General features: G+C 48.9%; 2 protein-coding genes across 2 annotated transcripts; both read right to left on the bottom strand.

Moving 5' to 3' along the window:
• Window positions 1-24,230: 24,230 nt before the first annotated feature.
• Window positions 24,231-66,099, bottom strand: LOC149525495 (GTPase IMAP family member 8-like). Its single transcript, XM_089776038.1, has 4 exons — window positions 66,030-66,099; window positions 40,163-41,115; window positions 33,293-33,332; window positions 24,231-24,988 (listed from the first exon to the last, which is right to left on the bottom strand). Exons 1-4 carry the CDS (start codon window positions 66,097-66,099, stop codon window positions 24,231-24,233), a joined length of 1,821 nt encoding a protein of 606 aa, XP_089632164.1.
• A 5,583-nt stretch (window positions 66,100-71,682) lies between these two features.
• On the bottom strand, window positions 71,683-111,370 carry LOC149525494 (stonustoxin subunit alpha-like). Its single transcript, XM_089776037.1, has 3 exons — window positions 111,271-111,370; window positions 72,766-74,829; window positions 71,683-71,687 (listed from the first exon to the last, which is right to left on the bottom strand). The coding sequence occupies exons 1-3, from the start codon at window positions 111,368-111,370 to the stop codon at window positions 71,683-71,685; spliced, it is 2,169 nt and encodes a 722-aa protein (XP_089632163.1).
• Between the last annotated feature and the right edge of the window lie 10,526 nt (window positions 111,371-121,896).

The following is a 121,896-nucleotide window of genomic DNA, read 5'->3' as shown; positions in this document are numbered from 1 at the left end:
TAACAAGTGGAGTTCCTCAAGGGTCTGTTTTGGGACCCGTACTATTCAATATCTTCATCAATGATGTAGATATTGGGATAGAGAGTACTCTTATTAAGTTTTCAGATGATACCAAACTGGGTGGGGTTGCAACTTCTTTGGAGGATAGGGACATAATTCAAAATGACCTTAGCAAGTTAGAGAAATGGTCAGAGGTAAACAGGATGAGGTTTAATAAGGAGAAATGCAAAGTGCTCCACTTAGGAAGGAACAATCAGTTCCATACATACAAGATGGGAAGCGACTGTCTAGGAAGGAGCATGGCGGAAAGGGATCTAGGGGTCATAGTGGACCACAAGTTGAATATGAGTCAACAGTGTGATGCTGTTGCAAAAAAAGCAAATATGATTCTAGGTTGTATCAACAGGTGTGTTGTAAGCAAAACTCGTGAAGTCATTCTGCCGCTCTATTCTGCACTAGTTAGGCCTCAGCTGGAGTACTGTGTCCAGTTCTGGGCGCCACATTTCAAGAAAGATGTGGAGAAATTGGAAAGGGTACAGAGAAGAGCGACAAGAATGATTAAAGGTTTAGAGAACATGACCTATGAAGCCAGGCTTCATGAACTGGGCTTGTTTAGTTTGGAAAAAAGAAGATTAAGGGGGGACATGATAGCGGTTTTCAAATATCTAAAAGGGTGTCACAAGGAGGAAGGCGAAAATTTGTTCCTCTTGGTTTCTGAGGACAGGACAAGGAGTAATGGGCTTAAAGTGCAGCAGGGGAGGTTTAGATTGGACATTAGGAAAAAATTCCTAACTGTCAGGGTAGTCAAATATTGGAATAAATTGCCAAGGGAGGTGGTGGAATCTCCCTCTCTGGAGATATTTAAGAACAGGTTAGATAGACATCTGTCAGGGATGGTGTAGACGGAGCTTGATCCTGCCTTGAGGGCAGGGGGCTGGACTCGATGACCTCTCGAGGTCCCTTCCAGTCCTATTATTCTATGATTCTATGATTCTATGATTCTGGTAGTGGTAGACTTTGCTACGAGGTACCCAGAGGCCGTGGCTCTGTCCAACGTGGAGGCAGAGACGGTGGCAACAGCCTTGTTCACTGTGTTCAGCAGGGTGGGTTTCCCCAGGGAGGTCCTGTCTGACCGCGGGTCGAACTTCATGTCCGTGGTGTTCAGGCAGTTGTGGGAATTGTGTGGGGTCAAGCACCTGAAGGCTGCCCCCTACCATCCACAGACGAATGGGCTAGTAGAGAGGTTCAATGGGACTCTGAAGTCCATGCTGAAGATGTATGTGGACAGGCACCAGAACGACTGAGATGTGCTGCTGCCTTACCTGTTATATGCCTACAGGAGTGTGGCCCAGGACTCCACGGGGTTTGCTCCCTTCGAGCTGCTCTATGGGAGGCAGGTCCGGGGGCCCCTGGACTTGATCCGGGATGCCTGGGAAGGCAATGTAGAAGTGGCAGAGCAGCCGGTGACTGAGTATGTGACACAGTTCAAGGACAGGCTGAAGGAAATGATGGAGTTGGTTCGGGAGAACTTGAGTGACAGCCAAGGGGCCCAGAAGGCCTGGTATGACAGAGATGCCGTGGAGAGGGCATTCGAAATAGGGGACTTGGTGTTGGTGCTGGACCCGGTGAGGAGGAATAAGACGCAGGATGTTTGGAGCGGGCCCTATGAGGTAGTGGAGAGGGTGAACGAAGTGACCTATGACGTGAGGAAGGCCAGTGGCCGGGGTGGGGTGCAAACGGTGCACATGAACAGGATGAAGGCGTACATGGAGAGGGGGGTGAATGTGAACATGATCTGTTGTGCTGAGGAGGAAGCCATGTCCATCCCTTTGGTGGATATGGTGGCGGAGAGTCAGGAAGAGACGCCCCTCGAGAGCATAGAGATGGGGGAGGGTTTGACCTCCCTGCAGAGGGGGGAGTTGCTGGCGCTACTGAAGCACCACCGGCGAACGTTCTCCAACAGGCCGGGGCTCACAGACAGGATATCACATTCTATCCACACGACAGGGCCCCGGCCAGCACCCAGCAGAGCTTATAGGGCCAAGGGGGAGATGCAGAGGCAGATTCAGGAGGAGGTGGAGAGCATGCTGGCCATGGGCATAATCACCAGGTCCCGGAGCCCCTGGGCATCCCCTATTGTGATGGTACCTAAAAAGGACAGGACCATGAGGTTTTGCGTAGACTACAGGAAGTTAAATGCTATCACGCAGCCTGACCCCTTCCCCACCCCCAGGATAGAGGATCTGTTAGATACACTGGGGGGGGCAAGGTTTATAAGTACTCTGGACCTGACTAGGGGGTACTGGCAGATCCCCCTGGATGCGGATGCGCAGGAGAAATCTGCATTCATAGTGGAGTCTGGCCTGTATGAGTTCAAGGTGCTGCCCTTCGGCATGCGGAATTCCGGGGCCACCTTTATGAGGCTGATCAACGAGATCCTGCAAGGGCTGGGGGGTTTCGCCATGGCCTATATTGACGACCTGGCCATTTTCAGTGACTCCTGGCGGGACCACCTCAATCACGTGGGGGCAGTGCTGCGGCGACTCGGGGAGGCCAACCTGACTGTCAAGGTGTCCAAATGCAGGATGGGGGCTGCCGAAGTGACCTATCTGGGGCACAGGGTCGGCAGTGGGGCGGTGCGCCCCGAGCCCCTGAAGGTGGAGGCCATTAAGAATTGGCCGGTTCCCCAAACAAAGAAGCAGGTCCAGGCGTTTGTGGGCCTGGCCAACTACTACAGGAGGTTTGTGAAGGGGTTCAGTGAGGTTGTAGCCCCGATCACGGACCTCACCAAGAAGGAGAGGCTGGACCGGGTGGTGTGGTCAGCGGCCTGTGAGGAGGGGTTCCAGAGCATAAAGAATGCCTTGGCCCAGGAACCCGTGCTGGCCAGCCCGGATTTCAACAAGCCCTTTTGGTTGTGCACCGACGCCTCTAACATTGGGTTGGGGGCAGTGCTGATGCAGGACGGGGCGGGGGACAGGAGACACCCTGTGGCGTACCTCAGCACAAAGCTGTCCCCCGCGGAGCAGAATTACGCTACAATTGAGAAGGAGTGTTATGCCATCGTGTGGGCTGTCAAGCAGCTCAAACCCTATCTGTACAACAGGAGGTTCACTGTGCTGAGTGACCATGCCCCTCTGGTCTGGTTGCACAAGGCCAAGGGGACCAACTCCAGGATGCTGCGCTGGAGCCTGGCCCTGCAGGAATACGACATGGACATAGTCCACATAAGGGGGAAGGAGAACATTGTGGCAGACGCCTTGTCCAGGGCGGGGGAACCCATGTGATGCCCTCAGTGATGTTACTGGCACCACTTCCTGCATCAATTTTGCGTTGGGGGTGTCACGTTGCTGAATTGGAGGGAAGCAGCCAGATCGCTGCTGCACCCCTGGGTGGGGGTGTTGGCCCCAGAAATTGGTATGGGGGGATTGAATGGGGATTGAATTGTTTGTTGATCTTATGTACGCTATTTATGTGAATGTATAATGTCTATGTGTGTGGGTAGGAATCTGTAATATGTGTGGAAGCTGAATATTTCTGTGAATGTGGTTGAGCATTGCTATGGACAGGCTGAGTAGTGAAGCCCTGTGGAACAATGGCCCTTGATGGCCCAAAGACACACCTAAAGCAGGAGGGCGGAGACCCAAGGGCTGCCAGCAGAGAGAGGCTGAGGACCAGGTGACCGGCTGAGACCAGAAGAGGCCAGGAAGGAGATAAATAGGCCATGTGGTCGAGGCCATTTTGGTTCTCAGCTCAGCACTTCATCCCAGAGGCAGCACTGCAGGGATTGAAGAGCCCGGAAGACCTGTGAACCCATCCTGATCGTAGGATGTGCAATAAGGACTTTTAACCAGCAGCTGCAACACCTCTGCTAGAGCCTGCATCGAGAACTGGGAGATTCGGTGCATGTAACGTACTGTACTTTAATAACCTTACTCTCAGGCTTTTCTTTCCTGTAATAATAAACCTTTAGATATAGATTCTAAAGGATTGGCCCAGCGTGATTTGTGGGTAAGGTCTAGAGGGTAAATTGACCAGGGATCTGTGGCTGGTTTCTTGGAACCGGACAGGACTTGTTCGGGGTAGGTGGGATTGGGTGCTAGGACCCCCCACCTGTGTATGAGGCCCGGGGCCACCTGGGGCACGGATATTGCTGGGGTGTCGGAGGGGTTTTGCTCGGGAGGCTTCAGGCAGGCAGCTGAAGCGCTCTGTGGGACTGGTTTGTGGCCTGTGTGGAGAGGTCGCCTGTCAGGGGGACTGTAAAGAGCCCCGGATTTGAGCAATTCGCCCTGAGCAGACGCCCTCAGCTGTGCCCAGATACGGCCCGGTCCGTCACAATCACCCCCAGAGCCTCTGGGGGGAACAGCAGGGAAAGGAGGGGGAGGGGCAGATGGCAGATGGCAGAGCTGCCATGGGCGGGGCGGCCTCGGCCCCAGGAGGATTGGTTTTCTTGGCTGGGCCCCTGCCCTTCTCCCTCCCCTGGCCCTTTTTGCCGGCTGCGGTGGAAGGCCAACTCATATCGGCGGGGGGGGGGGGGGGGGGGCGGGGGTATCAGCTATGGCAGGTGCAGAACCAGGGTCAGAGGTCGGGAGGTTAGCCACAGCGATTTGTGGGGTCGGTGGCAACAGGGGACCTTTGAGGCCTGGGACCTCCTCCATCATATTGGAGGGGGGTGGGTCTTGGGGGAGGTGGAGATTGTGGGGAAGGAATAGGAGGTCTACTTGTCCTCCCTGCCAATCAGCAGGGGAGGGGTGGGGACGAGTAGGGGGAACTGGGAAGGGCAAGAGAACCACTCCTCCCCGCTAGAATAAAGTCTGGGGAGGAGGGCACTAAACTTTTGAGGAGGGGGGGACCTGGAAAAGGGAGCAACAGCTGCTCCTCCACGCCTGCTGAAGGTGGAGGAGATGGGCATAAGGCGAGGGGCGAGGGGGGGGTTAAGGGAGAAGGGGTAGGAGAACCAGGGGGGGAAGCAACCACTCCCTCCCCCTGAGTTGTTGGCAGAGAGGGAGGGTGCTAGCAGAGGAAGGACATTTGTGGGGAAACTGAGGAAGGGGAACTAGCTGCTACTTCTCCTCATAAGGAAACTGCAGGGGGCACTAGGGGAAGCGGGTAAGGACTCGAGGGTGGGGGATTTGCGATTAGGAAGGATAGAGGAAGGAGAAAGCAGCCACTCCCTCCCGCTTGACTGTTTGCAGTGTGGAAGGGCGCTAACAGGGATAGCTCACAAGTGAGGAACCGAGCGGGGTCTGGAGCCAGCAACCACTCCTCCCTGTGAGGCTGGAATCAAAGGAGGAAGGTGCTGGCAGGGCGGGCGGGGGACGGAGTAACAGGTGCAGGGTGGGGGCCGTCTCCTCCGGCTGCAGTGGGGTACAAAAGGGGGCTAGGGGGCCATCAAGGAGGGGATGCAAGGGGGCTAACTAAAAAGGGGGGGAAGAAGAGGGGTACAAGTGCTCAGGGTGGGGACCAGGTACTCTGGGTGGGAACAGAGTACTGGGAGGCTGGGGGAAGGGATAGCACTGGGTGAGCAAGACGGGGTAAGGGAAGCAAGAGCCGGGAGGCAGGACAGATACTACAGGAAGGCTCAGTCCAGGCAGGGCAGGTAGCAAACAAACAGGGGCTGGGCGGGGCAGGTTAGCAAACTCAGGGGACAAGGGAGGGGATACCGAACTGATTAACAGGGCGGGGTGGGCAAGCTACTGTAGTGGGGGGCAAGGTGGGGAAAACAGGGGTGAAGGGCCCCCCCCAGCCAAACACTGCTGAGGGAGGGGGCCAAGTCCAAGGGGAAAAGGTGTGGGGGGGGAGCACGCCCTCAAGTGCTTGTGGGGGGCTCAGTCCTTGCCCGTTGCTGCAGTGGGACAGTCCCAGATAATAAAAGGGAGAAAATAGCTAGTCCCACCGAGGGGCGAGTCCAGGTGTTGCAAGGATTGGTGGAGGGGGTTGTGAGGGTGGTAGTATGGGGGGGGGAGCTGGACTAGGGGCAGGGCTCTGTGCCTCTTCCCCAACCACCCCTTAGTGACTCAGTCCACCACCACCCCAAGAGCAGGTGAAAAAAAGCTTAGTCCCAAGCGACAAACCCCCTCCACAGTTCCATTAGCGGTCCTCTTTTCCATCGGCAAGGTGCAGGTGGTAGAGCAGCAGCAGGCAGGTGGCAGCCGGCTGGGGAAGGCTTCTGGATAGTGGGTGCTGGTGGGGTCCTCTTCCTCTGGAGCAGTGGAGGAGGGGAGAGGGAGGGCAGCCAGCAGGCCCTCCCCCCCTTCCTCAGGCAGCAGCAGCTGGCGGTGGTGGTGGTAGTAGGCAGCAGCAGCGTTGTCCAGGGCGAGCAGGTCCAGCAGCACTGAGGCTTCAGCAAGCAGGCCGGTGGTGGCTGGGCAGGGCAGGGCAGGAAGAGCTCCGGCTGGTGCAGGCAATAGGAACAGGGGCAGAGGAGGAGAGCAGCTGCACCCTTCTCCTTCTCTGGAGTGGTTCCAAGTGGCTTCCACAGAGCCCAAAGGGGAGGGATAGCTCAGTGGTTTGAGCATTGGCCTGCTAAATGTGGGGTTGTGAGCTCAATCCTCGAAGAGGCCATTTAGGGTACATCTAAACTACATGTCTCTGTCAACAGAGGCATGTAAATTAGACAGATCGGCAGAGGGAAATGAAGCTGAGATTAAAATAATCGCGGCTTCATTTAAATCTAAATGGCTGTCCCACTCTGCCAATCCGCTGTTTGTCGGCAGATCGGGGCAGTCTGGATGCGCTGCGTTGACAAAGAAGCCTTTCTTGATCGGCACAGGTAAACCTGGTTTCATGAGGCATACCTGTGCTGATCAAGAAAGGCTTCTTTGTCGACGCGGCGCGTCCAGACTGCCCTGATCTGCCAACAAACAGCTGATTGGCAGAGCGGGGCAGCCATTTAAATGAAGCCGCAATTATTTTAATCGCGGCTTCATTTCCCTCTGCCGATCTGGCTAATCTACATGCCTCCGTCGACGGAGGCATGTAGTCTAGACACACCCTTAGGGATCTGGGGCAAATCTGTCAGGGGTGGTGCTTCATCCTGCCATGAGGGCAGGGGACTGGACTTGATGACCTCCCAAGGTCCCTTCCAGCTCTAGGAGATAGGTGTAGGTATATCTCCCTGTGAGTTGGTGGGCCACACCTGGCCCCAATGAGCCACCTAGCTGGATGCCCAGAGGCAGGACTAGGGAGATAAAAAGCCTGCCAGTGAGGAGCTGGCCCCTGAGGAGGCCAGAGAGCTGCCCTACACACTGGGGCGTGGAGCCTGGTGGGGTGGAGAGCTGGTGTGGGCTATCTGGCCTGCTTCTGCATAGCAGCCCAGAGGTACAGCAGACCCCACTGGACTCCCAAAGTCTCCTACAAGCTGCTGAAGAGTGGCCAATGGACCTGGACCTCTGGGACTCTGTAGGAGCCCCTTTGGACTGCCAGGTACATGCTGGGGGGGAGGAGGGAAGTGGCCCAGGGGGAGGCATAGAGATGCCTGGATCAGCGTGTTTCAGGCTGGAGCTCCAGTAGCAGTAAACTGCTACCTCTAGTGCCCTAAGCCAGGGCACACTGGAGCGGGTGGGTGGGCCTGTGCCCCTGCCACCCACTGTTTGGGTAGGCCTCCCCCTCTCTGCCAGTGTGGGTGAGTTGCCTGCACTCCCTCCTTAGCAAGGAGACCCCAATTGCGTAAACCTTTACAAATGGCTTTCCTGTGGCCCCAGCCTGAACTAGGGCTGGGGGGGCCTGTATGAACTGCAGGCCTGCACAGACTGCTGCACTTTTATAAACTGTGTTGCCTGCTGGCCAGCCCTGGCCAAAGCCTGGGTCTTGGACTACCTGCTCGCCCACCCAGCCTGCACTAAGGGCGAGCGGCAGCTGTTTATCGGTGGCCAATCCTGAACTAAGGCTGGCCCCCAGTCTACCACTTGCAGGCCCATGCAGGTCTGCCCCACAACACACCCAGGCCGCCCTCCAGATTGTTTCCTTTGGGTCGCCCCGCCCTGAGGTAAGAGCGGGGAACTTCGAACAGACTATTTGCTTTCTGATTCCCCTCCAGAGATGGACCGGGGGTAATGCGTTGGAGTGTCTACCCACTGACCCCAAAAGGGAGGCACCCCTCCCAGAGCTGACCAGGTTACAGTGAGTCACTCAGTCAAACTAGATTAGGCTTGAAGGGTCTCCATGCGTAGGTCGCTCCTCAACAGAGGGAAGCTGGCCACATAGGACAGGCCATTCTCCAGTCCCTGGGACTCTGTGAGCTCTGTGGGAGGACAGCCATTGAGACACAAGGTGTGCCTGGAGTGGTCATAGCGGATAGTTGTGGGAGGTCTACAGGATTCAATTTCCATGACCCCTTAGGGCAGAACAACAGGCTTGGTAGAGTGGGACTGTGGATGAATCGCTTAGATAAGTGACTGCAGTGACTGCAGGGGGCTAAATTTGGGGTAAAGTCCCAGTGTAGATCAGGCCAGAGTGTGTATATCGAAAGGGGCACTTAATGGTGACTATGTAGGCCGCAGTGGTATTACCTATAGGGCAAGTTTGGCTAATTATATTCACCCATGATATTCACTACATTGCCTTTTTTATATTCAAGTGCAATACAAGAAATCTACATTATCCAGTACCCTGGAAGACATTAGCTGAAATATAAGTAAGTATGGTTAAGAAGGCCATAACCCTTGGTGCAGATCATACAATCCTAGAACACTAGAACTGGAAGGGACCTCGAGAGGTCATCGAGTCCAGTCCCCTGCCCTCAAAGCAGGATCAAGAACCATTCTAGATTACATAATAATATAAGAACATAAGAACAGCCATACTGGGACAGACCCAGTAGCCTGTCTGCCGACAACGGCCAGCACCAGGTGCCCCAGAGAGGGTGGACCGAAGACAATGATCAAACGATTTGTCTCCTGCCATCTCTCTCCAGCCTCTGACAAACAGAGGCCAAGGACAACATTTTATCCCCTGGCTACTAGCCTTTTATGGACCTAACCTCCATGAAATTATCTAGTTTCTCTTTAAACTCTGTTAGGGAATGTCTACAGAACAGTGCTAGTTTGAATTAACTTAATTCGAAATAGTTAATTCGAATTAAGCTAATTCGAAATAACGCATCTATACACAAAACCTATTTTGAAATAGTGTTTTGCTATTTCAAAATAGCACATCCACACTGAGTGGACCCTGAACCGAAGTTAAGGCTGGCCAGAACCAGTGCCGGCAGGGATTCAGGTTAGGACTCAGTGTGTGGGGCTGCTGCCTGAGGCTAGCCGAGGGCTGTGCTTAAAGGGACCCGACCCCCACCCCGGACAGACAGTTCTCAGGGTTCCCCGCTTGCTTGTCCACCTCGATGAGGGACAGCAAAGCAGTCCTGTCTTGGAGTGCCCTGAGAGCTCACACTCGGAACACCACAGCACTCGGCCACATGGAGCCAGAGCTGCCCCTGGGCACACTGGTGCCTCTTGTGGGGTTGTTGCCATCAGCCCGGCTGCACTTGCTGAAGGCCGCCATCCGGGGGGGGGGGGGTCAATTGGGAGGCTTTCAGGATCCCGGAGGCCCTGAGGGACAGCACCCACCCCGAGAAGCCCTCAGAGCCTCCCCCATTCCTCCCTCACGTCCTTCCACTTACCCCTCGTTAGCCCCCCTTCCTGATATCAAATAAAAGACACGTATGTTCAAAAATAGAAACTGGGTTTATTGAAAAAAACGGGGGGGGGGGGGGAATGAACCTCTGGGAAGACTGGGAAAAGGAGGTGGGAGAGGGGAAGGGAGAGGGTTGTTGGGCCCAGAAAAACAAGGCCTGGTCAACGTTATGCTCAGGAAAGTTAACAAAGGCTAATTTCATAGGCCTCTGAGTATTCTTGACCAGAACCAGGAAAGTGGTTCAGACAGAGGCGCACCCTCCATGCTGGCCTAGGTTATAAAAGTAAGATAAGTGATAAATTACATATTTGTACCTACTGCAGCTTGCTTTGGGAACTGGTCAGTAACTCCCTGTTTTTGTTCCCCTTCGCTAATCTTACCTCCCTATTTTTTTGCCCTTTGTTTGTACCCGACTCTTTTGTCTCCTTGTTCCTGGTACCTGCCTTTTGTGATTGATAAGAAAGTTGCTGATGCATTATGAAGCGCTTCTGGCCACAATGTATAGCTGGCTAAGATATGCATAGATATTAAAAGTTTTAGAAAGGGGGGTGAGTGGCTTGTGTGAAGAGCTTATGACGCGACGGAACTGTCTTTATAAGCCTACCTGTTACTAAAATCGGGGCTGGTTCTCTTTGGAGACGGGCCGCTCTCCATTGTTGTGTGCACTCTTCAATAAAGAGCTTGTGATAGGACTTTGCTGGTGTTGCCTGTCTCTTTGCAGTCAGACAATGAACCGAACCATCTGGGCTAGAGTCCCTGACAAATTTGGCACCCCAGATGGGACCCGTTTGACTCTCCGGTGCAGGATCAGACTCCGATGCAATGCAGCACGTCCTCCGGCTTTGAGGAGCCTTGCTCAGTGACCTGATCCCTGCATCGGCGATAAGGTGCGTCCTGTGAACCATCCGGAGCCCGTAGAGTGTTTGGGGTTAGAGTCCCCGGACAGGTAAGTGAGCGCTCGGATTAGAGGGTTAGAGTCCCTTAACCTTGGGAAATGGGACAAGTTGGCAGTACATGCCCGGGGGATGCCCCGTTGTCCCTGGTACTCAGAGATTGGTAGGTTATCTCTGGAACAACTGGTTTAGCTAAGTCCAGGATGAGAGATTTATGCCAAATTCAGTGGCCTCCCCTTACTGCTCATTTGTTCCCGGATAATGATTGGCCAGATTGCAGAACCTTTTCCGTAGAAAGCAAGAGTTCCCTTAGGGACATATTGGTTAATCTCAGACCCGGACAAATGGCGTATCTATTTGTATGGTCCAAAAGAGAGGGAGAGGGCCCTGAAGGCCATTTGTAGTTGTATGGAGGAGTCTGTTAAACTTCCCCCACCCTATGCCCCAGAGGTGGTAGAAAGAACATTCCGTACCATTTTCTCTATTCACCTGCCAACCTGGGCTGATGTGAACCAACTGTTGGATATCCTCCTCATGGAGGATAAGCATAAAAAGGTTAAAGAAAAGGCTGTAGCAAGTCACCAGAATCAAGCTTGGGGAGGTATGCCCACCCCTGAGCCTAACTGGGATCTGAATTTGGACGGTATGCAAGGGAAAAGTTTACCTGGAGTGGTTAGCATTGCAACACGGGTGTACAATGGAAAAAAAGGGAAAAAAAAGAGAAAGAAGAAAAAAAAAGGATATAAGGGATCAAGTATCGTTGTTGGCAGTGGCTGTGGCAGGAGGCAGAGGAGGGGGCCCCGGGTGGAGTCGCAATAACCAGGGAGGACCTATTGGAAGGGGAAGGGGTAAAATAGCAAGAGGGCGAGGACGCGGAGGTAGTGTTGACCCTGGTTGTAATGTGTGCCATTACTGTGGTGAGGCAGGATACTGGAAAAGGGAATGTCCTTTCAGACCAAACCCTGATTGCAAGACTAAGGTAATGGGTCAGCTGAACCTTGAGACTCAGCGGATATTTAAGGAAGTGACGACTCCCCTTATTTCATGAGCTGCTAAGGTCTGACACTCTAGGCCTGGCAGATTCTTTCTTTGGAGTGTGTAGAGTTAGTTTAGGTGGGGATTAGTCTAAGCATCCCCCCACACTGCCGAAAGGCACCCTTGTGTACTATATGTACGTGCATAATGGTTCAAGGACCTGTAAGCATTTAACAAATTGGAAAAGAGAAAAATTAAAGCCCTGAGGGATGAAATTGAAGCTCAGAAAAAGCAAAAATCTACCCTGCAGTGAGAGCTGCAGCGCCTCTGTGCCAAAAATAATGCACAAGAAGTAGGAAAAAAGGATTTCTTAGTTGGCACACCTGTATCAACCAAGCTTGGGGGCGGGAAATTCGGCACAACATCACTCCCCTCCCCCTTATGATACATACACAGATAAAGAAATAAGAAATTTTACTGGAACTTAACTGGTTAATTGTACAAAAGAATGAAATCTATACATTGTAAATTTGTAAAACCTGCACACCTGCGGGTTGCATTTGTCTTCCAAGGAAACTAATTACTGCTTTAAAAATCCAAGCCCAGAAACTTCACGGTGTTTCTGTTTAAGGCTGAGCTGATAGCACTTTTGGCTTGCTTTCAGATCCAAGGTTGTGTGTGTCTGCAAACTGCCTGTCTGTTCTGGAAGGGAGGGCATTGTCTCCCCATAAATAAGCCTGTAACATTGTATATGATTCTCTTCAGGAAGAAAAAACCTTTTTTGCTTGCTGGAATAGTAACTAGCAAGCACCTTGTTCTAAGAAAAAGTTTCTATGTCAGTAAATCATTTGAAGCTTCACACATTAAAAAAAAAGCGTGGTCTGCAGTACAAAAGGGAAACTGAGGCATGTCAGATTTAACTTAATAATTGAACAATAATGTAATTTACTTAAACCCTCTGAAGCTGGTGTGCAAAACAAAAGCATACCATTGGGTAACAGCAGGCTGATAAACACTAACAAAGAAAATCTGTAAAGAAAAAGTATTCTAAAATATAATGCACCACCCCAATGTGGGCAGAAGTGTTTTCTTTGTCTTTCGGATCATCAGAAAGCACTTATATCTGCTAAAAAGTAACTAAAGAAGACCATGGTTCTGTGTCATAACACAATAAGTTTGTGTTCTGTGTTCTATCCAAAGTTGTCTTGTGTGTCGTAATTGTGATATATGTATTTCAAACATTGTTGTTTGTACAACTTTGTTGTTTTAATGAAAGAATAATTTAAACCCCTTAAATAATCTTAACTTTGTGCTTTACACAAATGATTTTTTGCTTCTATAATTCTAGTAGAGTTTTAGTAGCAGGCTATGCAGTTTGTACTGTCTGGAATGTAGTGGAATCTGCTTCTCTACCTGCTGTTTTTTTCCCTTCTCTCCTACGATCGCCAGCTCCTTTGCCATCTCTGTTGGAACTGGCCCTCCTGCAAGACCAAGCCCAGAGTCGAAAAAGCAGGAGTGGAGACTGGCAGGGTGCACCTTGCACCCAGACCACTACTGGTGCAGCTCGGATGGCCACATTGTTGCCCCAGTGGTCTTGCTACCTGTCGCACATTGGGAAAGGTAAAACAAAATTGGTTTGCTCCCAAATTTTCCCAAGCAGCCAAGGATTATTGTCTGGCTTGCCCTGTCTGCCAAGCCTACAACGAGGGTAAACCTGTAAAGACAGTTCTGGCAACCAGACCTCTGCCTTTGGGACCATGGCTGAATTTACAAATGGATCTTGTTCAATTGCCTAACTGTCAATCCTTTGCATATGTGCTGATTATTGTTTGCTTGTTTTTGGGATGGGTAAAAGTTTATTCCCTGCAGGAAAGCTGATGCCATCACAGTGGCAAAGAAACTTCTAAATCGTTACATCCCATTATGAAGAATACACCTTGTGATCTCCAGTGATAAAGGTGATCCTGTGTGGGTAAAAAATGTATAAGAAAACTCCACTTCAGCCTCAGTGGTTAGGTCCCTTTGAGACTCTCCTGGTAAGCCCTACTGCCGTTTGGGTTAAAGAACATCTCACCTGGGCTATGTCTAGACTGCAAGCTTCTTTCGAAAAAGCGTGTCTAGACTACAATGCGCGGATCGGAAAATCGATCTGCTATTTCGAAAAAGAGCGTCCAGACTGCCGGACGCTCTTTCGAAATTCAAAGCCACCCGGAACTGCTTCTGCCAGGGCATGGGGGCAGCATTTCCTTCCGGGTGCTGCCTGCCTGCCCTTTGCAGAGACGCGTGATGAGAGGGACACTCCTGAACACCCGTTGCTCTGCTCCTGCAGCTGCCTTTACTGTCCCTTGAGGAATTTTGCAAGGCACTGCAGTGCTGCTTTGGAGTGCTCAGCTTTCTGGGACACCCCAGCAACTTTTTTCTTTTGAGATTTTTCTGCTTGCAGACCCTTATTTTTGGCATGGAGCCAGAGCTGCCCCTGGGCAGGCGATGGCCCCACACCACCATACTGCAGCTGTTGCTGCATCTCCATGACACAGTCATGAGGCTCCTTCCCGAGCTGCACCCAGACCAGAGGTACGAGGGGCTCCTCCGTCAGGCAGCCGCACTGCCCTTGCCTCCGAACTTTTTCGTGGACAGGCGTGTTTGGAGGTTTGACACCAGCTCTGACTGGTGGGACCGGCTCGTGATGGAGATCTGGGATGACCAAGACTGGCTACGGAACTTCCGCATGAGAAAGACCACTTTCCAGGAGCTGTGTACCTGGCTCGCCCCTGCTCTGCAACGGCAAGACACCCACCTGCGGCCCGCCATCCCCCTGGAAAAGAGGGTCGCCATTGCCCTCTGGAAGCTGGCAACCCCCGACAGCTACCGCTCCGTGGGACACCAATTTGGAGTGGGGAGATCTACTGTCGGGGCCGTCTTGATGGAGGTAAGTCATTGTCTGGGGACAGTCACAGTTTGGGGTGGGGGCAAGGGAGACTGTCAGGAAGGGCCAAGTGGAGTGGGAGTGGGAGGGAGCTCCTCCACTCACCCTGAATTGTGGGGGGGGGGGGGTTCTGAAGAGGGGATTCCCGGGGTGTTTGAGAGGGAAGGTGGGCGGTGGGTTCTCCTCCTAAGACATAAGGCACCCCTTCTAACATTTTGTTGTCTGTCTCGCTCTGCAGGTGGTGAGGGCCATCAATTCGGAGCTGCTCAACAGGCTCATCTGTCTACCAGATCTGGACAGCGTCATGGCTGGCTTTGCTGCCCTCGGCTTCCTGAATTGCGGAGGAGCGCTTGATGGGACACACATTGCAATCCGTGCACCGCCCCATCGAGCAGCCCAATTCATAAACAGAAAGGGCTACTTTTCTATGGTCCTCCAGGCCCTGGTCGACCATCGTGGCCAGTTTTCGGACATTTGTGTTGGGTGGTCAGGGCGGGCACACGATGCCCGCATCTTCAGGAACTCGTACCTCTACCGGAGGCTTCAGGCAGGAACATTTTTCCCCCATCGCCAGTTTGCGGTTGGGGATGTGCACATGCCGGTGTGCATAGTGGCTGATGCCGCCTATCCCCTGATGCCGTGGCTGATGAAGCCCTACACCGGCCACCTGGATGCGAGCAAGGAGCAGTTTAATGCTCACCTTAACCAGGCTCGCAACCAGGTGGAATGTGCGTTTGGCCGTTTAAAAGGCAGATTCCGGTGCTTGCTCACACGCCTCGACATGGGGGAGACCAACATCCCTGAGGTGGTGGCCACGTGTTGCGTCCTCCATAACCTGGTGGAGAGGAAAGGGGAGGCCTTCCTACCAGGGTGGGGGAGAGCTGCTGATGCCCAGGAGAGGCTCTTTGCTCAGCCCCGGACAGCTGCCATCCACCAGGCTCACCGGTCTGCAGTTGGCATACGGGAGGCCCTACGGGAGCAATTCTCCAGTGGAGGCCACTGAGTGCACTGAGGGGCTTCTGCCTGGGGACTGGGCCCAGGACCAATAGAAGCTTCCTCCACAACCCATCTCCTGACCCTGTTTGGACACATCAGTTACACCAGGGTGTGTTTCAAAATAAAATGTTCTGTTTACTTATTGTTTGATAATAAGTACAAAAGTATAAATGTTGCAAACATAACAAAAATTTTTTTTCATTTTTGTTGTTGACAATACTATTTACAATAAAGAAACATTTTGTTGAACCCTTTGTTTAACTGGGGTGATGGGGGTGCTTGAAACCTGGAGGGGGGAAGGGGACTGGAAACCTGGAGGGGGGAAGGGGATCAGGTTGAACGGGGCTTGCCAGATTTCCTTCTCCTGCCTGGGCCTCATGTTTGGGGTGCTCCACGGCTGTGGGATCGGGTGATGCACCTGTCGGTTGGCTGGCTGCTGGGGTGCTCTTGGGACGTGGAAGCCTGGGGGAGAGGAGGGCCAGGGGGAGAGAGGGGCTGGGGAACTGGGGGGGCTGGGGGAGAAGGAGGTCCAAAGGGGGAAAGGGATGCTGTTGTGGAAGGGGGGTTTGGTGGGGTGGTGTCATGGGGTACTGGAGGAGCAGGACCAGGCACAGAAGCAGGCAAGCCGCTGACCTCCCTCAGAGTGGCGTACAGGACCGTCCGCTGCAGGACCAGCTCGTTCATGAGCCAGTCATGCCAGCGATCCTCTGCCTCCGCCCTCTCTTGCAGGATGGAGTTCTGCTCCTGCACGGCCTCAACGTGCTGCCTCAGGATGTCCGCATAGACATGCCTGTGTCTGCGGCTCCCATGTCTCTGAGATGGAGATGGAGGTGGGGCTGGGGTGCTGCAGCCCTCTTCCACGGCTGGTCTGGCTGTGGAGGAAAAGAAGAAGACACAATCAGTCCTAAAAACTGGACTCTGTAGCACTGAAAATACTAACAGGATGGTTTATTAGGGGATGAGCTTTCCTGGGCCAGACCCACTTCCTCAGATCAGAGTAACACGGCTACATTTCTATCACAATCAGTCATGTGTGCTACAGCTGTCCAAAAGGGCATGCCCTCTCCTTGAGACAGGGGAATCAGACATTCTGAAGGTCACACTGTGTGTGTGTGTGTGTGTGTGTGTGTGACCTGGGCATCAGCCTGAGCATGACAGGTTTCCCTTGTGCATCACCCACTGTGCACCCACCTACCTCCCCCCCCCCGGGTGTGACACAAACTCACTGTACTCACCTGCTGCTTCCTCTCCTGCGCCAGATGACGCCTGGGAGGCCTCAGAGGTCTGTGTGACTGGCTCCAGGGTGAGGGTCGCCATCTCCTCGCTGTCCTCCTCCTCCTCTGGGACAATGTCCCCGTCTCCAGACTGCTCTGGGTCCTGCTCTGGAGCGTCCACCACGGGGTCTGCCAAGCCTGACTGGACAAAACGCCGTGGTGTGCGTGCTTCTGCACTGCCACCCAGGATCTGGTCCAGCTCTGGGTAGTAGGGGCAGTAGTGGGGGGCTGCCCCAGAATGGGAGCTCTCCTCCCTGGCTTTGGCGTAGCCCTGCCGCAGCTCCTTTACCTTGGAGCGCACCTGGTCCTGGGTGCGGGGGTAGTGGCCCTTCTGGGCCAGGGCTTCAGCCATGCGGCCATAAATTTCGGCATTTCGCCGCCGGCTTTTGAGGGCCTGTAAGGCCTCCTCCTCTCCCCAGAGCTCCAGCAGGCTCTTGATCTCTGCGCCGGACCAGGATGGTGCCTGGCGTTTGGAGCCCTTGGCTGGGTCCCCAGAAGGCTCGGTGGAAGGGCCAGGACGCTCTTGGGGCTGTGACATGCTGCAGCAAGGTCGCCGTGTGCTCTGGCTCCTTGTCTGCAACAAGTGGCTGTGAGGTGCCTGTCCCTTTAAGGAATGGCTGCAGCCAGGAACCACAGACGTGCAACCCATGGCCCAGATTGTCCACCAGGGCTTCTTCCTGGAGGCCAATTCTTTCGAAAGAAAGGGCTCCCCCCGTCCAGACTCACGTTCTTTCGACGGATCTCCCTCGAAAAAGGCGTTCTTCCTCGTGAAATGAGGTTTACCGCCGTCGAAAGAAAAGCCGCGTTCTTTCGATTTACTTTCGAAAGAACGCGGCTTGAGTCTGGACGCAGGGGATGTTCTTTCGAAAAAAGGCTACTTTTTTCGAAAGAACCCCTGAGTCTGGACACGGCCCTGGATTCATCATACCAGGGTCAAGAGGAGCACCACCAGGGAACCTGACCAGGTAAAGGGTTCCTCAGAAGCAGACGACGTCAGACATCGAAGGAACCACGCTAGTTCACCCCACCGCGAAACGGGTGAATCAGAAGCAGACGATTTTAGCTCCCAAGGCAAATGGACTGCCACCCCTTTGGGCGACCTGAAGCTTCAGCTGAAAAGGACTTACATCGGTGGTGCCCCTTTGCTGAAAAATGGCTTTGTTATATTTACAGGGTCCTCTGTGTGTTACTTTGTCTTTTATTTGTTGCCTTGCTCTTTTGGTGGTATGGAATATAAGGGTATCAGAGGCTAATACCTTCCTATGCTTTGCTCATGAAATGAAAACTCGCATGCCTGCATTACATAACTTATCCTGCTGGGTATGCTCCTTAATGCCAATGGATAGTCAAAAAGGCCTTCTCATGATTCCTATTGCCCTTAGCGCAGCAAATATGACTTGGAATCCATCATGGAAAGATCCCTTAGGCACCCAGAATATAACTTGGGCAAGTGCCGGAATCCATAGAGATAAATATCTGTTGGTCTGGCAACGACCCGGTAAATGGTGCCTTCTCAAAGGATCTCCTACACCCAATACTTTATGGGTTGCTGAAAGTCAGTGCGAAATCTATTATAATACCTCACATATCGGGTACCAATTTAAAAGGATAGAAATACGATACAACATCTCCCGTCACGGGAATCAGGTTGAAAGAAAGAAAGAAATCGAAATATTTGATCCCCAATGGAATCTCTATTTCACTCCTCCCTACATGGATGACAATAGACCCTTGCTTGTGTGTCCCAATTCAGACAAATCACTCTTATAACTGCTCTCCCTTAAATTGCACTCATTGTGATCAGGGACCTGATTGCTTTGTGCTTGTTATTTTCCTGATAGTCTCCTAACACCGGTTGCTCCCCGTAGTTGGGCACTGTGGAACACACCCTTATTTGGAGTATACTGGGTGTGTGGAGATTATTCATACCTGATTCTCCCTCCTTCTTGGGCTGGATCCTGCTACCTAGCTTGGTTAGAGCCCCAATAGTATATCGGTCTCACCTCCCTGTAGGAAAGATCAGAAATGTACGAGATGCAGAGACTGATGTTAAAGAATCTCGCCCTCTTACTTGGCGAGCATTAAATGATTGGACAGGGGCCTGTGCAGGATTCCCCCTTGCTTGTGGGGGAGCCACCTGGAGGTTAGGAGAAGGAATAATGAGGCTTCAAGGGATTCTGGAAATAATGGCAAATACCACTGCTGATGCTTTAACTGATTTGGCTACTGAACAGAAAAAAAATCTAGCAAATGGTTCTCCAGAATCGCTTAGCGCTGAACATGCTGCTAGCCTCTCAGGGAGGATCATGTGCCTTGATAGGACAAGAGTGTTGTGTGTACATTCCTGATGTCTATAACGCACCCTGGGACAGGGCACAGCACCTTGTGCAAGTGGCGAGGGATCAAAGAGGAGAAAAAGGAGATTCCTGGGGGTATGTCTACACTACCCTCCTAGTTCGAACTAGGAGGGTAATGTATGCATACCGCACTTGCTAATGAAGCCCGGGATTTGAATTTCCCGGCCTTCATTTGCATAAGCGGGGCGCCGCCATTTTTAAATCCCCGCTGCTTCGAACCCCGTGTAGCGCGGCTACACGGGGCTCGAACTAGGTAGTTCGGACTAGGGTCCTATTCCGAACTACCGGTACTCCTCGTTTCACGAGGAGTAACGGAAGTTCGGAATAGGCACCCTAGTCCGAACTACCTAGTTCGAGCCCCGTGTAGCCGCGCTACACGGGGTTCGAAGCAGCGGGGATTTAAAAATGGCGGCTCCCCGCTTGTGCTAATGAAGCCCGGGAAATTCAAATCCCGGGCTTCATTAGCAAGTGCGGTATGCATACATTACCCTCCTAGTTCGAACTAGCGGGGTAGTGTAGACATACCCAGGTGGAGTAGCTTATTTAACTGGTTTCCAAACATAGGGGGCTGGCTCCATAATGTGATTCGTAGTGCTGTGGTTTTTATGTGTGGGTTACTTGTGCTGTATGTTATGATCCGCTGTGGATGCTGGATTGGTACCAAGTTGTGTACCGTTAAAAAGTAGGTACCGATTATTCTGGGTGCCCCAGGAGTCCCATAGGGAACTCCGGGGACAAAGGGGGGATTGTTGGGCCTAGAAAAACAAGGCCTGGTCAACATTATGCTCAGGAAAGTTAACAAAGGCTAATTTCATAGGCCTCTGAGTATTCTTGACCAGGAAAGTGGTTCAAACAGAGGCGCATCCTTCATGCTGGCCTAGGTTATAAAAGTAAGATAAGTGATAAATTACATATTTGTACCTACTGCAGCTTGCTTTGGGAACTGGTCTGTAACTCCCTGTTTTTGTTCCCCTTCGCTAATCTTACCTCCCTATTTTTTGCCCTTTGTTTGTACCCGACTCTTTTGTCTCCTTGTTCCTGGTACCTGCCTTTTGTGATTGATAAGAAAGTTACTGATGCATTATGAAGCGCTTCTGGCCACAATGTATAGTTGGCTAAGATAGGCATAGATATTAAAAGTTTCTAGAAAGGGGGGTAAATGGCTTGGGTGAAGAGCTTATGACGCGACGGAACTGTCTTTATAAGCCTACCTGTTACTAAAATCGGGGCTGGTTCTCTTTGGAGACGGGCCGCTCTCTATTGTTGTGTGCACTCTTCAATAAAGAGCTTGTGATAGGACTTTGCTGGTGTTGCCTGTCTCTTTGCGGTCAGACAGCGAACCGAGCCATCTGGGTTAGAGTCCCTGACAGGGTGGAAGAGGAGAGGGGGAAACCGGGGAGGAGGGAGCTAGAAGGGGGAAGCAAGGGGAAGAAGGGGGGAGGGGAAGCTCAGGGCTCAGGGTTGGGGGTCTCACCGGACCAACCTGACTTTCATGCAAACCTGCTCCCGAGTTCGCATGTGGCCGTTCGTGGCCAGGCTGGCAGCTATCCTGCCATAGATGGCAGCATTCCTCTCTCTAGTGTGGAGATCATGGACGTTGGGGGCACCCCCCCAAACCTGAATAAACTCCATGATCTCCACCCTGGATCAAGAAGGCACCTGCCTTCTCCAGCCCCTGTCAGGCTCCTGGGAGCTGGCAGAGTGCTCCTGGGGAGCGGTGGAGGGCTGGCTGCCAGTGGCTTGCTGGCTCATGTTTTGGGGCTACTGCTCTCTCTGGGATGACAGGCTTGGAGCTGACACAGGCACTGTGGCCAGGGTCTACCCCTTTAATGGCTCCGGGGCCAGGGGAGAGGAGAGTAAGTTTTCCTGGTTGTGCCCAGAGTGGCCACCAGGGCTCCCAGGGAAGGGCTGGAGGCCCCGTTTCGAATTAAGTGTCTACACAGCACTTAATTCGAAATAGCTTTTTCGAATTTGCTGTTACCCTCATAGAATAAGGTTTACCAAATTTGAAATAAGGACTCCACTATTTCGAATTTATTTTGAAATAGCGGTATGCCTGTGTAGACGATATTAAAGTTAAGTCAAAATAACTGCTGTTATTTCGAATTAACTTTGTAGTGTAGACATACCCTTATAGTCGCAGCCTTCACAGCCTCCTCTGGCAGGGAGTTCCACAGGTTGACTACACGTTGTGTGAAGAAGAACTTTCTTTTATTGGTTTTAAAACTGCTACCCATTAATTTCATTTGCTCTCCTCTAGTTCTTATATTATGGGATACCTCAAAATAGTTTTCACGTGTAGACATACCCATCGGGCACATCTAGACTACATTTTTTTTAAAGGAGACATGCAAATTCAGAAGTAATTTGCATATCTTCTTCCAATTGTTCTTTTTCAAAAGTGGGTTTTTCAAAAGTGATAGTAGTCTGGACACTTTTTCTTCAGAAAAAAAAACTCTTTTTGAAAAATGGTGTAAACTTCCTTCTTTTAGGAAGTGTGGGGTGTTTTTTGAAAAAAGTGTTTTTTTTTCCAAAAATCCCCCACGTCCAGACTACTTTCACTTTCAAAAAAGCGATTGGAAGAAGATATGCAAATTAGTGCCAATTTTGCATATTTCCTTTCCAAAAAACCCTAGTCTAGACGTGCCTTTACTTTACGTCTAGAATTCCTGTTACTTTAACTTTCAGCCATTAGTTCTTGTTCTGCCTTTCTCTATTAAAGTGCCCTTTAATATCAAGTATTTTCTCCAAATGAACATACTGCTACACTGCAATCAAGCCATCTCTTGATCTTTTTATAAACTTAACAAATTGAGCTGATTTGCAGGGCACAAATATTTTGTGGGGGGGTTTCTGCACATCATGCTGCTTATTTCTAAATATAGAACAAGAATGATTTATATTGAACACTTCTAGCTATTCTGCATGATTTTCACAGGTTCACCTTCTCCATCTAACAATGGGCACACTTCAGTGCTAGGTTTTCTTTTCTTCCTCATATCCTTAGACATCTCCTTTTGGTCCTTAGTTCTACCAGTGCTGTGCTTTTTCCTAATGTCTTTGCTTCCCCCTAGTAGTTTTCTATTCTTCATTGTGATGGGTTCCCGCAGGTACCACTAAGTCCCCTTACCCAGCGGCCTGGGATATCCATTACTCTGTACTGCTCTGACAAACTGCCAAGTACTCTCTCGCTTGCACTTTCACCAGCACAGAAAGAGACAGACACACTCAGGTGCAGTCAGGCTGTCTGACCATCCCCTGTATGGGGAATGCTAGAGCTAAGGCTCCTCCCACCTGCTTTGTTATTCACTAGCTCTGGAGTGCAAACCCCAAACTATCACGCCTTGCACTGCTGAGGGAACTGTACAGAGGAAGCCCCCTCTGCCTCACTGCAGAGAGGAATATGCAACAACTTTCTGTCCAAATTATGATTTCCACACACCAGTTTCATATAAATCAAAAACAAGTTTATTAGCCACATAAGAAATATTTAAGTGATTATAAGCAATAGCTAACAGATCGAAGCAGCGTACTTAGCAAATAAACAAAAACACAAACTAAGTTTTTTGTACTCCGTTGATTAAATGTGAATAACAGATTTTCACTCTAGGAGATGATATACACAGGCTGCAGATGCTCCAGGGCAAGCTACACTCACTTACAGTTCGGAATTCCTAGGTGTTCCACTCACAAACTAAAAATCCCTGTAACCTGGGACCAACATTTCACCTAGTTCAGCCTTTGTACTTCAGGCTCTTGCTGGAGCCTTCTTAAGTGGGCAGACAGTGAAGAGCCATGATGATGTCACTCCACTGATGTATGTAGCTTTTGTGTATGGTGCAACCTTTTGTCTCAAAGGTTGGTTCCTACATCAGTCAGTGGAAAAATACCAACATGACAAGAGTTGGGTCCAGCACCCAGTGACCTGGTCATATGTCCCTATAATAACAGCAGCAACCCCCTACCAGCAGTTTGGAGCACTTACAAGAAAGCTCCCCAGGGATGGAAGAAGAGTTCCTGCCTAATGGCTCATTAACCTGAATGGGCCCTTCCCAACCATCCATCCAGACTGAAAGAATTTTGCATAGTGGGTGTTGCCCAGATATACGAAATATGGATTATCGAACTTTGGATACAAAATAGATACATGCATGCAAAGAGGATAAGTATGTTCATCCACTTATAACCTCCTCCTTCCCCATGTTCCCCTTAGTTTCCTCCTTTAGGCTGCCTCTACACCATGTGGAAGATGGATGTGCCAGAGGTTGAGCTGGTGACCTTTGATTTAGTGGCTCCAGTACAGGTTGAAACTCTCTTAACTGAGATTCTCTGGTCTGGCAACACCCAAGGTCCAGCATGGGCTCTGCAGGATCAGAGAGTCCCAGCGGAGGGTCAGCAACAGAGATCCCTGCAGAGCCAGCAGGACAGTGGGCTGTCTGCAGAGAGCTGATGGCAGGGCTACTCAGCACAGGATTGAGAGACCTGGCATGTGGCCCTGACAGAGCTTACGTGGCTGCCTAGTGCCCCAGCATCAGGCTGCTGGCTGGAGTCACGGCAGCGATGGCTACCCAGCAGGCTGGCAGGGCAGCAAGGCCAGTAGGGGGTGGGGAGCCAGTTGGCAGGCCGGCAGCTGGGCCAAGGGGGTCCAGCAAAATTCCTCATCTGGGACCAGTCAGGTCTCTAGGGTGCCGGATCAGAGAGGTCTGAGCTGTGTCGACCAGTCAATTGAATGCCGGGGGCATTCTGGCTGGTGTCCAGTACACACCCTTTTGTGAGGAGTAAGGGAAGCTGACAGGAGCATTTCTTCTGACACAGCCTCCCGCTGTGTGGACAGCATGGAAACATCATTTAAGATACCTTAACTCCAACTACATCATTAAATAGATGGTCAAGTCCAAATTAGGAAACCTGAAAGGGTCAATATAACATGGCAGGTTGGGAAGGTTCTGGTCCCTGCTATTGACAGGGGTCATGATCATGAGGCACAGCCAGCAGCCAAATTAGGAAACCCAAAAGGGAAGATTGGGAAGGTTCTGGTCCTTGCTATTGACAGGTCATGGCCAGAGTTGCTTCCAGCAGCATACACCTTCCACAACCTGTCCTGGATGCTTCCCCTATGGTACAGGCCCCCTCCCTCCACTGCCTGGGGAAAGGCAGGAGCTCTGGGCCTGGGTCTCTGCTCTCACTGCCTGTGGCTCCAGAGTAAGTTTAGGAGTGTATTAAAAATACCCTCGTCCTTGGTTCTCTGTGTCTTTGCCATCCACTGCTTCAGTTTTGCTTCAATCTTTCCGCACGTCTCTTCAGTGCCGCCTTCCGCCTCGGCGTACAGCTCGTTGGTGTAATATCGGCCCCCGTGCTCCTGCACCATCCCCTCGGCTATTCCCATCAGCTCCGTAACCTGCCGGTCTCGCTCCGCCCCTGTGGCTCTGTTGTCGAAAGCGCAGTATCGGTCCCCGCAGGCTACAATCAGCCCCCGCAGGTCCCTGTTATCCGTGTGTGTCACGTAGTCACGCAACGAGCTACCCCCTAAATCTTCTTTCCGGGTGAACAAGACGATCATGTGCCTCATGGCCCCCACGCCGAAAACCTCTCGTACTCGGCTTACTGCCTCCCTGTCCTCTGCAGTGTAACGGCCCAGCTGGGTCACCAGCAGCAGCACGTGGGGGCCCGGGGTGGAAAGCGCGATACAGTGACTGAGCTCTCGACAGGCTTCTGTGACACGGGCCACTGGGCAGAAAATATCAGGTGTGTCGATCACCACAACCTCCCTCCCGCTCCAGAGCATGCTCCCTTCAGCACACACCTGAGTCACTGGCTTTGCTCCCAGCTTGGACTCAAACACTTTCTTGCCAAGGAGGGTGTTTCCGGTTGCACTTTTCCCAGCTCCTCCCTTGCCCACGAGGATGAATTTCCACCTGTCTTGGCTGCTCCCTTGTTCACCTGCTGGGAAGAATTGTGATTGATTTTTTTAAACTACGTCATTGCATAGCTGCTGAAGTACAAGTGCTGGGCTAAGCATGTCTCTTAATATACATGTATGTGAGCAAGTGTTAAAACTACAGACTGCCTGAGTTTCAAGATTTGGGTTTGGATTTTGAACCTCCCTCTATTTGGAATAAGATCAGAAATCAGTCCCAGGACACTGGAGTGCTCAAGTCCTTTGATACAAATGACTTTTAAGTCCCAAGCAGAGTTGCCCAGCGCTGAAAATGATTTTTAAGGGCAGTGTAGAAAAATGATGGACAACCATTTTTTTATTTCACAGACATGTCCTCATGTAATATAAAGATAGGTCAAAAGGACAAATTGGAATTAGCACATCCAGACTTAAAAACTAGTTCGTTTTGCTAATTCGAACTAGCATGTCCACATTGAGTGGACCCTGAACCGAGGTTAAGGATGGCCGGAAGCAGTGCCGGCAGGGCAGCAGAATAGGACTTAGAGTGTGGAGCTGCTGTCTCAGGCTAGCCGAGGGCTGTGCTTAAAGGGTCCCGACCCCCACCCCGGACAGACAGTTCTCAGGGGTTCCCTGCTTGCAAAGCAGTCCTGGCTTGGATTGCCCGGACTACCCACACTGGGCACATCACAGCACTCAGCCATCAGCCCGGCTGCACTTGCCGCAGGCTGCCATCCGGGGGGAGGGAGCAATCGGGGGGCTGCAGGAGAACTTCCACCCCAAGCAGCCCGCAGAGCCAGCCCAGTCCTCCCCATCGGGGGCTCGTGCCCCATTCCTCCCTATCAAAGTTAATTCAAACTAACGTCTGTTAGTTCGAATTAACTTTGTAGTGTAGACATACCCAAAGGGAAGTGGTGGAGTCACCATCTCTGGCATCCTTCAAAGCAAGGATGGGTGTTGTTCGGGATGAGAAGCTCCCTGCGAGGAGGTGACCAGGGAGCTTGTGAACAGGGCGCTTGCTAACAGGAGGGAGTTTTGAGAGGGACTCTCTTGGTGAAGGAGGGGGCAATTTACAGCATCTTGGGGTAAGTGGCTGTCTGGAGTGTGTGGGTGTTTGTGTTTGGAGGTTCTGGGCTTGTGTTTGTCTGTTTGTTTGGAGTTTTGAGTGCTGAGCTGTTTGTTTCTTTGTTTTGAGATGCCATGTGCTCAGGCTCGCAGTTGGAAGCTGTGAGCCTTAATTAGGATTTGAAATCTAAAACTCTCTGCTCATTGGTCAAGCCATAGCCAGAGGGAGGAGCTATCAGGAAGGCCAGAGCTTAATAATCTCTGCGCAGAGGTGACCAGGGAGCTTATGAACAGGGCGATTGCTAACAGGAGTGAGTTTTGAAAGGGGCTCTCCTGGTGACAGAGGGGACACTTAGAGGGCGCTAGTTACTTCTGACCTTCTTTAAATGTATAACTTTTATAATCTATATCCCAAACATTTAAATAAAACCCCATCTCTATAATGAAATTTATTTGTAGGAGAAAATGCAGACAGAAGCCCATCAGCAGAGTGGGGGCGATCCTGTTTATTGCATCGAGTGTAACATATATGAGCTCCTGACCTTCAGAGATGCGTATGGGCTTTGGAGGCCAGGGTGGCTGAACTGGAGGACCTAAGGGAGGCAGAGAGGTATGCTGATGAGGCTTTCTGGGACACTATCGTACTGTCCAACCTCCAGTCTGACAGCCCCAGCACTGTTAAGTTCTCAGGAGTGCCCCGCTTGAAAACCAGTCCTGGCTTGGAGTGCTCAGAGTACCCACACTGGGCACATCACAGCACTCGGCCATCAGCCCGGCTGCACTTGCCGCAGGCTGCCATCTGGGAAGAGGGGGCAATTGGGGGGCTGCAGGAGAGCTTCCACCCCCAGAAGCCCGCAGAGCCAGCCCAGTCCTCCCCATCGGGGACTCGTACCCCATTCCTCCCTCACCTCCTTCCACTTACCCTTCCCTAGCCCCCCTTCCTGATGTACAAAATAAAGATAACATTTCTTCCAACATTTACTCTGTCTTTATTGAACAAAACTGGGGGAGACTGGGAAAAGGAGGTGGGAGAGGGGAAGAGAAAGGCTGGAAGAGGGGAGGGCAACTAACATGATCAGGGGTTGGGAACAGGTCCCAGATGAAGAGAGGCTACAGAGACTGGGACTTTTCAGCTTATAAAAGAGGAGATGGAGCGGGGACAGGATAGAGGTCTCTAAAAGCAGGGGTTGGGTGGAGAGGGTGCATACAGGAAAGTTCTTCATTAGTTCCCATAAAGAAGGACTAGAGGACACCAAAGGAAAGGAATGGGTAGCAGGCTTCAAACTAGTAACAGAAAGTTGTTCTTCCCAAAGCAAATAGTTAACCTGCGGAACTCCTTGCTGCAGGAGGCTGTGAAGGCTAGAACTAGAACAGAGTTTAAAGGGAAGTGAGATCAAGTCATGGAGGTTGGGTCCATGGAGTAGTCTTAGCCAGGGGGTAGGAGTGGTGTCCCTGCCCAACGTTTGTGGAAGGCTGGAGAGGGATGGCACGAGACAAATGGTTTGGTCACTGTCTTCGGTCCATCCCCTCCAGGGTCCCTAGGGTTGGCCGCTGTCGGCAGACAGGCTACTGAGCTAGATGGACCTTTGGTCTGACCCAGGACGGCCATTGTAAGCTCAGGGCTCAGGGTCGGGGGTCTCAGTGGACCCGCTTGATTTTCATGCACACCTGCTCCTGGGTGGCCAGGCTGGCAGCTCTCCTGCTCTAGCCGGCCACTTTCCTGTGCCTAGTGCGGAGGTCCACGATGTCTGCACTAGCCCAGGAAGGTGCCCGCCTCTTGCGGTCCCGGGCAAGCTCCCGGGAGCCGCCAGCCTGGTCCTGGGAAGAGGGGGAGGGCTGGGGGACATCGGATGGGTGGCTCTGTGCCGTGCCAGGTGCAGGGTCTGCTGGCTGGGTGCTGGCAGGCTTGCACCTGGCACGAGCACCGTAGCCAGCCCGTGCCCCTTTAAGGGGTCTGGGGCCGGGAGGGGGGCATAGAGTTTCCCTGGTGTTGGCCAGAGTGACCACCAGGGAAACCTGGGGAGGACTAGCCTCCCACTAGTTCGAATTAAGGGGCTACACACTCCTTAATTCGAACTAGCTAGTTCGAACTAGGCTTAATCCTCGTAAAATGAGGTTTTCCTAGTTCGAACTAAGCGCTCCGCTAGTTCGATTTAAATTCGAACTAGCAGAGCGCTAGTGTAGCGCCTATGAATGTTAGTTCGAACTAACGTCCGTTAGTTCGAACTAACATTGTAGTGTAGACATACCCCGGGGGAGGGAACGTCAGTTGTTAGGAAGAGGCAGGTGTTAGTAGTGGGTGATTCGATCGTTAGAAACATATATAGCTGGGTGTGTGATGACCGGGAGAACCGTACCGTCACTTTCCTGCTTGGTGCGAAGGTTGCGGATCTCTCAAGGCATCTAGACAGACTTATGTGTAGTGTTGGGGAGGAGCCAGTGGTTGTGGTACATGTAGGTACCTATGATGTAGGGAAGGGGAGGATGTCCTGGAGGCCCAATTTAGGCTACTAGAAAAGAGACTGAAATCCAGGACCTCTATGGTGGCGTTCTCGGAAATGCTTCCAGTTCCACGCGCAGGGCCAGGTAGGCAGGCAGAGCTTCAGAGTCTCAATGCGTGGATGAGACGATGGTGTAGGGAGGAGGGGTTTAGATTTATTTAGGAACTGGGAACACTTTTGGGAGAGGGGGAGCCTATACAGAAAGGATGGGCTCCACCTAAACCAAGGACCGCTTGGGAATAGTGACCATAATATAAGAGCATTTAACATTCCTGCGGTGGGAAGAACACCTCAGCAGTCCAGCACCCTGGCATTTAATTTCAAAAAGGGGAATTACACAAAAATGAGGAGGTTAGTTAAACAGAAATTAAATGGCACAGTGACTAGAGTAAAATCCCTGCAAGCTGCATGGAAACTTTTTAAAGACACCATAATAGAGGCCCAACTTAAATGTATACCCCAAATTAAAAAACATAGCAAGAGACCTAAAAAAGAGTCACAGTGGCTTAACCGCCATGTAAAAGAAGGGATTAGAAACTCTATCCCAGAGGATACCACAGCCAATCTGGTAGCAGACCTATGTAACTTTGTACTCACACACAATTATTTCTAATTTGGGGACAACTTATACCTCCAGATCAGCGGCACAGCTATGGGTACCCGCTTGGCCCCACAGTACGCTAACATCTTTATGGCTGACTTAGAATGTTTCCTCAGATCCCGTCCTCTTTTACTCCTCCTTTATTTACGCTACATCAATGACATCTTTATGATCTTTATGATCTGGACCCATGGTCAAGAAACACTGGACGCATTCCACAGAGACTTTAACAACCTACATCCCATCATCAATCTCAGCCTGGACCATTCAACACGAGAGATCCATTTCCTGGACACCACAGTACAAATCACTAATGGAAAATTAAATACCACTCTCTACAGAAAACCCACTGACTGCTACACTTACCTACATGCCTCCAGCTTCTATCCAGGACACACCATACAATCCATTGTCTATAGTTAAGCCCTTAGGTACTACTGCATCTGCTCTAATCCCATTGACAGAGAAACTTCAAGATCTCTACCACGCATTTGTAAATCTCAATTACCCACCGGGGGAAATAAAAAAACAAATTGAAAGAGCCTGACGAATACCCAGAAACCATCTACTTCAAGATAGGCCCAAGAAAACCAACAATAGAACACCACTTGTCATCACCTATAGACCTCAACTTAAACCCTTCCAACGCATTATCAATAACCCACAACCTATACTGGAAAAGGATACTAAACTCCGAAAGGGTCTGGGGGACCCTATAGACAGCCACCCACCTCAGGACGATGCTTACCAACAACCACAGGACACACCACATTAATACTAACCCTGGAACTTTCCCTTGCAACAAACCCCATTGCCAGCTTTGTCCACATATTTACTCTGGTGACACCATCACTGGACCTAACTATGTCAGTTACATGATCAAGGACACATATTCCTGTTCATCCAGAAATATAATTTATGCTATCATGTGCCAACAGTGTCCTTCTGCTATGTATATTGGACAGACTTCTCAGACACTTCGCCAAAGAATTAATGCCCACAAATCAGACATCAGACATCTTCACAAGGAAAAAGTAGTTGGTTTTCATTTCAGCCTACGTGGACATAGTCTTAATGACCTTCCTACATGCATCTTACTTCAAAGAGACTTTAATACCAGACTACAAAGAGGAACTTCAGAACTTTCATTCATGCTTAAATTTGACACTTTATGACTGGGCCTTAACAAAAATGCTAATTACCTTACTCATTACAAAGATAGCTTCCCTACTTATCACCCTGGATAAACCATTCATTGACTGATAGATAACTATTCCCTCCCTCCCTTTCCCTCGCCCCAACTTCTGTTTTAAATCTGATTTGTCAGTTTAATAATCTGTTCACTCTTTCCATTTTATCCCTTTGGTATATATGGTCATGTCAATTCTCTTCCAGAATATGATCTGAGGAAGCGGGTCTGGCCCACGAAAGCTCATCACCTATTAAACCATTTTGTTAGTCTTTAAAGTGCTGCATAGTTTTTCCTTTTGTTTTAGTAAAAGAAGCAGTGAGAGATAAAAAGGCATCTTTTAAAAAGTGGAAGTCCAATCCTAGTGAGGTAAATAGAAAGGAACATAAACACTGCCATATTAAGTGTAAAAATTTAATAAGAAAAGCCAGAAAAGCTTTTGATGAACAGCTAGCCAAAAACTCAAAAAGTAATAGCAAAATGTTTGTTAAGTACAATAGAATCAGGAAGCCTGCTAAAAAACCAGTGGGTCCCCTAGATGCTCAAGATATAAAAGGAGCAATCAAGGACGATAAAGCCATTGCGGGGAGACTAAGTGATTTCTTTGCTTCAGTCTTCACGGCTGAGGATGTTGGAGAGATTCCCAAACCTGAACCATCCTTTGTGGGTGACGAATCTGAGGAACTGTCCCGGATTGAAGTGTCATTAGAAGAGGTTTTGGAACAAATTGAAAAACTTGACAATAACAAATCACCGGGACCACATAGCATTCACCCAATGGTTCTGAAAGAACTCAAATGTGAACTGCGGAACTATTAACTGTGGTTTGTAACCTATCCTTTAAATCAGCTTCTGTACCCAAGGACTGGAAGACAGCTAACATAACACCAATATTCATAAAAGGCTCTAGAGGCGACCCTGACAATTACAGACCAGTAAGTCTAATGTCAGTACCGGGCAAATTAGTTGAAACAAATAGTAAAGAATAAAATTGTCAGAGACGTAGAAGAACATAATTTGTTGGGCCAAAGTCAACATGGTTTCTGCAAAGGTAATTAGTAATCTATAAGAGTTCTTTGAAGGAGTTAACAAACGTGTGGACAAGGGGGATCCAGTAGATGTATACTTAGATTTCCAGAAAGCCTCTGACAAGGTCCCTCAACAAAGGCTCTTGTACAAATTATTTAGTCATGGGATAAGAGGGAAGGTCCTTTCATGGACTGAGAATTGGTTAAAAGACAGAAAACAAAAGGTAGGAATAAATGGTAAATTTTCAGAATGGAGAGGTGAAACTAGTGGTGTCCCAGACTGAGTGACTGGGCAACAAAATGTCAAATGAAATTGAATGTAGATAAGTGTAAAGTAATGCACATTGGGGAAAATAACCCCAACTATACAATTAGGCTACGTCTACACTGGCCACTTCTTCGGAAGGGGCATTCTAATTTTGAAAGTCAGAATAGGGAAATCCGCGGGGGATTTAAATAAACATGGCCACCGCTTTTTTTCCGGCTTCGGGAAAAGCCGGAAAAAAGCATCTAGACTGGCCCGATCCTCTGGAATAAAGCCCTTTTCCGGAGGATCTCTTATTCCTACTTTCAAAATTAGCATGCCCTTTCTGAAGAAGGGGCCAGTGTAGACATAGCCATAATGTGATGGGGGCTAATTTAGCTACAACTAATCAGAAAAGAGATCTGGAGTTATCGTGCATACTTCTCTGAAAACCTCCATGTAGTGTGCAGCAGCAGTCAAAAAAGCAAATAGGATTCTAGGAATTATTAAAAAAGGGATAGAAAATAAGACAAGGAATATCTTACTGCCTGTGTGTAAAACTATGGTACGCCCACGTCTTGAATAATGCATTCAGATGTGATCTACTCACTTCAAAAAAGATATTTTGGCATTAGAAAAGGTTCATAAAAGAGCAACTAAAGTGATTAGGGGTTTGGAACGGGTCCCATATGAGAAGACGCTAAAGAGACTGGGACTTTTCAGTTTAGAAATGGGGAAGCTGAGGGGGGGTATGATAGAGGTCTATATAATCATGAGTGGTGTTGGGAGGGTGAATAAAGAAAAGTTATTTACTTGTTCCCATAATATAAGAACTATAGGACACTAGGGCTGTGTCTACACTGGCCCCTTCTTCAGAATAGCCATGCTAATTTAGAATTTTGGAATAGGGAAATGTGCGGGGGATTTAAATATCCCCCGTGGAATTTAAATAAACATGGCCGCCGCTTTTTTCCGGCTTGGGGAAAATCTGGAAAAGAGCATCCAGACTGGCCCGATCCTCCAGAATAAAGCCCTGTTGAAACTAGTAATAAGAGATCCTCCAGAATAGGGCTTTATTCTGGAGGATCGCGCCAGTCTGGACGCTCTTTTCCGGCTTTTCCCCAAGCCGGAAAAAAAGCGGGGGCCATGTTTATTTAAATCCCGTGGGGGATATTTAAATCCCCCGCACATTTCCCTATTCCAAAGTTCTAAATTAGCATGGCTATTCCGAAGAAGGGGCCAGTGTAGACGTAGCCTAGGGATATGTCTAGACTACATCCCTCTGTTGGCAGAGGGATGTAAATGAAGCACTTTGAAAGTGCAAATGAAGCTGGTATTTAAATATCTCATGCTTCATTTGCATAATCACGTAATGGCGCTCTTTCGAAAAAGCACTGTTCCCAAATTGAAACGGGTCACTTTTTCAATAGATCCTGTAAACCTCATTTTTTGGTCTGACCCAGTATGGCCATTGTTATGTTCCTATGTAAGCTTTCATCACACACAAGTTGCTGATCTCATCACTGGAGTAATTGGATCAAATTGTTTGGCCCCGGCTGTGCAGGAGCACAGACTAGATAATGTAATAGTCCATCATGGCATTAAAATCCAAGTCTGTGAGTTTCTATTCCCTGACTAAATGTACATGTGTCTTTAAATCTCTGCAGCCTCAGCACCTACATGAGCAGGGAGGGGGAGCAGATTTCTGAGTGTCACTTACCCTGGGTGGGTTCTTCATTTTCTCTCTCCTTCCGTTTTAGCTGGAAGATGTGTAAAAAACAATCTGTTACTTGCAAACATATTGCCAGGGCAAAGAGAAACCTTCATTAGGCTGCAGAGCAGCTTTTTAAATGTGTTTGGTCAGCAGTGGTCAGCCAATGTTCTGCAATAATTATAAGCTACAGGAATGGATGCCAGGCTTAGAAAAGAGACACATGAAGACGGGCTGATTAAACTGGCTTAAAGTGAATAACAACAAGGGAGATGATACAGGAAAAGACCAGACTAAAAGGTTCAGAACAGGCAGGCAAGGCACTTTCTGTGATCATTTCTCATAATTCAAGATCAAAGAGATAGTTATAGAAAACTAGGGGACAGCGCCCTGTGCTCGCTATGCTCACCAACGCCCTTCTTGAGGGGATATGAATCCCCGGCTACCGAGGAAGGCGGGCCTGAGGTCACACCAGCACAGGCCCCTTCCCCTGCCCCCAGCCACATCAGCCAGGACCCCTTCTCCCACCCTGCACACTGCCCTCCCTCCCCCTCACCACCACACAAGTCCGAGCTTCTTCTTCTCCTCCCCCCGTAAGCCCAGGCCCCTTCTTCACCCCTCTGCCACTGTGCCAGCCTGGGTCCTTTCTCTCCACACACCCCCACCACACCAGACCTGGCCCTCAGCCCCATGGCCTCTGTGGGGTTGAGGCAGTCTGAATCTGTGGGTAGCCAGCGACAGCTCTGTTTCCCTCCACCTTCCCCTCCCCCCCCGAGCACTGGGCAGGAGAGGAGGGGAAGGGCCATGTGGCTTGCAGCTCCGGGGGTTCTGTGGCTTCCCGCCCCCCAGAGCTCTGGGGAAACCTCTCTGGGAGGGACTGGCCCAAGCTGCACCTGTAAGGTGTCAGTGGGGCTAAGAGTTTTATTAGCAGAATTCATAAAAGTATTGGCATTTATATAGTTATCAAAACTACCCAGTTTTACACAAGTTATTATTTTCAATCCCATCAAAAAACAAGAGCCTTAAAGAGATTTAGGGGGACTCTAAACCCACCCAATTCAGAGCACAAGCCAACCTACACTGGGAGTTAGAAGAGAGTTTTCCGGAGGGATGTTTATCCTGCAACAATCTCATGCAGAGCTCACGTTGCATTCTGATAATCACTGAGCCCCTGACCTAGAAGGCTCAATGCTCAGATCTAGGGATGTATTAGTGTCATGATTATGAGGATTAGCAAGCATTTTAGGGATTAAGGGGTTAACTACGCCTATCCAGGTAGAGTGGACAATAGGAATGTAGGTAGGACTTTCAAATTGAGATAAAGGACTTTGGGTTTTTCCCTCCTTTGTCTCAGGGGGTATGTCTACTCTACAGCGCTAATTCGAACTAACTTAGTTCGAATTAGTTAATTCGACCTAAGCTAATTCAAACTAGCACATCTAAACTTAAAAACTAGTTCGAATTAGTTTTTTGCTAATTCGAACTAGCGCATCCACACTGATTGGACGCAGGGGGGCATTTAAGGGCAGCTGAAACCGATCCGCCAGGGCATCAGGTCAGTAGTTGCTTTGTGTGGCTGCTGTCTGAAGCTATCTGAGGCTCGAGCTTAAAGGGACCCCCCTGGACAGCAGGTTCTAAGCTTTTCCACTTGCTTGCCTACCTCGCCGAGGGACAGCAAAGCATTTTCCTCTCTGCCTGCCTGTGTCGGTGCTTCCCTTCTGGGCCGCTGCCGCAGTTGGCAACAGGGAGCCAGAGCTCGCCCTGCACTTTCTGGTGCAGTTTGTGGACTTGCTGCTGCAAGCCTGCCAGCAATGTCGGGAGGCTGCCTGGCACCACCTGGTGCACTTCAGCCCCCTGCCTCTCCGCCTGGCCGTCCTGGGGGCCATGGAAGATCCACAGCAGCACCCAGGCACCGGCGTGCCCCGCCGCATCTGGCGTCTGGACACCAGCAGCGGCTGGTGGGACCGCAACGTCCTGGAGCACTGGGGAGACCAACAGTGGACCCAGAACTTCAGGATGAGGAGGGATACCTTCCTAGAGCTCTGCAAGTGGCTCGCCCCTGCTCTGCGCAGAAGGGACACTCACATGATGCCCGCCATCCCCCTCCAGAAGCATGTGGCCATCACCCTCTGGAAGCTCTCCACGCTGGACAGCTACCGATCCGTCGGGAACCAGTTCAGCATGGGGAGATCCACCGTCGGAGCAGTGCTCATGGAGGTACTGCACTCATTGGCCACTGGGCCAGGGGGAAGGGTGGCTGCAAGGAGGGGATGGGCCACCCCAGGGAAAACGGGAGGGAGGAGGGAGAGGAGGCGAAAGCGCCCCGCACCAGAGGGGCCGGTCTCTCCCGGCCATACTACATGCCGCCCGGGGGGGTTGCTTCCGGGAGTGGGGCGCGGGGCACTGCCAGGGCTCGAACACTCCCAGCCACCCAGGCTCCCCAGTGATTCACGCTTTGCTGTGTCTCTCCGCAGGTGGTCAAGGTGCTGCTCTGCAACTGGGTGCTGCTCCACAGGGTGGTCCGCCTCGCCGACCCAGACACCATAATCCGGGGGTTCAGCCTCCCTCAGCTTCCCCAACTGCAGGGGGGCCATCGACGGGACGCACATCCCCATCCATGCCCCGGAACACCAGGCCTCCCAGTATGTCAACCGCAAGGGGTACTTCTCCGTGATCCTGCAGGTCGTGTTGACCACCGGGGCCAGTTCACGGACATTAATGTGCGCTGGTCTGGCAAGGCACACGACGCCAGGGTGTACCAGAACTCCTCCGTGTGCCAGAGGCTGCAGGACGGGACCTTCTTCCCCGACTGCCACATCAGGGTCGGGGACGTGGACATGCCCGTGTACCTGGTGGGGGATGCGGCCTACCCCCTACAGCCCTGGCTCATGAAGCCATACACGGGGTACCTCAACCCCTCCCACCAGTCCTTCAATGCGAGGCTGACCAGGGTCCGCATCGTCATTGAGAGAGCCTTCGGGTGACTGAAAGCCTGATTTAGATGCCTGCTCACCCATCTCGACCTCGCTGAGCACAACATCCCTCCTGTGGTGGCAGCATGTTACGTGCTGCACAATTTGTGTGAGAGAAAGGGGGAGGCTTTCCTGCCAGCCTGGATGGCTGAGGCTGAGCACATGGCTGGCCAGTACGCTCACCCCCGCACCATCGCCGTCCGGGATGCCCAGCGGGGGGCCGTCCGGATCCGGGAAGCCCTGCGGGAGAGCTTCCATGTGGAGGAGGAGGAGGACTGAACTCTCCCTGCATGCCTCACTGGGGCCTTCTTCCATCCTCCCCCTCTTCCCCTTTCCCCTCCCTAACCCCGCTTCCTAATGTCAAATAAAGACACCTGTTTTGGCAAAAAACCCTCTTTTTATTTTACATAACTGGGTTGGGGGGAGGGAGGAGTGAGGGTTGAAGAGGGGAGGGGGAAACCTGGGAGGAGGGAGCTGGAAGGGGGTGGAAGGGGAGGAAGGGAAGGGAAAGCTCAGGGTTGGGAGTTGGGCTGGTTCTCCCGTCTCGCAGCACTGTGGGTGCAGGGGCGTCGGGGGGGAATGAGTGTGGAGGGTGGAGCAGGAAGGACAGGGGGTGTGGAGGAAGTGGGAGGGGGAGCAGGGGCAGCAGGGGGAGCAGGGGCAGCAGGGGCAGGGGGGCAGAGGGTAGGGGGAGCAGGGGCAGCAGGGGTGGGAGGAGAAGCGAGAGCTGTGGCAGCCGCAGGAGCCGGAGCAGGAGCAGGAGGAGGCAGGAACCGGTCGACCAGGGTCTGGAGGTGGCCTCTGAGGCCACGGCCCTGCTCCTCTAGTGCCTCCAAACTCTGCTGGTGCAGCCGAAGGTCCTCCTGGACCCAGTGCTCCTGGTTGCGGAGCAGCTGCTCCATGAACCGGAGGTGCCACCGCTGATAATCCTCCTGGTTCCTGGCACGCCTGCTGGCCCGGGCGCGGGTGGCTGTTGCAGGCGGGGTGGTGCGCCCTACAGTCCCAGGTGCTGCGGCTGTGGTGAAACAAGAGCAGCGGTCAATTCTCCCTGGGGATAAGGTGGGTAAAACCCAGCCCCCCTCTGCAAGGCCAGGGCCCCTTTATGACACCCAGCTGCTGCTCCTTGGTGAGCAAGGCCCAGGCGCACGGTCCCTGGGCTCCCATTCCCCCCCCCTACACATAAGTGGAGCATGATGGTACTCACATGTGGAGCCCTCCCCGGCCTCGGACGACACAGGCGATGTGCTCTGTGGCGTTCCTTGGGGGTCCTGGGTCCTGAGCAGGCTCCCGGCAGGCTCCTGACTCTTGGCGTCCTCCTCCTCCTCCTCCTCGGTATCAGGGACGGGTTCCTCTGCCCCGGGGTCGATCACCACCCGGGGGGCATGGACGGCATGAGTCCCCAGGATTTGGTCCAGGGCCTCAAAGTGGGGGCATGTCTCCGGGTTGGCCTCTGGCTGGCAGGCCCGAGAGTAGGACAGCCGCAGGTCCTTAATTTTGCAGCAGACCTACTCCCAGCTCCGCTGGTGGCCTCTGGTGGCCAGGCTGTCATCCATGTGGCTGTACACAGCCGCATTCCTGTGGCTAGTGCAGAGATCGTGGACATTGGAGGCTTCCCCCCATACCTGGATGAGGTCCACGATGTCCGCACTTGACCAAGTGGGCGCCCGCCTCTTGCGGCCCCAGGCAGGCTCCTGTGAGCCGCCAGCCTGGACCCGGGAAGAGGGGGAGGGCTGGGTAGCAGCGGGTGGCTGGCTCATGTTGTGGCAGGTGCAGGGTCTGCTGGCTGGGTGCTGGCAGGCTTGCAACTGGCACAAACAGTGTAGCCAGACTGTGGCCCTTTCAGGGCTCCGGGGCCAGGAGTGGCCACCAGGGGAACCTGGGCAGGGCTAGCCTCCCACTAGTTCGAATTAAGTGGCTACACAGCACTTAATTCAAACTGCTTAATTCGAACTAGGTGTTAGTCCTCGTGGAATGAGTTTACCTAGTTCGAATTAAGTTGGAACTAGCAGTTCGCCTGTGTAGCGCCTATCAAAGTTAATTCGAACTAACGTCTGTTAGTTTGAATTAACTTTGTAGTGTAGACATACCCTGAGAGTTCCCCCAGCTACTGAAGGGGACAGACATGCCTCCCTTTCCAAAAAACAATGGTAAAATTTCTTCGTGAGTATTACCTTGTTACTGTCCCCCTGGTCATTATGCTTGCAACAGGAATATTGTGGTGACAATAAAAGTTCTTTCTCGTTTCCTTTTATTAACCTGTTATTGGATAATTGTGTCCTGGTTTTTACTTTAGGGGTGAGACTTCCCAAATGATCTTTCGCCTGATTTTTTTGTATTAATATCTTGGTGGTGGCAGTGGAGAATTGATCCCCAAAATCTAAGGTTGTTGAGATTTTGGGGGAAGTTTTATACCAAAGCCTAGTAGATCAGGTTTTAGGGTACTTTTGCTGGCCCCCACTTCTGCCTTTATCATGCCAGAGTGGGGAAGGAACCTAGAAGGTTCAATGCTCAGATCTAGGGATGTAATAGTGTAGTCAGTTAACCAATTAACCAATAAGCACAACCTTGTAGGTTAATGCTATGGACTACACTCATTTCCCCACCCAGTACATTTTTTAGCAGGCTGGCCTGCAGCCCAGCTCAGTCCTGACTCATGCCAGGTCCGAGACCTACCCATGCTGAAGTTCTGCATTTAAAGTGTGTTAGAAGCCGGCAGGGAGGGCAGCCTGGCTCAGTTCTGGCTCAGGCCAGGTCCAGGAGCTCAGACACCTTCTTCCCCCACTCTCCTGGCACCCTGTGCTGTTTCCTCTGCATCAGAGGCAGCAGCCTGGGGCGACTGGCAGCTGGTCCTTGAGGAGAGCTGGTTTTTAAACTGCCTCCCCTCACAGACCAGCTCCCTCCTGGCACCCTGCACAGAGGCAGCAGCACAGGGTGGCAGGGGGCTCCTCGGGAATGGGTCCAGAGTGCACTGGCTGCTGCCCCTGCCCCCAGAGACTATAGAAAATTAAGTAGCCAATAAGAATTCATGAGATTACTCGACTATTCAATTAACCGAGAATGAACATCTCTGCTCAGATCCAATTCTGATTCATGCCAGGTCCAAGACCTACCCACACTGCAGCTCTGCATTTAAAATGTTAGGAACCAGTGGAGAGGGGGAAGGGGAGGGCAGCCTGGCTCAGTTCCGGCTCAGGCCGGGTCCAAGAGCTCAGACACCTTCTTCCCCCACCCTGCTGCCACCCTGCACTGTTTCCTCTGCATCAGAGGCAGCAGCGCAAGGCAACCGGCAGCCGGTCCTTGAGGGGAGCTGGTTTTTAAACTGCCTCCCCTCATGGATTGACTCCCGCCTTGCACCCCACACTGTTCCCTTTGATACAGAGGCAGCAGCACAGGGTGGCAGGGGGCTCCTCGGGAATGGGTCCAGAGCGCACTGGCTGCTGCCTCAGCCCCCGGGGACTATAGAAAAGTTGAGTAGCCAATAAGAATTCATGAGGTTACTTGACTATTCAATTAACTGAGAATGAACATCTCTGCTCAGATCCAATCTGGCCATCCCTGTGTTCCTGGAATACCCAGGAAGTCAATGACAGTTTTGGCTTCATAATCCTGTTATCACTGCTACCCTGCTCTCAGAGAGCATTTTTCATTAGTTGATTTCACTGTACAAAGGTGATCAGTTTGGTATATTTCATGTTCTGAGACTTCAATCTGCTCGGTGCCTTTGGCCCCCTCCATTCTCATTGCTCATAGATTCTGACTCCCCCTAAATAGCCCCCCATGGAGCCCTGACTCATTCAATCTCAGCACAGCTTCCCCTGGGTCTTCTCCAAACAGCATAGAAAACCAGGTCCCAACTGCATGGGTGTAAGCATAATTAAATATGCAAATGCAGAGCTAATCCCATTACCCTCTCATCATTGTCGGCTTCTTCCCTGGCTGGGTTTACCTTTTTTGGGTAGTATTCCTGTATTTCTCTCAGGAGATTTTCTTCCTCTTCTGCCTCCATGGCTTTCTGTGCTTCTGGCAGCGTTTCTAAAGCTCGATACACATCCTGGCCCAGTGCGAGATGGATTTCCTGTGCTGCCTCTGGCCTGGAGTGTAAGTCCTGCTTCAGAGCCCAATGTTTCTCCTTGAAGCAATGGATTATGGCCTTCACCTTTGCTTCCTCCAGCTCCCTGTACTTCTCCTCCAGGGCCTTGGCCTGCTGCTGCCTCTTCTCCACGGCATGTCTATAAATCTCACTGGTGAGACATCGGCCTCTGTTGGCCTGCACCATCCCCTCCACCACCTTCCTCAGTTCACAGATCTGCTCCTCGCGCTGCGAGCCCGTTGCTCTGTTGTTGAGAGCACAGTAGCGGTTCCCACATGCTGCCACCAGCCCCCGAAGAGCTGGGTTATCACAGCCAGTCACGTAGTCGCTCAGCGAGCCACCTTCCAAGTCCTCTTTCCGGGTGAACAGCACGATCAGGTACCTCATGGCCTCCTCTCCAAAGATCTTTCGGATCCGCCCGGCAGCTGCCTGGTCCTCGGCAGTGTAGCAGCCCAGCCGTGTGACCAGCAGCAGCGCGTGGGGGCCGGGGCAGGACAGCGCGATGCAGCGAGCCATCTCCTGGGTGGAGGCTTCCACGGGGCCCTTTGTGCCCAGAATATCGGGAGTGTCGATAACCAGAACCTCCCTCCCATTCCACGTCATCCTCCCCGCGGCGCACGTCTGTGTTACTGGCTTTGTGCTGAGCTTGGACTCAAACCTGCTCTCGCCGAGGAGGGTGTTTCCTGTCGCACTTTTCCCAGCTCCCGTTTTACCAACCAGGATGATTCTCAGGTCAGGTCCTCCGGGGCTGTGGCCACCAGCATGGGAATCTGTGGGGAACAAGTGAGACTCATCATATCAGTGCCTGGGTCACAACATGACGAGGAGAGACCGGAGTTGGGAGAACTGGTGATGGACCCGACCGTTGACTCTCTTGCATCTGAAGAAGTGGGATGTGCCCATGAATGCTCATGATCCCATCTACATGTGTTGTTAGTCTTTAAGGTGCTGCAGGACTATTTGGTGTTTTTTAAGTTTTACTCTTGCCTCTGTTCTGTCAGTGAACTGTGTGCAAACAGACTGCTTTTCTTTCATTTTTATTCAGAATTAGTCACTGGATCCTACCTCTGAATAACCTTGTGTCTGCTGTTTGTTTTTACAAGAAACTCATTGCAATGACTCAACATTCAAAGTTTCACTTTCACAGAACTTGTAACTAATAAGGAATCACAGAATCCCAGGGCTGGCAGAGACCTTGGAAGTCATTGAGTCCAGCCCCCTGCCCAAAGCAGGACAAAAACCAATTAAATAGTCCCAGCCAGGGCTTTGTCAAGCCAGGACTTAAACACCTCCAGGGGTGGAGATTCCACCTCCTCCCTAGGGAACCCAGTCCAGCACATCCCCAACCTCCCAGGGAAATAGTTTTTCCTAATATCCACCCTAGACCTCCACTGCAACTTGAGACCATTGCTCTTCATCTGTCCCCCTGGGTATGTCTACACTACAAAGTTAATTCGAACTAACAGCCGTTAGTTCGAATTAACTTTGATAGGCGCTACACAGGCAAACCGCTAGTTTGAACTTAATTGGAACCAGCGGAGCGCTTAATTCGAACTAGGTAAACCTCATTTTATGAGGACTAAGCCTAGTTTGAATTAAGTAGTTCGAATTAAGGGCTATATAGCCACTTAATTTGAACTAGTGGGAGGCTAGCCCTCCCCAGCTTTCCCTGGTGGCCACTCTGGGCATCACCAGGGAAACTCTTCTGCCCCCCTCCCGGCCCCGGAGCCCTTAAAGGGGCACAGTCTGGCAACGGTGCCTGTGCCAGGTGCAAGCGTGCCAGCACCCAGCCAGCAGACCCTGCACCTGCCATGGCACAAGCCAGCCACCTGCTGCTACCCAGCCCTCCGCCTCTTCCTGGGACCAAGCTGGCGGCTCCCGGGATCTTGCCCGGGGCTGCAAGAGGCGGGCACCCGCCTGGTCTAGTGCAGACATCGTGGACCTTGTCCACGACCTCTGCACTAGGCACAGGAAAGTGGCCGTCTAGGGCAGGAGAGCTGCCAGCCTGGCCACCCAGGAGCAGGTTTGCATGAAAATCAAGGGGGTCCACTGAGACCCCCGACCCTGAGCCCTGAGCTTACAATGGCCGTCCTGGGTCAGACCAAAGGTCCATCTAGCCCAGTAGCCTGTCTGCCGACAGCGGCCAACCCTAGGTACCCTGGAGGGGATGGACCGAAGACAGTGACCAAGCCATTTGTCTCGTGCCATCCCTCTCCAGCCTTCCACAAACTTTGGGCAGGGACACCACTCCTACCCCCTGGCTAAGACTACTCCATGGACCCAATCTCCATGACTTGATCGGATGGCAGCCTGTGGCAAGTGCAGCCGGGCTGATGGCCGAGTGCTGTGATGTGCCCAGTGTGGGTAGTCCGGGCAATCCAAGCCAGGACTGCTTTGCAAGCGGGGAACCCCTGAGAACTGTCTGTCCGGGGTGGGGGTTGGGTCCCTTTAAGCACAGCCCTCGGCTAGCCTGAGACAGCAGCTCCACGCTCTAAATCCTAATCTGATGTCCTGCTTCCGACCATCCTTAACCCCGGTTCAGGGTCCACTCAATGTGGACTTGCTAGTTCGAATTAGCAAAATGCTAATTTAAACTAGTTTTTAGTTCTAGACGCGTTAGTTCAAATTAGCGCTGTAGTGTAGACATACGCCCTGAGAATAGCCTCTGTTCTGTCTGGACTTGATGACCTCTCAAGGTTCCTTTCACTTCTAGTATTCTATGACTTTATGAATCCTGTGTCATTTTATAGGCTAACAGATTTATCTGGGCATAATCTTTCATAGGTAACAACTACTTCATCAGATCCATGGAGTGGAAACTACAGTGGTAGGGATATAAGGGTCTAAATATAGGTATAGATATATAGCATACCAAAAGAAGGGAATTATTAAGTGTAGGACCAATGTTAATGAGACCAATTCAGGGGATGACACTTGTTTTTCTGATAGGCTAATCTATCTATATTCCTACTGCTAGGATTTCCACTTCATGCATCTGGCACATAAGCTTATGCCCAATTAAATCTCTTATTCTTTAAGGTGTCACTGGACTCCTCATTGATTTTGCAGACACAGACTAATAACACTCCTCCTCAGACTTCTCAGGTGCATTCTATAACGTCGACAAACCCGGACTGTGTTCCACGCCCACAGTCTGCTGTCGCTGAAGAGAGAGTCATGGCTATATTAAAACACACATTAGATAAGTGGAGGGAGTGCAGAGTGTCTCTGTATCTCCTTGATTCAACTGGGAGACGAGGCTGTGCATGGCAGGATGAGTGACAGGAGAGCTCCGTCTGCCTGAAGTGGAATCTGGGTCTACCTGGGGGAGGAAATTTAGCACCAGCCCAAGTTCCTTTCCTCCCTGGCTGCTGTGTCTGTCTCACATGAACAAATGGAGAATGAGCAGGAGACCCTAACCAAGCCCCTGATCATCAACCTTATGTTGTCACTACCAGTGACTGTCACAAGGAAACCTGAGAGTGATTAACCCAAGTGCTCTGCACTTGCCATTGTAACTCCTCTCTCCTTACTATGAGATCCTGAGTGGTCCTGAAGGAGGGATTTTGCCAAACCCGGGGAGGTCATTTCTGGTCCCATGAGCAGTGCACCCCCAGCCTGGCTCTGCTCCTGGTTTGGCCTCCTGTTGGACTCCCCATGTTCAAGCAGCCCTGCTGCCCAGCCATGACAGCTCATGGTCCCACCACCGGGGCTTTCAGCTTCGCTGCGGCAAACCACTGCCCCAGTGCTGGGACTCTGGCCCCCCATCCCATGGCAGACTGCTGTTTAGCCTCCTGGGTTCCTGACCCTGCCAGCCCTACCTGGCAGCAATGGGCCTGCTGCTGGGATCCTGGCCTTACCCTGTGGTAGCCCTGTGGTCCCACTGCTGGCCCCACCACAGCAGACCACTGCCCCACTGGAGCCCACTGCCTTTGCAGCCACCCTGCTACCAGCTCAGCCGGACTCCTGTGGCAGGGCTCCCAGCCACTGACTTCCCTGCAGTCAGCCTGGCTGGGTTCCTGACCTCTGCAGGGCTCCAACCCCTGGCCTCCAGCAGGTCTCCCTGGTCCAACAACAGTCTTGGTCCTGCTGGACCATGGATGCTGCAAGACCAGGGAGTCCCAGTTGAGAAAGGTTCAGCCTGTACATGTTCACATCTTTGTTGCTGTCATGTGTGTTCTACACAAACACATGTGAATATTATATGATTATTGAACTGTTTCATTAATTTTATCTCACTGAATCTCATGGTTAGTTATTTATGCATGATTATTAAACTTGATAATTAATATATATGCAATTTGTATACACGTATTTCTTTAATAGGATAACAAGACTTGTTAATCAGAGGAAATTGGTACATGTTGTATACCTAGACTTTAGTAAAACATTTGATACGGTCTCGCATGACCATCTTATCAATAAACTAGACAAATACAACTTTGATGGGGCTACTATAAGGTGGGTGCATAACTGGCTGGATAACCGTACTCAGAGAGTAGTTATTAATGGTTCACAGTCCTGCTGGAAAGGCATAACAAGTGGGGTTCTGCAGGGGTCTGTTTTGGGGCCAGTTCTGTACAATATCTTCATCAACGATTTAGATATTGGCATAGAGAGGGCCCTTATGAAGTTTGCAGATGATACCAAGCTGGGATTGGTTGCAAGTGCTTTGGAGGATAGGGTCATAATTCACAATGACCTGGACAAACTGGAGAAATGCTCTGAGGGAAATAGGTTGAAGTTTAATAAGGAAAAAAAAAAGCAGAGTGCTCCACTTAGGCTGTGTCCAGACTCCATGCCTCCGTCGACGGAGGCATGTAGATTAGCGAGATCGGAAGAGGGAAATGAAGCCGCGATTAAAATAATCGCGGCTTCATTTAAATTTAAATGGCTGCCCCGATCTGCCGATCAGCTGTTTGTCGGCAGATCGGGAGAGTCTGGACGCGATGCCCCGACAAAGAAGCCTTTCTTCATCGACACAGGTAAGCCTCGTGAAACCAGGTTTACCTGTGTCGATGAAGAAAGGCTTCTTTGTCGGGGCATCGCGTCCAGACTCTCCCGATCTGCCGACAAACAGCTGATCGGCAGATCGGGGCAGCCATTTAAATTTAAATGAAGCCGCGATTATTTTAATCGCGGCTTCATTTCCCTCTTCCGATCTCGCTAATCTACATGCCTCCGTCGACGGAGGCATGGAGTCTGGACACAGCCTTAGGAAGGAACAATCAGTTTCACACATACAGAATGGGCAGTGTCCGTCTAGGAAGGAATACGGCAGAAAGGGATATATGAGTCATAGTGGACCTCAAGCTAAATATGAGTCAACAGTGTGATGCTGTTGCAAAAAATAAAATAAAATAAAATAAAATAAAATAAAATAAAATAAAATAAAATAAAATAAAGAAAGAAAAAAGGAAGAAAGTTTCTGGGATGTATAAATATGTGGTTTGTAAGTAAGTCACAAGAAGTGATTCTTGCATTCTTCTCTGTACCAAGTAGACCTCAAGTGCAGTATTGTGTCCAGTTCTGGGTGCCACATTCAGGAAAATGTGAAAAAACTGGAGAAGGTCCAGAGAAGAGCAACAAAAATGATTAAAGATCTGGAAAACATGAGCTATATTAGAAGATTGAAAGAATTGGATTTAGTCTAAAAAAAAAAGAAGACTGAGAGGGGACATAACAGATTTCAAGTACCTAAAACTTTGTTACAAGGAGGAGGTAGAAAAATTATTCTCCTTTGAGGATAGAACAAGAAGCAATGGAATTAAACTGCAGCAAGGGAGGTTCAGGTTGGACATTAGGAAAAAGTTCCTACCTGTCAGGGGGGTGAAACACTGGAATAAATTGCCTGGGGAGGTTGTGAAACCTCCATCTCTGGAGAGATTTAAGAGCAGGCTGGACAGATACCTGTCAGGGATGGGCTAGATCATGGGTTCCCAAATTGGGGGGCATGCCCTCCTGGGGGTGTGTGAAGAAATTCCAGGGGTGGTGCAAGGAGACCCAGCCTCCCCACCCATTAAGTTTTGCTGCCCCACTCAGTTCCTTTTTTTTTCTCAACAAGTTTTGCTGATTTTTTTTTTTTTTTGGCAGGGGGGCATGATGCTGAAAAGTTTGGGAACCACTTCTCTAGATGGTGCTTGGTCCTGCCGTGAGGGCAGGGGACTGGACTTGATGGCCTCTCAAGGGCCCTTCCAGTTCTAGGATTCTATGGCAGCTGATGGTGCCTCACACCCACAAGGGCAGCAGTGGAGAGGCGCAATAAGTGACCAGTGAGCAGGCTCATGGCTGAGGGACATGCTAAGCAGACAGTGGGATGGCAGAGGGGAAGTGTAATTAGCAGGCAGTGGGGAAGTGGCAAAGGTGCAATGAGCAGCCAAGTGGCTGGAATGGAGAGCAAGGAGGTCGTGGTTGGTTAGTGGTCAGCAGAAAGAGTTAGATGCCTCCCATCCTCCCTACAATGTGGGTCATGACCTCTGTGTCTGCACCTCTGAACTCTGGGTCTGCTCTGACCAAGGGCATCAACTGGGGGTGTGGTACGGAGAAGGGTTGGGCATGTGAAGGGGACTTTTGGGTTGCTGGACTTAAGAACCTGAGAGGAAAAGGCAATCGTCCAGCTTACGTGAAGAGGGGACGTTTACTCGCAGTTTATGTTTATAACCTTGTTTGTGGTGTTTCCCAAGGCAATCCCTCGTTACTTCCCTCCTTTTCTTAATTTTATCTACATTCAGGCTCTGTGCTTGTGAGTGGGGAATCACTTCCTCTCAAAGGTGCCATGGGATGGACTGTGAATTTCCCAGGTTACTGGTAGGGCTAGAGCCAGTTCTGTGTGTGATGGATGAACAGGAACCCCTAGATACTGAACCTGGCCCTGGCTGCTCCTAGTGCTACTTGGAAGAAGGAATAAATTTGGGGGGGGGGCTTGTCTGGGATCCTGTGTCAGTACCCCTTGCAAGCCCATGATGAGAGATCCACAAGTTAGGAACAGAAGAACATAAGAATGGCTGTACTTGGACAGACCAATGGTCCATCTAGACCAGTAGCCTGTCTGCCAACAGTGGCCAGTACCGAGTGCCCCGGAGGGGGTGGACTGAAGACAATGATCAAGCCATTTGTCTCATGCCATCCATCTCCAGCCTCTGACAAACAGAGGCCAGGGACACCATTTCTATCCCCTGGCTAATAGCCTTTTATGGACCTAACCTCCATAAAATTACCTAGCTTCTCTTTAAAATTTGTTATAGTCCTAGCCTTCACAGCCTCCTGTGGCAAGGAGTTCCACAGGTTGACTGTGTGCTGTGTGAAGAACTTCCTTTTATTACTTTTAAACCTGCTACCCATTAATTTCATTTGGTGTCCTCTAGTTCTTCTATTATGGGAACTAATGAAGAACTTTTCTTTATTCACCCTTTCCACATCACTCATGATTTTATAGACCTCTGTCATATCCCCCCTCAGTCTCCTCTTTTCTAAACTGAAAGGTCCCAGTCACTTTAGCCTCTCTTCATATGGGACCCATTCCAAACCCCTCATCATTGTAGTTGCCCTTTTCTGAACCCTTTCCAAGGCCAAAACATCTTTTTTGAGGTGAATTTCCTCAAACAATTGTATTTTGTATTTGATGAAATTACTGTTTGTATAATGGCTAATCCATGAGGTTTGTTGGGCTATGGTTCCAAAGCCTCTAGCTTGGGGGTGGAAGTCTCTGCTGATGACTGGGTTAAAGTACTGGGGCTAACCTTAGAAAAGACTTTGCAATCTCAAGCTCCTATCATAAGTTAAGATTATTTGCTGGGGGTTCCATCCCAATACGAAGGACAGAGGTGTATGGACCCCGGATAGAACATACCACTGGAATGCTACAGAAGGGGGGTTGTATCAGATGCAGAAAAGCAGGCGTGTCTAGTAGAGAGCCTTGTATTAGATGTGTTTCGCACCGTGCAGTTTGCTAAGCCTGTGGTCAGTGTAAAGGACAGCCTAGAGGCCTTACTCACACCTTTGGGAGTGTAGAGGTCCCTAAAGAGTTACTGTAAGTTCCTCAATGCTAAGCAGCACCAGGAGAGAAGGTCTTGGCCTATATACGGAGGTTGGAGAGGCTGCTCCAGAGAGCTGCCATTAGGGGAGCAGAGACTGCAGAGCAGATGGACCAGACCAGACTGGCTCAAATTGTAAGAGGAACTCAGTATTACTGCCCGATTCTACTTCATCTCCATCTAAGGGTATGTCTACACTACCCCCCTAGTTCGAACTAGCGGGGTAATGTATGCATACTGAACTTGCTATTGAAGCCCGGGATTTGAATTTCCCGGGCTTCATTAGCATAAAGCCTGCTCCGCCATTTTTAAAAGCCGGCTAGTGCGAACCCCGTGCCGCGCGGCTACACGCGGCACGGGCTAGATATTTTGAACTACGTAGTTATTCCGAACTATCTGTACGCCTTGTGGAACGAGGGGGGGACACCCCCGAGCTACTCCCAGCTGAAAAAGGAGGCCAAAGAGGAGGACAAAAGGCATTCTGCCAGTTTGGGTAGCCCAGATGCCTGATCCAGGCAGCCCTGCACCCCAACAAACAGCCAGTGTGCTGATGGCGAGCACCAGAGAGGACCTTGCCCAACAAGTGCAGGTCTTGACAGAACAGATGGCTGAGTTGCAAAGCGTCATTGACTGGTCTAGGATTTGCACAGATGAAGAGCCTCAGGCTGTGATGATGGAGAAATCAGCACCTGGATCCCCCATCCCACCTGGGTGAAGGAGGAGAGGACCGTTCTGCTACCCGTGTGGTCTAGATGGGCACAGTGCTGCTCGTTGCCGAAATGAGGAAAATCCCAGCTTAGTTTATGGAAAGCTGGGGATCAGTCAAGAGAGGTCAGGGAATTGCCAGAGGGTCTGGGGAGAGGGGCCACCCAGGGCCTTGTTGGGATGAGGGATGTGAAAGGGCTTTCTGAGAGATCATTAGCTGCCTAACTCATGCTGACCCAAGCAAGCCATTTCTCCTACACATAGGTGCCAGTTTGGAGGGCGTGGGAGCTATCCCAAGAAGTGGAAGGTAACCGTAAACCTGTGGCCTTTGCTAGCCGGGTTGTCTGACAGTGAAACTTGTTACCCCATCCACAAGCTGCAGTTCCTGGCCTTGAAATGGGCCATCACTGAGACATTTTGCCATTACTTGTCTGGTGCCAAGTTTCAAGTATGGACAGACAACAATCCACTGACTTATGTGTTCACAAGTGCTAAGCTGGATGCTACTGGACAGAGAGGGGTGGCCGCCTTGGCCAGCTATGAGTTCAGCATACGGTGCTGATCAGGGAGAAGCAGCGTAGATGACGATGCATTGTCTCAGCACCCACAGCCATCAGAAATTGATGAGATTCCTGCTGATGGAGTGAGAGCAATTTGCAATGGAAGTTATCAAGGGTCTGAGGCCCATGAGACTCTCCACAGCTGTGTTGCTGAAACTCCCTAGGCCTGCCACCTGAGAGTGTGTCCTCTGTCTCAGTGAACTACATTGAGTTGGACCAATCCCCATTGTCCAGACTCAATGCTGTTGACTGGCAAAAAGCTGTGAGATGCTGATATACATGAAAGTGAAGAGAAGTCCTATAGTACCTTATAGACTAACAGATGTATTGGAGCATAAGCTTTCATGGGCAAAGACCCACTTCGTCAGATTCATATCTGAAGTGGGTCTTTGCCTACGAAAGCTTATGCTCCAATAAATCTGTTAATCTATGAGGTACCACAGAACTCCTTGTCGCTTTTGCAGATCCAGACTAACACAGCTACCCTCTGATAGCTGATATACATGACACCCTACTTGCAAGAAGATGGGGGGCAAAACCCTTTTGCAATTATTCCATCCATGAAATGTGGGTGTTGCCAGCAAACACAAGGTTGCTGACAGATCAATGGGTATGTCTACACTACCCCGCTAGTTCGAACTAGCGGGGTAATGTATGCATACCGAACTTGCTAATGAAGCCCGGGATTTGAATTTCCCGGGCTTCATTAGCATAAAGCCGGCACCGCCATTTTTAAAAGCCAGCTAGTGCGAACCCCGTGCTGCGCGGCTACACGCGGCACGGGCTAGATAGTTCGAACTACGTAGCCATTCTGAATTATCTGTACGCCTCGTGAAATGAGGAGTACAGATAGTTCGGAATGGCTACGTAGTTCGAACTATCTAGCCCGTGCCGCGTGTAGCCGCGCGGCACGGGGTTCGCACCAGCTGGCTTTTAAAAATGGCGGAGCCGGCTTTATGCTAATGAAGCCCGGGAAATTCAAATCCCGGGCTTCATTAGCAAGTTCGGTATGCATACATTACCCCGCTAGTTCGAACTAGCGGGGTAGTGTAGACATACCCAATGATACTATCTTATCTAGTGGTAGAAAAGCTGGGAGATCTGCTGCTCTACAAGATTAAATCTGAGATGGGGACAGGACAAATAAAGACAGTGTGTAGCAATACTCCCTGCCTGTGGGAGAATTGGTCGATGCCCTTTACGAAATGGATCTGACATGGGACCTGGGTGAAAAAGGGGTGCTGGGTCAAATCCTCCCAGGGTGAGAAAGGGGTGAAGTGGGCCCAGTGAGGCCAATCCACAGTTATCCAGCATAGCTGAGAGTGACTCTGAGGAGGAGGACACTCCTGTGGAGCGTTGTAGAATGAAGACCAGATTCCTGACTCCATCAGCTGAACACTGGGTGAGCTGCACTTCTTTGGCTCTGAATCCCACGGTAGAAGCATCTAAATCTGTGGCTGAAACCCCCTGTCAATGATTAGACCAGCCTGGATTAATGAGCTTGTGCCCTACCTATTCCCACACCTGTGAAGACACACCTAGGTTGATGGACAGAGGGATTGTACAAGTGGACAGTGTTCTGGTGCCCTGGACATCCAAGTACCTGAGCAAGAGGTGAAAGAGCTAGAGACAGAAGGGGAACATTAAGGAAACCCTCATCATCCCTCTCCCAAGAAAAAGGCCTCACTGCCCCGGCATGTCCACTTTCAATAGGTGCAACAGGATTGTAAGGCCAGTAAATAGGCTAACCTACTTAAGCCTGGAGTGGTTAGTGAGCATGTGATACACTTAGCTCACAGACCTGTGGAAGCCATTGCGGGTTTCCTCAGACCCCTTGAGGAAAACTCACATAGTTGGTATAATTTGGAGCATTATTTGCTTGGGATGACACATTCTTGGCAATGGGGAGGATGTAAGCAAGGTCTGAGTGAATGCTTTCCTGGCAGCTAGATGGAGGACAAGAGAGTCCATTGATGAGTCTAGTGAATAGCGTTTCCTCCTGCTTTGTTTAAGTTTATTAGGTCAGCAGATGAATGGTGTTTTGTTCACTGTAATCAACTTAATTTGTGAAACAACAACAGCTATAAGGAGTCCTGTGGCACCTTATAGATTAACAGATGTATTGGAGCATAAGCTTTCGTGGACAAAGACCCACTTTGTCAGATGCATGTAGAGGAAATATTCAGAGGCAGGTATAAATATGCAGGCCAGAATCAGGTGAGAGATAATGAGGTTAATTCAGTCAGGGGGGTGAGGCCCACTTCTAGCAGCTGATCTGGAGGTGTGAACACCAAGGCTAAGTCTACACTGGCCCCTTCTTCGGAATAGCCATGCTAATTTAGAACTTGGGAATAGGGAAATCCGCGGGGGATTTAAATATCCCCCGCGGGATTTAAATAAACATGGCCGCCACTTTTTTTCCGGCTTGGGGAAAAGCCGGAAAAGAGCGTCTAGACTGGCACGATCCTCCGGAATAAAGCCCTATTCCGGAGGATCTCTTATTCCTACTTTCAAGTAGGCGGCCATGTTTATTTAAATCCCACGGGGGATATTTAAATCCCCGCAGATTTCCCTATTCCAAAGTTCTAAATTAGCATGGCTATTCCAAAGAAGGGGCCAGTGTAGACACAGCCCAAGAGAGGAGAAGCTGCTTTTGTAGTTGGTTAGTCATTCACAGTCTTTGTTTAATCCTAAACTGATGATTTCTCCTTTCTTGGTGTGATTTCACCTCTGGAAATTTCCACTACATGCATCTGACGAAGTGGGTCTTTGCCCACGAAAGCTTAGGCTCCTACACTTCAGTTAGTCTATAAGGTGCCACAGGACTCCTCGTCGCTTTTGCAGATCCAGATTAATATGGCTACCCCTCTGATACTTAAAAACAGCTATGTTAGCAGTGAATGCAGGTGCTGTAAAATACCGTTACCGATAGGTAATTATTGTGGAACTACAGAAAAGTAGGACTATGTTTAATCTGTTCCAAAGGGAGGGGCTCAGGATTTTCAGAAAGGGCAATGCTAAATAAACTGTCAGAGTCCTGTAAGAGTAATAAGAGGGAGGCAGGTTTTCTGGTCGGAAGGCAATGCATCTTCCCAAGGGGTCCTGCCTAGACTGATTTGACCTGTTTTCTTCAGTGTTCAAAGAACAGAGCTAATCAGACTTCATTGGGAGTCTCTTTGTTATTTTAATTGCAGAGCTGGGTTCTTCTACCCTGCCTGCTAAGGACTAAGATCCCCTGGAGCTGAAATCTCTTGAAATGTCAGAGTGTTTCTGTCCAATCTGCAAAACTACTAAGACACATTTGCAGATATCACAGCTGAGAAGTATATGGAAGTGGATGGTGGCTGACAGCCAATAGGGTGGCAGCCAACAGGCACTGAGCGGCAGCTGGAAAGTGACCAGTGGATCAGATGCCTCTTTATCCCCTCTCTGATCAGGATGGGAGGTGAACTCTGTGGATGCACCTCTGAACTCTTGGCATGGCCTGGCCAAGGGCGGGGACTGTGGGTAGGGTGCAGGGAAAGGCTGGGAATGGGAGCAGGATTTTTGGGTTGCTGGACTTAAGAACCGGAGGGGAAAATGACACTGTGCAGCATACTTGGGGCAGTCATCGTTTATGTTTAGGAATCCTGTGTGCAGTGTTTCCCCAAATTAATGTCATGTTAAACTCCCTCCTTAAATTAAAAGTTTCTTTCCTACACTCAGATTCTGTGCTTGCAAGCAAGAAGCATGGCCTCCCAGAGGCACCGAGGGCTGTTGAGTGAATTTCCCAGGTTACTGGTTGGGGACTTGAGACAGTTCTGTGTTGGATGGGTGGAGAGGAAAAGGAATTTACTCCCCCTGTGTAATAATAATGGTTCTTCAAGATGTGTGTCCCCATAGGTGCTCCTCTGTTGGTGTTGGGCACATCCCAGTACCACAGTATCTGTCTGGGCTGCTAATGTGCAGCAGGGGGACACATGCCATTTGTGCCCTGCCATTCACATGTGTGGCCAGCCTGCCCTGCGTTTCTTTGTTTATGCCCCATCTAATAGAGTTAATCCAAAGAAGCAGGGGACAGGTGGGTCGTGGTGCACCCACAGGGACAAATGTCTTGAACATTACAGAACAAGGTGAGGAACTTCTTTTTTTATTTCGAGTGAGGTCCCCATGGATGCTCTACTACACAGTGGTACTCCAAAGATAGAAGGTGGGCTTTGGTTCAGCCCTTGTGAGCCATGGAAAGTACTGCACTGGCAACACTGGAAGTCGTGGTCATCCTTGTGAAAATTTCATTATATCTCATGAAGACATGGATAGATGGTCAAGTGGCAGCACAGCAAATGTCCTTATGAGGAACACCTTTGAGGAACACCACTGAGACTGCTACAGCTGATGTTGAATGAGCCCTGGGAGGCATAGGAAGAGGTCTACCTTGCAGGGAGTAGCACTGAGCAATACAAGACGAAATGAGCTTGGAGATGCATTTAGAGAAGAGTTGTTCCACAAGAATGTGCAGCTACTGAGAAGAATAAAGTGTGTGATTTGTGAAAAGATCATGTGCGGTCTATGTAGAAGGACAGAGACCTGCATATGTTGAGGGTATGTAGAATGGTCTGTTCAAGGGAAGTGTGAGACTTTGGATTGAAAGTTGGCAGGATGATGGGATCATTAATATGGAAATCTGAGCAAACTTTCAGCAGAAAAGTAATAGAGAGGTAGCTGTGTTAGTCTGATCTTGGTAAAACAAAAGAGAAAAAAAGTATGCAGCACTTTAAAGACTAACAAGATGGTTCATTAGGTGATGAGCTTTCGTGGGGCAGACCCACTTCTTCAGATCATATTCTGAAAGTGAATTGGCATGACCATATATAATGAAGGAATACAATGAAGAAAGTATGTAACTGAGATCCAGCGTACTAAAAAGTATTCAAATTACAAGCCACAGACATTCATCAACAGATGCCTGAGGTCCATCCTTCTAATCAGTTGGCAAGACTTTGTCACAGATGAGGAGCTTTGGAAGAGAGCGGACAAGAACCACTTACCATTCAAATCAAGAGAAGAAAGTGGGGATGGCTGGGCCACACTCTCAGAAAACCATCATCCAACATAGTCTATCAAGCTCTCACATGGAACCCACAAGGAAAACACAAAAGAGGAAGCCCTCGGACAATGCGGAGAAGATCTACTGAGATTGAAGGACACAACTGGGGTACTTCTGGAGTCAGCTAGAAGTTTTGTCTCAAGACAGAGAGAAGTGGAGGAGACTTGTAGATGACCTATGCTCCACTCGGAGTACAAGGGCTTAAGAAAAATAGGGCAGGGAGGCTGTGAGGGCAACAGTGTCACTAACCCATCTTCCAGATGTCATTGCTATTAAAACAGTCTTTGTTGTTAATTGGGATAGGGAGCATTAGGCCAGGGGCCCAAATGCTGGTCTAGTTAGAGTGTTGAGCAGAAACTCAAAATCCCACATTGTGGCTATAGGCCTTCATAGGGGGTTGAGATTAGGAAACTTTTGGAAATGGGGTGTGCAAAGACTGAAACCCCATCAACTGGTAGGTGTAACATTGATAGCGTTTCTAGGCAAACTCCTAGTGAGGAGACTGGCAGGCCTTGTTGTTTCAGATATATGATATAGTCAAGAATGACATGAAGAGGAGCATCAGATGGTTGGATGCCATTGCTCATACACCAGAATGTGAAGCTGTCATGATCAGAGATTTCTCTTGGCCCAATTCTCTAATCTTTCTAGGTCACTCTGGACCCTATCCCTGCCATCCAGCATATCTACCGCTCCCCCATCTTAGTGTCATCCGCAAACTTGCTGAGGGTGCAATCCATCCCCTCATCCAGATCATTAATAAAGATATTGAACAAAATGGCTCTAGAATCAGCTCTAGTGATCCTTGGGGCATTTCAGTAGTAACCAACCACCAACCTGATACAGAGCCATTAATCACTAATCATTGGGCCCGACAGACTAGTCAGCTTTCTATCCATCTTACAGTCCATTTATCCAATCCATATTCCCTTAACTTGCTGTCAAAAGTATTGTGGGAGACCGTATCAAAAACTTTGCTAAAATCAAGGTGTGTCATATCCACTGACTTTCCCATGTCTACAGATCCAGTTACCTCATCATAGAAGATAATCAGATTGGTGAGGCAGGACTTGACCTCCATGAATCCATGTTGACTGTTCCTGGTCACTTTCCCCTCTTCCAAGTGCTTCAAAATGGATTTCTTGAGGATCCCCTCCATGATTTTTCCGGGGTCTGGGGTAAGGCTGACTGGTCTGTAGTTCCCTGGATTGTCCTTCTTCCTTTTTTGAAGATGGGCACTACATTTGCCTTTTCCCAATCATCTGGGATCTCTCCTGATCTGTATGAGTTTTCAAAGATAATGGCCAAAGGCTCTGCAATGGCATTTGCCAACTCTCTCAATACCCTCGGGTGCATTAAATCTGGGCCCATGGATTTGTGTATATTTAGCTTTTCTAAATAGTTCCTAGACTGTTCTTTCTCCACCGAGGGATGCCCACCTCCTTCCCATTCTGCGTTGTCTAGTGCAATAGTCTGGGAGCTGCCCTGTTCTGTGAAGACAAAGGCAAAGAAAGCATTGAGTGCTTCAGCTTTCCCCACATCATCTGTCACTAGGTTACCTCCCTCATCCACTAAAGACCCCACGCCCTCTCTGGTCACCCTCTTCTTGCTAACATGCCTGTAGATACTTTTCTTGTTCCCCTTCATATCCCTTTCTACCTGCAATTCTGATTGCACTTTCACTTTCCTGATAACTCCCCGGCATTCTCAAGCAATATATTTATACTCCTCCCTAGTGATCTGTCCAAGTTTCCACTTTTTGTAAGCTTCCTTTTTGTGTTTAAGCTCACCAAGGATTTTCCTGATAGGATAATCTGGTTGCCTACCGTATTTTCTTTTCTAACTGTGCACTGGGATGATGTCATGATTATGAGGGTTAGCCAGCAGCCTGGGGATTAAAGGGTTAACTACACCTAGCCAGGTGGAGTGGCCAATAGGAATGTAGGTGGGACTTTCAAACTGGGACAAAGGAATTTGGGGTTTTCCCTCCTTTGTCTCTGTGAGTTCTCTGCAGCTACAGAGAGGGACAAGCATGTCTCTCTCTCCAAGAAACGATTCTTCACTTTCTGTAAGTAGGGTAAAGTTTAGATAAATCTATCAGGTTTTCTTGTTTTATGATTTGGGTATGTCATCTGAGGTCTGTACATGTTTTAAAAGATGTTTTGGCTTTTCTTTGTAACTAAGTTCTAGGCCCATGAGGTTTCTCCATGGCTGCATCTAGACTGGCATGATTTTCCGCAAATGCTTTTAATGGAAAAGTTTTTTCGTTAAAAGTATTTGCAGAAAAGAGCGTCTAGATTGGCACGGACACTTTTGTGCAAAAGCGCTTTTTGCGGAAAAGTGTCCGTGCCAGTCTAGACACACTTTTGCTCAAAAAAGCCCTGATCGCCATTTTAGCCATCGGGGCTTTTTTGAGCAAAACAATTCTGGGTTGTCTACACTGGCCCTCTTGCGCAAAAGTATTTGCACAAGAGGGCTTTTGCCCGAGCGGGAGCATCATTGTATTTGAGCAAGAAGCACTGATTTTGTACATTACAAAGTCAGTGATCTTGCGCAAATTCAAGTGGCCAGTGTAGACAGCTGGCAAGTTTTTGCGCAAAAGCAAGTGCTTTTGCGGAAAAACTTGCCAGTCTAGACGCAGCCCATGAGTATATTTTGTTACCTACCCATCTAGTCATTATGCCTGCAACAGGAATATTGTTATGATAGTAAAAGTTCTTTCTTTTCTTTTTATTAACCTGGCAGTGGTTAATTGTGTGCTCTGATTTTTATTTTAGGGGTGAGATTTCCCAAATGATCTTCCCCCTGATTTCTTTATTAACATTTGGGTGGTGGCAGCGGAAGGTTTATTCCCAAAACCTAGGGTTTTAAGATTTTCGGGGAAGTTTTATACCAAAGTCTGGTAGATAAGGGTTTGGGGTACACCTGCTGGCCCCCACTTCTGCATTTATTGTGCCGGAGTGGGGAAGGAGCCATCACAGATGGTTTCTTTCTGTGCCTTCAATAAGTTTTCTTTAAAATACTGCCAGCTCTCCTGGACTCCTTTCCCCTTCATGTTAGCATCCCAGGGGATTCTGCCCATAAGTTCTCTAAGGGTATGTCTACACTACAAAGTTAATTCGAACTAACAGCCATTAGTTCGAATTAACTTTAATAGCATCTATACATACAAATCGCTAGTTCAAATTTAATTTGAAATAGCAGAGCGCTTAATTCGAGCTAGGTAAACCTCATTCTATGAGGACTAACGCCTAGTTTGAATTAAATAGTTTAAATTAAGGGCTGTGTAGCCACTTAATTCGACCTACTTGGTGGCTAGTCCTTCCCAGCTTGCCCTGGTGGCCACTCTGGGGCATGGTATGGCTTCAGTGCTTGTGCCAGTTGCAAGCCTGCCAGCACCCAGCCAGCAGACCCTGAACCTGGCACGGCATGAGCCAGCCACCCACTGCCACCCAGCCCTCCGCCTCTTCCCGGGACCAGGCTGGGGGCTTCCAGGAGCCTGCCCGGGGCTGCAAGAGGCAGGCGCCTGCCTGGTCTAGTGCAGAGATCGTGGACCTTATTGAGGTTTGGGGGTAGGTCTCCAATGTCCATGATCTCCGCACTAGACACAGGAACGCATCTGTCTACAGCCACATGGCTGCCAGCCTGGCCACCAGAGGCCACATGCGAACCCAGGAGCAGGTTTGCATGAAAATCAAGTTGGTCCAGTGAGACCCCAACCCTGAGCCCTGAGCTTAGAACATAAGAACATAAGAATGGCCGTACTGGGTCAGACCAAAGGTCCATCTAGCCCAGTAGCCTGTCGGCTGACAGCGGCCCACACCAGCTACTCCGAAGGGGATGGACCAAAGACAATAACCAAGCCATTTGTCTCGTTCCATCCATCTCCAGCCTTCCACAAACAGAGGCCAGGGACACCATTCCTACCCCCTGGCTAATAGCACTGCATGGACCAACCTCCATGAATTTATCTCACTTCTCTTTAAACTCTGTTCTAGTTCTAGCCTTCACAGCCTCCTGTGGCAAGGAGTTCCACAGGTTGACTATGTGTGAAGAAGAACCTTCACTTATTAGTTTTAAACCTGATACCCATTAATTTAATTTGGTGTCCCCTAGTCCTTCTATTATGGGAACTAATGAAGAACTTTTCTTTATGCACCCTCTCCACACCACTCATGCTTTTATAGACTTCTATCATATCCCCCCTCCGTCTCCTCTTTTCTAAGCTGAAAAGTCCCAGTCTCTTTAGCCTCTCTTCATATGGGACCTGTTTCAAACCCCTCATCATTTTAGTTGCCCTTTTCTGAACCCTTCCCAAGGCCAAAATATCTTTTTTGAGGTTAGGAGACCACATTTGTACACAATACTGAAGACATGGCGTACCATAGTTTTATACTGCCCCTCCTCCTTCTTCCTCTGGCTTCCCCCTTCCAGCTCCCTCCTCCCAGGTTTCCACCTCCCCTCTCCCACCCTCTCTCTTCCCCTCTCCCACCTCCTTTTCCCAGTCTCCCCAGAGGTTAATCTGCCTTTATTTTGTACATCAGGAAGGGGGGCTAGGGAGGGGTAAGTGGAAGGAGGTGAGGGAGGAATAGGGTACGAGCCCCCGATGGGGAGGACCAGGGTGGCTCTTCGGGCTCCTCGGGGTGGAAGCTCTCCTGCAGGGCCTCCTGGATCCTGACAGCCCCCCCTCTGATTGATCCCCCTCCGGATGGCAGCCTGCAGCAAGTGCAGCCAGTCTGATGGCCGAGTGCTGTGATGTGCCCAGTGTGGGTACTCCGGGCACTCCAAGCCAGGACTGCTTTGCTGTCCCTCATCGAGGTAGACAAGCAAGCGGGGAACCCTGAGAACTGTCTGTCCGGGGTGGGGGTCGGGTCCCTTTAAGCACAGCCCTCGGCTAGCCTGAGACAGCAGCTCCACGCTCTAAGTCCTAACCTGATACCCTGCCGGCACTGCTTCCAGCCAGCCTTAACCTCGGTTCAGGGTCCACTAATGTGGACATGCTAGTTCGAATTAGCAAAACGCTAATTCAAATTAGTTTTTAGGTCTAGATGCACTAATTTGAATTCGCTTATTTCGAATTAAGTAATTCTAACGAAGTTAGTCCGCATTAATGCTGTAGTGTAGACATACCCTAAGGGAGTCAAAATCTGCTCAACTGAAGTTCAGGGTGTGTATTTTGCTAATCTCCTTTCTTCCTTTGGTCAGGATCCTGTAAGCTACCATCTCATTATCACTGCTGCCCAGGTTGTCACCCACCTCTACTTCCTCTACTAGCTCTTCCCTGTTTGTGAGCAGCAGGTCAAGCTGTGCATGGCCCCTGTTTGGTTCCTTCAGCTCTTGTACCAAGAAGTTATCCCCGACATTCTTTAAAAACTTCCTGGATTGCCTGTGTTCTGCCGTATTGGTTTCCCAACAGATGTCAGGGTGATTAAAGTCCCCCACGAGAACCAGGGCCTGCGATCTGGAAGCTTTTCACAATCGTCTGAAGAAAGCCTCGTTTACCTCATCCACCTGATCCGGTGGTCTATAGCAGACACCAACCACAATATCACTCCTGTTGCTTCTGCCTCTAAACTTAACCCATAGAGTCTCAACAGAGTTAGATGAAGGGATTCTGGTGTGGGATGGAGAATGGTACCTCTGTTCTGAGATAGGAGGTCTGGGTGAGTTGAATAAGGTAAGGAAGTTGGAGAGACATTTGAGAGAGATAGGGAAACCAGGTCTGTCTGGCCCATGCTTGGGCTATGAAGATTACTTGGACCTTGACAGAATCATTGTGCCTGAGGCCTCTGGCAGTGAGTGGAATGGGAGAAAAGTTGTAGTGGAGGGGAGCATCCCATGAAAACAGGAAGGCATCGCCCAATGATCAGGGGCTTATGCCCGCTCTGGAACAATACTGGGCCTACTTGGTGTTCTTGTGTGTTGTGAAGAGGTCTACAGAGGGGCACCCCCAATGGTGAAAGATTTCTCGTAGAACTCACTTATGGATCTCCCATTCATGGTCTATTGCTAAGTAAGTGCCAAGGGAATCTGCTATAATATTCTTGATGCCAGGGAGATACGATGCAACAATGATGATACTGTTTGGCATACATCAGTTCCAGAGGTGTACAGCTGCTTCACAGAGGGAACAAGAGTGAGTGCCCCTCTGACAGTTGATGTAAAACACTGTGGTTGTTCTGTTGGTGAAGATACACACCTCAGAACCCCGGATATGCTGAAGAAAATATCTGTAAGCACTGTGCACATCCCTGAGCTCCAATAGGTTGATGTGTAACTGGGACTCCTGTGTGGACCCTACCTCAACCAAGGAGAGAAGCGTTGCTAGTGATCTGGTGTGATGGTTGATCTGTTGGGAACACTCCCAAGAAGGTTGCCAGGCTAGTCCACCATTGCAATGAAGCAAGAACCCTTGGGGGTATTGAGATTTCCTTGAGAATGTGGTGTTTGGACGGTGTGTACACTGAAGTAAGCCAGTGTTGGAGGTAGCTAAAGTGCAGTCAAGCATGTTGAACTACAGATGTTGTGATGGTCATATGGCCCCTGAGGCAGATGCAGGTAAGTGCTGGAGGAGATGGGCCTCACCCAGATGGTGTATGCAAGACCCATGCCCATTTGAGGCAGGCATTGTGTGTCAGCATTTTTCACCTTTCTTAAACCCAAGGATCTGGGCATGTTGTTCACATGTCTTCATTTACTTTCTCATTCCTCCTGCTCTTTTTTTCTCCACTTTTTGTGAGGCTTTTCTTTTTTGATGGTGCGAAGTGATGTCATTGGAGAAAAGATCTTGTTTTTTATTTTATATGCACTAATTCTCTACTTATCTTCCTATTGTGCTTTTTTGTTTCTCCTTCTGTCTTTTTTTTTAAATGAAGGCCTAAGGGGCCACTGCCAGAAGCTAATGGCACGGCTCTCTCAGAAAAACTAAGGCAACTATTTATAGGGAAAATCACTTTTTTGCCAGCAAGTGAAGATTCAGTACTAATATCAACTGTAAAGTTTAAAACAACTAATTCTAACTAAAATCCTATATCTAGGAATCACAAGCAAAGAAAGGAGTCGAGCTCCGTCTGCGACCAAGGGCGGTAATGAAGGAACTGAGGGCAGACGGACTGCATGCATGAACTGCACGGCGCGAGCAGCAAGCTTCTCCCCCAGCCAAACACTGCTAGAAAAGTCTCCGATCCGTAGCTCTGGGATGAGCCTAACACGCCAATAGTGGAGCACCCACAGGGACATCACTCTAAGAAGAACCCCTAGATACTGAACCCAGCCCTGGCTGCTGCTGGTTCCATCTGGCAGAAGGGTTGCACTTCAGTATGCAGTATTGTTTCTTTGTGCATAGCCAATATGCTGTATGTTTCATTTATGTATCCGTACTTGGTCGGTTAATTTTTATTTTCAATTTCATTTTTAAAAATGATTTTAATTTTAAATTTTATGATTCAATAATGAACTTTCTCTGTTCAAAGGTTACATTTTCTGGTTTGTCCTTAATCATGGTGCTTTTAGGCACTTATTTGCTCTAAGCTAAAAGGAGGCTTTTTAAAATGTGTTTGCTAATATGTTTTTAAAATACTTTGCATACTAGTGTGGAAAAGTTCCCAGGTGGTAAAATGTGGGAACAGCTCATTGAAATAATCTCAGAATTTTTGTTTCCTTGCATGTATAGTTTTTTAATTATGACATCGAAAATTATTTGTCATCCAACATTTAGTAACCACATAGAGTGGAAATCTATCAACCTCATGAAGAAACTTGCACAAGTACAAACAGATATCATCTTTCTCTCCAAATGCAAACGGATGGACATTATACCAAATGGACTGAATGTGAAAAATCCATTGCTATCTACATACTGCACAGACTACAGTGAGAGATTATGCCATATACTATCCAAAAAACTGAGGAACCACCTGATCAGCATCCTGTACAGCAAACAGGAAAACATCAAAAAAGAGCTCTCCAATCTGGAGTCTCTCATAAAACACCAACCTTCTGCACAAATGGACTTTACTAAAACAAGACAGGAGATCTACATTACACACTTCACTTCTCTACAGAGGAAAAAGGACTGTAAGCTGTCTAAAATCCTACCTGCCACATGGGGCCACAACAAGGGTACCCCTAACTCACCCAGCAATATCGTCAATCTCTCCAACTACACACTCAGCTCGGCAGAAGAATCTGTTCTATCTCGGGGACTCTCTTTTTGCCCCGCCACCCCCACTAACATGATTCAGTTCTGCGGTGATCTGGAAGCCTACTTTCGCCGTCTCCGTCTCAAGGAATACTTCCAACACGACACTGAACAGTGCACTGACACACAGATACCTTCCCACCAACAGCACAAGAAGAAGAACTCCACATGGACTCCTCCTGAGGGCCGAAATGGCAGTCTGGACCTCTACATAGAATGCTTCCGCCGACGTGCACAGGCAGAAATTGTGGAAAAACAGCATCGCTTGCCTGGTAACCTCAGTCGTGCAGAACGCAATGCCATCCACAGCCTCCGGAACAACTCTGACATTATAATCAAAGAGGCTGACAAAGGAGGTGCTGTTGTCATCATGAACAGGCCTGACTACCTAAAGGAGGCTGCCAGACAACTCTCCAATACCAAATTCTACAGGCCACTTTCCTCAGATCCCACTAAGGAATATACTAAGAAACTGCACCATCTGCTCAGGACACTCCCTAAACAAACACAGGAACAAATCGACACACCTTTAGAGCCCCGACCAGGGTTGTTCTATCTATTACCCAAGATCCACAAACCTGGAAATCCCGGACGCCCCATCATCTCGGGCATTGGCACTCTTACTGAAGGACTGTCTGGCTATGTGGACTCTCTGCTCAGACCCTACGCCACCAGCACTCCCAGTTACCTTCGTGACACTACGGATTTCCTGAGAAAACTACAATGCATAGGTGATCTTCCAGAAAACACCATCCTAGCCACCATGGATGTAGAGGCTCTCTACACAAACATCCCACATGCAGATGGAGTACAAGCTGTCAGGAACAGTATTCCTGATGATGCCACAGCACAACTGGTGGCTGAACTCTGTGAATTTATCCTCACACACAACTATTTCAGATTTGGTGACAACATATACCTCCAGACCAGTGGCACTGCTATGGGCACCCGCATGGCCCCACAATACGCCAACATTTTTATGGCTGACCTGGAACAACGCTTCCTCAGCTCTCGTCCACTTACACCCCTTCTCTACCTACGCTACATCGATGACATCTTCATCGTCTGGACCCATGGGAAGGAGACTCTGGAAGAATTTCACCATGATTTCAACAGCTTCCACCCCACCATCAACCTCAGCATGGACCAATCTACACGGGAGGTCCATTTCCTGGACACCACAATACAAATAAGTGACGGTCATATCAATACCACCCTATACAGAAAACCTACTGACCGCTATACTTACCTGCATGCCTCCAGTTTCCATCCCGGACACACCACACGATCCATTGTTTACAGCCAAGCACTGAGGTACAACCGCATATGCTCCAACCCCTCAGACAGAGACCTACACCTACAAGACCTTCAACAAGCATTCTGTAAACTGCGATACCCACACGAGGAAGTGAGGAGACAGATTGACAGAGCCAGACGTGTACCCAGAAGCCTCCTGCTACGGGACAAGCCCAAGAAAGAAACCAACAGAACACCACTGGCCATCACCTACAGTCCCCAGCTAAAACCTCTCCAACGCATCATTAGTGATCTTCAGCCCATCCTGGACAATGATCCCTCGCTCTCACAGGCCTTGGGAGGTAGGCCGGTCCTTGCCCACAGACAACCCGCCAACCTGAAGCATATTCTCACCAGCAACTACACACCGCACCATAATAACTCGAACTCAGGAACCAATCCCTGCAACAAACCTCGGTGCCAACTCTGCCCACATATATACACCAGCAACACCATCACAGGACCTAACCAGATCAGCCATACTGTCACTGGTACATTCTCCTGCACATCCACCAACGTAATATATGCCATCATGTGCCAACAATGCCCCACTGATATATACATCGGCCAAACAGGACAGTCCCTACGTAAAAGAATCAATGGACACAAATCTGATATTAGGAATGGCAACATACAAAAACCTGGAGGGGAACACTTCAATCTTCCTGGACACACAATTGCAGATCTAAAAGTAGCCATCCTGCAGCAAAAAAACTTCAGGACCAGACTTCAAAGAGAAACTGCTGAGCTACAGTTCATCTTTAAGTTTGACACAATCAACTCTGGATTAAACAAAGACTGTGAATGGCTTGCTAACTACAAAAGCAGCTTCTATTCTCTTGGAATTCACACCTCCAGATCAGCTGCTAGAAGTGGGCCTCATCCTCCTTGATTGGATCCACCTGGTCATCTCCAGCCTGATCCTGGCCTGCATATTTATTCCTGCCTCTGGAAATTTCCACTACATGCATCTGACGAAGTGGGTCTTTGCCCACGAAAGCTTATGCTCCTACACTTCAGTTAGTCTATAAGGTGCCACAGGACTCCTCATCGCTTTCACATAGAGCAGTGATTCCCAAATGGTGACCTAGGGAACCCCAGGGTTCCTTGCAGTGCAAATAAGGGTTCTGTGAGAAAATTCCATTACAAAAGCATTTTATGATTTAAAAAATAATAATTGATATTGAATAATTTATTAATGTTATTGAAACCAATTTTCATAGGTGTTTGCCATGATAAGTGTCCCTGTGTAATGCCAGCTTAGCCTGAGAATGAGGACGATGATGTCACTACTCAGCACTGCGCGTGGTCAGTCAGTGGTGTGATCACCTGTTATATACCACTGTACATCCCTGTACTAACTGTCAGGCAATTGCCAATATAATGCATATTAGTTTTTGAGCTTTATATTTTGTACACATTAAATGTGATTTTTGTTTTAAAATATGTGCAATTAAACTAAATATTGATCTCATGGCCTTGTTTAGCATTGATTTATTATTATCCTTACTTATTTGTGGCCTACTTTTTCACCTCCATATATAAGACTGTGATTAGGGGTTCCACAAAATTCTTTAGCATTTAAAAGGGTTCCTTGGTCAAATAAAACTGGGAAATACTGACACAGAGTGATACCTTTGGTTGATTCCACTGTGTGGAAACATGTCCGCTCCTACAAAAAGACTTGCTCTACAATATGGTGTCTTTCACACTCTGTGATCTACATGCACCATCCGTGTCAGGTCACAGCACGTGCAATCTCACCCCACAATAAATAAATGGAATCAGTGTTCCGTAGAGTTACCTGGGGGGATGTCGTCTCTGCAGCAATCGTAGAGCATCCCCAGCTGGAAAGGACGGCCCAGCGCCGGCATCGCAATGGCTGCTTTCTCAACAGAGGCCAGACTTGTAACTGGGTGATTTGCACACACCTAGAATACACACCAATGTAGTGTAGACACAGCTTACAGTACAGTTTCTTGTGAAGGCCATGACAGCTCTGCTATCACTGCTGTTCATTAGTCCACATCTTACTACCATTACATCAGGGAGGAATGCATTCTAGGGACTATCACTGGCAGTGCTTGAAGAGTAAGGCTTATTTTGAAAGACGGGATTTCTCTTGAAATAACCGTATCTTAACAGCATCTTTTATTTCAAAATAATGGCTATTTTGAAATAGCAGCTGTCCATGATTATGCAAATGAAGTGTGGGATATTTAAATCCCAGCTTCATTTGCAATTTCAGATGTCTACATATGTATCCCTCTCTCGAAAGAGGAATGCAGTGTAGACATACCCTTTAAGAGACCTAATAAACAGAGATGTTACGGAGATATTGTCGAGGATTATCTGGCCCTCTGACTACTACCCCATGCTACTCATCCATGTGGGCACTAATGATACTGTGAGGTGTGACACTGAGCGGATCAAGAGTGACTACAGGGCTCTGGGAGTCGGGGTGTGGGAGTTTGGGGTGCAGGTGGTATTCTCTTCGATCCTTCCTGTCAAAGGTAGGGGCCCGGGCAGAGAGAGGTGCATCATGGAGGGGAATGCCTGGCTGCGAGGATGGTGTCACCAGGAGGGCTTTGGCTTCCTCGACCACAGGATGCTATTCCAGGAAGGACTGCTAGGCAGAGATGGCATTCACCTTTCGAGGAGGGGGAAGACCCTATTTGGACACAGACTGGCTAACCTAGTGAGGAGGGCTTTAAACTAGGTTCAATGGGGACAGGTGAGCAAAGCCCACAGGTAAGTGGAGAACATGGAGACCTGGGAGATGGTTTGGAAATGGGAGGGAGTGTGGGCTATAATAACAGAGAGAAGGGACACGACAAAACTGGGAGGCAAGATCAAATCAGTATCTTAGATGCCTACATACAAATGGGAGAAGTATGGGTAATAAGCAGATAGAACTGGAAGTGATAATAAGTAAATACAACTATGACATTGTTGGCATCACAGAAACTTGGTGGGATAATACACATGATTGTAATGTTTGTATGGAAGGGTACAGCTTGCTCAGGAAGGATACACAGGGGAAAAAGGGAGGAGGTATTGCCTTATATATTAAAAATGTGCTCACTTGGGGTGTGTCTAGACTACAGAGTTTTGTCGACAAAAGTGGACTTTTGTCGACAAAACTATACATGCGCCCACACTACCACTGAGTTCTGTCGACATAACGTCGACAGAACTCAGCAGTTTTGTCGACGCTGGTAAACCTCATTTTACGAGGCATAACACCTTCTGTCGACAGAGTTTCTGTTGACAGAAGGTGTTATTGCATGTAAACTGTCCTTTGCGTCTACACTACCATGTCGACAAAGCAGCTTGCTTTGTCGACAGAACTCAATGTAGTCTAGACGCTCTTTGTCGACAGAAGTTTTGTCGACAGTATCTGTCGACAAAACTTCTGTCGACAGAAGCCTGTAGTCTAGACGTACCCTTGGAGTGAAGTGGAGATGGATGCAGGTGACAGAAGAGTTGAGAGTCTCTGGATAAGGCTAAAAGGATTAAACAACAAGGGTGATGTCATGCTAGGAGTCTACTAAAGGCCACCTACCCAGGTGGAAGAGGTGGATGAGGCTTTTTTTAAACAACTAACAAAATCATCCAAAGACCAAGATTTAGTGGTGATGGGCGACTTCAACTATCCAGATATATGTTGGGAAAATAACACAGCGGGGCACAGACTATCCAATAAGTTCTTAGACTGCATTGGAGACAACTTCTTATTTCAGAAGGTTGAAAAAGTTACCAGGAAGAAAGGTGTTCTAGATTTGATCCTAACAAATAGGGAGGAACTGGTTGAGAATTTGAAAGTGGAAGGCAGCTTGGGTGAAAGTGATCGTGAAATCACAGATTTCACAATACTAAGGAAGGGTAGAAGGGAGAACAGCAAAATAGAGACAATGGGAAGGAGGATTCTGGTAAGCTCAAAGAGCTGATAGATAAGGTCCCATGGGAATCGAGAATGAGGGAAAAACAACTGAGGAGAGTTGGCAGTTTTTCAAAGGGACATTGTTAAGGACACAAAAGCAAGCTATTCCACTGTGTCAGAAAGATAGAAAATATGGCAAAAGACTGTCTTGGCTTAACCACGAGATCTTGCATGATCTAAAAATAAAAAAGGAGTCATATAAAAAATGGAAAGTAGGACAAATTACAAAGGATGAATATAGGTAAACAGCACAGGAATGCAGGGGCAAGATTAGAAAGGCAAAGGCACAAAATGAGCTCAAACTAGCTACCGGAATAAAGGGAAACAAGAAGACTTTTTATAAATACATTAGAAACAAGAGGAAGACCAAGGACAGGGTAAGTCCACTGCTCAGTGAGGAGGGAGAAACAGTAACAGGAAACTTAGAAATGGCAGAGATGCTTAATGACTTCTTTGTGTCGGTCTTCACAAAGAAGTCTGAAGGAATGCCTAACATAGTGAATGCTCATGGGAAGGGGGTAGTTTTAGAAGATAAAATAAAAAAAGAACAAGTTAAAAATCCCTTAGAAAAGTTAGATGCCTGCAAGTCACCAGGGACTGATGAAATGCATCCTAGAATACTCAAGGAGCTGATAGAGGAGGTGTCTGAGCCTCTAGCTATCATCTTTGGAAAATCATGGGAGACAGGAGAGATTCCAGCAGACTGGAAAAGAGCAAATCTAGTGCCCATCTATAAAAAGGGAAATAAGAACAACCCAGGAAACTACAGACCACTTATTTTAACTTCTGTGCCAGGGAAGATAATGGAGCAAGTAATTAAGGAAATCATCTGGAACGTGGTAAGGTGACTGGGAACAGCCAGCATGGATTTTTAAAGAACAAATCATGTCAAACCAATCTGATGGCTTTCTTTGATAGGATAACAAGTCTTGTGGATAAGGGAGAAGCGGTGGATGTGGTATATCTAGACTTTAGTAAGGCATTTGATATGGTCTTGCACAATATTCTTATCACTAAACTAGGCAAATACAACTTAGATGGGGCTAGTATAAGGTGGGTGTGTAACTGGCTGGATAACCATACTCAGAGAGTAGTTATTAATGGTTCACAATCCTGCTGGAAAGGCATAACAAGTGGGGTTCCACAGGGGTCTGTTTTGGGACCGGCTCTGTTCAATAGCTTCATCAACGATTTAGATATTGGTATAGAAAGTACGCTTCTTAAGTTTGCAGATGATACCAAGCTGGGAGAGGTTGCGATTGCTTTGGAGGATAGAATCATAATTCAAAATGACCTGGATAAATTGTAAAAATGGTCTGAGGTAAGCAGGATTAAGTTTAATAAAGACAGATGCAAAATGCTCCACTTAGGAAGGAACAATCAGTTTCACACATACAGAATGGGAAGCGACTGTCTAGGAAGGTGTATGGCAGAAAGAGATCTAGGGGTTATAGTGGACCACAAGCTGAATATGAGTCAGCAGTGTGATGCTGTTGCAAAGAAAGCAAACATGATTCTGGGATGCATTAACAGGTGTGTTTAGAGCAAGACACGAGAAGTCATTCTTCCGCTCTACTCTGTGCTGATTTGGCCTCAGTTGGAGTATTGTTTCCAGTTCTGGGCACCGCATTTCAAGAAATTTGTGGAGAAATTGGAGAGGGTCCAGAGAAGAGCAACGAGAATGATTAACGGTCTAGAGAACATGAGCTATGAGGGAAGGCTGAAAGAATTGGGTTTGTTTAGTTTAGAGAAGAGAAGATTGAGGGGGGACATGACAGCCATTTTCAGGTATCTAAAAGGGTGTCATAAGGAGGAGGGAGAAAATTTATTCATCTTGGCCTCTGGGGCTAGAACAAGAAGCAATGGGCTTAAACTGCAGCAAGGGAGGTTTAGGTTGGATATTAGGAAAAAGTTCCTAACTGTCAGGGTGATGAAACACCGGAATACATTGCCTGGGGAGGTTGTGGACTCTCCATCACTGGAGATAGTTAAGAGTAGGTTAGATACATGTCTGTCAGGGATGGTCTAGTCAGTACTTGGTTCTGCCATGAGGGGCAGGGGACTGAACTCGATGACCTCTCGGGGTCTCTTCCAGTCGTAGTATTCTTTGAATTTTGTAATACATTATTTTGGGGTTGACCTTATGTTATATAATGTATGCTATGTAACTGTGTGCATATCATTTGCTCATGGATTCAAGTAATTTCTAACTGCTGACATCTTCACCAGTGCCACAATGCATCTCTTTTGGCATAATAAACAAAGCTAATAATCAAACACACAGATAGCAGATCATACTGAAGCACTCATGTAATGTATATTACACAGTAACATCAAATAATTTTTTAGGTTTCATGGCCTTAGCATTAATTGATAGCATAGTACTTTCAGTTGAGAGCCACAGTTTAGTTCTGGGACTATGTTAAAGAATTATTTATAAAATAATTAAAACATTTTTTGTAATATATATCTAAGTCAGTTTTCTTATGGTGCATGTACACTGCATCTTAAACTTGAAACAAGATACACAATTTGTGCTACACAAATTGCGTATATTATTTTGAATCTATTTCAGAATAGCTTATTTTGAAATTTGGTGCATCTACACAGCACCAGATTTCTAAATAAGATGCTATTTTGAGTCATCCTTTACTCCTCATACAACAAGTACTGCCAGGATGGCGAAATAGCATGCCTATCATTTCAAAAAATGTTTTGAAATATTGGGCAGCTTGTGTAAACTCAGGGTAGCTATTTTGGGATAGCTCCAGTATCCTGAAATAGGCTTGCAATGCAGACATACCCTTGGTTTATCATGTTTGGTACCATTGTGTTCATGGAAGAAAGGGCTTTGAAATAATACATAGTTCAACCCTATTCTAAGGATAGTGCATTTTTAACACTTCCAGTAACTGGAGGACCTGAGGCATGACTTCACTGCCACTCACAGGAAATGATAACACTGAAATTATGATTCTATAGATTTTTTTATGAATTAAATGACATTCTATCTTATCTGTCAATCACTAACTTGCCCATGGAATTGTACCTGCTTTCAGGTTAAAAAGATCTAAAGAGAGACTGTGTTGCATAAACAGTGGATCTCAAATAAGAGATTATTTTACCTCTGTATTTGGCTTAGTGCAACCATTGATGAAATGTCGAGTCCAATCGTAGTTTCATCTGAAGAAGTGGGTTGTACTCATGAAAGCTACATGTTTTGTGAGTCTTGAAGATGCTGCAAGACTATTAATTGGTTTTTTAAGTTTTTCCAGTTACTGACTATCATAGCTACCCTCTGAAGCATCCAACTGTAGTGACAGTTCATGAAGAACGTTCAATGGGAGAAGGTTAAGAGAAGAGTCAATACAATGATTAAATTATTAGGAAACCTCTCTTATAGTGAGAGAATCTAAGAGCTCAATCTCTTAATCCGAAGAAAGGAAAGGTTAAGGGGGTACTTGATTACAGTATAAACATCTATGTGTTGAACAAGTATTTAACAATGGACTCTTCAATCTAGCAGAGAAAGGTATAACAGGATTCAGGGGCTGAAAGTCGAAGCTAGACATATTCAAACTGGAAATAAGTTGTATATTTTAACATTTTATAATTAGCCCTGGGAGCACTATATGAAGGATCCTGGTGGATCCTCCATCACTGACAATTTTTAAGTGAGTATTGGATGTTTTCTGAAAGCTCTGCTCTAGGTGTTATTCTGGGGAAGTTCTCTAGCATGTGCTATATAGAAGGTCAGAGTGGTCCCTTCTGTTCTTGCAATGTAGGAATCTATGGTTGGCCCTTTGTTCCTGGATAACTAGACTTACAATGATAAGACTGTTATCATTAAACATTGGCAAACATTGATTTCAATGTGTACAGTAAATACAAATATTTCCATGGACAACAGAAATTTACAGACAGATACAGTAAAAAAAAATTACTTTGACATCTTATGAGAGTTGATATAAACACATTTACTTCTATAATTTGCCATGTGATGTTGGGCCCCCACCATAATTTTGCACAGCTGTGAACATTTAACTAGATGGAAATAGAAAAAAATGCTTGAAGACAAATATCAATATTTTCCACTGGAATGACAAAACCATGAACATTGACTTCTGCAACTCTACTGGTTTATGACCTTGCATTCGGCTGTGCCCAAATGAGCCCACTTTGTGAGCATGGGGTTCAATGAGACTGAAGTTCTGATGCTTGGCCAGAAGATGGCAGAGATGGAGGAAGACAGAATGAACTTGTAGTGGAGCATGTCAGCACGGTGGCTGATTTCTACCAGATACTTCAGCCAGAGAAAGCACATGCCAGGAGTGTAAGAGCTTGGGGGCTGGAGAGCAGACCCAGTGGTGTGTGAAGGGACGAAGGAAATAATGGTAGTGAATAGTGCAGAGAGGAGACACAATGGCTAAATCGGTGCAGAAGAGGGAAATGTGGGGGGAGAGGAGAAGCTGGAGTAGAGGAAAAGTCATCATCACTTATGGACTGGAAGTCACACTTGTACAAACACCAGGATGAAAAGAAGGGGAAAGCAGGTGATGTTGGAAATGAGTATTTGGGTAAATCCTATGCAATTTACTTATATTTTCCCTCACCTTTGGAGTTGAAATAGAGGTCTCCTCACTTGGGTCACTCACAGCCCCATCTGCACTCACAGCCGACACCCGGAATCTGTAGGGCGTCTGAGGCCTCAGTCCATCTATGGTGCAGGACTCGGTTCTCTGTCCTGTCCTTTGTTCCAGCCAGTTATCTTTCCCCTCACGTCTGGTATCTCCAGCCTCCTCTCTGTATTGCACCTTGTACTCACTTACACTGACTCCATCTCCAATGACACGTGGACTCTTCCAGGTCAGGGTGATGGCTGATGAGTCTACAGTTGCTGCTGCAGGTTTCCCAGGGGGGCTGGTAGGAGGAAGCGTCTTCACTGTGTCGCTCACGTCGCTGCTCTCGCTGAGCCCTGGTTTGCTCACTGCTGCGTATCGGAACTGGTACTGGGTGTTTGGACGGAGCCCTGTTACTGTGAGTGTCTCTTGTGTGTTACTGACATTCACAGCCACCCAGTTCTCCTGCCCGACAAGTCTGTACTCTGCCCGGTAGCCGCATATCTCAGCCCTGACATAGGCTGCCGGTTTCAGCGTGAGCTGCACACGGTCATGTCGGACTCCATCACATGAAGGAGGAAGAGGCTTTGATGGAGGCTGGAAGTTGGTGCTGAGCAGCTCTCCATCCACATACAGGTAAATGGAAGCACCTGGATTGTCCTTGTCTGGAACAGAGGCCACAATGAACCGGGTCTTCCTGTTAGATTCATTGGCACGGGCAAAGTCAGAGAAGGACTTTACGGCTTGTCGCGCTTTTCTTCTTATCTCGTCATTCTCAAACCACTGTGCGGAGTTTGGCGTCTCACCAGCAGGACTGGCAAGGGCTGGATATTGAGTTTTCTTCACAAATTGTCTCCGCAGCCACAGGTTCAGTTCTGAGAAATAGGCTTCCTCGTCGTGCAGTGAAGTGAGCATGAGAGACACCACGAAGTCGTGCTTGGAGCTGAGAACTACACGTTGTAGTTCACTCCTGGAGGATACGACTTCCACTTCCTCCAGCTCAGCAAGGTAGGAACTGACAAAATCCAGCTCTTCCTGCTTCTTATCCAGAAATTCATTGAGTCGCTGGGCACTGAATGGCGACTGCTCTTTGCTGGTTAAAATCTCCACCAGAGCCTCTTCTGTGTCACCCCCACGGATCGAAGGCAAGGTTCTCGCGAGCTCTTCCTGGAAGCTCTGTCTGTGCTGTTTGCACAGGTCTCTGAACTGCTGGATTTTCCTCCCAATCTTGGGGAAGGCTGTAGCCGCTCTGTTCTTCTCCATGTCATTGCACTGGACATCGCACTCAGTCATGTGCTTCAGGGCACTTTGTGCATCATGAACCAGCACCGAGCTGATCTCACGCACCAGTTGAGAAGCTCTGGGATCCAGCCTGCTCAGGGGGTACAGCCAGACGCGCACTGGTACAGCCTTTTCCCCAGAGTCACCAAGCAGCTTAGGGAGAGACGAGTAAATTCCCAGGGCATCTTGATAAGTAACCGGATTGTTCTCCAGAGCAAAATCACCATAAAATTTGCAACTGAGATTTTCCGTGTTGTCCGTTTCCTTGTCTCTTTTTTCCCCAGAGACTCTTGCTCCTCCAGAAACTTTTCTTAATTTTTGAATCATCAGTTTAATTTCCCCCTCTACCTCTCTCACATTCTCTGATGAAGAAACTTCCTGCTCAAACACGAAGAAAGCCTGTGCCCCATACAGCACAGCTGTGACCACGTGGGTGGCCGTGCCTTGGTCAAAGACAGTACGATAAGGGTCGCTCTCAGTCCCTGGCTGCCTGATAGTCATCTCCTCATACCTGGTTGTCACTGAGTAGTGGAGAGCAACTCGAGCTTGATTTTTTGATTTCTTGGTATCATTGAAAAATGTGGCAGCTCCACCTACTTCCACCAGCCCGGCCAGGACACTGGCCTTCAGGGATCCAGAGAGTCTGAGGGCAGAGGCCTTATCTTCCATGGTGTCAGACGCTATGATCTGGAATTCAGTCGTGGGACTTGGCGTTGTCTTCACGTCATTCTTAAGTACCACGATACCCCATAAAGTGACACCTGGAAAATTCCAACCAAACACATAGTCAGTGAGTACTGGAGAGAATGAGAAATATTTTCAATGTCATGTACTAAAATTATTTTGAAATTAAGAACATCATAAGCAAAAAACTACCTGTACTAAAGGTTGAAAAGCTTTGTGCCGAATCTCATACCCTTAGAATCTCTGTCCATCCATCTCTCTATTTAACATGGACTATAATAATAAGGATAAAGGGGAAGTAAGGAAGAACTTGGAGGCAAAATCAAATCAGGGTCTTACTTATTTGTTGTGACAGTGCATTGGGGTTCCCCCAAGCCTGCACCCCCGTAGCAGCCAGAACAGACTCTGCCAACCAGTAGACTAGAGAGGGTTTCCTGCTTCTCCAGGGTATAGCACAGCACAGATGTGGTTACAGGAGTCAGGGTCAGGATGCCTCAGACCCCTTGAGATGGGGTGTCTAGATCCCTAGACTCCCAACCCCCTCCATAGTCTGTCCCCTTCATGGTTTCCTTCTAGCTGAAATCTGCCTTGCTCCCAGACCCTGGCCATCTCCACCTCCCTTCCTTTGTCTCTCTCCCTGGGAAAATCTTTGCTAACAGCTCAGTCTGGGACTAGATGTCTGGGCCAATTCACATGTGGGTGAGTCAGTGGGAATCACATCTCACAGCGCAGGGGATCCCCGGGTTACACAGCAGACAGCACCCCCACTACGTCACAACTGTACACCATGCAAGGATGAGGAATAAGCAGAAAGAACTTTAAATGCGTACTATGACATATGAGGTATCCCTAGGATGTAAACTGTTCAGGAAGGAAAAGTAGGGAAGAGAAAAGGAGGAGAAATTGCACTGTATTAAGAGAGCACTATGATTGCTCAGAACTCCACTATAAAGTGGGAGGAAATCCCATTGAGAATCTTTGGGTTATGTTTAGAGGCAGGAGCTAATGGGGTGATGTTGTGGTGGATGTCTGCCATAGATCAGATTAGGTGGAGAAGGCCGACAAGGATATCTTCAGACAACTAAGAGAAACTTCCATGGCACAGGACCTTGTTTTCATGGGGGACTTTAATCATCCCTCAGAGGGGTAGCCCCGTTAGTCTGTAACTAGAAAAACTTAAAAACAACACAAGTCTTGCAGCACGTTAGGGTATGTCTACACTGCCACCCTAGTTCGAACTAGGGTGGCTAATATAGTCATTTGAACTTGCAGATGAAGCCTGGGATTTAAATATCCCAGGCTTTATTTGCATGTTCCTGGGTGCCACCATTTTTAAATGCCCCTTAGTTCGAATTACCTGCCCGCGGCTACACACAGCATGGACTAGATAGTTCGAATTAAAGTTATTCCTTCTCAGATGTTACAGACGACAGAAAAAGGAGCAATGGTCTCAAGTGGCAGTGGGAGAGGTCCAGGTTGGATATTAGGAAAAACTATTTCACTAGGAGGGTGGGGAAGCACTGGAATGGGTTACCTAGGGAAGTAGTGGAGTCTCCATCCCTAGAGGTGTTCAAGTCTCAGCTTATCAAAGCCCTGGCTGGGTTGATTTAGTTGGGGTTGGTCCTGTTTTGGGTAGGAGGTAGGACTCGCTGACTCCTGAGGTCTCCTCCAGCCCCAGGATTCTATGTTTTATTATTCTAATTGCCCAGGAGAGAGAAGTAGCACATAAAGTTTTCACTGATGTGCCAAATAAAATGCAGGGGGGAAAAGGAACTGTTTACAGAGGACAGTAGGGGGGACAGTTAGCAGAGGCTCTTTTTCTGAAAAAACTTCACTTACGTCCAGACTGCCATTGCCTTCTTACAACAAAAAATTGAAATAACAGAGGGGTTTTCCTAACATTGGTAATCTTCTTTCTATGAGGAAGAAGCCTTTTTGTGAAAGAGCTCTTTCAGAAAAAGGCGCGGGTGGATGGGGAATCATAGAACCATAGAACTGGAAGAGACCCCAGAAGGTCATCAAGTCCAGCCCCTTGCTCTAGGCAGGACCAATTCCAACAAAATCAACCCATCCAGGGCTTTGTCAAGCCGAGACTTAAACACCTCTAGGGATGGAGACTCCACCCCCTCCCTAGGGAACCCATCCCAGTGCTTCACCACCCTCCTAGGGAAATAGTTTTTCCTAATATCCAACCTAGACCTCCCCCACTGTAACTTGAGACCATTGCTCCTTGTTCTGCCATCTGTCACTACTGAGAACAGCCTCTCTCCATCCTTTTTGGAACCTCCCTTCAGGAAGTTGAAGGCTGCTCTCAAATCCCCCCTCACTCTTCGCTTCTGCAGACTAAACAGACCCAAGTCCCTCAGCCTCTCCTCGTAGGTCATATGCTCCAGCCCCCTAATCATTTTGGTTGCCCTCCGCTGGACCCTCTCCAATGCGTCCACATCCTTTTTGTCGTGGGGGGCCCAGAACTGGACACAATACTCCAGATGTGGCCTCATCAGAGCCAAATAAGGGGGAAGAGGGAGTTCTTTCGAAAGAAGAGGAAAGAGGAAAAAGCACAGGTGCCCTCGTGGTCACTCCGTCCATAGTAATTACAGCTTAAATGCAAGATAGTGTCCATGTGTAGATTCTCTCTTTCCAAAGACGTTTTTCCAGAAGATCTCTTCTGGAAAGGTTTCTTCCAAAAGAAGCCTGCAGGCTAGACACTGCTAGGAGACAGTAGCTGCGACTTCACCACAGGGAAGTGATTAAAAAGAACCTCAAGGTGAAAAAACAAAGTTTAAGCAAGATCGGCTCTTTCAGCAGCTATGCGCAGTTGCTATCCAGCAGGCCCATTGGAGGTGGGTGGGGAGGGGTGTGCACTGGGGAGGCCTGGACCCAGAGTTTCTCTGAAGGACCCCAATAACTCTCCCCAGGACCTCTTACTAGGGGCTTTGCCTTGCCCCCCATGCCTTTCCCACCACAGCCCCTCCCTTCCGCCCTTCCTTGTAGACTCAATAAACACACCAGTTTTGTGTTTAAAAAAATCTTTGTATTTTATTAATAAGTAACTGGGGTGGAGGATGGCTGAGAACCTGGATATGGGAAGGATGGAGGGCTCAGAGCTGGGGCTGAGAGTGGCACATGGTGCCGCTGGAATATCCATTTGGGTCAAGGGACCTTGGAGACCCTCGGGGGTGGGAGGGTCCAGGGAGAACAGAGGGATAGGAAGTAGGGGGGGCTGGAGGGACATCAAGCATGACAGGGGAGGAGTGGCTGGAGCAGGGACAGGAGCAGGGACTGGGACTGGAGCCGTGTACACCATCATCTCCTGGACAGACACACAGATGTTGCAGTCCTGCTGCACTAGCTCAGTCTACATTTAGGCCCACCATTGGGTGTCATCTTGGACCATCTGGGCCAGGTTCTGCTGCATATCCTGGAGGATGGATAAGTGCCTGCAGCTCCCTCGAGGTCAGGTGGCTGGCTCGGCTAGTGGTGATCACCCCCACAGTCACGGCTGGTCCTGCTGGGGAGAACAAAGAGAGGTGGTCAGTAATCCCTGGAAATGCTGTCCCTGAGGCCTTACCCTCCATTGTGAGCTGAGAGCAACAGTCTTCAGGCCAGAGGACGGAGACGTCCCAGGAACAAGGCCATGTGGAGCCTGGACAGTGGGCCCTGCCTCAGAGGGGCCCAGAGGTGCCCAGGGGACCATGCTTTCCATGCTCCCCTGTCCCAAGGACAAGCAGGCACAGGAAGTGTCCAGCCACACTGGGATCCAATGGCCGGGAGAGGAGCCTTGAGCAGCCTGGGCTTCCATCGGTGCCACACACAAAATTGTGCCTGGCAGTGCTGTCCCCAGGACCGGGTGGTGCCTTGAGCGTGCAGGCATGCCTGTGTGCTGTGTGCAGCACTCCAGAGTCTGTGTATGGGTGTGTGTGCCCTTGTCCCCAGCCTCCTTCCAGCAGAGGCTGGTGGTGAGAGAGTGTCCCCCGCAGGGGAATCAGAAGTGTGTGTGGCCTTCCCAGAGCATGTGAGCAGGAGCCTACCAGTGCTCTAGGGCTGCCTCCTGAGGCTGCGTGGTACGGACTGGCACTGCACTGGCATCCACATGCACAGCCTGCAGCAAGAGGGCCAGGCCGAGCAATGATTGACCCATAGCCCCATAACACCCACCACCCCCAACCCTGTGTGTGTGAGACACACTAAGAGCACTCACCTGCTCATCCCTCCCCCGCCTTGGAGGACTCCTGGGAAACATCCAAGCCCTGGGGTACCGGCTCTGAGGTGGGCATGGTCACTGTGCTGGCTGTCTCGTCCTCCTCCTCCAGCTTCAACTCGTCCTCCCTCTGCTCCTTGTGGGCTGGGACCCCCGAGCGCATGGTGACAGGTGTCTCCAGTCCCAAGTCCACAACCAGCAGGTGGGAAGGGGCTGCATCACTCCTCAGGATGTGGCAAAGCTCATTGTAGTTGGGGCAGGAGTGGGGTCCTGCTCTGGAGTGAGAGCTACTCTCCCTGGCCATGGCGTAGCCCTGCCGGACCTCTGTTACTTTGCTCCTCACCTGCTCAAGGGTCCTGTGGTGGCCCCTCGTGGCCAGGCTGTTGGCCATGTGGCCGTAGATGTGCACATTCTTTCATCTGGAGGGGAGATCCTGGAGGGTCTCCTCCTCGGCCCACTCCTCAGGGAGGGCCAGGATCTCCACCTCAGACCAGGATGGAGCATGCCTTTTCCAGCCTCTGGCAGGCTCCTGGGAGCCCTGGGCATGCTACCTGTGAGGGCCAGTGGGCTCCTGGGGGGGCTGTGGCTCTGACATGGGTGCCTGCAACTGTGTAACTTGCAGACATGTGGTGACTTGCAGTTCGCCGGGCCTGCTTCTTGCCAAAAGCCTTGTCCTGGGTGCCTGCAGCTTTAAGAGCTGCCGGCAGCCTTTTTTCGACAGAACTCCCTCTTCCACGTCCACGCACACCTTTTTCTGAAAAAGGTTTTTTGGAAAAAGTGTTATTCCTTGTACAAAGAGGTTTACCGCCTTTGGAAAAAGCCCTCCGTCATTTTGACTTTTTGTTGAAATAACGCTATTGCAGTGTGGACACAGGTATTGTTTTTCTGAAATAATGGCTTTAATTCTGGAAAAAACACTGCAGTGTAGGCATACCCCTAGGCTCATTTAACACGGACATACTAATTGACCATAATTCCCCCCATATGTTTGCTTTTCTTTCCCTCCCTTTTTCCTCTCTTCTCTGCTATTTATTTGTATTCAGGACCCCCTAACTCCACTCATCTGAAGAAGTGGGTTGTGCCCACAAAAGCTCATGATCAAAGCTACATGTTTATTAGTCCATAAGCCGTGAGAAAAAGTTAGAGTACAAAATCTATCAAGATACCTCACATTATTTTCATTTACTTCTGATTATAATATAAGAGGGTGTGAAGAAAAAAGAATGAAAATGGGAGGGGCAGGAAGAGTGAATGTTCTTTTTCTTGGCTGGGTCTGCAAGGGAGCCCCTAAAATGAAGCTGAGCACAGGGCCCCACTAACTCTAAGGGTATGTCTACACTACAAAGTTAATTCGAACTAACAGCCATTAGTTCGAATTAACTTTGATAGGTGTTACACAGGCAAACCACTAGTTCGAACTTAATTCGAACTAGTGGAGAGCTTAATGCGAACTAGGCAAACCTCATTCCACGAGGACTAACGCCTAGTTCGAATTAACTAGTTCATATTAAGGGCTGTGTAGCCCCTTAATTCGAACTAGCTGGAGGCTAGCTCTGCCCAGCTTGCCCTGGTGGCCACATTGGGCACCACCAGGGAAACTCGTCTACCCCCCTCCCAGCCTTAAAGGGGCACGGGCTGGCTACGGTGCCCGTGCCAAGTGCAAGCCTGCCAGCACCCAGCCAGCAGATCCTGCACCTGGCATGTCACGAACCAGCCACCCGCTGCCACCCAGCCTTCCGCCTCTTCCCAGGACCAGGCTGGCAGCTCCTGGGAGCCTGCCCAGGGCTGCAGGAGGTGGGCGCCCGCCTGGTCTAGTGCGGACATCATGGACCTCATCGAGGTTTGGGGGGAAGTCTCCAACGTCCACGACCTCTGCACTAGCCACAGGAAAGCGGCCGTGTAGGGCAGGAGAGCTGCCAGCCTGGCCACCCAGGAGCAGGTTTGCATGAAAATCAAGTTGGTTCAGTGAGACCCCAACCCTGAGCCCTGAGCTTAGAACATAAAAACATAAGAATGGCCGTACTGGGTCAGACCAAAGGTCCATCTAGCCCAGTAGCCTGTCTGCCGACAGCGGCCAACATTAGATACCCAGCAGGGGATGGACTGAAGACAATGACCAAGCCATTTGTGTCGTGCCATCCATCTCCAGCTTTCCACAAACAGAGGCCAGGGACACCATTTCTACCCCCGGCTAATAGCACTCCATGGACCCAACCTCCATGAATTTATCTAACTTCTCTTTAAACTCTGTTCTAGTTGTAGCCTTCACAGCCTCCTGCAGCAAGGAGTTCCACAGGTTGACTATTTGCTTTGTGAAGAAAAACTTTCTGTTATTAGTTTGAAGCCTGCTACCCATTCATTACATTTGGTGTCCTCTAGTCCTTCTATTATGGGAACTAATGAAGAACTTTTCTTTATGCACCCTCTCCACTCCACTCATGCTTTTATAGACCTCTATCATAGCCCCCCTCAGTCTCATCTTTTCAAAGCTGAAAAGTCCCAGTTTCTTTAGCCTCTCTTCATATGGGACCTGTTCCAAACCCCTGATCATTTTAGTTGCCCTCCCCTCTCCCACCCTCTCTCTTCCCCTCTCCCACCTCCTTTTCTCAGTCTCCCCGAGTTTTGTTCAATAAAGAGAGATTCTATTTTTGACCACAAGTTATCTTTATTTTGTACATCAGGAAGGGGGGCTAGGGAGGGGTAAGTGGAAGGAGGTGAGGGAGTAATGGGGCACGAGCCCCCGATGGGGAGGACTGGGCTGGCTCTGTGGGCTTCTGGGGGTGGAAGCTCTCCTGCAGCCCCCCGATTGTCCTCTCTCCCCAGATGGCAGCCTACGGCAAGTGCAGCCGGTCTGATGGCCGAGTGCTGTGATGTGCCCAGTGTGGGTACTCCGGGCAATCCAAGCCAGGACTGCTTTGCAAGCGGGGCATCCCTGAGAACTGTCTGTCCGGTGTGGGGGTCGGGTCCCTTTAAGTGCAGCCCTTGGCTAGCCTGAGGCAACAGCTCCACGCTCTAAATCCTCCTCTGATGCCCTGCTGGCACTGCTTCCAGCCCTCCTTAACCCTGGTTCAGGGTCCACTTAATGTGGACATGCTAGTTCGAATTAGCAAAACGCTAATTCGAACTAGTTTTTTAGTCTGGATCCGTTCGTTCGAATTAGCTTAGTTCAAATTAACTAATTCGAACTAAGATAGTTCGAATTAGCGCTGTAGTGTAGACATACCCTCACTTATTGGTAGTCAGGGCTGTGAAATAGACAGGGAAGTGGGAGGATGTAGGTATAAATCCACTAACATCTATTATCCTTAACCTGGCCCGAAGGTGCTGTTGTGGGAGAGGCTAAAGGGAGTCCTCTCTCCCCACTGAAGCCTGCACCCCACACCATTCATTCTCAGCCACAGCAGAGAGCCTTCACCCTGGGCACCCTTTCACACCACATCCATCCGGCTCCACCCCGATACACTCTCTGTGTGCAGAATGACTTCTGTCATGCAGGGGCGGATGAGAGTGTCGCGGGGCCCCCCCTTTGACAAGGCGCATGCGCGGGGCCTCGGGAAGCACAGGGCCCGGGGCAGCCACCCCGCTCACCCTGCCCTAAATCCACCGCTGCTGTCATGTGATACAGCACTTTCATATTGGTGCACATAACAAATATCATTCTGCGCATGGTCATACAACCGTTAGAAGGAACAATGCTGAGGAACCCAGGCAGTCTGTACTGCATCCGTGGGGCCTATCAGCCAATAGCACCTCCACGGAGCCGTGAGTATGAGTATGTGCTAGGCCCAGTTTACCCCCTACCAAAGCCTGTCACTTTTGTGGTATGCAGGAGATCCTGGCTCACATGTACCTTGATCACGTGTCTGGGCAGAGTTCACTTGGGCAGTGTCTGTTGGCTCCCTTGACACTGTCGTGGAGCAGTGGGCACTGTCCTCTTCTTGTGCCCTACCTTCACCCTTTGGCCTTCACACTTGCCCTTGTTATTTTTAACACTCTCACCCATAAATGCTTCAGTTGGTGGGCCTTGTGGAACCTCTGGAAGTATTGGGGTACGAGCCCTTAGCAGTAGGCAGACATGCGCCTGGCCAGTTTTCGGCACCGGCTATGATCAATCTGCTGCTGTATCACAATACTTTTAAAGTTTGTGGCTGTTACCAAGCTGGGAGCTTTGGCAAGTGTTTTGGAGACAAGGGGCATAAATCAAACTGGTCTGGACAAATGGGAGGAATGGTCTGAGGTCAATAGGGTGAAGTTTAATGAGCACAAATGCTAAGTGCTCCACTCAGGAAAGAACCGTGCATTTCACACACACAGAATGGGAAGTGACTGTCTTGGAAGGAGTCCTGCAGAAAGGGATCTAGGGGTCAAAGTGGACCATGAGCCAACTATGAGTCACCAGTGTGACACGGTTCCAAATAAAAATCAAACATCATTCCAGGATCTTTTAGCCGGAGTTTTGTAAGATATGAGAAGCATTTCTTCCACTCTGCTGATTAGGCCTCAGTTGGAGTCTTGTGTTCAGTTCTGGACACCACATTTTGGGAAAGATGTGGACTAATTGGACAAAGTCTAGCGGAGAGCAACAAAAATGATCAAAGGTCTAGAAAACATGAGCTGTGAGGGAAGATTGGAAAAACTGTGTTTTTTAGTCTGGGAAAAATATGATGACTGAGATTGGACATATACTGGACCAGTTTTCCCACAATAGCCAATGAAAACATTCCTAGGTGGCACAGTTTGCTGAGCTCCTATGAACCAGGGGATGCACACCCCCAGATGTCTTTGCATTGTACACCGCAGTTGTGGGAATGCAAAATAGGACACCTGTCATAGACCTCTCTTGTTGTTTTGCAGGATGTTCACACTCTCTGCTGGTAGGGTGACTTGGGGGAAACAATTGGTGGTTGAATCACTTGGTGAATTCTATAAGAGGGATGAACCCTGAACACATTCTACACCCACATGCTGCAATAGGAGTTAAGAGCTATTTACAGTACAAATCAGATGATCCAAGGGAGAATAGTGAGTCTCTGTTACTTCTTTCCTAAGCTGGAAGTCAAAGATATGCATGGCAATGTGAATGCCAGGGAAGCTGGTTTTCTGAGGAGGAATACATGGCTTACCTTATGTCAAACTTGGGGGTGCCCTCAGAGTGGGAGTCCGATGAGAGCAAATGCTCCCTCTGCTTCCCTTACTCCTTGCCACTGAGAGGAGTACAGGCACTGGCCAGAGCTTCCCTCAGCATTCAATTGATAGAGCTACACTAGACGCGCTAAATCGAATGCCAGAATGTCGCTCTCCAGTGCAGCAAGCGAACACGCCCTAACTTGAGGAGAAAATTCAGGATCAGTCCAACCGCCTTTCCTCTCAGGCTCCTGCCTTTGTCTCATGCCAACAAACGGAGACTTTGTAGATGCGCCTACCTGAGACCCTGGTTATCAGCACTTGGGTCGACACTGACAGGGTGTGGCAGCGTGTCGGGGATCTCCCCGATCCTGCACCCCTGTAGCAGCAAGAATAGATTCCACCAGCAGTAGAATAGAGAGGATTTATTGCTTCTCCAGGATACAGCACAGCACAGAAGAGGTGTGATTACAGGAGTCAGGGCTAGGCAGCCTCAGACCCCTTTGGTTAGGGTCCATCACTCCTAGCCCCTCAGCCCTCAGCTTAGGCTCTTCCTTCATGTTTCCCAGGCAGGAACTGCCCTTCCCCTGACACCCGGCTTTTGTCTCCGCCTCCCTCCTATTGTCTCCCTCTCTGCCCTCAACTTTTCAACTTTGAAAAGAAAAGAGAAGGGGGTGGGAGACATCATTCTCTCCCCCCCTTTCCCTTCTATTTATTTCGCATTTTCATATCCATTAGTCATAACTCCAGTCATCTGAAGAACTGGGCTGTGCCCACAAAAGCTCATGATCCCATCTACATGTTGTGTTAGTCTAGAAAGTGCTACCGGACCATTGGTTGTTTTTTTCTGTAACAGACTAACTCAGCTACCCCCTGAAGCTCCTGCCCTCAATCGGTCAGACAGTTTGGGTCCTTGCCTATGTGGCCTGAGGCAGCTGTCCTGCTGGGCAGTGCTTACAGATACAGGACAGAAGGGGTCAACCACAGCCCAAACACAGTGTATGCCTTGCCTACTACATCACACAGGGATTAACAAAAATCTCAGCAATTGCTATGGTGAGTACCCACCATAAACATGGCAGGTTCTTCTTGTCATGGTTGGACCTGTAACGGTTGTATTCCACATCTGCATGTGAATGTTATCCAATTACTGAATCCTTTCTTTAATTTTTATCTCACTGGATCTTATAGTCAGTTCTGTGGCACTATATGTGATTATTACACCTGATTATTAATGCCTGTTTAAACTGTACATATTTGCGTGGTATTTCTTAAAGCATACAAAAGTCTGAAGTGTTTAATACTTGCTGTCAATTTTGCTTCTTTACATTTTCATAGACTCAAAGAAGATGAGAGTTGGCAGAGACCTCAGGGTCATTGAGTTCAGCCCCCTGCCCAAAACAGGACCACCCGCAACACCATCATCCCAGCCAGGGCTGTGTCAAGCCAGGACTTGAACACCTTTAGGGATGGAGATTCCACCCCTCCTTAGGAAACCCAGCCCAGTGCTTCCCCACCCTCGTGGCAACGTAGTTTTTCCTAATTTCCAACCTAGACTTCCCCATGGCAATGCACATTACTCACTACCTCCCCCACTGGCCAGCACACAGGAGGAGGCCTCCGGGAAAGGCAGAGGCTGCAGGAAGGCCAGGAGGAAGCCTTGCAAACTCCGTGCTCATGATTCTCTTCTCCAGACTAAATAAGCCCAAACCTCTCAGCCTCTCCTCATAGGTCATATGCTCCAGCCCCCGAATCATTTTGGCTGGCCTCTGCTGGATCCTCTCCAATACGTCCACATCCTTTCCTTAGTGGAGGCCCCAGGACTGGACACAATACTCCAGATGTGGCCTCCCCAGTGCCAAATTAAGGAGGAATAATCACTTCTGTAGATGTTCCCCACTCTGGTACTCTGAATGCAGATGGTGGGGGTCCACAAGAGAGCTCCTAAGCCTAGCCTTGACAGGCTCTGCTTACAAAAACTTCCCCCAGAATCCTAATACACAGGTTTTGGAATTTGTCTGCCACCATCAAGTGCTTTGATCCCCTAGAAAAAGGGGGGGGGTGAATACTTGTAATCACTCCCAGAGGCACCCCAAGCTCTTTTATCCCAAAAGAGCTTGAAAAAGAAAGAGAAAAAAACCCAAGCTGCACTCCCTAGTGGCTGCCCCTCAGTCAGAGGCATACAGATACACCCAGACCGACCTTCCAGGACACAAGAACCAAATCATCACCCTAAAAGAAGTGATTTTTATTACAAAACAAAAGATTAACTTGATAAATCAGACTTGGTTGCTAGATGTAACAGAGCAACTGAGGAAAACAAATTAAAACAGAGAAAAAATCTCCTCACGGTGCTTAGAAGGTAAGGGGGAGGGGAGGCATAGCACCACACAGAGCTCTTCAAACCAATCCACAAAACAAAGAAAATTGACCCTGAATGCAACCAAACTCATTTCTCTGGTACTCGCTTCTAATTTTGTCCTTGTTCAGTCCGCTCCCATGCCCTGAATTCTGCAGGGGAGAATGGCAGTCATGCCTGGGTTTAAATCATTCTGTGTCTCTCAGCTCCTGATGAAACTCCCACACAAAGAAAACAGGCAGGGAATCTATATCCAATTCGAATTTAAACCCTCTGTCTCCATTGGCTCTCCCAGCCCCCTGGCTGACACCTTTAAGTACCTGACTTAAACTCTTAGTAATCGGGTGCTGGTCAGCACTCCCCCAGTTCACGACAGATGTGCTGGCACTGCTCCTCCTAATGCACCCCAATATGCAGTTAGTCTGCCTGGCTATAAGGGCACCCTGTTGTCTCCTATCCAGCTTCTCCACCACTGTAACCCCCAGGTCCTTTTCTACAGAACTGCTACTTAGCCAGTTGGTCCCCAGCCTATAACAATGCTTGGGATTCTTCCATCCCAAGAGCGGCGAGGAGTCCTGTGACACCTTAAAGACTGACTGAAGTGTAAGAGCATAAGCTTTTGTGGGCAAAGACCCACTTCGTCTTTGCCCACGAAACCTTATGCTCCTACACTTCAGTTAGTCTATAAGGTGCCACAGGACTCCTCGCCGCTTTTGCAGATTCAGACTAACACGGCTACCCCTCTGATAATTCCATCCCAAGTGCAGGACTCTACACTTGTCCTTGTTGAACCTCATCAGATTTCTTTTGGCCCAAATCTCCAATCTGTCCAAGTGACTCTGGACCCTATCCGTGCCCTCTAGCGTATCTACCTCTCCCCCCAGCTTAGTGTCATCTCCAAACTTGCTGAGGGTGCAATCCATCCCCTCATCCAGATCCTTAAAGAAGATGTTGTAATAAACTGACCCTAGAACTGATCCTTGGGGCACTCTGCTTGAAAAAGACCACCAACCAGACATCAAGCCATTGATCACTACCCATTGGGCCCAATAATCTAGCCAGCTTTCTATCCATCTCACAATCCATTGATTTAATCCATACTTCCTTAAGTTGCTGGCAAGAACACTGTGGGAGACTGTCACAAAAGCTTTGCTAAAGTATATCACAGCCACTGACTTCCCCATATCCACTGAGTCAGTTACTGGTCATAGAAGGCAATCAGATTGGTCAAACATGATTTGCCCTTTGTGAATCCATGTAGACTGTTCCTGATCACTTTCCCCCCTCCCAAGTGCTTCAAAATGGATTCCTTGAGGATCCCCTCCATGATTTTTCCTGGGACTGAAGTGAGGCTGACCAGTCTGTAGTTCCATGGATCAATCACCACTAGGTTCAAGGATAATGGCCAATGGTTCTTCAGTCAAATCAGCGGACACCGTCAGCATCCTTGGATGCCTTAGATCTGGCCTCATGGATTTGTGTATGCCCAACTTTTCTAAATAGTTCTTAACTTGTTCTTTCTCCTACGAGGGCAGCCCACCTCCTTCCCATACTGCGTTGCATAGTCTGGGAGCTGACCTTGTCTGTGAAAACTAAAAAAACAATGGATAGTCCTGCAGCACCTTAAAGACTAACAAAACATCTTTTCCAATGCCAAGACATCTTTTTTAGCTGTTGCAACCACATCTGTACTCAGTATTTGGGATGTGAGCAGTCCCTGGTTTTATAGAGAGGCAATAAGATATTTTCTGTCTTATTCTCTATCCTTTTTGTAATGATTCCTCACATTCAGTTTGCTTTTTTGCCTGCCGCTGCACACTGAGCAAGTGTGTTCAGAGAACTCTCCACAATGACTCCAAGATCTCTCTCAAGTAGTTGTAGTTAAATTAGTCCCCATCATATTGTACATGTAGTTGGAATTATTTTTTTCCAATGTACATTACTTTACATTTATCAACATTAAATTTCATTTGTCGTTTTGTTGCCCAATCATTTAGTTTGGTGAGATGTTTGTGAAGCTTTTCATAGTCTGCTTTGGTCTTAACTATCATCTTGAGCAGTTTTCCCATGTAATCTGTCACTAGGTTACTTCCCTTATCCAGTAAGGGCCCTCCACCCTCCGTGATCACCCTCTTATTGCTAACATGCCTGTAGAAACCTTTCTTGTGACCAGTCACATCCCTTGCTACTTGCAATTTTAATTGTGCTTTCGCCTTTCTAGTTAACCTCCTGCATTTTCAAGGAATAGATTTATACTCCTCCCTAGTCATCTGTCCAAATTCCCACTTCCAGCAAGCTTCCTTTTTGTGTTTAAGCTCTCTGAGGATTTCCCTGTTAAGTCAATTTGGTCACCTGCCATATTTGCTTTTCTTACTGCACATTGGGATGGTTTGTTCCTGTGACTTCAATAAGGCTTCTTTAAAATACTGCCAGCTCCCCTGGACTCCTTTCCCCTTCAGGTTAGCATCCCTGGGATCCTGCCCATCAAGTCTCTAAGCGAGTCAAAGTCTGTTTTTGTTCAGTCCAGGGTATGTATTTTGCTGATCTCCTTTTTTCCTTTGGTCAGAATCCTAAACTCGACTATCTCATGGTCACTGCTTCCCAGATTACCCTCCACATCTGCTTCCCCTTCTAGCATCTCCTTGTTTGTGAGCAGCAGGTCAAGCTGTGAATACCCCCCTGGTTGGTTCCTTCAGCAATTGCACCAGGAGGTTGTCAAAAAATTTCCCAGATTTCCTGTGTGGTGCTATATTGGTCTCCCAAAGTTCTGAAGATATTAAGATGTGAAATTCAAGAACTACATTTAAATCAGCTTCGGTACCAGCTGAAACTCAACATTAAAAATGCTCTAGAGGTGATCCTGGCAATTACAGGCCTGTAAGTCTATTGTCAGTACCGGGCAAATTAGTTGAAATTATGATAAAGAACAGAATTGTCAGACACAGCATAATTTGTTGGGGGAAAGTCAATGTGGTTTCTGTAAAGGGAAAACGCACCTTACTAATATACTAGAGTTCTTTGAGGGGGGTCAACAAACATGTGGGCAAGGTGGATCCAGTGGCTATAGTGTACTTAGATTTCCAGAAAGCCATTGATAAGGTCCCTCACCAAAGGCTCTTATGCAAAGTAAGGGGTCATTGGCTAAAAGAGAAAGTCCTCTCATGGAAACCGGATAAAATATAGGAAGTTTAAATGTTCACTTTTCCAAAATGGAGAGCAGTAACTAGTGGTGATCCAAAGACATCTGTACCCACGCCAATCAATCCAACACATTCGTAAATAATCTGGAGAAGAGGGTAACTAGTGAGTTGGCCAAATTTACAGATGGTATAAAACTGCTAGAGACAGTCAAGTCCAAAGCAGATTGTGAAGAGCTCCAAAAGGCTCTCAGAAAACTATGTTACTGGACAACAACGTGGCAGATGAAATTAAATGTGGATAACTAGAAATAATGCACATTAGAAAAGAGAATCCCAACTATGCAAAGTGCGACAAAGCTCCTTCTCCATCTTGATGTGTCCCTCGCTTTGGGCAGCCTGCTCACCTCAGAGGCTCCTGGTAACCATCAGTTTAGACACTTTCCCTGGGAGCACAGACTTGCATGTACTTAGCCTTCCTCATCATTGGCCGGCCTGCAGGAAAGGGAGGAGAACAGTCCTTGGAGTGTCTTCGGCTCTTTGAGCAGGGTGGAGACAGCCCAGGCCCCTTTCCAAAGTAGTGCACCCACTCCTGTGTGTCTCCCTTCCCAGATTAACTCTCCTATGGCAAGCAGGGAGTTGGGAGATGGGGAGGAGCTTGGGCCCCTGCTCAATGCTGGGTGCCAGCTCAGCTACCCGGTTATGTCTCCTGAACAGATGTATGACAGCTATGATTCCCTGGGCCACTCCCCATGGCCCCTCCCCAGAACTTTATTTATCATTACCGCAGGACCGTTTTCCAGGTATCTGATAGCATTTGTACCTGCCAGGCCCTCCACAGCACCTTCTTACTCCCAGCTCCATGCACGTGCTCTCAGTTCACTGAAGGAAAGTCTTGTTTAATTGGCTCTTAATTGGCTTCAGATGTCTTGATTAGCCTGCCTTAATTGGGTCTAGCAAGTTTCAGATTGACCCCAGGTGATCGGATTGCTCTGGAGTAGCCCCTATTAGCTTGCCAAGTGAAACGGGGCCTGTTTAACCAAGGGCTAATGTACCTGACTTGAATCACTCTCCTGTAGCCATTTGGCCGGACAAGGTTGTATTAGTAATAAATAAATGCATGGTATGCCCACATCTTGAATACTGGGTGCAGATGTGCTCACCCCATTTAAAAGAAAATGATATCTTGAAATGGAAAAGATGCAGGAAAAGGCAACACAAATGATTTGGGGGCATGGAACTGCTTCAATATGAGGGGGAAAAACAGCTAAGAGGAGGATTTGCTAGAGGTCTGTAAAATCAGGACTGGTGTGGAGAATGTAAATAAGGAAGAGTCATTCACTCCTTGTAACACAAGAATTAGGGGGCACCAAATGAAATTAATAGACAGCAGATTTAAAACAAGAAAGAAAGAAAGAAAGAAAGCATTTTTCACACAATGCTGTCAACCTGTGGAACTGCTTGTCAGAGGATGTTATGAAGGCCAAGACATTAACAGGATAAAAGAAGGAGCTTGAGAAGTTCCTGGTAGATAGGTCCATCAATACTACTAGCCAGGATGAGCAGGAATGGTGTCCTTAACTTCTGTCAGGGCTGGGGTTGGATCACTTGATGATTAGCTGGGGTGGCTGACTTTGGCCACTATCGCCAGAACTGGCAAACAGAGGCCAGGGACACCATTTCTATCCCCTGGCTAATAGCCTGTTATGGACCTAACCTCCATGAAATTATCTAGTTTCTCTTAAAACTCTGTTATAGTCCTAGCCTTCACCGCCTCCTCTGGCAAGGAGTTCCACATGTTGACCGTGCACTGTGTGAAGAAGAACTTTCTTTTATTAGTTTTAAACCTGCTACCCAATAATTTCATTTGGTGTCCTCTAGTACCTGTATTATGGCACTAGTAAATAAGGGTATATCTACACTACAGCGCTAATTCAAACTAACACATCCATACTAAAAAACTATTTTGAATTAGCGTTTTGCTAATTCGAACTAGCATGTCCACATTAAGTGGACCCTGAACCATGCTTAAGGATGGCCGGAAGCAGTGCCGGCAGGGCATCAGATGAGGACTTAGAGCGTGGAGATGCTGTCTCAGGCTAGCCGAGGGCTGTGCTTAAAGGGACCCGACTCCCACCCCGGACAGACAGTTCTCAGGGTTCCCCGCTTGCAAAGCAATCCTGGCTTGGAGTGCCCGGAGTGCCCACACTGGGCACATCACAGCACTCGGACATCAGCCCGGCTGCACTTGCCGCAGGCTGCCATCTGGGGAAAGAGGGCAATTGGGGGGTTACAGGAGAGCTTCCACCCCCAGAAGCCCGCAGAGCCAGCCCAGTCCTCCCCATCGGGGGCTCATACCCCATTACTCCCTCACCTCCTTCCACTTACCCTTCCCTAGCCCTCCTTCCTGATGTACAAAATAAAGAAAACGTGTGGTCAAAAATAGAAACTCTCTTTATTGAACAAAACTGGGGGAGACTGGGAAAAGGAGGTGGGAGAGGGGAAGAGAGAGGGTGGGAGAGGGGAAGGCAACTAAAATGATCAGAGGTTTGGAACAGGTCCCATATGAAGAGAGGCTAAAGAGACTGGGACTTTTTTTTCAGTTTAGAAAAGAGGATACTGAGGGGAGATAGGATAGAGGTCTCTAAAAGCATGAGTGGGGTGGAGAGGATGCATAAAGAAAAGTTCTTCATTAGTTCCCATAAAGAAGGACTAGAGGACACCAAAGGAAAGGAATGGGTAGCAGTCTTCAAACTAGTAACAGAAAGTTCTTCTTCACAAAGAAAAGAGTCAACCTGTGGAACTCCTTGCTGCAGGAGGCTGTGAAGGCTAGAACTAGAACAGAGTTTAATGAGAAGTGAGATACATTCATGGAGGCTCGGTCCATGGAGTGGTCTTTGCCAGGGGGTAGGAGTGGTGTCCCTGGCCTCTGTTTGTGGAAGGCTGGAGAGGGATGGCACGAGACAAATGGCTTGGTCACTGTCTTCAGTCCATCCCCTCCAGGGTCCCTAGGGTTGGCCGCTGTCGGCAGACAGGCTACTGGGCTAGATGGACCTTTGGTCTGACCCCGTACGGCCATTCTAAGCTCAGGGCTCAGGGTCGGGGGTCTCAGTGGATCACCTTGATTTTCATGCAAACCTGCTCCTGGGTGGACAGGCTGGCAGCTCTCCTGCCCTAGACGGTCACTTTCCTGTGCCTAATGCGTAGCTTGTGGATGACGTCCACGATGTCTGCACTGGACCAGGCGGGCGCCCGCCTCTTGCGGTCCTGGGCAAGCTCCTGGGAGCTGCCAGCCTGGTCCCGGGAAGAGGGGGAGGGCTGGGGGGCATCGGGTGGCTGGCTCGAGCCGTGCCAGGTGCACAGTCTGCTGGCTGGGTGCTGGCAGGCTTGCACCTGCAACGGGCACCGTAGCCAGCCCGTGCCCCTTTAAGGGGTCCAGGGCTGGGAGGGGGGCAATAGAGTTTCCCTGATGTTGGCCAGAGTGGCCACCAGGACAAGCTGGGGAGGGCTAGCCTCCCACTAGTTTGAATTAAGGGGCTACACACCCCTTAATTTGAACAAGTAAGTTCGAACTAGGCTTAGTCCTCGTGGAATGAGGTTTTCCTAGTTCGAACTGAGCGCTCCGTTAGTTCAAATTAAGCGGAGCGCTAGTGTAGCGCCTATCAAAGTTAATTCGAACTAACATCCATTAGTTCAAATTAACTCTGCAGTGTAGACATACCCTAACTTATCTTTATTCACGCTCTCCACACCACTCATGCTTTTATAGACCTCTATCATATTCCCCCTCAGTCTCCTCTTTTCTAAACTGAAAAGTCCCAGTCGCTTTAACCTCTCCTCATATGGGACCTGTTCCAAACCCCTAATCATTTTAGTTGCCCTTTTCTGAACCCTTTCCAAGGCCAAAATATCTTTTTTGAGGTGAGGAGACCACATCTGTACACAGTATTCACGATGTGGGCGTACCATAGTTTTATACAGGGGCAGTAAGATATTCTGGGTCTTATTTTCTATCCCTTTCCTAATAATTTCTAGCATCCTATTTGCCTTTTTGACTGCCGCTGCACACTGTGTGGAAGTTTTCAGAGAACTGTCCACGATAACTCCAAGATCTCTTTCCTGATTTGTCGTATTCAAATTAGGCCCCATCATACTGTACGTATAGTTGGGGTTATTTTTCCCAATGTGCATTACTTTACACTTAGCCACATTAAATTTCATTTGTCATTTTGTTTCCCAATCACTCAGGGTACGTCAACAGAGCCATAGAGATTTGTTTATTGGGCAAAGGGAAATGAAGTGGTGATTTAAATAATCGCAGCTTCATTTAAATTTACATGGCTGCCGCGCTGAGCCGACAAACAACTGATCAGCTGTTTGTCGGCTCAGCACGCTAGTCTGGACGCTCCCCTGCCAGCATTAAAGTCCTTCATTGGCAGCCCCGGTAAACCTCGTTCCACGAGGAATAATGGGGCTGCTGACAAAGGGCTTTGATGTCGGCAGGGGAGCGTCCAGACTAGCGCGCTGAGCCGACAAACAGCTGATCAGCTGTTTGTCGGCTCAGCGTGGCAGCCATGTAAATTTAAATGAAGCTGCGATTATTTAAATCGCCGCTTCATTTCCCTTTGCCTACAACCCTAATCTACATGGCTCTGTCAATGGAGCCATGTAGTCTAGACACAGCCTCAGTTTGGTGAGATCATTTTGAACTTATTCACAGTCTGCTTCTGTCTTGACTATCTTAAACAGTCTAGTATCATCTGCAAACTTTACCACCTCACTGTTTATCCCTTTCTCGAGATCATTTATGAATAAGTTTAACAGGATTGGTCCCAGGACTGACGCTTGGGGGACACCATTAGTTACCCCTCTCCATTCTGAAAATGTACCATTTACTCCTACCCTTTGTTTCCTCTCTTTTAACCAGTTCTCAATCCAAAAAAGGACCTTCCCTCTTATCCCATGATAATGTAATTTACATAAGAACCGTTGGTGAGGGACCTTGTCAAAGGCTTTCTGAAAATCTAAGTATACTATATCTACTGGATCCCCCTTGTCCGCATGTTTGTTAACCAATTCAAAGAACTCTGAGGGTATGTCTACACACAAAGTTAATTCAAACTAACAGCCGTTAGTTTGAATTAAATTTCATAGGCGCTACACATACAAACCTCTAGTTCAAACTTAATTCGAACTAGCGGAGCACTTAATTTGAACTAGGTAAACCTCTTTCTACGAGGACTAACGCCTAGTTCGAATCAAGTACCTCAAATTAAGGGCTATGTAGCCACTTAATTCGAACTAGTGGGAGGCTAGCCCTTCCCAGCTTGCCCTGGTGGCCACTCTGGGCCAAACCAGGGCAAATCTTCTGCCCCCATCCTGGTAACAGAGCCCTTAAAGGGGCACGGTCTGGATACGATGCTTGTGCCAGTTGCAAGCCTGCCAGCACCCAGCCAGCAGACCCTACACCTGGGACGGCATGAAGCAGCCACCCACTGCCACCCAGCCCTCCGCCTCTTCCTAGGACCAGGCTGGTGGCTCCCAGGAGCATGCCTAGGGCTGCGAGAGGCGGGCGCCCACTTGGTCTAGTGTGGAGATTGTGGACCTCATCAAGGTTTGGGGGGAAGCCTCCAACGTCCACAACCTCAGCACTAGACACAGGACCATGTCCGTCAACAGCCGCATGGCTGCCAGCCTGGCCACCAGAGGCCACATGCGGACCTGGGAGCAGGTCTGGTGCAAAATTAAGGATCTGCGGCAGTCCTACTCCAGGGCCTCCCAACCAGGGGCCGACCCAGAGGCCTGCCCCCACTTTGAGGCCCTCAACTGCATCCTGGGGCTGCCCAAGTCCCCTGGGTGGTGCTCGACCCCAGGGCAGAGGGACCTGTCCCTCACACCGAGGAGGAGGAGGAGAAGGACGCCGGGAGCCAGGAGCCTGCAGGGAGCCTGCCCAGAACCCAGGACCCCCGAGGCATCCCACAGAACACATTGGCTGTGTTGTCCGAGGCCAAGGAGGGCTCCACATATGAGTGCCATCATGCTCCCCTTATGTGTACACCCTGATGTGGTGGTCAGGGAAGAAGATCCCGTCCTGCAGCCGCTGGCACACGGAGGAGTTGCGGTACACCCGTGCATTGTGTGCCTTGCCGGACCAGCCCACATTAATTTCCGTGAACTGGCCCCGGTGGTCACACACAGCCTGCAGGAGCATGGAAAAGCACCTCTTGCGGTTGATGTACTGGGAGGCCTGGTGTTCTGGGGCACGGAGGGGGATGTGCGTCCCATCGATGGATCCCCGCAGTTGGGGAAGCCGAGGGCGCGGAATCCCCAGATGACGGCATCCAGTTCGGCGAGGTGGACCACCCTGTGGAGCAGCACCTGGCTGACGGCCTTGACCACCCGCAGAGAGACACAGGAAACCGCAAATCACTGGGGCACTCGGGTGGCTGGGAGTGTTTGTTACCTGGCACTGCCCCGCACCCCACTCCCAGAAGCAACCCCCCCGGGCGGCGTGTAGTGCAGCCGGGACATGAACCCTCCCATGTGGGACACTGTTGCCTCCTCCACTACCCCCATTTTCCCTGGGGAAGCCCCTCCCCTCCTTGGAGCCCAGTGGCCGGTGGGTGCCGTACCTCCACTGCTCCGACAGTGGATCTCCCCACACCGAACTGGTTCCCGATGGATCGGTAGCTGTCCGGCGTGGAGAGCTTCCATAGGGCGATGGCCACATGCTTCTGGAGGGGGATGGTGGGTCTCATGCGAGTGTCCCTTCTGTGCAGGGCAGGGGTGAGCCACTCGCAGAGCTCCAGGAAGGTGTCCCTCCTCATCCTGAAGTTCTGGGTCCACTTTTGGTCTCCCCAGCACTCCAGGACGATGCGGTCCCACCAGTCACTGCTGGTGTCCAGACGCTAGACGCGGCTGAGCACGCTGGCGTCCGGGTGCTGCTGCGGCTCCTCCACGGCCCCAAGGAGGCCAGGTGGTGAGGCAGGGGGCTGACGTGCACCAGGTGGTGCCAGGCAGCCTCGAGCCATTGCTGGCAGGCTTGCAGCAGCAAGTCCAAAAACTGCACCAGAAAGCCCAGGGCGAACTCTGGCTCCATGTAGCCAACTGCGGCGGCATCCCCAATGGGAACCACCAACACAGACAAGCGGAGAGAAAAACGCTTTGCTGTCCCTCGGCGAGGTAGGCAAGCAAGCGGAAAAGCTGAGAACCGGCTCTTGAGGGTTGTCCCTTTAAGCACGAGCCTCAGACAGCAGCCACACAAAGCAACTACTGACCTGATGCCCTGATGGAACCGGTTTGAGCTGCCCTTAAATGCGACCCAGCGTCCAATCAGTGTGGACACACTAGTTCGAATTAGGAAAACGCTAATTTGAATTAGTTTTTAAGTCTACATGCGCTAATTAGAATTAGCTTAGTTCAAATTAACTAATTAGAACTAAGTTGGTTCGAATTAAAGTTGTAGTGTAGACATACCCCAAGTTGCTGCAAAGTTATTTGTTGTTTTTTGAGTTTTTCCAGTCACAGACTAACATGGCTACCTGAGACATATGATAAGATGAAAAATCCAGCTGAGCATGGCAATGCAAAAACAATGCTGATTGTTGACACTCTCCACTGTACTCTGTTCTGTGCAGCTGCTAACTTACGTATGTGTCTGCCAAATAAATGAGAAGCTTGCACCAAAATATGGTAAAGGAACAGTTGTAGCTTCTTCATTCCATAGTTTATAAAGGAAGATCATTCCTTTCTTAAATCCTATTTTAATGCCTCTAAGTGCAGTTTGTAAAAGTTTCAGATTGACTGAAAGGGACTGGGAGAAATGTTGTGCCAAGTCTGACAAAAATCCAGCCTGACGTTTGTGAGAAACAGGGCCCTTAGCCCTTATCCTGCTTTGGAATCTGCACTTTTGTCTAACATTTTTCGTCTAGGTCAGATGTAGCTTGTCGCTGTCCTCATTAAATCTCATTGAAAATGTGCTCTAGCTCTATTGGTGCAAAAGGGGCTGCCATTGGGAATAGGTCTGGGCTCAGTCCTCTTATTGCACTACAGTGAGAGTTATGGGCATGATCCTGCTCCTGCTGTGCTATACTCCCATGTAAGTCCAAGGAGTTCTTTGTCACTGTGTCATTGGAGTGAACTAAGGAGGCCCTTTGTCTCATGGAGCATCAGTAACTCCACAGTTAAGTCTGAAATAAGCTTCCCATTAGAAGCCTGATTTTCCAACCAATCCTCAATAAATGGCCAGGCCTATTGAGAGCCAAGTCATCTGATGGCAACTCATTCCCCTCGGTGTCCTGCTTTCTCTCCTCACTTAGACTCTGCTCCCTGGGACAGGGACTGTCTCTACGCTCTGTGACTATGCTGCACTTAGTGTAAGGGGACCCAGCCTGTAGGCACTACCACAGAACACATAACGCTTCTGCTTCATGTCTGTTTTACTGCTACCTCCCTCGCTCTGCCTGCTTCAGCCCCACCCTGTGTCTTGTCTTTGTCTTCCAGGACCATGTGGTCCAGCAACCAGAGTCAATAACAGCATCTTCCTCTCACAAATCAGTGTGGCCCTACTATACCGAGTATACTGGTATACCTAGTATAATAGTCGAGTATCTAGTATACTTAGACTTTGTGGTGAAAACCAAAACAAAGAAGTCATTAAGCTCCTCTGCCATTTCCAAGTTTCCTGTTATTGTTTGCCCCTCCTCACTGATCAATGGGCCTACCCTGTCCTTGGTCTTCCTCTTGCTTCTAATATACTTATAGAATGTCTTCTTGTTACCCTTTATGTCTCTAGCTTGTTTGAGCTCGTTTTGTGCCTTTGTCTTTCCAATCTTGCCCCTGCATGCCTGTCTTGTTTGCTTATATTCATCCTTTGTAATTTGTCCTAGTTTCCACTTTTTATGAGACTCTTTTTTTTTTATTTTGAGATCATGCAAGACCTCCTGGTTAAGCCAAGGTGGTCATTTGGCATACTTTCTATTTTTCCTATGCAGCAAAATAGCTTACTTTTGGGCCCTTAATAACGTCCCTTTGAAAAACTGCCAACTGTGTTCCATTGTTTTTCCTCTTTGTCTTGCTTCCCATGGACCCTTCCTACCTGCTCTCTGAGTTTACCAAAATTTGCCTTCCTGAAATCCATAGTCTTTATTTTACTGTTTTCCCTTCTACCATTTTTTAGAATTCCTTAGAATCATGAACTCTAGGATCTCATGATCACTTTCACCCAAGTTGCCTTCCTCTTGCAATTTCTCAACCAATTCCTCCCTATTTGTTAAAATCAAATCTAGAACAGCTCCTCTCCCTAACCCACATAGCTTTTACAGCCTTCTGAAATAAAAAGTTGTCATCAATGCAGTGCAAGAACTTTTTGGATAACCCAGTTGTATTAGTTTACCAACATATGTCTGGATATGTTGCAGCTAATAGGGAGTTTTGAGAGGGAGTTCTCCAGGTGAAGGAGGAGCGAATACAGGACCCTTGAGCGAATACAGGACCCTTGGCTGTCTGTAGTGTGTTTGTGTTTGGGGGTTACTTGCTAGTTGTCTGAAAGAAATAGTGTGCTGAGCTTCTGTTAGTCTGTTTCTTTGTTTCTTTGTTTGTTTGTAGATTGAAGTGTTGAGTTGTTTGATTTGAAGGACTACATGCTGTGGCCAGTAGTTAGAAGCTGTGAGCTTCTTAACAAAGATTTGAAATCAAGAACCCTCTGTTCATTGGTTGGACCTTTGCCAGAGTGTGATGCTATCAGGAAGGCCAGGGCTTTATAAAGCCCGTGAGTAAGCGACCAGTGAGTTTTGCAAACAGAGGCAACTAACAGGGAGTTTGTAGAGGGAGTTTTCAAGGGAAGTTGGAAGGGAGTGAAGGTGGTGAGGTACACTTCCATTCTTTAAAACAGAGCAGAGGGAAATGATCCCACAGTTGGGACCTTCCTTCTGGAGGATGTTTTTGTACCTCTTGCACTGAGGATACCTCTCTGGCAGAGGGAACTCCAATCCTTAGAAAAAGGCAGGTGTTAGTAATGGGGGATTCATTCATTAGAAACACAGATAGCTGAGTTGGCAATGACCGGGAGAACCGTATGGTGACTTGCCTGCCTGGTGCGAAGGTTGTGGATCTCTTGAGACATCTAGATAGACTTATGTGTAGTGCTGGGGAGGAGCTGGTGGTCGTGGTACATGCAGGTACCAATGACATAGGGAAGGGTAGGAGAGAGGTTCTGGAGCAAAGAGACTGAAATCCAGGACCTCTATGGCAGCTGTAGCCCAAGGTCCAGTGTGTTTCAGCAGCAGCCCTGGGAACTACAAGTTGTGGACTACAAACTGCGGCATGTTGGGAGAACTTCCTGGTTCCTTCTAGGATGTGCCCTCCGCCCCCATAAGGGTCTCAGCAAGGACTGTGCGAGAAGCAGCACACAGGCTGCATGCTGAGAGAAGGGGCTGCTGAACTGTTTTCCTCTTCTATGTTTTTTACAGGTAGGACCAGAAAGGGCTATAGAGCACCCTGAGAGGAGTTTAAGTGACACAAAGGGAGAACCTGGACTTGGTTACGTGGGGTTTAGTTACTGTGGGAGTTGGAACATGTGTTCCAAGGGGGCTGTGTTGTGTGCTGTAGGGTCTCTGCCCCCGGCAGGGTCTCAGCAGGGACTGTGCTAGAAGCAGCACACAGGCTGCATGCTGAGAGAAGGGGCTGCTGAACTGTTTTCCTCTTCTATGTTTTTACAGAATAAAGCCTGTTCCTGGTGATTTGTCGGAGTGGGTCTGTCTGAGGTGCACTCACACACACACAACGCAGAGCGCACCAAGCAGCCTCAGGCCTAGCCCTCCCCCCACAGTGGTGTAAGGAGTCACAAGCTTCCCCTATGCTGAATAACCTCACACTGGACTAGCCAACAGGAGGGGTTACATTTTTTAGTTACTGGTGCCATGACTCGGATAGGGGACGCTTGATTAGTTTGCAGAGAGTTAGGAATCTGCCACACCAGGACAGCATGAACTCACAGTTTGGAGCCCAGGGGGATTGGTATGACCAGGGGTTGGTGTCAGTGAAAGTAGAGACCCTAATGGATGTCGTGGCCTAGAGATTCCTGTGGTTGTTAGAGGGGAAACCTTAGGGAAGAGCATAGCAGTGCCATATCTCCCTGCACAGCACCAAATCCGTGGGGTACCTGTTTTCAGTGGTGGTACAGATTGCAGAGTAGACACTGAGGACTGGATAAAAGATATAGAATATCTGCTAGCAGCCACTGGCATTCCTGAGCCTCTGAAGTTCCCCACCCTTGTCAGATACCTAAGTGGGGGAGCCCGTAAATTAGTCCTTAATCTGCCGCCTCAGGAGCAGTTTCCAGCCCGAGCTGTTGAAGAGCTTAGAGCAGAATACAGTGACTGTCATTTATCATTGGACCCCTTGGCAGACTTTTATGAGCGATGCCAACGCCCTAGAGAAACAGCCTCAACCTATACCATCGAGTTAGAAGCCTTACTGCGGGTAGTAGAGGAGAAGCTCCAACAGGGCCGATCCTTCCCTGATCGGGGCTATAAACTGACACAACAGTTCATGCGGGGCATCCGGGACCGAGAAGTGCAGAACAGGTTGGCACCTATGCAGCCTCGGTACATGACATTCCGACAGTTGCAAGAAGAACTGTGTCAGCTGGCCCGGGAGAGGAATGTAGAGGGTAGAATGCATGGGCCAGCCCAGAGGATAAATAGCCTACAACAAGCTGCCCCGTCAGATGATGCTGTGCAGGCTGCCCCTGAGGTACCTCCACCCAGCTGTACCCCGCATCAGGCAATGCTGGAGACAATGAAGGGCCTAACTGGACTAGTCCAGGAACTGACTGCCCTCCAGAAACAGAGCCATGTGAGAATGGGGCAGCTGGAGGCACAGGTATTGCAGCGAGGTGTAGCAATGAGGGCAGCACCTCAAAATTCTAGATGGGAAAGTGAGGGAAGTTCCCCTGACAACAGTGCCCGTGTCACCAGAGGCCGTTTTGTATGCCACCGTTGTGGACAAGAAGGCCACATAGCCCGTGGCTGCCGTCAACTCTCTCGGGCTCCCTCCTCTTTAAACTGCTAAAGCCTGACACTGAGGGGCAAGTGAAGGGCACAGAGTTGGTGAGAAGTTCCCCAATAGCATCAGTGTGCACAACGTCCCAGTGTACCCGACCATCTGCCAGCTGGCCTCCCAGCCTGGTGGGGCCCTTGACCGAGGAAACTGTGGAAGTGAATGGTATTCTGTGCAAGGCTCTAATTGATTCAGGGTCGCATCACAGAGGATTTCTGGAGAAATCACCCTACCCTGGGCAAGTCACATCCCACACCTGTAGATCTCCTGATAGAGGGTGCTGGTGGCCAAGCAGTCTCTCATCTAGGAGCTATCAAATTAGATTTATCTTTCCTTGGGCAAACCTACAAGGGAGTCCCTGCCCTTCTGGTGCCTGGAACGAAGTACCGACAGGGAGTCCCTGTGTTGTTGGGGACAAATGTCATACGTTCCAGCTGGCAGGATTTAGCCAACCAATTGGGCAACCAATTCCCAGATTGACTGAAAGAGAAGTCACCAGTCTGGCATGCAGCCTATAAGCAAGTAATCTCTGGCCAAGAGAGACCATCCTTGAGATACACTGGCAAGCAACCCATCTTGTTGAGAGCTGGAGAAGGAAAAACTGTACCTGTGAAGGCCCCTTGGGGTGCAGGATGGGATCCATACACTGTTATGGTTGAACCTGATGCTAAGAGTCACCTGCCAGGGAATTTGAGGGTGGAGGAAGGTATAGTAGATGTTGAACACGGGAAGGCTTATGTTTATCTGCAGAATGTAGGACAAACAACAGCAATAATAGGGAGGAACCAGCATCTAGCTACAGCATCAGTAGTCTACAGCATGGCTAGTGTGAGCAGCAGCTTAAAATACTCTCCAGGGCAAGCACCGAGAGAAGAGGCACAAGCCAATGCCGAGGTGCCAGAAGTAGACCTGAGTCAGGTAGCTGTGCAGGACCCAGCTCAACTGAAGATGTTGGAAGAACTGTTGAAGCGGAACGCAGATGTATTCTCTAAAAATGATCTTGACTTGGGGTGTACTTCCACAGTCAAGCATGGGATACCCCTGATCGACACTACTCCTGTTAGACAACCCTACCAAAGGATACCTCCAGCACAGTACCAGGAGGTCCGCAAGCACTTGCAGGGTATGGCCGAGGTGGGCGCAATAAGACCAAGTCAAAGCCCATATGCTTCACCAATGGTGGTGGCAAGGAAGAAAGATGGCTCTATGAGAGTGTGCATTGATTACAGACAGCTGAATGCTAAAACCACTCGGGATGCATTTCCTCTGCCCCGTATGGAAGAAGCTCTGGATGCCTTAGGAGGAGCCAGATATTACTCTACACTAGATCTTACTTCAGGATATTGGCAGGTAGAAATGGCAGAAGAAGATAAACCCAAAACTGCATTCATCACCCCCATGGGGCTGTTTGAATGTAATCGGATGCCCTTCGGTCTACAAAACGCACCAGCTACCTTCCAGAGGTTAATGACACATGTTTTGGGGGATCTAAACTTCTCAGCAGTATTGATTTATCTCGATGATGTCATAGTGTTCTCCAGTACTTTTGAGGAGCATCTGCAGCGCTTGGAGATGGTTTTTGACAGACTCCGCCAACACAAGCTCAAGCTGAAGCCCAGAAAATGTCATCTGCTACGAGAAAAGGTACAATATCTTGGGCACATAGTATCTGCCCAAGGCATTGCAACAGATCCAGATAAAGTTCAGCAGGTGAGGGACTGGAGGATCCCTGCTAACAGGAAGGAAGTGTTACAGTTTCTTGGGTTCACTGGCTACTACAGAAGATACATCAAAGGCTACTCCAAATTGGCAGCCCCATTATTCAGACTAACAGGAGGGGGCACCCAGAATAGAAGGAGGAATAAGAGGGGTCCTATTAAGATACCAAGTTTTGTTTGGACAAAGGAATGTGACCAGGCCTTTACAGAGCTGAAAACAAAGCTGAAAACTGCACCAATATTAGGTTATGCTGACTACAGTTCACCATTCATTCTCCAGACAGATGCATCTACGGAGGGTCTAGGAGCTGTACTGGCAGAGGTTCAGTTAGGAAAGGAGAGAGTCATAGCTTATGCCAGCAGGCGCTTAACTGCCTCAGAAAAAAATTATCCTGCCCATAAACTGGAGTTTTTGGCATTAAAATGGGCAGCTGCAGATAAATTTAGAGACTATCTTCTAGGACACCAATTCCCAGTGCTAACTGACAACAATCTACTGACCTATGTCACTACTTCCGCTAGGTTGGATGCAACTAGTCAAAGGTGGATGGCAAAGCTGGCAGAGTTTAACTTTGACATAAAGTACCGGCCTGGGAGAAGCAATGCCAACGCTGATGGTCTGTCTCGGCTACCCTGGGAGGAGGTGGCTACTATTCTGAATGCCAGATGCAATGTGTCTTCCATAGCAACCCAGGGTGATGGCCAAGGGAGAGCAACAGGTGGAGCTGAGCCACTCCATTGGCCAGGCATAGAGTTAATCCCAGGCCTGCCTAAGGAAGAACTGAGGAGGCTGCAGGAAAAGGATGCAGTAATCTCTCGAGTAAGATCCTACCTGCCCAGACAGCGGACACCCAGTGCCCGGGAGAGGCGGAAGGAAGTAACACCAGTGAAGATATTACTGAACCAATGGAAACGATTGCAGCTGGTAGAAGGGATCCTTTACAGGAGAACAACAATCCCAGGAGAGGGACAGATCCAACAAGTTGTGCTACCAGAGAAACTCCAGAGAGAAATGTTTGAAGCTCTGCACACAGATATGGGACACATGGGCATTTACCGTACAGTGGACCTTATCCGCACTCGCTGTTATTGGCCAGGCATGCAGTCCACCATCCAGAAGTGGTGCCTTTCCTGCAAAAGGTGCTGCCTAAGGAAGAGAGCATCTCTGGAAACAGAGTTCCCCTTATCTCCATCCATACCAGTAGGCCCCTGGAGCTAGTATGTATTGACTTTCTCACCCTGGAACCATCCCGAGGGGGCATCGAGAATATCCTTGTGGTTACTGACCACTTTAGTCGCTATGCTCAGGCATACCCTACTCGTGACCAACGGGCATCTACTGTGGCCAAGGTGATGTGGAAACACTTCATCTGCAACTATGGCACCCCTGAAAGGATACATACAGACCAGGGGAGGAATTTTGAAAGTAATCTCCTTGTCCAGCTTTGGAAACTGTTGGGGATCTCAAAAAGCAGAACCACACCCTATCACCTCCAGGGGAATGGGACTACTGAGCGGTTCAACCGGACACTCATGAATATGCTGGGAACCCTGTGTCCAGAGCAAAAAGCAAATTGGAAGGACTATGTTGAGTCCATGACTCATGCCTACAACTGCACTCGTCATGAGTCCACTGGGTTTTCCCCATTCTTCTTAATGTTTGGCCGGCACCCAAAGCTGAAGATAGATCTAGCTTTGGGTCTCCCCCACCGAGGAAATGAGGGGTTAGAGGTGGAGGAGTACGTCTCTGACCTCAGAGAATGCCTAGAGACAGCGTACCATCAGGCTGCACAGGCATCTGAAGCTGCCAAACATCACCAGAAAAAGTATTATGACCGCCAGACACGAGAAGCCCCATTAATTCCTGGAGACAGGATGCTAGTAGCCAAGGTAAAGAAAGGGAGACAGAAACTGGGAGACAGATGGGAATCAACTCCCTATATTGTAATTAGAAGACAAGGGGATTTGCCTGTCTATGTAGTGCAGCCAGAAACAGGAGGGGGGGAACTGAAGATACATCGTAACCGAATTACCCCATGCATGTTTCTACCTATTGGTGGAGTCAGTCAACCAGTTGGCAGGGAAGTAGACATGCAGGAAGCCATGCCAGAAAATGAGGGAAGCCTCCCGTTGGAGGCAGGGGCAGGAATAGAACTTACTAGAGGCCCTATAGATAGTCCAGGGGGCTATAGAGGAAAGAAAACCTGTAGGGGGATGACATACACAGGGGATACCCAGGACATGTGGGAGCCAGGATTACACTGCAACGAGACCTCAGAGCCAGACAATTTTGACTCAGACTCTCAGTTCTCTGACCCAGAGGAGCCTGACCAGACCATGGGGGTAACCTGTCTGGCTCGATTTGGAACAGAGGGCTGCCTGGTGAAAAAAGAGTAGAGACTGGGGGGCTAGCCAGAGCTGCTGTGGGACGTGCAGCAGGATGCTGAGAGGTTTTTGATTAAGGAAAGGGACGAGGTCGCCCTTTCAATAAGTGGGGGAAGGGTGTAGCCCAAGGTCCAGTGTGTTTCAGCAGCAGCCCTGGGAACTACAAGTTGTGGACTACAAACTGCGGCATGTTGGGAGAACTTCCTGGTTCCTGTCAGGATGAGCCCTCTGCCACCAGCAGGGTCTCAGCAGGGACTGTGCTAGAAGCAGCACACAGGCTGCATGCTGAGAGAAGGGGCTGCTGAACTGTTTTCCTCTTCTATGTTTTTTACAGAATAAAGCCTGTTCCTGGTGATTTGTCGGAGTGGGTCTGTCTGAGGTGCACTCACACACACACAACGCAGAGCACACCAAGCAGCCTCAGGCCTAGCCCCCCACAGTGGTGTAAGGAGTCACAAGCTTCCCCTATGCTGAATAACCTCACACTGGGCTAGAAACAGGAGGGGTTACACAGCATTCTCAGAAATGCTTCCAGTTCCACACGCAGGGCCAGGTAGGCAGGCAGAGCTTCAGAGTCTCAATGCATGGATGAGATGATGGTGTCCAGAGAAGGGAGTAAGATTTATTAGGCACTGGGGAAACATTGGGAACGGGGGAGCTTATACAGGAAGGACGGGCTCCTCCTAAACCACAATGGAACCAGACTGCTGGCACTTAAAATTAAAAAGGTTGCAGAGCAGTTTCTAAACTAAGGGCTGGGGGAAAGCCAACAGGTGTGGAGGAGCATGTGGATCAGACAGAGACATCTCTTAGGGGTGGGGTCTATTAATAGAGGAGCTCTGTGTTCTAGTCAGGAAGAGAGGAGGGTCATATGGGTTGGATCAGATAAGACTCAATCAAATAAAAAAGAGTCTAACACATCAGGAAATGGCAGACAGATAAAGAGTGACAAATTATTGAAGTGCTTGTATACAAATCCTAGAAGTATAAATTGCAAAATGGGTTAATTGTAGCACCTAGTTTTAAAGGAGGATATTGATACAATCAATGGGACACAGTCATACAAGGGTACAAAATATATCAGAAGGACAGAACAGGTCATGCTGATTGGGGAATGGCACTAAATATGAAAGAAATGTAGAATGAAATGAAGTAAAAATCTAAAATAAGCCAAAATGTTCCATAGAATCTCTTTGGATAGTAATTCCATGCTCCAATAATAAGAATATAGCAGTAGGGCTATGTTATTGGCCACCTGATCAGGTCAGTGATAGTGACTATGAAATGCTAAGGGAGAGTAGAGAGGCTATCAAATTAAAACACTCAATAATAGTGGGGGCGACGAGGAGTCCTGTGGCACCTTATAGACTAACTGAAGTGTAGGAGCATAAGCTTTCGTGGGCAAAGACCCACTTCGTCAGATGCATGTAGTGGAAATTTCCAGAGGCAGGAATAAATATGCAGGCCAGGATCAGGCTGGGGATGACGAGGTGGATTCAATCAAGGAGGATGAGGCCCACTTCTAGCAGCTGATCTGGAGGTGTGAATTCCAAGAGAGCAGAAGCTGCTTTTGTAGTTAGCGAGCCATTCACAGTCTGTGTTTAATCCAGAGTTGATTGTGTCAAACTTGCAGATGAACTGTAGCTCAGCAGTTTCTCTTTGAAGTCTGGTCCTGAAGTTTTTTTGCTGCAGGATGGCTACTTTTAGATCTGCAACTATAATAATAGTGGGGGATTTCAACTATCCCCATATTGACTGGATAGATGTCACCTCAGGACAGGATGGAGAAATTACATTTCTTGATACCTTATATGACTGCTTCTTGGAGCAGATGGTTCTGGAACTCACAAGAGGGGAGGCTATTCTTGATTGACTTCTAGGTGGAACACAGGATCTGTTTCAAGAGATAACTGGACTGCCTGGAAATAGTGACCATAATGTAATAAAATGCAACACCTCAGCAGCCCAAAACTGTAGCATTTAATTTCAGAAAGTGGAACTACATAAAAATGAGGAATTTAATTAAACAGAAATTAAAAGGTATGAGGACAGAATGGGAAGCGACTGTCTGGGAAGGAGTACGGCAGAAAGGGATCTAGGGGTTATAGTGGACCACAAGCTGAATATGAGTCAGCAGTGTGATGCTGTTGCAAAAAAGCAAACATGATTCTGGGATGTATTAACAGGTGTGTTGTGAGCAAGACACGAGAAGTCATTCTTCCACTCTACTCTGCACTGGTTAGACCTCAGTTGGAGTATTGTGTCCAGTTCTGGGCACCACATTTCAAGAAAGATGTGGAGAAATTGGAAAGGGTACAGAGAAGAGCGACAAGAATGATGAAAGGTCTAGAGAACATGACCTGTGAAGGAAGGCTGAAAGAATTGGGTTTGTTTAGTTTAGAAAAGAGAAGATTGAGGGGGGACATGAGAGCAGTTTTCAGGTATCTAAAAGGGTGTCACAAGGAGGAGGGAGAAAACTTGTTCATCTTGGCCTCTGAGGATAGAACAAGACACAATGGGCTTAAACTGCAGCAAGAGAGGTTGAGGTTGGACATTAGGAGAAAGTTCCTAACTGTCAGGGTGGTCAAACACTGGAATAAATTGCCCAGGGAGGTTGTGGAATCCCCATCTCTGGAGATATTTAAGAGCAGGTTAGATAAATGTCTGTCGGGGATGGTCTAGACAGTATTTGGTCCTGCCATGAGGACGGGGGGCTGGACTAGATGACCTCTCAAGGTCCCTTCCAGTCCTAGTATTCTATGATTCTACGATTCTATGAAAAGTAAAATCTCTGCAAGCTGCATGGAAACTTTTCAAAGCCACCATAATAGAGGCCCAATTTAAATATACACCTCAAATTAAAAACCACAGTAAGAGAACCAAGAAAGTTCCACCGTGGCTTAGGAACCAAGTAAAAGAAGCAGTGACAGATAAAAAGTCATCTTTTAAGAAGTGGAAGTCAAATCCTCGTAAGGAAAATTGGCAAGAATCTGTTTTTTCTTTGTGTTCCTGTCTAATATCTGTTTTGTGGGCATTGATACTAAACTCCAAGGCTGTGGCTGGACTACATGGCTCCATCGATGGAGCCATGTAGATGAGGGTTACAGGCAAAGGCAAATGAAGCCGCGATTTAAATGATCGCAGCTTCATTTACATTTACATGGCTGCTGCGCTGAGCCGACAAACAGCTGATCAGCTGTTTGTCCGCTCAGCGCGCTAGTCTGGACGCTCCCCTGCCGGCATCAAAGCCCTTTGTCGGCAGCCCCGTTATTCCTCGTGGGACGAGGTTTACCGGGGCTGCCGACAAAGGGCTTTGATGTTGGCAGGGGAGCGTCCAGACTAGTGCGCTGAGTGGACAAACAGCTGATCAGCTGTTTGTCGGCTCAGTGCGGCAGCCATGTAAATGTAATGAAGCCGCGATCATTTAAATCGCCGCTTCATTTGCCTTTGACAAAACAACAAATCTACATGGCTCCATCGATGGAGCCATGTAGTTTAGACATACCCCAAGAGGCTCTGGGAGACAGACCCATAGTCTCCTATAGATAACCACCTAACCTCAAGATGATTCTTACCAACAACCACAGGACATACCACACTAATACCAACCCTGGTACCTTCCCTTGCAACAAACCCCGTTGCCAGCTTTGTCCACATATTCATGCTGATACCATTATTGGACCTAACCAAGTGAGTTATAAGATCAAGGACACATATTCCTGGGCATCCAGAAATATAATCTATGCTATCATGTGCCGAAAGTGTCCATCTGCTATGTACATTGGACAAACGTCTCAGGGTATGTCTTCACTACAAAGTTAATTTGAACTAACAGAAGTTAGTTCGAATGAACTTTGATAGGTGCTACACACATGAACTGCTAGTTCGAATTTAATTCGAACTAGCGGAACGCTTAATTAGAACTAGGTAAACCTCATTCTACGAGGACTAACGCCTAGTTCGAATAAAGTAGTTCGAATTAGGGGCTGTGTAGGCACTTAATTCGAACTAGTGGGAGGCTATCCCTCCCTAGCTTGCCCTGGTGGCCACTCTGGGCACCACCAGGGAAACTCTTCTGCCCCCCTCCCGGCCCCGGAGCCCTTAAAGGGGCATGGTCTGGCTACGGTGCCCATGCCAGGTGCAAGTCTGCCAGCACCCAGCCAGCAGACCCTGCACCTGGCACGGCTTGAGCCAGCCACCTGCTGCCACTCAGCCCTCCGCCTCTTCCCGGGACCAGGCTGGAGGCTCCCGGGAGCCTGCCCAGGTCCACAAGAGGCGGGCGCCCAACTGGTCTAGTGCAGACATCGTGGACCTCATCCACGACCTCCGCACTACACCCAGGAAAGTGGCTGTCTAGGGCAGGAGAGCTGCCAGCCTGGCCACCAGGAGCAGGTTTGCATGAAAATCAAGGTGGTCCAGTGAGACCCCCGACCCTGAGCCCTGACCTTAGAATGGCCTTACTGGGTCAGACCATAGGTCCAGCTAGCCCAGTAGCCTGTCTGCCGACAGCGGCCAACCCTAGGAACCCTGGAGAGGATGGACCGAAGACAATGACCAAGGCATTTGTCTCGTGCCATCCCTCTCCAGCCTTCCACAAACCTTGGGCAGGGAAACCACTCCTACCCCCTGGCTAATAGCACTCCATGGACCCAACCTCCATGACTTGATTGCGCTTCTCTTTAAACTCTGTTCTAGTTCTAGCCTTCACAGCCTCCTGCAGCAAGGAGTTCCACAGGTTGACTATTTGCTTTGTGAAGAAGAACTTTCTTTTATTAGTTGAAGCCTGCTACCCATTCCTTTCCTTTGGTGTCCTCTAGTCCTTCTATTACGAGAAATAATGAAGAACTTTTCTTTATGCACCCTCTCCACCCCACTCATGCTTTTATAAATCTCTATCATATCCCCCCTCAGTCTCCTCTTTTTTAAGCTGAAAAGTCCCAGTCTCTTTAGCCTCTCTTCATATGGGACCTGTTCCAAAGCCCTCATCTGCAGTAGTCCAGGCGGGTGCCTGCCTCTTGCGGTCCCGACACTGTTACACCATCTATTAACCGTTTTAACTCTTCTGTTCTTTTATTAATGGGTATTTTATATTTTATTTACTAAAGGATTGGGAGCAGAATGATTATCAGGTAAGATCTGTGTTATATATTGACCTTCTATCTGGCTGGACTCTTGGCATCAGAAGAACTCTGTGTCTGATGAAGCTGGGTTTTAGCAACCACTCCTCCTAAGGTCTAGTGTCTAAGTGGTGAGATAAGGACTGGAATGCCTTAGGCTGACTTCTTGTGAATCCGTGTGGCAAGACAGAAGTTTGCTTCTGTTGCTAGCTGAGTTTTTCTAATGCAGACTAGCCACCAATTAGGGCAGACACCCCATTCTCTCAGCAGAGGGTCCTGAGCCTGGAACTCTCGTCTGTGACCACTGAAGCACAGTGACGCTGTCCTGAAGGAGCAAAGGCCCTGCAGAGCAGTCCGGTTGGCAAGACACCTGTGAACAATCAATACAAGTTATGCTGGGTGCAGCTCTTACCGTACCTGGAATGAGGGTGTCACTGCGGCAGTCGTACAGCATCCCCAGCTGCAGAGGGCGGCCCAGGCCCGGCATCACAATGGTGGAAGCTCCAGTGTTAGCCATGCTGGCAGCTGCGAGCTTGGTCCAGGCCTAAAACACAGCAGCAGCCCGGTTACACAGACGCAATGTGCTCTCCTCCTACCCATGTTCTCCCCGGGTGTATTTTATCCCCCATGATTTTCAGCTTATTACAAATGGATGTCGCCATGGGAAACAGATGGGTTATCTCCATGCCAATGAATCCAGAGAGCAAGCTAGGATCTTTACTGTGCAGACACTTTTGGTTGCAGCAGATTCCCATTCTGGTGTCTGGAAATATTCCATATGAATTCAGGTGGAGGAATAATGAGACTATTGTTGGCCAGGTCCCTTAACAGACTGCTGTGGGATTCAGTTCACATGCCAGCTGTTTGCCAAGAGAAATGCTGTCAAACATGTCACATGACCTCCTTAGCATCCTGCCACAAGAGGGTTAGTGAAGAGGATTATCCAGATATTCAAGTGAGTGATTCGCACTGTGGCTTCAGATAAGGATTAGGGATGTTAAATTTTGATTGATTAACAATCGTATAGGCAGGGCTGATTTTAGGGGGGCTTTTAATTAAACCTATGTCCCTCACCAGGACCATCACACATTTGCAATTAAAAACACAGAGCTTTTACTTTAGAAGCTGTAAGCAGAGATAAGGGAGAGAAGAAAAACATTTATCCTGGGAAAAACTTTTCACTTTGGCTACTTCTACATTGGCATGATCTTGCGCAAATACTCTTTAACGCAAGAGTTCTTGCATTAAAGTTTTTGTGCAAGAGAGCGTCTACACTGGCACGTGCCTTTGCACAAGAGATGTGCTTTTGCACAAGAGCATCCATGCCAGTGTAGACGCTCTCTTGCACAAGAAAGCTCCGATGGCCATTTTAATCAGCAGGCTTTCTTGCGCAAGAAATTCATGTTGCCTGTCTACACTGGCCTCTTGCATAAGAACAGTTGCGCAAAATGGCTTATTCCTGAGTGGGAGCATCACAGTTCTTGCGCAAGAAGCCCTGATTTCACACATTAGAACGTCAGTGTACTTGCGCAAAAACTCCCCGCCAGTGTAGACAGGCAGCATGTTTTTGCGCAAAAGTGGCCGCTTTGGTGCAAGATCGCACCAATGTAGACACAGCCTTTGTGTTTTATGCTGGAGAGAGGCATTAAAGTCTTGTGGGGTAACTTGGCAGAGGGAAAACAAAATATTGTGTAAGTTTCAGGCAGGTCTGGGAGAACTCCTGAGTTTTTGATTCCACAAATAATGATCAGGCCTGTGTTAATTTCAGGCATGAGTAGCCTCTCACTCTCACGCCCACCCATGGCTAAAGCCTTCAGAACAAAGGGCTTGAATTGCACAGCTCAGAGTCAGGAATAACAGCGACTTAAGTAGTCAATTTCAATAAGAAAACAGACTTATTACACAGGTTGGGAAATACATTGTATTTTATGCTGGTGTAACCCACATACCTAGTGTGAAAGCGACGAGGAGTCCTGTGGCACCTTATAGACTAACTGAAGTGTAGGAGCATAAGCTTTCGTGGGCAAAGACCCACTTCGTCAGATGCATGTAGTGGAAATTTCCAGAGGCAGGAATTTCCACTACATGCATCTGACGAAGTGGGTCTTTGCCCACGAAAGCTTATGCTCCTACACTTCAGTTAGTCTATAAGGTGCCACAGGACTCCTCGTCGCTTTTGCAGATTCAGACTAACATGGCTACCCCTCTGATACTTGATACCTAGTGTGGTTACTGAGCAATGCAAGTAGCACCTAGACCACAGCAACAATTAAGATCCAGAGATCTCTACAGCATGGGCTGGGCGCCAGCTGGCTTTTAGCTCAGAGGGTAGAGGCTCCTATACTCTGCTTCAGAGGTTCAAATCCACCTCTTGGTGGTTACATTGGCAGAGGCTAAAATCTTCAAGGGGTGAGGGAAGAGGGAGAGAATTAATCTTGTTCCAGAATATTAATAATTAGTCAAGGGAGAGGGCAGGCTTCTGGTTGGACAGTTTGAATGTATGGGATACTTCTGATTTTGCAGATCGGTGGGACTTGTGGGGGTGCATCTGATTGGACAGACCAAAAGATGAGTCGGACACTGCTTCTCTGATTGGTCAGATTGAAAGCCTGGGTGGGGTAAGAAGGCTCACTTTCCCTAGCATTTCCTAGAGCCAGAGGCTGGGTGAGGATGGTCTGCTCTCTGCCGCTTTCTTTTTACCCCTGACAAACCTGTATTTTTAGCCACTCCCCTTATCTTCACTGCCGCTAGTTTTTCCTTTTTCTGTTCTCCCTTTCTCATACCTTCTCTTCTGCAAATTCCCCCAATTTCTCTCTCTCCCCTTTTCTTCAGCTTCTCCCCCCTTTTCTCCTAGTTCTTTTTCTCTCTGGTACTAGCTTCACTCTGTTTGTTGTCTCCTTCTGTGGTGATAACTTTTCCTTTTAGCCAGATAAGCCTGCCCCGCTTATTCTGTTTTCCCTGATTTCTTTCTTTCCTTTTCTTCTATTTCTTTTCTCTCTCTGATGCTAGCTTTTTCTTCAGCTTCTCTCTCCCCTTTTCTCCTTTTTCTTTTATTCCTTTTCTCTCTCTGGTGCTAGCTTCACTGTTTCTTGTCTCTCTTTCTTTCTGATGCTAACTTTCTTTTTAGCCAAATAAACCTGCCTACCACTCTTATTTCATTTCCCCCCGATTTCTCTCTCTCTTTTTTCTAGTTTTTTCTTTTTAGACAGCTAAGTCGGCCTCCATTTTCCCTGACCTGGAAATCCCGCATCTAGAATGGCACCACTATGCCATCTTGGAATCCTCGTGCAGGACAGAGCTGGGAGGGGGTACGAGGGACCATGGGAAGGGGGCATGGATAGGGGGCATGACCCCTGGCACCTGTCAAAATATACGGTGATGAAAGCTATCGAGGCATTAACTACTGACATCAACTTGTCTAAGTAACTTTAACTCATTATTTCCCCATTTTGGCTTCAAATCCGAGCTCATTTTCACTGGTGTTCTGTATGTTGGATGTCCCATCACTACTAGGTTTTTGTGAAAACGGAAGCAGGAAGTCATGTAGCTCTTCTGCCATTTCCACATTTTCTGCTATTATTTACCCTTCCGCTTCCCCACATTGGGTAACAGGCCTATTCTGTCCCTGGTCTTCCTCTTGCTGTGGACTGTTTTCTTGTTGCCTTTTATGCTTCAGCTAGTTTGATCTTGTTCTGTTTCTTGATCTTGTTAACTTTGTCCCTACATGCTTGGAGTTGTTTGTTGATACTCAAACTTTCTAATTTGGTCCAGTTTTCACTTTTTGTGTAACTGTTTTTTGAGTTCAGGTAATTGAAGATGTCCTGGTTAAGCCAGGGCAGTCTTTTGCGATCTTTACTAGGCTTTCACTCTAAGATCTTCAGCACCCATTAGGTTAGGATATGGATATCCAGGCCTGCCTGTAAAGGCCTATATTTTTAGAATGTATGTAGCTGCATTCTTATCAGTTAATTTTTATACCCCTGTAACCTGCTAAGAATCAAAGTCACAGTACGGGTCTCCCCTCACTGGGACAGTCTGAGTGAGGCCTTGGTCTTGAGCAACAGGCTGAGCCAGAAGGTGGGAAATGTGCGGTTACACCCTCACACATCCCAAACCAGTCCCACTGAAATGAGGCGATTTGGGGCTGTTAGAAAGGTGTTCCAATGTATCCCTCCTGATAAAAGGAAGAGCCTAGAACGGGGTGGACAAGAGGCAGCTAGAGGGACAGATGCAGCCCACCACGCTGCCGGAACCGGCCCACGGCCATCTCACCGGCACCCTTTCCACGGAGCAGCAACAGCCGCTGAAAACAGCAGGGTGCTAATTGCTCTGCAAGTTGGGCAGGGAGGAGAAAGCTTTGTGCAGTGTCCCTGCCCCCTAGAAAAATCCCCCAGCTCCCATTGGCTAGTTTCCAGAGTGAAGCCTCCTCCCCCCCTCCCTGTCTGTGCTGGAGCAGAACCAGGTGGAGCAGCAATCCCTGCCCCCCTCTCCTTTCCCCCCCACACACAGGCAGGGAGTCTGTCTCAGTTTGTGCAGAGCTGAAGACTGGGGGCCACCTAGGTAAGTGCCTCCCAGCCAGAGCCTGCCTCTGATACCCCACCCCATCCCTGCCCACAACCACCTGCCCCAGGTCACCACCCAAACCCTCTGCACCCCCACCTCTGGTCACCACTCCCTCCTATCCCCTTCCCCCAGGCTAGAATCCTTTCCTGCACACATAACCCCTCCTGGACTCTGCCCTCCAAACTCCTGCCCCACATCATAACTCCCTCCTTCACTCAAACTCCCTTTCTGACCCCACATTCCCTGCTGCACCCCGGTCCTCTATCCCAAGCTCCATTCTGCACCCCGCCCGCTGTCCCAGACACCACACCACCTCCCCAGAAGTGCGGCCCTTCACCACTTACCCAAGTCTTAGAGTTCCCCCCATTAACATTATTGCCACCCCGTTCTAGAAGATTCAGAGAAAACATAAGTGACTAGCTTTGTGTCTGGCAAGGACCCACTTATCAATAGTCGGGACTGGGAAATCTTCACTTTTTATTGCTTTGGAATTCTGGTCCCCACCTCTGCGCTCTTTATCTGTGTGTCTCTGTCTGGGCCTTCTGTCTGTTGTTTAATCAGTCTTGCTGGGTGTAAACTAATTAAGGCGGTGTGATCTCAGGAATATAATCGGGTAGATAATCATGTCTCAATGTATTAGGACTAGTTAGTTAAGTTTCAGTAGGATGGTTGGTTAAGATACACCTGAAAATATTGCTATATAAACTTGGGGCAAACAGGAAGTTATTTGGAGAAAAGCGAAAGAAGGAAAAAGCAACTTGGATTCATGCCTGCTGGAAGCCAACCCCAATAAACATTTCAGTGTCTGCATCTTTGGACTTTGGGTATTTTTGTTCTCTGTTCATGTGACAAAGACCAGGGAAGTGGGAGGGTGAAGAGATAAGCCCTCTAAAACACATCAGCCCTTTCCCCAGGGTAGAGCTTATCTTTCAGAAAAACGGCATCTTCCTTGTAGAAAGAGGTTTACCAGTGTTAGAGGAAAAATCCTCTCTTCTTTGAATTTTTTTTGTACGCAAGTGATCTTTTTTGGAAAAATGGCCATTTTTCTGAAAAGAAAAAGCAGTGTAGACATACCCTTAGTTAGATGAACAACTGGTCTGATCCAGTATGAGAGTTCTGATTTTGTGTCCATTTAATGACACTCACTGTGTTCTGAGGTAAGAGACCAGACAGAACCACTGGGTGTATAAGCAACTAATCCTTGCATCAGAGGGGTAGCCGTGTTAGTCTGGATCTGTAAGAGCAACAAGGAGTCCTGTGGCACCTTATAGACTAACAGATGTATTGGCGCATAAGCTTTCGTGGGCAAAGACCCACTTTGTCAGATGCAAGTCCTTGCATATTATGTATCTTTAGAAGGCACAGTAATTTGGAACCCTTGGAGCTGTGTGATTCCTCCAGATTATGTTTGTTGTGCAAAGGGCAAAAGAAACACTGCATGGCTGAAAATGGTTTAGTTAAAAAAAAGAAATACTCCAGTACATAGTGCTATCAAATGTTTTGGAGAGGTACAACATGGATTATTTCAATAGAATGGGAAATTCATAGAATCATAGAAGCATAGAGCTGGAAGAGACCTTAGGAGGTCATCAAGTCCAGCCCCCTGCTCTAGGCAGGACCAATTGCTGACAACATTTCAGTAATATTCTCCATATGAACTATCAACTATCACTGGGTAGGATGGGCTAAAGCTGTAGGTAGAGGTCATGTCTTTCACTACAGAGAAAGGATCTCTGTCCTCAAACTCAGCAGAGACAGTGCAAGACTCACTTAGGCCTGGTATCCACTACGCAGTTAGGTCAATGTCTGGACCTAATTATATCTGTGCCTACTCGACACCTTTGCTCCCACTAATGTAAGTAGCTTACTGCATCCACATCATTTTACCTCAGTGAGAGGTGTAGGGCTCATGTTGGAGTATCCAGAGTGACACAATGTCCATTTAGACTCTTTGCCTTTCATCAGTACTTGACTTGTCAATTTCAGGACAGGAGCCAAGAAATTGACAAGGAAGCCAGGCTGCTAGAGCCCAGCAGTCCCTTCCCCCTACATTCCTGGAGAGATGGGCTGCTGGACCCGACTCGTGTCTGGATTGAGGGCAAGAAGCCTGCGAGGCCCTCTGCCCTCTCCCTGCTGGGGCAGGAGGGGAGCCTTGTCAATGTCATGCTTCCTGCCAGGAAGTGGGTGAATGGGGGAGGGGCAGGAAGCCAAGTCAGCTTGCCCTCACTCCTGGGCAGCAAGAAGCCTTGAGCAACTTCCCACCTGCCCCCACAGGACAATGGGAAGCGAGACGTCCCCAGTGATTCCCTCCTGTCAGCGGGGAATGGCAGCTGAGGAGGGTGGCGGGCAAGTCCAGGAGCCTGTGGAGCAGCCAGGTCCCTGGCAGGGATCTGAAAGCAGACCTGAGAGACTAGGCTCTCAGAGCCGCAGCCTGCAGTGTATTTCAGAGATGAGGAATCAATCTGATGAAGGATGACTTACATTTCTAGTGTAGACTCCCCCAAAAAACCCCATTGGGGGGAAACCAAACACCTGAAGGGCCGATGAAAGGACCAAACAATAGTCTTATAGCAGAGAAGCTGCTTTTGCACAAAATCTTGCCGCCTGTCTACACTGGCCGCTAGTATTTGCGCAAGAACACTGACTTTGTAATGTACAAAATCAGTGGTTCTTGCTCAAATAGTTTGACGCTCCCGCTCAGGGATAAGACCTCTTGGGCAAGTATTCTTGCACAAGCGGGCCAGTGTAGACGGGCACCTTAATTTGTTGTGCAAGAAAGCCCGATGGCTAAAATGGCCATCGGAGCTTTCTTGCACAAATCTTTTGCGCAAAGGCACTTGCCAGTATAGACGCTCTCTTGCGCAACTACTTTTAACGGAAAAACTTTTCCATTAAAAGTATTTGTGCAAAATCTTGCCGGTCTAGACGCAGCCCTGAAGGGTGGATGTAAGGAGCAAACAATACTCTTAAGGTAGAGAAGCAAAAGCGAACACATAATGCGCGTATGTAATCTGGACACAACAGCAACAGCAACAACAACAGAAGGGAGTGATGTAAAATGCACGGCCAGTCAGGATGAACATGCCCGAAAGGAGAGGGAAACGCAATGAATTGTAATAAAAAACCCTGCTCCCAAAGAAACCTAGTGCATTCATGCACAGAGCAGCCTCTGGAATAATGTACCCCATGCAGCACTAACGACAACTCGCCGGGTTAATGAAATGATCTACATTTGTACGCTGGGAACAGAGGCAGTTTAGCTCCCCGCCCTTATTCCACCACTTTTTAGACAAAATTCAATCCCGGCCTCTCCCCCCACTCTTGACACCGCATTACACAGCCCAGCCCTGGAGCTGACGGACTCAGACACACTCGTGGAGACCGAGAGGTCCACAGCAAAGGAACAAACACTGAATTCTGAGGCTTGCTGAGGCCAGTAGAGTAACAGACAGTGGCTTCAATCCTTACCTGGAGGGTGGATTCCCTGGCTTTAATATCACGGAGTAGGCAGAGTTCAGGGAGCTACTCACTGCTCAGCACTGCTCAGCAGCTTTATCAGCAGCTTCCCACTGCTCAGAGAAGGCAGTGAGCAAAAGTGGCAGGTAACCTTTTCCCCAGCTGCAGCACTTCTCGGAACGCCCTCAGCCACGGAGCAGCCCTGTCCCGCTGTGGGCAGGGGTGTGGAACCCAGTGAGATCAAGGTTCTGTTGGAAGGGCGCCACCCAGCACAATGTGCCTGGAAGCAAACCCTGACTCACAGGTTCACGGTCCCAGCCCCGTGACAGGCAGGGCAGCTCAGTGTGCGACCATGACAGAGATCAGAGAGATTCCAGAGTCTGATCAAACGGTGACAATAGGAGCCCAGCTCCCAGCACATTGGGGGGATGTCTACACAACGGAGCTATTTTGGGACACCGAGGTATCCCGAATTCACTACCCTGGGTCGCAGAAACCCACCCGTTATTTGGAAGAATGGGCATGCTATTTCTCCATCCCTGTAAACCTTGTTGCGTGAGGGTTAAGGCATGTCCCCAAATAGTGCCTTATTGTACGATGGAGTGGAAACAAGATACACAATTTGTACATCTTATTCCGAGCATAGAGTGCTGTGTAGTCCCACCCTGACTGATGCAGAGTGCAGGGACGGCGTCAGCCAGAGGTGGTGTGCTGCTAAGGGATGTAGAAAGAAGAATCTGTGTCAGTGCCTTGGAGACAGGGGACGATGGACATTTTCATTTATTTACCTCTGCAAGCAGCACTGGGAAGACTGAGGCCATGTCTACACTACGAGATTAGTTCGAATTTGTGATGGTTGGTTTGCTGCATCCTATTTTGAAAGTCAAATGTGCACGTCCCCACTGTGTGCAAATGTTCAACTTAGTATGTCCTCAATTTTGACAGTGATTCAGTGTGGGTAACTATCCCACAGTTCCTGCCACCCCACTGCATTGTGGGTTAGGCTCCCACTGCCCAGTGCAGTGCGTGGTTCTCAGTGCATGTTCCATAATTTGCTTGTCTTCTCCCTCCTCCCTGCTTAAAAGCAATGAAAAGCTGTTTGCTTGCACCCATCTTCCCTGGTCGTCCATGCAGACATAGCAGGGAAGCCTGGGCTCCATTCAGCTGCAAAGTGCTATGGAAATCATTGCAAGTACCTTGCGCCTTATGCTGCTGTATGCCCAGAGCCTAGCCAGGAGCTGTGGGAGCAAGGAAAAATGTGAGGTGCTATGGAACACTTTAGTGGAGCAACTGACAGATGCTGGTGGCAGTCAACCCTTCTCACACAGTGGAATGCCATTTCTGGAGCTGTGAAACAAGCACAGACTGGTGGGACTGCACAGTTTTGCAGCTATGGGCTGATCAGCATGGGCTGTGTAACCGGCTCCTGTGGGGGCGGGGTGGAGAAGACTGTCCGACCTTTCCCTAAAACCCCCTTCCCCAGCTGCTGTCCACCTGTTAGCCGCTCCTGTGGTCCAAGGCCATAGGCCCATGGGGTCTGTACCAGTAGTTCTGAGTCGGTCTCCTCTGGGTCTGGTCTCTGCCCTGGCGTCTGGTCCCTGGTGAAGGGTGCTGCGGTTTCCGGTCTGCTGCACTGGGGCTACTCCGAGTCCACTGTCCACCCAAGGCTCTCGCCCTTTCTCTCCCAGGCTCGTCACCCTGGCGTCGGTCTGTAGGGGGTTGAGAGCAACACCAGCCCCTGCTCTCCTCTTCCTCCCTTCCTCCCTCCTTTTATCTGTCCCGCTCGGCATGCCCTCGCTTACGCCTGGCGTCTGTGCCGACCCAGTCTCCCCAGGTCCTAGGGCCTTCCCGTTCACAGCCAGGTGCTCCTGTGCCTGCGCTGACTTGCCGCTGCCACCCTCCTACTCGGGCGCCATTCCTGTCTCCCGGCAGCAGCTTGCCAGCCCCGGGCAGCCACGAGTGCGGGGTTGGAGTCCCTATCACAGGCTGCAAAGCTTTTGCATGCATGAGGCTGCTTTCATGTAATTTTGCATGCTCATTTGCTTTCACCACCAAATGGGACACACTGCGACCCATGAGAATTGAGTGGCAATATCCCTGTTGAAACACACAGCACCAGACAGCTATCATATGCTGGGAATCAATTTGGAGTGCGGCCTGCTGCGATCCAGGTAGCCAAGGCAATCAATATTCCTTTGCTGTGAAGGACAGTGACTCTGGGAAATATGCAGGACACAGTGGAGGGCTTTGCCGCAGTGGAGTTCCCTAACTACAGCAGGGTGATAGATGGAACTCACACCCCTATCCTGGCACTTTACACACTGCTGAGGAGTACGTAAACTGCAAGGTTACTTCTCAGTTGTTGCAGGTGCTGGTGGATTAGAAGGGCTGTTTCACTAACATTAACATGGAATGGTCAGAGAGATGCATGATGTGTGCCTCTTTACAACCTGGGCTCTTCAGAATGCTGCAGGATGGAACTTTCCTCCCTGACCAGAAAATCCCCATCAGAGCCAATAGTGATCTTTGGTGACCCAGCCTACCCATCGCTCTCACAGCTCTCGAAGCTATACATGGGCAGCCTGGATCACAGCAAGGAGCAGTTCAACTGCAGGCCGAGCAAGGGCAGAATAGTGGCAGAACGTGCTTGTCATAACCCGGAGTGCTGACCTGGTGACTAAGGAGTGAACTCTCTAGCCAATAGCAATGCAGGTAGGGATTTCAAACTGGGACAAAGGAATTTCTAACATTTCCCTCCTTTGTCTGAGTCAGAGCAGTTTCTCCTGGTACTAAGGGAGACAGACAGACACTTCTCTCCCCAAGAACAGACTTCTTATATGTGTAAGCAGGGCAAAGTTTAGATAGCCCATCAGGTTTTATTGATTTCTGGCTTGGGAATTTGGAACTGATGTCTGTGCTGTTAAAAGTGGTTTTTTTTCCTCTCTTTAAAAGCGTTTTCCTTTTGTAACTAAAGTCCTGAGCACAGAGGGTTCCCCGGAGTATCGGAGGGTATGTCTACACTTC

Source organism: Pelodiscus sinensis, chromosome 2 (genome assembly GCF_052426305.1).
Source record: "Pelodiscus sinensis isolate ZL-2025 chromosome 2, ASM5242630v1, whole genome shotgun sequence".
Classification (NCBI taxonomy): Eukaryota; Metazoa; Chordata; order Testudines; family Trionychidae; genus Pelodiscus; species Pelodiscus sinensis.
Note: the sequence above shows the minus strand (reverse complement) of the source record. Positions and strands in the feature narration are given on the sequence as shown.

What these genes read in the sequence shown, in the direction of transcription:
- LOC149525495 (XM_089776038.1), bottom strand. Translation starts at nt 66,099, where the DNA reads ATGCCGGCGCTGGGCCGTCCTTTCCAGCTGGGGATGCTCTACGATTGC. An exon ending in CAGAGACGACATCCCCCCAG is followed by an intron (nt 41,116 to 66,029) that starts GTAACTCTACGG and finishes TGTTCCCCACAG; the next exon opens with ATTCCCATGCTGGTGGCCAC. An exon ending in AAGCCGACAATGATGAGAGG is followed by an intron (nt 33,333 to 40,162) that starts GTAATGGGATTA and finishes CACATCTTCCAG; the next exon opens with CTAAAACGGAAGGAGAGAGA.
- LOC149525494 (XM_089776037.1), bottom strand. Translation starts at nt 111,370, where the DNA reads ATGGCTAACACTGGAGCTTCCACCATTGTGATGCCGGGCCTGGGCCGC. An exon ending in CAGTGACACCCTCATTCCAG is followed by an intron (nt 74,830 to 111,270) that starts GTACGGTAAGAG and finishes GGAATTTTCCAG; the next exon opens with GTGTCACTTTATGGGGTATC.